This window comes from Salmo salar, chromosome 07, assembly GCF_965601325.2.
Source record: "Salmo salar chromosome 07, fSalSal1, whole genome shotgun sequence".
NCBI classification, from domain to species: domain Eukaryota; kingdom Metazoa; phylum Chordata; class Actinopteri; order Salmoniformes; family Salmonidae; genus Salmo; species Salmo salar.
In genome coordinates, this window is record NC_138297.1 from 61798953 (window position 1) to 61943131 (window position 144179).

At 40.9% G+C, this 144179-nt stretch overlaps 5 protein-coding genes across 8 annotated transcripts in view; all 5 read right to left on the reverse strand.

The window, feature by feature from the left end:
• Positions 1 to 14087: 14087 nt before the first annotated feature.
• Positions 14088 to 39795, reverse strand: LOC106590764 (N-acylneuraminate cytidylyltransferase). Of its 2 annotated transcripts, XM_082977831.1 has the most exons (9): positions 39231 to 39795; positions 35741 to 35883; positions 34671 to 34826; positions 32010 to 32140; positions 31537 to 31631; positions 31137 to 31167; positions 30934 to 31074; positions 28153 to 28318; positions 14088 to 18022 (listed from the first exon to the last, which is right to left on the reverse strand). In XM_082977831.1, exons 1-9 carry the CDS (start codon positions 39449 to 39451, stop codon positions 17808 to 17810), a joined length of 1299 nt encoding a protein of 432 aa, XP_082833957.1. In that variant the 5' UTR covers positions 39452 to 39795; the 3' UTR covers positions 14088 to 17807. The 2 variants fall into 2 exon arrangements, with proteins under 2 accessions (XP_082833957.1, XP_082833958.1); XM_082977832.1 differs by lacking the exon at positions 31137 to 31167 and having other exon boundaries at positions 30934 to 31105.
• A 7021-nt stretch (positions 39796 to 46816) lies between these two features.
• On the reverse strand, positions 46817 to 74188 carry LOC106578766 (N-acylneuraminate cytidylyltransferase). The gene is made up of 8 exons (XM_082977833.1): positions 73633 to 74188; positions 70272 to 70414; positions 69202 to 69357; positions 66541 to 66671; positions 66068 to 66162; positions 65461 to 65632; positions 62564 to 62729; positions 46817 to 48086 (listed from the first exon to the last, which is right to left on the reverse strand). Exons 1-8 carry the CDS (start codon positions 73851 to 73853, stop codon positions 47872 to 47874), a joined length of 1299 nt encoding a protein of 432 aa, XP_082833959.1. The 5' UTR covers positions 73854 to 74188; the 3' UTR covers positions 46817 to 47871.
• Positions 74189 to 81219: 7031 nt separating this feature from the next.
• LOC106597441 (N-acylneuraminate cytidylyltransferase-like) lies at positions 81220 to 100764 on the reverse strand. Of its 2 annotated transcripts, NM_001434690.2 has the most exons (9): positions 100198 to 100758; positions 96824 to 96966; positions 95754 to 95909; positions 93093 to 93223; positions 92620 to 92714; positions 92062 to 92233; positions 89824 to 89989; positions 82248 to 82489; positions 81220 to 82207 (listed from the first exon to the last, which is right to left on the reverse strand). In NM_001434690.2, the coding sequence occupies exons 1-8, from the start codon at positions 100416 to 100418 to the stop codon at positions 82275 to 82277; spliced, it is 1299 nt and encodes a 432-aa protein (NP_001421619.2). In that variant the 5' UTR covers positions 100419 to 100758; the 3' UTR covers positions 81220 to 82207; positions 82248 to 82274. The 2 variants fall into 2 exon arrangements, with proteins under 2 accessions (NP_001421619.2, XP_082833331.1); XM_082977205.1 differs by having other exon boundaries at positions 81220 to 82489; positions 100198 to 100764.
• Positions 100765 to 107785: 7021 nt separating this feature from the next.
• LOC145880059 (N-acylneuraminate cytidylyltransferase) lies at positions 107786 to 133280 on the reverse strand. The gene is made up of 8 exons (XM_082977834.1): positions 132726 to 133280; positions 129352 to 129494; positions 128282 to 128437; positions 125621 to 125751; positions 125148 to 125242; positions 124491 to 124662; positions 122279 to 122444; positions 107786 to 109175 (listed from the first exon to the last, which is right to left on the reverse strand). Exons 1-8 carry the CDS (start codon positions 132944 to 132946, stop codon positions 108961 to 108963), a joined length of 1299 nt encoding a protein of 432 aa, XP_082833960.1. The 5' UTR covers positions 132947 to 133280; the 3' UTR covers positions 107786 to 108960.
• A 6980-nt stretch (positions 133281 to 140260) lies between these two features.
• neua (N-acylneuraminate cytidylyltransferase) overlaps positions 140261 to 144179 on the reverse strand; it is a 23542-nt gene continuing 19623 nt past the window's right edge. The window contains exon 8 of one of the 2 annotated variants that reach the window (XM_082977183.1): positions 140261 to 141570. In XM_082977183.1, coding sequence (XP_082833309.1) covers positions 141356 to 141570 — 215 coding nt within the window. In that variant the 3' untranslated portion in view covers positions 140261 to 141355. The remainder of the gene's footprint in view (positions 141571 to 144179) is intronic. The other variant, NM_001139924.1, reaches the window with a different exon arrangement.

Sequence of the window (144179 nt, forward strand, 5' to 3'; positions counted from 1 at the left end):
GCAAAAGCAAATTGAATTAATCAATGCCAATGATTAGTCCTACCTGGGTAGGCTATCTGGGTATTAAACTTGAATTACCTGAGAGGTTGCTTCATCCAGGTTAATATGCAAAGTTTAAGTTGTCTCATTTAATTGGAAGAACCTAGAAAGGTATGTTCGACAATTTAACTTATTAAATTGAATGAGACGATAATCCATACAATCTCCATTGATTGGATATCATAAGTGTAAACCGTAGGTCAAATGTTGGGACCCTTCACCACTAGGGTACACTCCTCTCTGGGGCTGAAGCCACATGGGATTCACTCCCGTCAGTAATGGGTTTTACTGAATGTGCTTTGCTAAAGCAGATTTTACTGATTCATCTATTTATGATATATCAAACCTGTATAGGCTATCTGGGAATTAAGTTTGAATTACCTGAGAGGTTGCTTCATCAAGGTTAATATGCAAAGTTTAAGTTGTCTCATTTAGTTGGAAGAACCTAGAAAGGTATGTTCGACAATTTAACTAAATAAATTGAATGAGGCAATGATACCCAAGCAATTCAGATTGCGGGGTTATCATAACAGTAATGTAGTTTAAATGTTTAGGGTACATTCACCACTATACTTTCCCTTATTAAGGCCGAAGCCACATGGGATTCACTCCCGTCAGTAATGGGTTTTACTGAATGTGCTTTGCTAAAGCAGATTTTACTGATTAATCTATTTATGATATATCAAACCTGTATAGGCTATCTGGGAATTAACTTTCAATTAACCTGAGAGCATTGCTTCATCTAAGTTAAGTTTGGAAAAAGTTAATCATGTCTCATTGTAGACGCCGAATCAATTTTGGATATTATTTAAAAGATCCACTTGAAAAGGTAAATCTGGCAATTTCACTTGTTAGTTAAATTGAATGAGACGTCATATCCAGTCAATTGCGATTGTCTGGATATCTTACCGTGATCCACGTTTGGATTTCCCCAAGAGATGTACTGGCAATTCTTCACCACCAGGTGAAGTACAAAGGTCGGGACTCCCGTCGCGCCAGGCGGAGAGATTAAAACGTGGCACAGGGAGAGGAAATGTTCTCTCTCTGTTAGCTTGCAGTAATGCTAAGCTCTTCCTAACTTTGTTCAGGAGTATCACTTCCAAGCACCAAAATAGGGTCCTTTCACTATGGAAAGGGTGGGTTTTCTAGTGACGTCTCACCTTAACCCCATTCAGCATATTCTGCTAGCGTTTATGCTGACCGGAGCAACACGGTACTTAAATACAGATACGCATACGGTCTGCCCACACTGTCTTAGTGCGGTAGGCAAATTATTCGGCTCGGTCAACGGACAGTTAGCTTCTAATTTCTAACCTTACTCTAGAAGTTAATATTGACCGACAGAAATAGTACCGTTTGGCCTAACGGACTAAATCTGGAATTTATCCCTCACTGCTATCGACATAAGACCGGAGCCACTCTAAATAGCTTCTCCCAATGGAAAATACACAATCACTTTGTTTAGATAGCAGGCTGTTTGTACAATTCTGTTTGCACAATTGATATATAGAATTTCACAGCAAAGTCCAATTCTATCTTAGATTCCTCGCACGGGGGCTCCATAAATGTATTATCAAAATGGCCCAACGTGCGTTTTAGTTTTAGAGTCCTCACAGGGGGCACCATAAATGTTGTGTCTTTGGGGTACCATTAAACTGAAGACATGTTTATCAATTAACTCCCTGTAATTATTATCACGCGATCAAACTGATTAATCGTTTAATTGTAATTAACTAGGAGATCGGGGCACCAAGGAAAATATTCAGATTACAAAGTTATAATTTTCCTAATATAACATTCCTAGATTATAACATTATATATTATAGTATAGGCTGATTATCTTCTGGTTTAAATGGTGTATTTTACCTCGCGTCCAGTCTCATTCTAAACGTCGTAAATTGTTGTATCTGCACGAACCCAGTCTTTACTAAGAGTCATCCATACATCAATTGTCTTAAAATCATTTATTTACTAAACTAAGTAATTCACAGAAAGTATACAAACAGTAATTATCATCACAAAGAATTGGTAGAGTAATGTGCCCTAGTGGCTAACAGGCATGGCTGGTGTCTTGTTCAACAATGGGTCATAAAAGTTCAGCTGAGGAGGTACACAGAGTTCATTAATATTAACAATTGATATGCTAATCCTTTGCACGTGAACGCTCACTCATTCGAGAACAATTGCAATCAATATATATTTACGCTCAGTGTGTCGTCGGGATCCTTGTTGGAGCGTCGTTCTGTTGGAGAGCTCTCTCTCTCTCTCTCTCTCTCTCTCTCTCTCTCTCTCTCTCTCTCTCTCTCGGTTAGAATGGATCTTTCAAAGCGACATTCATTAATGTCGTCATAGCCTTCCCTGTAGCTCAGTTGGTAGAGCATGGTGTTTGCAACGCCAGGGTTGTGGGTTCGATTCCCACGGGGGGCCAGCACAGAAAAAAAAAAAAAAAAAAAAAAAAAAAAAATTGGATGAAATGAAATGTATGCATTCACTACTGTAAGTCGCTCTGGATAAGAGCGTCTGCTAAATGACTAAAATGTAAATGTAAAAATGTAAATGTAAATGGATGTTTCGTTGGTCTTCGCTGATATAATTTCTAGCTGCAGACTATTAATTAATATCAAAGACTTGTTCGTATTCTGTCGGTATCAATAGTCTAAAAGTTAACCACGTGGTATAGTTCACTTTCAGTAGAGTACTTGGATGGTCAAACCTATTGGCCAACTTGCAATGGAGTGGAGGCCTGGTCTGAAGAAAGTAGATCAGGGTATAGTTTTATAGTGAACATGTCACATGACACCTGGTCCTGTCTGTGTCCCTGGGGGCGTGCCGATGACTGAGATAAGCTTGGTACAGAAATACAATTCTATCACATTAACATCAGTACATAGCATCTCAATGTATTACAAATAGCTTTATCCTTATTAAGTCTGGGCTTCACAAGAGAAGGTCACAGTTGGTTTGTGAGGTATCTTTTATTTATTTGGCGTGGGCTACCGCCAAACAGTAGCCTGTGTAAAGTTGGGTTAATAAACCGTCAATTCGTAAACTCAAGCCTCAGTCTGGACAATTGTTCCTTTATGATCTAGTCAGGTCATTACAATATTAAAATTACAAAAGGTTGCAGCATACGTTGTGTAAATGGTGAACTCATACAGCTGTCAACCCTTGTCACTGCAATCCGTTTCACACCTTTCACACCTTTTTAGATTGAAGTCCATATAGAATGATAGAAGTCAATAGATGATAGAAGCCTATATCTTACTATAAATAACCTGCACACTGTGTGTGTGTGTGTGTGTGTGTGTGTGTGTGTGTGTGTGTGTGTGTGTGTGTGTGTGTAGCCAGCCAGCCAGCCAGCCAGCTAGATAGATAGATAGAAAAATGGCAGAAAAAATACGGACTTCAGAGTATTTTTCAGTACACCAAAACACAAAGTAAGAATCCTAGTATCTCAAAGACTAGTTGATAAATGTTCATAAGAAAGAAATGAAATGCTAATGGAAATGTTTCACAATGATGTCATTAGGCAGAGCAGGCAACAGATGGCACACAGACAGCAGAGTTGGGGACAGATATGCAGGGACAGACTGGCAGAGACAGGTAGTCTCAGGTAAGTTTGTTGAGTCTTTGTTTGGCAACATTATGAAAGGTTCTCACTTTTTTTAGACTTGTAAAATAGGAACATAATTGGAAAATGCCATGGATACCCCCACTCTCAACTTAAACTGGGGACTGAACTAAGATTTGTTTAGAATGATGGTCAAAGATACAAGTAAAAGAAAAAAAAATTAAAGTCAAAATAAAACATAATAAAAAGTACATTTGAATGACACTAAGTGGCAGTGTTTTTACAACTAACGCCGGTTTGCCTGAGGCTGATGCCGTGCAGGTGTTTGTACACATGCATATACACACACTCTCATTCAAATAAATGCATACAAGAACACACACATACATGTAATAGTGCCAGACATGCACACAAACGTATACAGTTGGCATTCCTGTTATGATTTTAGTTGTCCTTCATGTCCTTTGTTTTAAATGTATTATTTTTTAAATTATTTATTTAGCATTGTTTGCTTTTTTCTTCTGTCTTTCTTTTCTCTCTTTAGTTCATTCTCTTGGTTGTTGGTGCATTGGGGGGACTGTGGGAGGGGTCTCGAATGGTTGAGGGACAGCTATTGGGGAACGGTGGGGGGATCTTGGAGGGTTCGGGTTCACGTTTTTTGGCCTGGTGGGAGATCTGTCAACGTGCCCTTGAGCAGGGCATTGACCCTGGATGCTTCTGTGTGTCGCTCTGAATGAGAGTCTGTTGGATGACTGGTATGATGTAGTTGTTGAGCGGCTTCACTGCAAGTATATTGTATGTTTTGAATATTCAATAAAGAAAAAAAGAAGAAAAAAAAGAAGAAAAAAAAAGATTTGTTTAAGGCAATGTATTGCTGTTGTGATTAATTGTGTAGTTTTGGGTTCCGGGCGTTAGGAGTAGGGCAAACACCTTATTTATTTTCTAGGAGACAGACTGTGAGTCAGTGAGGGTGATGAAAGGGAAAGAGCCGGGGAGAGAGACTTCAGAGGACAGTGTCACAGCCACGGCAGAACCAGGTGTCAACCTTGTTGCCAGCAGCACCACTATAGGGGACAGTGGCACAGCATTGTCCAGTTACCTCAGTGATGGCACAAAACCATATCAGCCACACCCACAATTTATAGAACCGCAAACTCTTGCCAACAGAGTGTTGACGTTTCAAGAGAGATGGTTTCGCGATTTCCCCTGGCTACATTATATTCCAACAAAAGGAGTGTTGTGTTTTCACTGTAGCCAAGTGTTTTCAAGCCAGCCATCTTTTGGCCAAAGAGCGAATGCTGCCTTCATTAGTGCAGGATTTAGGAACTGGAGAAAAGCCATTGTAAAATTCACAGCACATCAAAACTGCCAAACCCACCGCCACTTTGTAACTGTAACAGCACACCAGTTAAATCCAATCAGTGCCCAGTTATCCAGCGCGTGGGGTAAACAGCAGAAATGACGAAAGCTACCTTGCACTGTATGAGAAAGCAACAACATTGATTGAATCCATTGAGACACACTCAAGACGATTTGCTGGAAAAGCAGTGGATCACTATAGGGCAGAATTTTTTTAAGTGTTGGATGGTGTGGAGGTTCAGTTTGGCGAACGTTTTGACCAGGACAGTCTAAACGTCCTGCAAAAGTTGGAAAGAGCGCTTCTCACGGGGGAGTGATCAGATCAGTACCCTGAGCTGAACATAGATTATCTTTCAGTGCAGTTGCCTCTCTTTTGCAACAAATATCCCTGTAGCAGCAGTGGAGAGGCAGCAGAGGTCCGGGGGTTGGTTGACCAAGTTGAGGTGCTGATCAGAATTTTGTTTGTAGTGCCAGTGTCTTCATGTGAGAGGAGTTTCAGTGCACTCCGCAGGTTAAAGACTTGGCTACGGGCCAGCATGGGCCAAGAGAGACTGAAAGGCGTAATTGTCTGTAATGTACATAAAGACAGGCTGGACAGTCTCGAGAGAAAATATCTGCCAGCAATTTGTTGGATCCATTGAAACCCGCAAACATATGTTTGTTTCTTCTGTTCAGTAGTGTGTATATAACAGTGGTTCTCAACCTTTTTGAGGTACTGGAACCCCTGCATATTTTGAGGCAAGACAGGCAAGACGCGCTGACCTCCAGCCCCTCTATATTATATGTAAAGTTACTGGAATCCTTGTGGTGCTGAATATGTTCATTACATTTTTTTATTTCACGGACCCCTTGAAATTACACCAGGGACCCCTAGGGGTCCACGGACCCCTGTTTGAGAACCCCTGGTGTATAGTATGATATTTGTTCTTTTGTTTAGTAATTTTCAGTTTTTAGTACATGACAGTACACTTACTAATTATTTATTTTGTTATTTTATTTAAAATTGCATACTTTGTGTGACATACTTGTCCACACCTGCTGTTTGAAGAGTTGAGACACTGACTGAACTAAGTATTTTTGAAGGATATTTTGGTTGATTTATTTGGGTTATTCATTGAAGTAGTTATTATGCGTTTAGAACTGTACTTATTCTGAGCTTTTTGTTCTTGTCAAGCTATTGTAGTAGACTCAGGCCAGTGGCACATATTTAATGACTATATAAATGTATCAGAAAAAGTAAAATAAGGTCAATTCAATACAGAGACCAACTTTGTGATGGTTCTCAATGGAGATTCTTTTAGATGAGATCACACCATGTTCATTGTATTTACGAAAACTGCACCCATACAGACATTTTTACATTTTAGTCATTTAGCAGACGCTCTTATCCAGAGCGACTTACAGTAGTGAATGCATACATTTCATAAAAAATTTTTTTTCTGTGCTGGCCCCCCGTGGGAATCGAACCCACAACCCTGGTGTTGCAAACACCATGCTCTACCAACTGAGCTACAGGGAAGTGTATAGTACCATTGCCACCTACTGGCCTTTCTTGGTACTGCTGGTTGTAAATACAAATACCTGCGTCCATACTGGACTGTTAAGGAACACTGCTATAACTATTATTAGTAGTATTATTATAATTATATAAACATTTGAACAAGTTGGGACAACCCTTCAGTTAACTACTGTACCTATCAATTATCCAGTAGTAGTGATTATGGTTCCTCAATATACATTTAACAACGTAGGCTATGTGTTACAGCACTACTTTTGGTGTCCCCATCAGGAATTGCTCGTGAGAAAATGTCATGCAATAGAAATCATTTTTATTCCAGGTTGCATACCAAAATCTTTATGGGTGTGGCCTATCTGACGGTCTGCTGTGCATGTACAGTCATGTGAACCATATGGTCAAAGTTCATACAAACAGGTCAACCAGTAGTCACTTCAAGATACACAGGGTGACTATAAGGTGAACAAAACAAGAGTGTCAGACAGTGATTCAGAGGTCACCTCACTAAAAACAACCAAGTCTAGACTACTCTATGTTTAGAAGCAGAGAGCTACAGTAGAAAAGCACTCAGCCTATACCAACAACTCATAGGCCTAGTCCCCCTACAGCCCACTCAGCCTAAACCAACAACTCATAGGCCTAGTCCCCCTTCAGCCCACTCAGCCTAAACCAACAACTCATAGGCCTAGTCCCCTTCAGCCCACTCAGCCTAAACCAACAACTCATAGGGCTAGTTTCCCTTCAGCCCACTCAGCCTAAACCAACAACTCATAGGCCTAGTCCCCCTTCAGCCCACTCAGCCTAAACCAACAACTCATAGGCCTAGTCCCCCTTCAGCCCACTCAGCCTAAACCAACAACTCATAGGCCTAGTCCCCCTTCAGCCCACTCAGCCTAAACCAACAACTCATAGGCCTAGTCCCCCTTCAGCCCACTCAGCCTAAACCAACAACTCATAGGCCTAGTCCCCCTTCAGCCCACTCAGCCTAAACCAACAACTCATAGGCCTAGTCCCCCTTCAGCCCACTCAGCCTAAACCAACAACTCATAGGCCTAGTCCCCCTTCAGCCCACTCAGCCTAAAGGTGTAGCTCTGAGGAACTAACAAGGTTAGCAAGGTTAACAAGGTTAGCTAGCCAGCTGTATTCGTTCGTTCGCGCCGTTTTCGAAACGGCGTCAACACCATAACACCCACTGCTAGCTAGCTAACCCTACCAGCTAGCTGTATCATTTTTAGTCAATACAATTTTTGCAACGTAAGCTTAACTTTCTGAACATTCGAGATGTGTAGGCCACTTGTGTAGCTAGCAGGACTGACTTTGTGTTAGCTAGCCGACGTTTAATTACTTCTGCGTTATGAACTAGACACGGACACGAATGATCCATTGGTAGCTTGTTGTTACCAAGTATTGGTGCTAACCGTGTGTTTATAGGATGCTAGCATGCTAGTTAGCTAGTCAGCTACGGCGTCATAGGACACGGTGTACTAGATGGGTTTTCACGGAAGAATACTGTACCAAGTTATCTAGCGGAATAAACTAAGTTTGAGCCTATTCCTGGAAACATTGAACCACTGTAGTTTACATCAATTTTAATTTCTAGTGGTAGCTAGAAAAGTTATATTTTAGCGTTTTAGTGCTTCAGTGAATAGTTAGTGAGGGAGGCCCTGCTCTCTCGCTTCCCCAGTTGTTTAGTTAATTTTCATGCCAATCTCCTTTGCATTAGCGTAGCCTCTCCTGTAGCCTATCAACTATGTGTCGGTCTATCCCTGTTCTCTCCTCTCTGCACAGGCCATACAAACGCTTCACATCGCGTGGCCGCTGCCACTCTAACCTGGTGGTCCCAGCGCGCACGACCCACGTGGAGTTCCAGGTCTCCTGCAGCCTCTGGAACTGCCGGTCTGCGGCCAACAAGGCAGAGTTCATCTCAGCCTATGCTACTTCCTTTCCTGAGGATGGCTCACCCCTCACAGTTCTGGGTGACTTTAACCTCCCTACGTCTACCTTTGACTCATTTCTCTCTGCCTCCTTCTTTCCACTCCTCTCTTCTTTTGACCTCACCTTCTCACCGCCCCCCCCCTACTCACAAGGCAGGCAATACGCTTGACCTCATCTTCACTAGATGCTGTTCTTCTGCTAATCTCACTGCAACTCCCCTCCAAGTCGCCAATCACTACCTTGTATTCTTTCCCTCTCGCTCTCCTCCAACACTACTCACGCTGCCCCTACTCAGATGGTATTGCGCCATCGCAACCTTCGCTCTCTCTCTCCTGCTACTCTCTCCTCTTCCATTCTATCATCTCTTCCCTCTGCTCAATCCTTCTCCAACCAATCTCCTGATTCTGCCTCCTCAACCCTCCTCTCATCCCTTTCTGCATCCTTTGACTCTCTATGTCCCCTATCCTCCCGATCGGCTCGGTCCTCCCCTCCTGCTCCGTGGCTTGACGACTCATTGCGAGCTCACAGAACAGGGCTCCGGGCAGCCGAGCGGAAATGGAGGAAAACTAGCCTCCCTGCGGACCTGGCATCTTTTCACTCCCTCCTCTCTACATTTTCCTCCTCTGTTTCTGCTGCTAAAGCCACTGTCATGACGTTGGCCTGTGGGTAAGGTTTGTAGGGCAGTTCAGGTGGCTGCCCTGCCCTTTCCCTTAGTCTGTCCCTCATATCACCATGGGTACACCTTCCTGAAAACAATGGCACTATACTTTGCTTAAACCTGTTCTGCCAGTTGATGTCCTTAAAGATTAGAATGTTCAAATGTGGTTAGCCAAAAATATGACAAGATAGTTCACACATTCATCATTCAGGGCAGGGTTACCATCAATTAGATATGTCACATTTCTGGTTCATCCATAACTTGTTTCCTGCTTGTAGCAGGGTGTGTTTACAGGAATAATTTTATCTAACTATAAGTCACATGTTTTCAAGAGAACATGTTTCTGCACTGAGGGTGTGTAATGCCAAGGTGTCAAGGATAAACACACACACCCACACACACACCCACACAGGCTACTATTTAGCTGTCATATGACTTTATAAGTTTGAGCTTCCTTATTATCTCTGATTACAATGTAATGGGAAATTCCAGTTGAATTAAAGGGAGAGCAGTCATTGGTAAAGTCAATCAAAAATCAATCTGGTTCATTACAAGTTGCAACAGGGAGACAAGCCCTTTATATCCTATTCAGACAGCGCCAAATGTTCTGTAGACACCTTGGCATTACACACCCTCAGCGCAGAAACATGTTCTCATGAAATCATGTGACTTATAGTTAGAGAAAATTATTCCTGTAAACACACCCTGCTACAAGCAGGAAACAAGTTATGGATGAACCAGAAATGTGACATATCTAATTGATGGTAACCCTGCCCTGAATGATGAATGTGTGAATTATCTTGTCATATTTTTGGCTAACCACATTGGAACATTCTAATCTTTAAGGACATCAACTGGCAGAACAGGTTTAAGCAAAGTATAGTGCCATTGTTTTCAGGAAGGTGTACCCATGGTGATATGAGGGACAGGCTAAGGGAAAGGGCAGGGCAGCCACCTGAACTGCCCTACAAAGGCAAAGAGCAGTCTAAGGAAACAGTGAATCTGAGAGAAATAGCTTTAAATAGATTTGTCTCCAAAGGTGAAAGTCCAAGGTGTCAAACAAATAGGCTAAAACTTCTTTACCCATCAACCAATCAGTGCCCTTCTTTATGAGCTGTTGGAAAAGCTGCTTGGTCTTGTCCAAGGCGCAAGGAATACTAGGCCTATGAGTTGTTGGTTTAGGCTGAGAGCTTTTCTACTGTAGCTCTCTGCTTCCAAACATAGAGTAGTCTAGAATTAGTTGTTGTTAGTGAGGTGACCTCTGAATCACTGTCTGACATTATTTTGATCACGCTGTTGTCACCCTGTCTATATTGAAGTGACTATTGGTTGCACTTGGTTTGTGTGAACATTGAGCAGATATTTCACATGACTTTAAAGGCACAGCAGACATCAGACTATGCCCTTAAATATACTGCTCAAAAAAATAAAGGGAACACTTAAACAACACATCCTAGATCTGAATGAAAGAAATAATTTTATGAAATACTTTTTTCTTTACATAGTTGAATGTGCTGACAACAAAATCACACAAAAATAATCAATGGAAATCCAATTTATCAACCCATGGAGGTCTGGATTTGGAGTCACACTCAGAATTAAAGTGGAAAACCACACTACAGGCTGATCCAACTTTGATGTAATGTCCTTAAAACAAGTCAAAATGAGGCTCAGTAGTGTGTGTGGCCTCCACGTGCCTGTATGACTTCCCTACAACGCCTGGGCATGCTCCTGATGAGGTGGCGGATGGTCTCCTGAGGGATCTCCTCCCAGACCTGGACTAAAGCATCCGCCAACTCCTGGACAGTCTGTGGTGCAATGTGGCGTTGGTGGATGGAGCGAGACATGATGTCCCAGATGTGTTCAATTGGATTCAGGTCTGGGGAACGGGCGGGCCAGTCCATAGCATCAATGCCTTCCTCTTGCAGGAACTGCTGACACACTCCAGCCACATGAGGTCTAGCATTGTCTTGCATTAGGAGGAATCCAGGGCCAACCGCACCAGCATATGGTCTCACAAGGGGTCTGAGGATCTCATCTCGGTACCTAATGGCAGTCAGGCTACCTCTGGCGAGCACATGGAGGGCTGTGCAGCCCCCCAAAGAAATGCCACCCCACACCATGACTGACCCACCGCCAAACCGGTCATGCTGGAGGATGTTGCAGGCAGCAGAACGTTCTCCATGGCGTCTCCAGACTCTGTCACATCTGTCACATGCTCAGTGTGAACCTGCTTTCATCTGTGAAGAGCACAGGGCGCCAGTGGCGAATTTGCCAATCTTGGTGTTCTCTGGCAAATGCCAAACGTCCTGCACGGTGTTGGGCTGTAAGCACAACCCCCACCTGTGGACGTCGGGCCCTCATACCACCCTCATGGAGTCTGTTTCTGACCGTTTGAGCAGACACATGCACATTTGTGGCCTGCCGGAGGTCATTTTGCAGGGCTCTGGCAGTGCTTCTCCTGCTCCTCCTTGCACAAAGGCGGAGGTAGCGGTCCTGCTGCTGGGTTGTTGCCCTCCTACGGCCTCCTCCATGTCTCCTGATGTACTGGCCTGTCTCCTGGTAGCGCCTCCATGCTCTGGACACTACGCTGACAGACACAGCAAACTTTCTTGCCACAGCTCGCATTGATGTGCCATCCTGGATGAGCTGCACTACCTGAGCCACTTGTGTGGGTTGTAGACTCAGTCTCATGCTACCACTAGAGTGAAAGCACCGCCAGCATTCAAAAGTGACCAAAACATCAGCCAGGAAGCATAGGAACTGAGAAGTGGTCTGTGGTCCCCACCTGCAGAACCACTCCTTTATTGGGGGTGCCTTGCTAATTGCCTATAATTTCCACCTGTTGTCTATTCCATTTGCACAACAGCATGTGAAATTTATTGTCAATCAGTGTTGCTTCCTAACTGGACAGTTTGATTTCACAGAAGTGTGATTGACTTGGAGTTACATTGTGTTGTTTAAGTGTTCCCTTTATTTTTTTGAGCAGTGTATTTTGATCTGCAACCTCGAATAAAAATGTAAGATGACCTGCGCTTCTGAGAAAATAAACTAAAATGTGCTGTCTCTGAGCAATGATGTTAATCTACTGTACATGATTGTTGTTCGTTCTTCAGAATGCACTGGCTAGTAAACCGATACATCGCATCAAATTCACTTTACAGTGAGAACTAGGAGTTCTTCAAGTCTAGCTCTGTATCCACACGTTTTTTGTTCCTAAATTTTGTCCGATACTGGAGATTTAGGTTTCACAGACAGGGAGCACCAGTTCTAACTTTGGAGTCACATTCACAATTATTTCATAAATTAAGTGTATTTTCTGAAGGTTTGTATAAAAATGAAGTGAAACCTACATTACATGTCGTTGGAGTACTATTTCAAGTTTCCACATTAGCCTAACTGGTTTCCATTTTCCTAAATCCCTATGACCATCATTATTCAAATAGGCTACAATGATTCAAATATATTTCATTCAATTAATCATTTTATTTTGAAATAAAACATGGTGATGTTTGCTGCCATCTTCACTGCAAGATTGCTATACTATACTATTTACCTATTCTGGACAAACCTGTGGACATATAATATGCACAGGTTTACTCTTAGAGAAGTAAAACTATGTGAGGTGCTAAAACAATCGCCACGTTGAGTGTTAGTTAAGGGGTGTTATACAGCAACACAGCCAGTGTTAGTTAAGGGGTGTTATACAGCAACACATCCCAGACTGAGTGTTAGATAGGGGATGTTATACAGCAACACAGCCAGTGTTAGTTAAGGGGTGTTACACAGCAACACATCCCAGACTGAGTGTTAGTTAGGGGATGTTATACAGCAACACAGCCAGTGTTAGTTAAGGGGTGTTATACAGCAACACATCCCAGACTGAGTGTTAGATAGGGGATGTTATACAGCAACACAGCCAGTGTTAGTTAAGGGGTGTTATACAGCAACACATCCCAGACTGAGTGTTAGATAGGGGATGTTATACAGCAACACAGCCAGTGTTAGTTAAGGGGTGTTATACAGCAACACACCCAGACTGAGTGTTAGATAGGGGATGTTACACAGCAACACAGACAGACAGGGTGTTAGTTAGGGGATGTTATACAGCAACACAGACAGACAGGGTGTTAGTTAGGGGATGTTATACAGCAACACAGACAGACAGGGTGTTAGATAGGGGATGTTATACAGCAACACACCCAGACTGAGTGTTAAGATAGGGGATGTTATACAGCAACACATCCCAGACTGAGTGTTAGATAGGGGATGTTATACAGCAACACACCCAGACTGAGTGTTAGATAGGAGATGTTATACAGCAACACATCCCAGACTGAGTGTTAGATGGAGATGTTATACAGCAACACACCCAGACTGAGTGTTAGATAGGAGATGTTATACAGCAACAGTAGTTGTTGCAGTAGTAGTAGAAGTAGTAGCAGTAGTAGTAGTAATAGCAGTAGTAGTAGTAATACTCATTGGTGGAAAAAGTACCCAAGTGTCATACTTAATTAAGTAAAAGTAGAGATACCTTAATAGAAAATGACTCAGTAGGGATGACCAGGGATTTTTCTCTTGATAATTGTGTGAATGTGACCCTTTTCCTGTCCTGCTAAGCATTCAAAATGTAACGAGTACTTTTGGGTGTCAGGGAAAATGTATGGAGCAAAAAGTACATTATTTTCTTTAGGAATGTAGCGAAGTAAAAGTAAAAGTTGTCAAAAATATAAATGGTAAAGTACACATACCCCCCAAAAAAACTAATTAAGTAGTACTTTAAAGTATTTTACACCACTGTTAATAGTAGTAGCAGTAGTAGTAGCAATAATTGTAGTAGCAGTAGTAGTAGTAGAAACAGTATTAGTAGTAGTAGTAGCAGTAGTAGTCAGTAATAAATTGTTAAATGAAAAGAACAGTGAGTTTAGCCATATACAGTGGGGGGGAAAAGTATTTGATCCCCTGCTGATTTTGTACATTTGCCCACTGACAAAGAAAGGATCAGTCTATAATTTTAATGGTAGGTTTATTTGAACAGTGAGAGACAGAATAACAACAACAATATCCAGAAAAACGCATGTCAGAAATGTTATAAATTGATTTGCATTTTAATGAGGGAAATAAGTATTTGACCCCCTCTCAATCAGAAAGATTTCTGGCTCCCAGGTGTCTTTTTTTATACAGGTAACGAGCTGAGATTAGGAGCACACTCTTAAAGGGAGTGCTCCTAACCGCAGCTTGTTACCTGTAAAAAAGACACCTGTCCACAGAAGCAATCAATAAATCAGATTCCAAACTCTCCACCATGGCCAAGACCAAAGAGCTATCCAAGGATGTCAGGGACAAGATTGTAGACCTACACAAGGCTGGAATGGGCTACAAGACCATCGCCAAGCAGCTTGGTGAGAAGGTGACAACAGTTGGTGCGATTATTCGCAAATGGAAGAAACACAAAAGAACTATCAATCTCCCTCAGCCTGGGGCTCCATGCAAGATCTCACCTCATGGAGTTGCAATGATCATGAGAACGGTGAGGAATCAGCCCAGAACTACACGGGAGGATCTTGTCAATGATCTCAAGGCAGCTGGGACCATAGTCACCAAGAAAATAATTGGTAACACACTACGCCGTGAAGGACTGAAATCCTGCAGCACCAGCCCTCTCTATCATGTATCACTCAGCACTCTCTATCATCTATGACTCAGCCCTCTCTATCATGTATCACTCAGCCCTCTCTATCATGTATGACTCAGCCCTCTCTATCATGTATGACTCAGCCCTCTCTATCATGTATGACTCAGCCCTCTCTATCATGTATGACTCAGCCCTCTCTATCATGTATCACTCAGCCCTCTCTATCATGTATGACTCAGCCCTCTCTATCATGTATCACTCAGCCCTCTCTATCATGTATCACTCAGCCCTCTCTATCATGTATGACTCAGCCCTCTCTATCATGTATGACTCAGCCCTCTCTATCATGTATGACTCAGCCCTCTCTATCATGTATCACTCAGCCCTCTCTATCATGTATCACTCAGCCCTCTCTATCATATATGACTCAGCCCTCTCTATCATGTATGACTCAGCCCTCTCAAATCAAATGTTATTGGTCACATACACATGGTTAGCAGATGTTATTGCGAGTGTAGTGAAATGCTTATGCTTCTAGATCCGACAGCGCAGCAGTATCTAACAGGTGATATCTAACAATTCCACAACAAATCCTAATTCTTATTCACAATGACGGCCTACCCCGGCCAATTGTTCGCCGCCCTATGGGACTCGCCAATCATGGCCGGATGTGATGCAGCCTGGATTTGAACCAGGTACACCTCTTCCACTGAGATGCAGTGTCTTAGACCACTGCGCCACTCAGTAGCTCAAATAGCACCTTATTCCCTACATAGTGCACTACTTTTATCCATAGCCCCAGGGGCCCCTACTGTGGATATTTAATTATACCAGTTCTGACTTAAACTCACTAATGACCAGGGGCATTTTGTCATCCCTGGGAAGATCTCAATTGCATACTCCTTCTCAAAACCCATTGAAGGAGAAGGTTAGAGGAGGTGGGACTTCTGGCTTTCTCATCAAATGGGTTTTGGTAAGAGGAGAGGAAGCGAGGAGTATGCAATTGAAATCCCTGTCTGTCCTTCAAATGAGACGTTAGGCCGTCCAATGGGTTTCCTTCAACTGAGGCATTAGGCTGTCCAATGGGTTTCCTTCAACTGAGGCGTTAGGCTGTCCAATGGGTTTCCTTCAACTGAGGTGTTAGGCTGTCCAATGGGTTTCCTTCAACTGAGGTGTTAGGCTGTCCAATGGGTTTCCTTCAACTGAGGCGTTAGGCCGTCCAATGGGTTTCCTTCAACTGAGGCGTTAGGCTGTCCAGTGGGTTTCCTTCAACTGAGGTGTTAGGCCGTCCAATGGGTTTCCTTCAACTGAGGCGTTAGGCTGTCCAGTGGGTTTCCTTCAACTGAGGTGTTAGGCCGTCCAATGGGTTTCCTTCAACTGAGGTGTTAGGCCGGCCAATGGGTTTCCTTCAACTGAGGTGTTAGGCTGTCCAATGGTTTCCTTCAACTGAGGTGTTAGGCTGTCCAATGGTTTCCTTCAACTGAGGTGTTAGGCTGTCCAATGGGTTTCCTTCAACTGAGGTGTTAGGCTGTCCAATGGGTTTCCTTCAACTGAGGTGTTAGGCTGTCCAATGGGTTTCCTTCAACTGAGGTGTTAGGCTGTCCAATGGGTTTCCTTCAACTGAGGTGTTAGGCTGTCCACTGGTGGTGAAAAAGTGTATGTCAACTGTCCCATTAGATAATGACTCCATGACACAATATATGTATCTAGTTTTCTTTCTATTCATGAGAACATCATATAACATTTAACAAACAAACTGCAGGAAAATACAGGACAATAGTAAACAAAACCAACAAGAATGTCAAAGCAACTCAAACCAATGTCCTACTACATTCTAAGACATATAAAGAACATACATTAAAAAAACTATATATACACACACATATTCACTGAGTGTATAAAACATTAATAATACCTTCCTAATATAGATATTAAAATGTTTTAAACCTGTTTCCTCCCCTTCATCTACACTGATGGATTTAACAAGTGACATCAATAAGGGATCATAGCTTTCACCTGGTCAGTCTACAGTATGTCAAAGAGAGAGGTGTTCATAATGTTTTGTACACTCAGTGTATATACTTAATTTCATTAAAACAAAGACAATTAAAAAAGTACATACTGTATTTGTCAACACAACATGTAGTGATATAAAACCCAAACTACACTGACCTGACAACCTGTAAAAAACATTTCAGCCTGAGCCAAGTGCATGAAAGTGAGTAAATATGCTTCTTTCTAGAACTCCAGAGAAAGTAGAGAGATGACAATAAGCTTTGTCACTTTGTCTGATTGATAGAATGTAGTTTAGAATACAATATCCTGAGTGTTAGTCTGTTACTGCTTTCTTGTCAACTAATTTTTTACATGACAATGAATGACAAGGGGATGTTCTCAATTGCATATTCCTCAAGTCCTCGTCTCCTTCTCAAAAACCATTGGAGGAGAAGGTCAGAGGGAAGAGAAGGAGACGGGGAGAGTGGGTGTGAGGAGTATGCAATTGAGAATGCAACTCTTCCAGTTTACATATGAAGTTTAGAATGAGAATGTTTTTTGTCGGGAAATTATTATTCTGGGTAAAAAAAACACTCAAGGTAATGGTTTAAAACTAGATAGAAAGTATGTAGACATTATAATGGACCTATATTTTTTTAAATAACTGCCCTTTTTCTGGCCCAGAAATTGATTTCGACAAACAAATCAGTCCCCAAAAATCCTGTTGGGCCCTTGAGACAAAAAGTTTGCCCATGACCGCTTTAGAACACATTCTAAAGTTTAGAATGGATCTCTGCGACTTTAGAACACATTCTAGAAATGTAGAATGGATCTCTGTGACTTTAGAACACATTCTAGAGTTTAGAATGTGTTCTAAAGTAACAGAAATACATTCTAGGGTTTAGAATGGATCTCTGTGACTTTAGAACACATTCTAGAGTTTAGAATGGATCTCTGTGACTTTAGAACACATTCTAGAGTTTAGAATGGATCTCTGTGACTTCAGAACACATTCTAGAGTTTAGAATGGATCTCTGTGACTTTAGAACACATTCTAGAGTTTAGAATGGATCTCTGTGACTTTAGAACATTCTAGCATTTAGAATGTATTTCTGTGGATGCGGTCCTGTTCCATCTGAGACTTGGCCTTCTTCTTGAGCAGCAGGATGTGTTCAGAAAACTCCCTCACAGCCCCCTGGCCTGCAGCACTGTGGCAGGAGTATTTAGCAGCATTGATCGCCACCACTGGGGCGTCCCGGGGTACTGCACTCAGCCCAGCCAGGTTCAGACAGTCAACATCTGGAGCATCATTACCTGTAGGAGGGAGAGATGGAGGGATGAAATGGAGGTGTGAGATTAGTTTTAATTTAGAAGGTGGTTATGGAAGTATTCTAAGAATGAGCTGATCGTGGACTACAGGAAAAGGCGGGCCGAACAGGCCACCATTAACATTGATGGGGCTGTAGTGGAGCGGGTCGAGAGTTTCAAGTTCCTTGGTGTCCATATCACCAACAAACTATCATGGTCCAAACACACCATGACAGTCGTAAAGAGGGCACGACAACACCTTTTCCCCCTCAGCAGAATGAAAAGATTTGGCATGGGTCCCCAGATCCTCAAAACGTTCTACAGCTGCACCATCGAGAGCATCGTGACCGGTTGCATCACCACCTGGTATGGGAACTGCTCTGCATCTGAACGTAAAGTGCTACAGAGGGTAGTGCGTACGGCCCAGTACATCACTGGGGCCAAGCTTCCTGCCATCCAGGACCTATATACTAAAGGAAAGAGGAAAGGCCCAAAAAATTGTCAATGACCAGTTACCCAAGTCATAGAGTGTTCTCTCTGCTACCGCATGGCAAGCGGTACCGGAGCGCCAAATCTAGGACCAAAAGGCTCCTTAACAGCTTCTACCCCCAAGCCATAAGACTGCTCAACAATTAATCAAATGGCTACCACATTATTTACATTGACACCCCCCCATTTGTTTTGTACACTGCTGCAACTCGCTGTTTATTATCTATGCATAGTCACTTTACCCCCACCTACATGTACATGTACAAATTACCTCCACTAACCTGTACCCCCGCACATTGACTCCTGTACCCCCTGTATATAGCCTCATTAATGTTATTTTATTTTGTAAATTTTTATTATTTTTAACTTTAGTTTATTTGGTAAATATTTTCTTAACTCCTTGAACTGCATTGTTGGTTAAGGGCTCGTAAGTAAGCATTTCATGGTAAGGTCTACACTTGAATTCGGTGCATGTGAAAAAAAGTTCGATTTGATTAGTATGTTGCATCAACATAACATGAAAAAAAATCAAGGAAAAATACGGGATGATTTAAGGAAATAATATAAATATATATTTCATGAATAGTTTCCCATTTTGGGCTTTGGGAAATCAGAGAAATGTTACTCAGTTGAAATTGAATCCCAAATTCTCCAGGATTTGACTGCTGGCACCTACTTTCTCACCTTAACCATAAATATTCAGTAACTGGCGGTGGCATGCAAATTAACTCCGAACAATGTCAGTAGTTTTCTACAGTGGTAGTCTAGTATACACGCAGAGGGGAAATAGAGAGCCACTTTACAAATGATCACTTAACCAAAACTGGACTCTGAATAAAATATACAAAATAGTTTCTCCCCGTCTCTCCTTACTAATAGATACTCTATTTAATCAGACAGTTTCTCCCTGTCTCTCCTTACTAATAGATACTCTATTTAATCAGACAGTTTCTCCCCGTCTCTCCTTACTAATAGAGGAGCTATTTAATCAGACAGTTTCTCCCTGTCTCTCCTTACTAATAGATACTCTATTTAATCAGACAGTTTCTCCCTGTCTCTCCTTACTAATAGATACTCTATTTAATCAGACAGTTTCTCCCTGTCTCTCCTTACTAATAGATACTCTATTTAATCAGACAGTTTCTCCCTGTCTCTCCTTACTAATAGATACTCTATTTAATCAGACAGTTTCTCCCTGTCTCTCCTTACTAATAGATACTCTATTTAATCAGACAGTTTCTCCCTGTCTCTCCTTACTAATAGATACTCTATTTAATCAGACAGTTTCTCCATGTCTCTCCTTACTAATAGATACTCTATTTAATCAGACAGTTTCTCCCTGTCTCTCCTTACTAATAGATACTCTATTTAATCAGACAGTTTCTCCCTGTCTCTCCTTACTAATAGATACTCTATTTAATCAGACAGTTTCCCCCTGTCTCTCCTTACTAATAGATACTCTATTTAATCAGACAGTTTCTCCCTGTCTCTCCTTACTAATAGATACTCTATTTAATCAGACAGTTTCTCCCTGTCTCTCCTTACTAATAGAGGAGCTATTTAATCAGACAGTTTCTCCCTGTCTCTCCTTACTAATAGATACTCTATTTAATCAGACGGTTTCTCCCTGTCTCTCCTTACTAATAGATACTCTATTTAATCAGACAGTTTCTCCCTGTCTCTCCTTACTAATAGATACTCTATTTAATCAGACAGTTTCTCCCTGTCTCTCCTTACTAATAGATACTCTATTTAATCAGACAGTTTCTCCCTGTCTCTCCTTACTAATAGATACTCTATTTAATCAGACAGTTTCCCCCTGTCTCTCCTTACTAATAGATACTCTATTTAATCAGACAGTTTCTCCCTGTCTCTCCTTACTAATAGATACTCTATTTAATCAGACAGTTTCTCCCTGTCTCTCCTTACTAATAGAGGAGCTATTTAATCAGACAGTTTCTCCCTGTCTCTCCTTACTAATAGATACTCTATTTAATCAGACGGTTTCTCCCTGTCTCTCCTTACTAATAGATACTCTATTTAATCAGACAGTTTCTCCCTGTCTCTCCTTACTAATAGATACTCTATTTAATCAGACAGTTTCTCCCTGTCTCACCTTACTAATAGAGGAGCTATTTAATCAGACAGTTTCCCCCTGTCTCTCCTTACTAATAGATACTCTATTTAATCAGACAGTTTCTCCCTGTCTCTCCTTACTAATAGATACTCTATTTAATCAGACAGTTTCTCCCTGTCTCTCCTTACTAATAGATACTCTATTTAATCAGACAGTTTCTCCCTGTCTCTCCTTACTAATAGAGGAGCTATTTAATGAGACAGTTTCTCCCTGTCTCTCCTTACTAATAGATACTCTATTTAATCAGACAGTTTCTCCCTGTCTCTCCTTACTAATAGATACTCTATTTAATCAGACAGTTTCTCCCTGTCTCTCCTTACTAATAGATGCTCTATTTAATCAGACAGTTTCCCCCTGTCTCTCCTTACTAATAGATACTCTATTTAATCAGACAGTTTCCCCCCGTCTCTCCTTACTAATAGATACTCTATTTAATCAGACAGTTTCTCCCTGTCTCTCCTTACTAATAGATACTCTATTTAATCAGACAGTTTCCCCCTGTCTCTCCTTACTAATAGATACTCTATTTAATCAGACAGTTTCTCCCTGTCTCTCCTTACTAATAGATACTCTATTTAATCAGACAGTTTCTCCCTGTCTCTCCTTACTAATAGATACTCTATTTAATCAGATAGTTTCTCCCTGTCTCTCCTTACTAATAGATACTCTATTTAATCAGACAGTTTCCCCCTGTCTCTCCTTACTAATAGATACTCTATTTAATCAGACAGTTTCCCCCCGTCTCTCCTTACTAATAGATACTCTATTTAATCAGACAGTTTCTCCCTGTCTCTCCTTACTAATAGATACTCTATTTAATCAGACAGTTTCCCCCTGTCTCTCCTTACTAATAGATACTCTATTTAATCAGACAGTTTCTCCCTGTCTCTCCTTACTAATAGATACTCTATTTAATCAGACAGTTTCTCCCTGTCTCTCCTTACTAATAGATACTCTATTTAATCAGACAGTTTCCCCCTGTCTCTCCTTACTAATAGATACTCTATTTAATCAGACAGTTTCTCCCTGTCTCTCCTTACTAATAGATACTCTATTTAATCAGACAGTTTCTCCCTGTCTCTCCTTACTAATAGATACTCTATTTAATCAGACAGTTTCTCCCTGTCTCTCCTTACTAATAGATACTCTATTTAATCAGACAGTTTCCCCCTGTCTCTCCTTACTAATAGATACTCTATTTAATCAGACAGTTTCTCCCTGTCTCTCCTTACTAATAGATACTCTATTTAATCAGACAGTTTCCCCCTGTCTCTCCTTACTAATAGATACTCTATTTAATCAGACAGTTTCTCCCTGTCTCTCCTTACTAATAGATACTCTATTTAATCAGACAGTTTCTCCCTGTCTCTCCTTACTAATAGATACTCTATTTAATCAGACAGTTTCCCCCTGTCTCTCCTTACTAATAGATACTCTATTTAATCAGACAGTTTCTCCCTGTCTCTCCTTACTAATAGATACTCTATTTAATCAGACAGTTTCCCTCTGTCTCTCCTTACTAATAGATACTCTATTTAATCAGACAGTTTCTCCCTGTCTCTCCTTACTAATAGATACTCTATTTAATCAGACAGTTTCCCCCTGTCTCTCCTTACTAATAGATACTCTATTTAATCAGACAGTTTCTCCCTGTCTCTCCTTACTAATAGATACTCTATTTAATCAGACAGTTTCTCCCTGTCTCTCCTTACTAATAGATACTCTATTTAATCAGACAGTTTCTCCCTGTCTCTCCTTACTAATAGATACTCTATTTAATCAGACAGTTTCTCCCTGTCTCTCCTTACTAATAGATACTCTATTTAATCAGACAGTTTCTCCCTGTCTCTCCTTACTAATAGATACTCTATTTAATCAGACAGTTTCTCCCTGTCTCTCCTTACTAATAGATACTCTATTTAATCAGACAGTTTCTCCCTGTCTCTCCTTACTAATAGATACTCTATTTAATCAGACAGTTTCTCCCTGTCTCTCCTTACTAATAGATACTCTATTTAATCAGACAGTTTCTCCCTGTCTCTCCTTACTAATAGATACTCTATTTAATCAGACAGTTTCTCCCTGTCTCTCCTTACTAATAGATACTCTATTTAATCAGACAGTTTCTCCCTGTCTCTCCTTACTAATAGATACTCTATTTAATCAGACAGTTTCTCCCTGTCTCTCCTTACTAATAGATACTCTATTTAATCAGACAGTTTCCCCCTGTCTCTCCTTACTAATAGATACTCTATTTAATCAGACAGTTTCTCCCTGTCTCTCCTTACTAATAGATACTCTATTTAATCAGACAGTTTCTCCCTGTCTCTCCTTACTAATAGATACTCTATTTAATCAGACAGTTTCCCCCTGTCTCTCCTTACTAATAGATACTCTATTTAATCAGACAGTTTCCCCCTGTCTCTCCTTACTAATAGATACTCTATTTAATCAGACAGTTTCTCCCTGTCTCTCCTTACTAATAGATACTCTATTTAATCAGACAGTTTCTCCCTGTCTCTCCTTACTAATAGATACTCTATTTAATCAGACAGTTTCCCCCTGTCTCTCCTTACTAATAGATACTCTATTTAATCAGACAGTTTCCCCCTGTCTCTCCTTACTAATAGATACTCTATTTAATCAGACAGTTTCTCCCCGTCTCTCCTTACTAATAGATACTCTATTTAATCAGACAGTTTCTCCCTGTCTCTCCTTACTAATAGATACTCTATTTAATCAGACAGTTTCCCCGTCTCTCCTTACTAATAGATACTCTATTTAATCAGACAGTTTCTCCCTGTCTCTCCTTACTAATAGATACTCTATTTAATCAGACAGTTTCTCCCTGTCTCTCCTTACTAATAGATACTCTATTTAATCAGACAGTTTCTCCCTGTCTCTCCTTACTAATAGATACTCTATTTAATCAGACAGTTTCCCCCTGTCTCTCCTTACTAATAGATACTCTATTTAATCAGACAGTTTCCCCCTGTCTCTCCTTACTAATAGATACTCTATTTAATCAGACAGTTTCTCCCTGTCTCTCCTTACTAATAGATACTCTATTTAATCAGAGTTTCCCCCTGTCTCTCCTTACTAATAGATACTCTATTTAATCAGACAGTTTCCCCTGTCTCTCCTTACTAATAGATACTCTATTTAATCAGACAGTTTCTCCCTGTCTCTCCTTACTAATAGATACTCTATTTAATCAGACAGTTTCTCCCTGTCTCTCCTTACTAATAGATACTCTATTTAATCAGACAGTTTCTCCCTGTCTCCCCTTACTAATAGATACTCTATTTAATCAGACAGTTTCCCCCTGTCTCTCCTTACTAATAGATACTCTATTTAATCAGACAGTTTCTCCCTGTCTCTCCTTACTAATAGATACTCTATTTAATCAGACAGTTTCTCCCTGTCTCTCCTTACTAATAGATACTCTATTTAATCAGACAGTTTCTCCCTGTCTCTCCTTACTAATAGATACTCTATTTAATCAGACAGTTTCCCCCTGTCTCTCCTTACTAATAGATACTCTATTTAATCAGACAGTTTCTCCCTGTCTCTCCTTACTAATAGAGGAGCTATTTGGTGAGTTCTATGTGGTGAGTTCAGAATCCGGGCATCAAAGATTATACCTGTTTTTCTGCAGATCACAAATCATACTCTTGAATTGATTGTTTTCTATTCTCACGCACATTTTTAGTATGTACGTCACTCCAATACAAATATTGCCTGCGACGCTTTCAGATCATAATCCCCTGGTTACCCAAGTGGATGTGAGCTTTAAGGTAAATAAAACAAAACGTTGGCGTTTTGATACGACCCTTCTACACATCCAATTGTTCATGGCTAAATTTCTATTTACATTCTTAGCAAAAAACAAGGACTCTGTAGAGGACCCAAGGTTTACATGGATGGCTACTAAAGGGTTAATCACAGACTTATCTTCTTTTGTATCTCACCTCAATAAAGCTAGGAATCACAGAATCAAGTTATTGGAGAAAAAAATCTAAATCACTTCAACAAAACCTGAAAAGGAATTACTCAAATAATGTCAGAAAGGATTTGAGGGTGGTTAAACTGGAACTGAATGATTTATTAAGGAGGAGAGCTGAGTTCATCATGCATAGAGTGAGGCAGAACTATCATTTTAATGGGAGCAAACCAAGCAGGCTTCTAGCCTTAAAATTGAAACAACGTGAATCTTGTACTTCTATAGAATCTATTTAATCCCCAGTTAAAGGCTTACTTTCTGATCCACAGGAAATTAATGCAACATTTCAGTCTTTTTACCAGGAGTTATATACATCTTCTATCCAGTTTGAACCAGACAAATGCAGTTTTTAGATAATCTTGATTTGCCTGTATCAGAGGAGAAGCAATCTGTGGATCTGGGCATTCCACCTGAGCTGTTACTACATTTTTGGGGCATTTTAGGGCCGGTATTATTGGAGTAAATTCATTCGGCCATCGACAAGGTTTTTTTTCATGAGCATACTAATCTCTCTACTGCCAAAGAAAGGGAACGATCACACCGACACCGAATGGGTGGAATGGTGTGTAAATAATAAAGGGGAAAAAGTGTAATGTTATTTTTATGATTGTATTGCCCTTGTGACACAATTAATAAAAAATAAAAAAAGAGAGATAAGGAGGGGTGAGAGGAGAGATAAGGAGGGGTGAGAGGAGAGAAATGGAGGGGTGAGAGGAGAGGGGTGAGAGGAGAGAAATGGAGGGGTGAGAGGAGAGGGGTGAGAGGAGAGAAATGTGGGAGTGAGAGGAGAGAAATGTGGGAGTGAGAGGAGAGAAATGTGGGAGTGAGAGGAGAGAAATGGAGGGGTGAGAGGAGAGAAATGTGGGAGTGAGAGGAGAGAAATGGAAGGGTGAGAGGAGAGAAATGGAGGGGTGAGAGGAGAGAAATGTGGGAGTGAGAGGAGAGAAATGGAGGGGTGAGAGGAGAGAAATGGAGGGGTGAGAGGAGAGAAATGTGGGAGTGAGAGGAGAGAAATGGAGGGGTGAGAGGAGAGAAATGTGGGAGTGAGAGGAGAGAAATGGAGGGGTGAGAGGAGAGAAATGGAGGGGTGAGAGGAGAGAAATGGAGGGGTGAGAGGAGAGAAATGGAGGGGTGAGAGGAGAGAAATGGAGGGGTGAGAGGAGAGAAATGTGGGAGTGAGAGGAGAGAAATGGAGGGGTGAGAGGAGAGAAATGTGGGAGTGAGAGGAGAGAAATGGAGGGGTGAGAGGAGAGAAATGGAGGGGTGAGAGGAGAGAAATGGAGGGGTGAGAGGAGAGAAATGGAGGGGTGAGAGGAGAGAAATGGAGGGGTGAGAGGAGAAAGATAAGGAGGTGGGAAACAGGGAATGAGGAGATACTGTTCCATAACAAGGCATAGTATGGTCACCTTGACAATCACAATCAGGTTCTGGTTCAAACTTCACTGTTGACATTTACTGTCTGATAGTTTCATTGATACGTGGTTATCAAACACCGCTGCTATGGTCACATTCCTGAGAGATATCTAGCCTATTATACCTGACATTTTCAACCTCTCCCTGTCTGAGTCTGTAATACAAACATATTTCTAGCAGACCACCATAGTCCCTGTGCCCAAGAACACTAAGGTAACCTGCCTAAATGACTACCGACCCGTAGCACTCACGTCTGTAGCCATGAAGTGCTTTGAAAGGCTGGTCATGGCTCACATCAACACCATTATCCCAGAAACCCTAGACCCACTCCAATTTGCATACCACCCCAACAGATGCACACATGATGCAATCTCTATTGCACTCCACTCTGCCCTTTGCCACCTGGGCAAAAGGAACACCTATGTGAGAATGCTATTCATTGACTACAGCTCAGCGTTCAACACCATAGTACCCTCAAAGCTTATCACTAAGCTAAGGACCCCGGGACTAAACACCTCCCTCTGCAACTGGATCCTGGACTTCCTGACGGGCTGCCCCCATGTGGTAAGAGTAGGTAGCAACACATCCGCCACGCTGATCCTCAACACGGGGGCCCCTCAGGGGTAAGTGCCCAGTCCCCTCCTGTACTCCCTATTTACTTATGACTGCACGGCCAGGCACGACTCCAACACCATCATTAAGTTTGCCGATGACACAACAGTGGTAGGCCTGATCACCGACAACGATGAGACAGCCTATAGGGAGGAGTTTAGGGACCTGGCCGTGTGGTGCCAGGACAACAACCTCTCCCTCAACGTGATCAAAACAAAGGAGATGATTGTGGACTACAGCAAAAGGAGGACCGAGCATGCCCCCATTCTCATCAACGGGCTGTAGTGGAGCAGGTTGAGAGCTTCAAGTTCCTTGGCGTTCACATCACCAACAAACTAACATGGTCCAAGCACACCAAGACAGTCGTGAAGAGGGCACAACAAAACCTATTCCCCCTCAGGAGACTGAAAAGATTTGGCATGGGTCCTCAGATCCTCAAAAGGTTTTACAGCTGCACCATCAAGAGCATCACTGCCTGGTATGGCAACTGACCGCCTCCAACCGCAAGGCACTACAGAGGGTAGTGCGTACGGCCCAGTACATCACTGGGGCTAAGCTTCCTGCCATCCAGGACCTCTATTTTTTATTTTATTTTACCTTTATTTAACTAGGCAAGTCAGTTAAGAACAAATTCTTATTTTCAATGACAGCCTAGGAACATTGCCGGTTAACTGCCTTGTTCAGGGGCAGAACGACAGATTTTTACCTTGTCAGCTCGGGGATTCGATTACAAGTCCAACGCTCTAACCACTAGGCTACCTGCCGCCCCAATATACCAGGTGGTGTCAGAGGAAGGCCCTAAATATTGTCAAAGACTCCAGCCAGCCTAGTCATAGACTGTTCTCTCTGCTACTGCACGGCAAGCAGGACCGGAGCGCCAAGTTAAGGTCCAAGAGGCTTCTAAACAGCTTCTACCCCCAAGCCATAAGACTCCTGAACATCTAATCAAATGTCTACCCAGACTATGTGCATTGCCCTCTCCCCCCCTCTTTTACGCCGCTGCTACTCTGATATTATCTATGCATAGTCACTTTAATAACTCTACCTACATGTACATATTACCTCAATTACCTCGACTAACCGGTGCCCCTGTACCGGTACCCCTCTATATAGCCTCGCTATTGTTATTTTACTGCTGTTCTTTAATTATTTGTTACTTTAATTTCTTATATTATAACTGCATAGTTGGTTAAGGGCTTGTATGTAATAATTTCCCTGTAAGGTTACACCTGTTGTATTTGGCGCATGTGACAAAATAACATTTGATTTGATTTCCATCTCAGAAGGGCTCCAAATAAATACCTTCATACGTTTTGATTGACATGAACGCACAAGTATTACTCAAAATAGAAGGTTAAGAACCTTGAGATTCCACTATATTACAAACTGTAGTATAAAACTAAAATGAATTAGTAATAGTAGTACTATTTGTAGTAGCAGTAGTAGTTGTATATTGTTAATTGAAAAGAACAGTGAGTTTACCCATATAGGCGACCTCCTTCCAGTCCAGATCCTTGTCGTCCATCATGGCTTTGACCTCACCCTGGATGTCCTTGCCCAGCTGCCTGACCTCGCAGCCTGTCCTCTGGGACAGCTTGTCAGCCAGGGCCTTGGTCACAGGGTCCTCACTGGATGAGATCAAGATCACCTGGAGGAGACAGAATAAAACAAATGTTTATACTCTGTGTTTTCTCTACGTGAGCTCTGTGTTTTCTCTACGGGAGCTCTGTGTTTTCTCTACGGGAGCTCTGTGTTTTCTCTACGGGAGCTCTGTGTTTTCTCTACGGGAGCTCTGTGTTTTCTCTACGGGAGCTCTGTGTTTTCTCTACGGGAGCTCTGTGTTTTCTCTACGGGAGCTCTGTGTTTTCTCTACGGGAGCTCTGTGTTTTCTCTACGGGAGCTCTGTGTTTTCTCTACGGGAGCTCTGTTTTCTACGGGAGCTCTGTTTTCTACGGGAGCTGTTTTCTATGTATTGTACAGACTGAGTGTAATGAGGAAATATTAGTTCATATTCAGTTCAGAGGGATTAACACAATGTTTAACATACAGTATTTAGAGTTCTGTAATACAAATCATTCCCAGTGTTCTGTTTGTAACATTCTGTAACGGCTTGTCTGTTGTGTGGCGGAAAGAAGCGCAGGAAGCAGCGAACACTGTGTGGTAATTTTAATAAACCACAAGCACAAAATAAAAGGTTTCCCAACAACAGGGAAAATACACTCGACAAGCAGTCGAACAAAACGCAGTCGACACACAGAAAGACAATCCCGCACAATAGGGAGCGGACCAGCTGAACTAAATAGCCCTCTTAATGACTAACTCAGGGCAGGTGAGAAAACATAAAAAAAGGGAAAAACAAAAAGGGAATCGGTGGTAGCTAATAGGCCGGTGACGACGACCGCCGAGCACCACCCGAGCAGGAGGGGGCGCCACCGTCAGTAGGAATCGTGACACATTCAAGGTGCAGGTTGATAGTGAATGTTATGGATTATTGTCTTATCTGTTGATAGTGATTAACACCAGACTGGATGTACCAGGTCTGAGGACACACTGACTATTCACTGTTGTATTATATTGACATTGTGTGAACACTGTTGATTCTGTAGCAGCTGGACAAGTCACCGCCTTTTGTTTTGTCTTCCCACAAGCCTCCGGGCTGGTGTTTACAGAACATGTGGTGCTGTCTGATTAGGATAGAAAGGGTCTGTCTCCAAGAGGCTGGTGTTTACAGAACATGTGGTGCTGTCTGATTAGGATAGAAAGGGTCTGTCTCCAAGAAGCTGGTGTTTACAGAACATGTGGTGCTGTCTGATTAGGATAGAAAGGGTCTGTCTCCAAGAGGCTGGTGTTTACAGAACATGTGGTGCTGTCTGATTAGGATAGAAAGGGTCTGTCTCCAAGAGGCTGGTGTTTACAGAACATGTGGTGCTGTCTGATTAGGATAGAAAGGGTCTGTCTCCAAGAGGCTGGTGTTTACAGAACATGTGGTGCTGTCTGATTAGGATAGAAAGGGTCTGTCTCCAAGAAGCTGGTGTTTACAGAACATGTGGTGCTGTCTGATTAGGATAGAAAGGGTCTGTCTCCAAGAGGCTGGTGTTTACAGAACATGTGGTGCTGTCTGATTAGGATATAAAGGGTCTGTCTCCAAGAGGCTGGTGTTTACAGAACATGTGGTGCTGTCTGATTAGGATAGAAAGGGTCTGTCTCCAAGAGGCTGGTGTTTACAGAACATGTGGTGCTGTCTGATTAGGATAGAAAGGGTCTGTCTCCAAGAGGCTGGTGTTTACAGAACATGTGGTGCTGTCTGATTAGGATATAAAGGGTTTGTCTCCAAGAGGCTGGTGTTTACAGAACATGTGGTGCTGTCTGATTAGGATAGAAAGGGTCTGTCTCCAAGAGGCTGGTGTTTACAGAACATGTGGTGCTGTCTGATTAGGATAGAAAGGGTCTGTCTCCAAGAGGCTGGTGTTTACAGAACATGTGGTGCTGTCTGATTAGGATAGAAAGGGTCTGTCTCCAAGAGGCTGGTGTTTACAGAACATGTGGTGCTGTCTGATTAGGATAGAAAGGGTCTGTCTCCAAGAGGCTGGTGTTTACAGAACATGTGGTGCTGTCTGATTAGGATAGAAAGGGTCTGTCTCCAAGAGGCTGGTGTTTACAGAACATGTGGTGCTGTCTGATTAGGATATAAAGGGTCTGTCTCCAAGAGGCTGGTGTTTACAGAACATGTGGTGCTGTCTGATTAGGATAGAAAGGGTCTGTCTCCAAGAGGCTGGTGTTTACAGAACATGTGGTGCTGTCTGATTAGGATAGAAAGGGTCTGTCTCCCAAGATACATTTTCTCTGCTTATGGACTGGAGGTGTCTGTCTCCCTGTTGCAACTTTAATGAACCAGAATGATTTTTGATTGACTTTACCAATGACTGCTCTCCTTTTTGTTCACCTGGAAATTCCTATTACAACAGACATTACAACATAGACAATACAACATAGACATTACAACATAGACATTACAACATAGACATTACAACATAGACAATACATTCATTTGTGGTAGCAGTCGTTGTAAAAAAGTATCTTTATCTCTACTCCCTCTCTCTACAGTGAGTGTGTGTGTGTGTGTGTGTCAGTGTTTGTTCTGTATGTACAGTATCTGTACCTCCACTCCCTCTCTCTGCAGTGTGTTTGTTCTGTATGTACAGTATCTGTACCTCCACTCCCTCTCTCTGCAGTGTGTTTGTTCTGTATGTACAGTATCTGTACCTCCACTCCCTCTCTCTGCAGCATGCGGATACCCATAGTATCTCTGGTGTTGACTGAGACCATCTCCTCTCCAGAGACAGAGATGAGGACGCGGCCGTCAGTCAGACAGCCTGAGACTTTACACAGCAGCAGACGCACCACCTCAGGCTTGTCCAGGCCAAAGTAACCAAACCTGGAGAGGAACAACACACAGGGAAATACACCTCAGGCTTGTCCAGACCAAAGTAACCAAACCTGGAGAGGTACAACACACACAGGGAAATACACCTCAGGCTTGTCCAGACCAAAGTAACCAAACCTGGAGAGGTACAACACACACAGGGAAATACATTTGGACAACCACTCCTCTGTGTTACAGCATTGTTCATTGTGTTGCTTTACCACAAAATCTAATTATATTTCAAGTGCATTCAAATAAACACTTTCTGAGAGAGAGAGAGAGAGAGAGAGAGAGAGAGAGAGAGAGAGAGAGAGAGAGAGAGAGAGAGAGAGAGAGAGAGAGAGAGAGAGAGAGAGAGAGAGAGAGAGAGAGAGAGGTGGTTCAGAGTGAATGACTTGAACAGAGTGTGAACTTGAAATTCTAGGTCAATGATTTCAGACTACCTCAGTACTCTCTGTTCTGCAACGGGCCAGTCGATATCCACATCAATATCCACACTGTACTCTGGCAGCATCTCATAATAAGCCCACTTCCCCCCCTGAGAAAGACAACAACACAAAGGGCATTTCTATTAGCATTTAAAACAACACCAGTTGACAATAGAATATCTAGTAGTATCACAGATCAGTCCATCTCTCAGTGTGTATGTTGTTTCTAGTCAGGCTCAGATCCACTGAATGAATAAACGTTATTGATCCCCTGAGAGGAATAGTGTTCATCACCAGCAACAGACATACACATCAGGACCTGTATTCATAAAGCGTCTTAGAGTAGGGCTGCTGATCTAGGATCAGGTCCTCCCTGTCCATATAGACGTATTCATAATGATTGAAAAGGGAAAACTGATCCTAGACCAGCACTCCTATCCTGAAACGCTTTGTGACTATGGGCCCTGATGGGGTATAGTGCCAGTTACCTGCAGGCCTCTCTCTATCATCGCTCTGGTATAAATGTAGAAAGATCCGTTCTCACACAGCTCTCCATCCCAGTCCTGTCTCCGGGGCCTGTTAGACGGGTCTAAGTTCAGAGGCTGGGTGGCTACACTACCTGAACAGGAGAGAGAACACATAATCAATGTTATAGGTCATAACTACAAACCAGACGACTTCCTGGTCAGGAGAAAAACTAATTTGTCTAAAAACCCCACTTCTCTCTATTGTGATACACAGTGATTAGTGGTGGATGGAGTTACTTCCATGTAATGTGCTTGTGAAAGGTACTATATTTACAGTTGGAAGTTTACATACACCTTAGCCAAATACATTTAAACTCCGTTTTTCACAATTCCTGACATTTAATCCAAGTAAAAAGACCCTGTCTTAGGTCAGTTAGGATCACTTTATTTTAAGAATGTGAAATGTCAGAATAATAGTAGAGAGAATGATTTATTTCAGCTAGAATTTCTTTCATCACATTCCCAGTGGGTTAGAAGTTTACATACACTCAATTAGTATCTGGTAGCATTGCCTTTAAATTGTTTAACTTGGGTCAAACGTTTCGGGTAGCCTTCCACAAGCTTCCCACAATAAATTGTGTGAATTTTGGCCCATTCCTCCTGACAGAGCTGGTGTAACTGAGTCAGGTTTGTAGGCCTCCTGGCACAAGCTTTTTCAGTTCTGCCCACAAATTTTCTATGGGATTGAGGTCAGGGCTTTGTGATGGCCACTCCAATACCTTGACTTCATTGTCCTTAAGTCTTTTTGCCACAACTTTGGAAGTATGCTTGGGGTCATTGTCCATTTGGAAGACCCATTTACAACCAAGCTTTAACTTACTGACTGATGTCTTGAGATGATGTTTCAATATATCAAAATAATTTTCCTACCCCATGATGCCATCTATTTTGTGAAGTGAACCAGTCCCTCCTGCAGCAAAGCACCCCCACAACATGATGCTGCCACCCCTGTGCTTCACGGTTTGGATGGTGTTCTTCGGCTTGTAAGCCTCCCCCTTTTTCCTCCAAACATAACATAACTTTCCTAGGGTTGGGTTTAGGTTTATGGTATTTCAACTGTATATGTTAGTCATTTAGCAGACGATCTTATAAACACAATCGATTATCATTGAGCATTAGCATCTTACATCAAGATATGATGGGTAGGTGTTTTCAAACACAAAATATGGCCAAACAGTTCTATTTTTGTTTCATCAGACCAGAGGACATTTCTCCAAAAAATACGATCTTTGTCCCCATGTGCAGTTGCAAACCATAGTCTGGCTTTTTTATGGCGGTTTTGGAGCAGTGGCTTCTTCCTTGCTGAGTGGCCTTTCAGGTTATGTCGATATAGGACTCGTTTTACTGTGAATATAGATACTTTTGTACATGTTTCCTCCAGCATCTTCACAAGGTCCTTTACTGTTGTTCTGGGATTGATTTGCACTTTTCGCACCATAGTACATGCATCTCTAGGAGACAGAACGCGTCTCCTTCCTGAGCGGTATGACAGCTGCGTGGTCCCATGGTGTTTATACTTGCATACTATTGTTTGTATAGATGAGCGTGGTACCTTCAGGCATTTGGAAATTGCTCCCAAGGATGAAGCAGACTTGTGGAGGTCTAGAATTTTTTTTCTGAGGTCATGGCTGATTTCTTTTTATATTCCCATGATGTCAAGCAAAGAGGCACTGAGTTTGAAGGTAGGCCTTGAAATACATCCGCAGGTACACCTCCAATTGACTCAAATTATGTCAATTAGCCTATCAGAAGCTTCTAAAGCCATGACATCATTTTCTGGAATTTTCCAAGCTGTTTAACAGCACAGTCAACTTAGTGTATGTAAACTTCTGACCCACTGGAATTGTGATACAGTGAATTATAAGTGAAATAATCTGTCTGTAAACAATTGTTGGAAAAATGACTTGTGTCATGCACAAAGTAGATGTCCTAACCGACTTGCCAAAACTATAGTTTGTTAACAAGAAATTTGTGGAGTGGTTGAAAAATGAGTTTTAATGACTCCAACCTAAGTGTATGTAAACTTCCGACTTCAACTGTACATGTTAGTCATTTAGCAGACGCTCTTATAAACACAATCCTTTATCATTGAGCATTAGCATCTTACATCAAGATATGATGGGTAGGTGTTTTCAAACACAAAACATCTACGGCACTAGAGTTTTTCCTGGCTTTGGTCACATGGTCAGGACAAACTCCTGACCCTACTTATAAAGTGATGGACAGTTTTTCCTCAGGCAGTGTAGAGAAAATGTTATATGCTGTACACATTGTGTTCTTTCTCAAGGCTGGCATGTTCTGTAAACTGTCTGACAATGAGAATTGTTGTTTTGTGTCATTAAGTTGTGATGTGCTTATGGTTTGTTCACAGGGTGCGGGTCAAGCAGAAGAGGAACTAGATACAAGATAATAGCCTCTCTCACTCTCCCACCCTGATACTCATTCCTTGTATCTGTGTCTGCTTAGTCATGCTTAGGAAACTTGTGCAGCAGTTTAAAGGACAAGTGAAGGGACTGACCCTTCAGATCTCCTGACAGACCTGTACATTAAGTTTGTTGGAACCTCTCCAGTTAACTGATAATAAGTGTACGGTCCTAAACATAACACATGGCTATCCTGTACCTCCTTTCTTCACCTCCTGCCAGCGGAAGTGGTGTTCTCGGACCACAGAGAAGACGGACGTGAAGCCCTGCTTGGTGATCATCTCCAGGGCCTCCTTCAGGTGGAAGGGGTGCAGGCAGGGAGACGTGGCCTGGATGTGACAGATCACATCCACCTCTGGAGGAGGACAACACAACACAAAATATATTTGATTTATCCATTATTTAATCAGGTAGCCACATATGATATGACATGAATAAATCTACATGGTTACTGTTGACATCTGTATGTATGGAGTAGGTCCCACTTCATTTGGATAGCCCCCTATTCATGGATTGACTATAGCCGCTCTCACTCTATCAACAATCTACCACCTGAAACTCTGTTAATACCAGACGTGCTTCTACATCTGCATTGCTTACTCTTTTGGGTTTTAGGCTGGGTTTCTGGATAAGCACTTTGTGACTTCTGCTGACATAAAACGGGGCTTTATAAACAAATGTGATTGACTGATTGATATGCAACACTTTCCTGGGGTTGGAATTAGGGTTATGGTATTAGAAATTGAATTAAAAGAAAACAGCATGTGAGCATTATCATGTGAGCAAGATCAGGGGTGCACAACTGTGCAGGGGGCACAATAACTGTCACTGATTGGCTGGAGAGTGGTGAGTCAGACCACACACCTGGTTTCCCAGACTGGTGTTCTCAGGTTCTGATTAAAAAGCAGGAAGGAAAAACAGCAGCATGCTCTGCGGCCCTGGAGGTCGTATGGTTCAAGTGTCTCGGAGTTGGAGTGCTGATTTAGCTCATAGATCACAACAAATAAGACTACATGGACAGGGGGGACCTGATCCCAGATCAGTATTCCTACTCTGAGATGCTTGATACATGCCGTCCCAGAGCCTTAGCCAAGCTAGCTTGATTCCTCACGCCTCCCTCCTTGGCTCCTTCTCAAAGCACATTGGAGCAGAAGATCTGAGGTTCCTCCACTCAGATCTCCTCCTCTAATGCATTTTGAGAAGGAGGCAAGGAGAGGAGGAATGAGGACATGAGGAGTCAAGGAAATACAATTGACGTTCACCCCCTACCTGGGTTTAATCGGACGAATTCCTGGATGGTGTCGAGAGAGCTGGAGGAGTCTTTGGACACCTCTGGGCTCCTGCGGTGAACCTGAGCTCCCCATGCCTTGGCCACCTTCTCAATGTCATCATGGTCAGTTGATACCCACACACTGGGAGAAAGAACGGAAGAAGTTGATTCCTCAGGCTTTGTAACAAGTAGGCTACATAAGTGCAATCCAGTCTTGTGTGGCCAAGCCCAAACCTGGGGGTTCATTCAGACAGTACACTAACTTTCAGACAAACTCTCTCAATAAGAATCTGACATGGGTATACATATTTATACAACAAACAGTTAATAATGTATATGTAAGAGTGTAGGTTCTGTCCCTCTCTTCGCCCCAACCTGGGCTCGAACAGGGACCCTTGCACACATCAACAACTGACACCCACGAAGCATCGTTACCCATCGCGCCACAAAAGCCGCGGCCCTTGCAATGCAAGGGGAAACCCTACTTCAAGTCTATTAGCGCGCACCACCGCTAACTAACTAGCCATTTCACATCGGTTACATATAGTTATGACCAGGAGTTAAAGTAGATGTAATTTCTTCCCAGTTTGGAACCTCCTATGTGTGAACATGCGTGTACTAAAACAATGTATGGGCCTAACAGGACCGTCTCTGGACGTTCTGCTGCCCTAGGCAAGACAAAAAATTGCCGTCCCCCTCCTTTCCCCCTAAACTAGAATAGTGTAATGGAGGGGTTGGCAATAGGTTTGGCCTTAAGGACAGTTTTTTTCTCAGCTAATAGTCGGTAGAACAGAACATAATAGCGGCCCCATTCATGATTACGCTACAAATTAAACTCATTTTAACACATCTGGTTACTAGGCTATATAATGTCAATAACATATCCTAATATTTTCAATCTGATTACACTGCTAAAATCACTAATGTCTCTATTAAATTATTTTGTTATTTTCCTATTTTGCGTTGATTGGGGTAAAACAGCTTGCAATCAAGACAAAATGTCATTCTGAAAAAGTTTCAAAAGAAAGGTGGAAAATGCAAATAGAAGTTTCCGGGAAGAATGGACAGAGGAATAAGTATTCTTACCAAATTTCTCCAATATCAAACCAGAGTGTCTTGTTTGCAACGAACCGGTTACTGTTTGCAAATCATTAAATATTAGACATCCTTATGAATCTAAGCATGGCAGTTTCAAAAGTTACCTTTCCATCCAGACAGAGGCTCGACGAAGCCGGCAACTCATCCGTTGCTTAACTCAACAACATAATTGCTTCCCTAAAAGCTGCCTGAGTTTAAACATATTCTCTTTTCAGAAAGTGAAAAGCTCAATTAAAAGGGATAGAATAGCAATCATTGTTTTGCGGCAGAATAATGTGAGGTGTTATGTGTTGTTGTGGGTGCGTCTTGGTTAGTTTAGCTCGGGAAATGCCGCACTAGTCAGACTTCCGCTCTAGATGTGCCGGCCGTGGATCCAGAATCCCAATTAATTCAATAGCATCTCTGTGGGCCTAGTCATAAAGATTTGTCATTTGACTTTTAAAATGTATTACTTTTTATTGTGGCAGAAACACAACCAGTCAATGACGTTTGCATCTGATCGTTTACAATCCCATCCACACGCAACATATTTCCAACCTCCAAACAGTGGTGAATGGAAAGAGAGACATCTGTTACACAAAACACCCAGGGGCGGAAATCCCGGGGGGGACACGACCCCCCCATCCTTGGAAAAATATGATTTGTCCCCCCCAATATATCACTGAAACATAACTATGTAATTTAAATAATATTAATAATACGCAATGAAAGCAATTGTGCTGATTATAGACACTTAATAGTCTGTTTTTAAGTTTCAAAAGATTGCGACCCCCCCACCCTTTGCCTCACAATGTTTTGATCCACTGCCAGTTCCTTAGTTGGCAAGGTAACAGAGGGGTCGTATCTACTGTCTGAAAGGCACTCAATGAACGTAACTGAAGTGAGGTTAATCCAGTCAATCGCGCACACACACTAGCTGAATATGCAGAGCTAGCGCGCAAATATGAACTATTAAGCTAGCTAGTACCTATTCCATTTATGTGGCCTCGTCAAAGATGGAATCTTTGCTATCGTCAATTTATTCCAAGATCAGCATGCAGATGATGTAAGTTAGTGCTTCAAAGTCCCTGCGATAACGTTAGCGATAAACTGAAGTCCAAATTGAACAGAACTACACTCTCTTCTACCATTGTCTTAAATATATTTAATGGTCTCGTTGCAAAAGCTAAATTGTCGCAAGGGAACTTTTATTTATTTATTTATTTTATTTCACCTTTATTTAACCCGGGTAGCAAAGATTATAGCAAACACCACTGAAACGGAATTGGTGCTCGCTAGCTTTGCAAATTCAGCTATTGTTGGAAGCCAGCCAATATGAAACAAACTATTAAAATTACAAAAGGTTGCAGCATATGTTGTGTAAATGGTGAACTCATACAGCTGTCAACTCTTGTCATTTTAATCCATTTCACATTTGCTAGCTACCTTTTAGATCAAAGCCCAAATAGAATGATAAAAGATAAGATGATAGAAGCCCATCTCCTACTGTAAATAACCTACACACTGTGTGTGTGTGTAGCCAGCCAGCCAGCCAGGTAGAAAAATGGCAGAAAAATAAAAGACGGACATCAGAGTATTTTTCAGTACACCAAAACACAAAGTAAGAACCCTAGTAGCCTAATATCTCAAAGACTAGTTGATAAAATGTTCATAAGAAAGAAATGAAATTCTAATGGAAATGTTTCACAATGATGTCATTAGGCAGAGCAGGCAACAGATGGCACACAGACAGCAGAGTTGGGGACAGATATGCAGGGACAGACTGGCAGAGACAGGGAGTCTCAGGTAAGTTTGTTGAGTCTTTGTTTGGCAACATTATGAAAGGTTCTCAATTTTTTTGACTTGTAAAATAGGAACATAATTGGAAAATGCCATGGATACCCCCACTCTCAACTTAAACTGGTGACTGAACTAAGATTTGTTAAAGGCAATGGTATTGCTGTTGTGATTAGTTGTGTAGTTTTGGGTACCGGTAGTTAGGAGTACGGCAAACACCTTATTTCTTTGGTTCCTCAATATACATTTACCATATTACAATGTAGGCTATGTGTTACAGCACTACTTTTGGTGTCCCCCTCAGGAATTGCTCTTGAGAAAATGTCATGTAATTGTCCCCTCCAAAGTGGATATCAGATTTTCGCCCCTGAAAACACCAACAAGTGTATTGACGTTTGGCAAGTCTTACTGTACTTTCTCCCCTGGTTATGACAGATGCATCATCATATGCAACGTTGACTATCACTATCACAATAATATCAGTGTACACAAAACAAGAACGTAACATGCATTTAGTGCAACTAACTAACGTTACTATTAACAAAAGCGTCAGAGCAAGTCCATATACCGTAGCTAGATAAGAAATACATTTGACCAAAGATTTAACCGAATTACCTGTCAAACTGTTTGGAGTCCACTGCAGCTCTCAGAACCCATCCAATGAGGGGGACACCGGCGAGAACTTTGATATTCTTCAGGGGGATCCCCTTACTGCCTCCCCTCGCGAGGATCAGGGCTGCGATGTGTCTCTTCTCACCGCTGTCTTTGATAACCTTTGCTTTTCTGTCTCTCACATCTTCGATGCCCGATATAGTACGTTTTTTAGCAGCAGCCATTGAAAGGATCAGTAGGCAGACAAGAGTCTTGTCAAGACGTGGCGGTAGTCTCAATGTAGCTAATTGCGGTAGCGATGTATAGCAGTCGTCTGAAGTATCTAGCAACTTCTTGCGTTCTAACTCACTGTAACTAGCTAGCTACGTATTTAGGCGTAGACCTAAATACTTAGGCGTAGACCTGCTATCTTTACTCTGAGGTCATTTCAATAACGCTTCCTTTTGTTGCCATAGTAACAAGTTCAATTGAACTATTTAATGAATTTACTCTGGCAACGGGTTAACTGACAATGTCAAGAAAACGATGATCGCGCTTCGATGAGGGGATTCTATCATCTGACCCGGGTTTCCCAGGTCGGAGGAGTTTACTTTGGGTAAAACGTGATTGCATTCATTTTGTAACCGGGCTGCCTCCCGGGCGTGAGCCAGGTTCAAATGCCGTGTTCATGTGCCAGTCGGAAGTAGGAAACTGTAAAATGTCCGACTTGCTAAACGGTTGAACGTGACAGGTGTATAACTACAACCAGGTAGCAAGTCGGAAATGTCAGAGTTTCCTTGTTCCGATTAGTATATGAACGCGGCAAAATCCGCTCAAAACCAGAGTGACGTAACCTAGGCTAGATAAAGCACGTGGGGGAATGAGTCGGATTATGTGTTTTCACATGCAAAAGTCATTGCTTTTTGATAAAAATAAAAACAACGCTTAATCCGCCTTCCCAATGAAAACTGGTTCGAAAATTCGAACATATATTTTATGGAAAAGAGATGTATGTTTCTGGACGATGCACCATGCTGCCTTGTTGATATGCCTTTGATGTGCTGCGGAATCCCAAACCATTCCCTCACCCCTACAAACTCTCTCAGGGCACTCCACTGTCACGTGTTGCTGACTAAACTCCCAGAGAGTGACTAGGGTATCAATAGAGTACCACAGTATAAGTCATAATACCCATAAAACCTAGCGGTCAAACAAGGAAACGGTTCCAATCGTTTTCCCCCCATTCATCTTTCCCATAGCGGATTTTAGAAACACTTCAAATAAGGGCTGTGTTTCATGTAGGCTTACCCTGGCATGACATTTTGATAACCGTGTGAATCTCGATAGGACAAGGTGACTTTGATCAATATATTCGCCTGTATTTACCTCCCAAAAATGAAATGCTAACGCTAGCTGGTAATGTGGCTATCATAAAGAACTACAAATACCATGATGATCTGGATGAGACTGCCGAATCATTAACTATCTAATGTTAGCCAAATGTTGTGATGAATAAATTGGCTAAATATCTTTAAATTGACAATTCTGTGAACCATGGACATCACCAGGACCTGGCTGCAATGGTGTAAAATAATTTGTACCACTTAGTTCATAGAGCTTTGATTAGGTGAAGCTTCCAAAGTCATCCAACCATTATAATCAGGGGTGCTGGTGCAGTGCTATGTCTCGCAAGATCACTTAATGATTCATTAGTATTTTACATAACAAACCGAATGTAATAGCATGATACAGTCAGGCTACTGTTATAAAAAAAATACCATGTCATTTCTTATGACAATCTAGAATGATTGTGCTGAAATTGTTTTTTTTCTCTTCTCATGCTGTGGTTGTGTTTAACTCCATCTGCTCTAAAATTCAATTAGTTAGCCCAGTTAGCCACCCTTACATCATTCAAGAAATTCTAAATGCATATTCCCATGAAACTGATTGGGATTAAATGGTTGGCTGCATGCAGCATGGCCGTTTCACCTGTAAAATGTGAAGAATTATCATTCACGATTGACACTGATGATGGCCTGATTTATGATAAGGCCTAATGGCCTAATTGGTGTTTTAGGTTTGAAAATATATAAAATGTTCCTTTCGCCACTTACAGTATGTGTAGGCATAGGCAATCATGCAATTTGGATGATGCATTGTATGTATATTCTAATTAACCAATAGGCTTCATGTGGTACAAACATTCATTCAGAAAGGATGGCTTAATAGGGCTCCTAACAGAATACCACTACACCACTGGTTATAATACATGTCAAGCCTGTGGTCAGCTGATAATTCCAGCACCGTTTTGATTGGGTCAGTCATTTCGCTGCTTTGAGACAAGCATGGGAACTCATCTTGATAAATCAATCAATGTCAGATTTCACCGAATCTCCGTTTGGATATGTGGTTATAATTAGGCTTGGAAATGTTAGCTAAGTTGATGTGAGTGCTCATGATCATTAGTCTCGCAATTTAAAGCAATGCAGATCTTCTCTACACACACATTAGGCCTACAGCCTACCTGATAAGCTTCCCTGACGTTTTCCTGAACTTTCCAATACTTTTCTGATGCATTTCAGTCACTTAGGCTACTGATGCGAATACACATTTGTACACTTTTACCATAGGCTATTCAAGTCATTTGACATATGTTTTTATTGTTTTAAAAGTTCATACGGCATACATCGTTTCAATAACAATATAGCTGAAACCACTATTGGCTTCATTGATTTACTGAATTTATTCTCGTAATTGTATGCTACTTGTTGATAGATTATTATTTTAAATATTATTTTAACAGTAGGTCTAACTACACAATAAACTCATATGGGGTTACTGACCACAATCGGTTGAATGAATAATAATAAGTATTTAATTTATTTGGCCCTGGAAGAAAACATATCGCTGCAGGACGAGATGCTGGAAGTGCTGCAGATAAATTGAAATAAATTTGCCATATTAAACAATTACTCCTCTATAAATAAATGAAATCATTGCAAATAATACACCAGCATAATTTAGCCACAGAGGATCAAAAGCTTTATTGCTTTATTGCTTTAGATTGTGTTTTGTTTGTCACATTATGAGCGCATAGGCCGAGTCTACAGTCAGGAATCCTGCAATTGGGCATCTCGCACAGCAAATATAAAACAGCTGATTGTTGAGTTGTGGCTGTCAATGAACAGCATGCAGCAGCTAGAAGGTATTTCACTATATTTCAAAATACAATTGCGGGAAAAATCTGTTTGAATAGGTGAGTGCCACTGGAAAGTTGGTAGACAATAATTTTCTACTCATATTGTAGGTGTAAAATCTGTCTATCTACTCTTTTCATTGGCCTATGCTATTGGTTGCATTTAAGACATGGGTCGTTCGTTTTGTTGATCTCGGTCTGTAAATGTCAGAGTAGTTTGTCATTTCGATCATTTGTGTGGTATAAAGAAATATTATTGTAATGTCTCCAGTCATGTAGAATTGCAGGAAAGGATTTTTAGAAAAGGCTAGTTTTTTCTCGGACACACAAACCCCTCAACCCCGAATTTTATGAAACTCTGGTGATGGTCCTGCTGTGAACTGTCTCGTGCAAGTTTTAAATTGACACACTATATGTTAGCAAAGGTGTCAGCTAGAGACGACCTGCAGGGATTTGTAGTCTTTGATGCTAATTAGCGTTTTTGAATCTGAGAGTAAAAAGAGACAAATATATTGATAAAAGTCACCTTGACCGAGAGAGATTTGCATGGTTATCAAAACTTCACGCCAGGGTAAGCCTACACGAAACACAGCCCTTATTTTAAGTGTTTCAAATATTCTCTATGAGAAAAATGTCTCTGTTTGACCGCTAGGTTTTATGGGTGTATGAATTTTGTTTAACTAGGCAAGTCAGTTAAGAACAAATTCTTATTTTCAATGACGGTCTAGGAACTGTGGGTTAACTGCCTTGTTCAGGGGCAGAACAACAGATTTGTACCTCTAATAAAATGCCACGTGGATTTGTTTGTCGGATTTCGAGACTTGACACATGTAAAAGATGAAATACCTCCCAAATTAAAAGGGAGGTTATTTAGGATTATATCTTATAAAACGACAGGGGGAATTTGTTAATTAGAATTTCATGCTCGTTTTATTATTTCAAATTGGAACATGAATTGACTAATTCAAGTAAGGAGTGTGTCCCAAAATTGATGGGTTTATAGAGCCCCACATTGGGGTCGGCAGGTAACCTAGTGGTTAGAGAGTTGGGCCAGTAACCGAAAGGTTGCTAGATTGAATCCCTGAGCTGACAATATTAGGCACGCCTCTCCATTCTTTTGTGTGAAATTGTGCACACTAAAAAAAATAACACATTGGATTCCACTTCGCTTTGAAGCTGGCAGCATTGCTGGATCGGTGGAAGTGGTTATCGGAGGGTCTTATCAAAGATTTGTATAACTAACCCAAGATAGACCACAGCCTGTCCTTTCATAATGGAAACACATGAGTCATAGTGGGCAAAACAGGTAAGGTGGGCGGCTGAGTCAAGCATGAGCTAGCGAGAGCCTATTGGCGCATTCTAGCATACATTTGGATTTTTCCTTTAGAGAACGCCTACTCTGTGAGGTGTGCAATAACTCAATTCGCCCATGCACTCCTTATAAACAACTCAATGTTGTAAAACTTTGGCAAAGGGTAAAATCTACAAAACTTAGTCCACTCTGTTCATAACATATATTCGTTTTGGGAACAGAAAACTATATTGGGATCAAATGTGTATACATCCGGTGAAATATCTGGCTCATTGTTCTATTTGTGGTCTAATTAGCCCCTACGGCCTGACAGCGCTGTGACGCCTAGGGCGACGTCCCTAGGGGAGGGATCTCCTCTGGGCCCCAAAGGACAGGATGGTTATTGATTCGGAAGAGCAGGAGGAGGCGAGTTTGATAAGGACTCAACCCGTTCCTGTACAAAGAAGACAGCTTTTTAACAAAGTGACTTTTTAAACATGTTTTAATCTCATCAAAATGTTTTACTTTTAAATCATTTGTACACATTTTAAATGGCTTTTACAGATTGGATGTTTTACAAAAAAAGTACTTTTATTCATGGTTGTTTCTATTGTTTTTAACTGTACTTTTTAACTAATTTAAATGTAATATTCAAATGCTGTGTTTTATGCCGTTCTTATGTGTATAACATGATGTACAAAAATATATATGAGCTGTTTTTAAAGGAAATGCAATAATACATTTTTTTTAAAACAAAATAAAATTATGCTAATATGGCTCAAATTCGCTAGCTAGCTAACCAACCAACAACTGTAATAATGTATTTGAGAGACAAGTCCTCGTTTTGCAAATGTATTTATGTTTTCAATAAATATTCAAGACTAAATATAGTTTACATGTTGTCAACAATCTAAATTTGCCTGTCTGTTTTGCCCCATAATTGCACACACATCGGTTTTGTTGCTAAACAACCATCACAACTAAAAACTCCGAGTTGATATTCCCCTTCATAAGAAGTGGATGATTTTCAGATGAGGAAGGGGAGGACCATGCTACTCAGTGAATTTCAGATAAATAATACAAATCAAACAATTTTTTTTAGCATTTTTAGATAAAACTGTACTTAAATGTATTCAAATGTCACCCAATACCTGATAAAAATGCACTGTTTTGCAATGAAGGTCTACATTAGTAGATTAGACTACATTAGTACAGAACCCACTAGGATAGCACCACGGTGTAGCCAGGAGACAGTTATTTTGCGTCCTCCTCTGGCTACATTGACTTCAATACAAAATCTAGTAGGCTCGTGCTCCTCACCCCTTCCATAGATCTACATGGTAATTATGACAACTTCCAGAGGATGTCCTCCAACCAATCAAAGCTTTTGCAGTATGAGCTGACCTGTTGTCCATCCAATCAAAAGATTAGAGAATGAACCTAGTACTATGCATGTTTCACTGAGAAGCTTGGTGTGTTGGTGACATTGTTGGATAGATTGTGAATAGTGATAGCGCATATTATTCAATTCAAATGTGTTTTTTCAAACTACAGGACACAGAGGTAGATTATATATTGTTACTTGGTTTTATACAATTATTTTTCCATTGAGTTAGTGCCATTTATTGAAATTTGCCCTGTTAACTTTAGTAGCAAGTAGCTAGCTACCTACAGTACCAGAAAATATTGTTTATAACTAAACTAAAATAGACCACAGCCTGTCGTTTCCAATGGGAACAGATTAGTCATAGTGGGCAGAACAGGCAAGGAGGTGGGCAGAGCCAAGCACGAGCTAGCGAGATCCTATTGGCCCGTTCTAGCGACATCTGCATATTTCCGTTAGGGGACCGCCTACTCTGTGAAATGCGCGTGTGCAATAACTCAATTCGACTTTGCACTTCTTCTAAACAACGTGATTTAAAAAAAAACTTTGTCAAAGGCTAAAGTCTACAAAACTTAGTCCACTCTGTTCGTAACAGATTCTAGTTTGGGAACATAAAACTGTATTGAGAAAATGTTTAATCGATGAGACATTTTTCCGAATTTAGGCCAAAATCCACCTCTCCCACTGCCCACCAGTGGGCTTCCTCTCACTACCATATTTGGTAGTGAGTTTAAACGCCAAGCTTCATATTTATACATCCAGTGAGCTTCATTGAGCTAGCAGAGGTAATGGCACTGTACGATGCTTTACTTGCTGAGCCATATGGACGTTTCTACTGTCTCCTCTGGGATGTCAACATCAATTCAGAATAATTTGATACGTTTCCATCGCATCATCCATTAAAATAGGTTAATACTCCACATTGTTTTGCATGGCAAATGGATGAAACCTCAAACTGTCACTCGCAGTTGTTAGTTATCGTCAGGTATGTCGATGATCAGGACTTTATTCAGGAATGTTTCTTGGCCTACTTTGATGAGTCATGTGGGCGAGACGCGCAGCCCGTGTTTCACGTTGTGAATTCTGAGATGTTTAAGTTTAACTTCATGGTGAAACTTGTTTCCCACACCTATGATGGAGCTGCTGTAATGGAATGTATCTGCTATTTGTATTTACAGCCAAGTCCCCTCCTGTTCCCTGATTAAGAGGGGATGACCACTCCACCACCAGTGTCAACTCTTCTGATGAACTGAAGCCATGTTTCATATGCCCTCTCATCCACTTGGATGTTTCCTCTCCAAGCACTGAGTAGCCTTGTCACTTTTCTCACTAACGTATGTAACCAAATCAATAGTTCTGGGACAAATGCCAGCTCGCCACACGTTTGCTGGCTGTCCTGATCTCTGCAACATGGATAGATGGAAATCGCCACACAATGCTATAAATGAAGATATCTTATACTGTATGATCACGTGTGTTGTTTTACCAGTATTTGGTTGCTTGCTACAACTGAGTGAACGCCTGAACAGGAATGCATGTGAGACTTCTTGATGGTTGTACGAGGTTAATGTTGTCATCTCGTTCTTTCCTCCAACTGAGGTTTGATGAGGCGCTAGACTGCCATCTGGTGGCAAGATGTATGTGAACCCCCCCATCAGCTATAACTCCATACCACAATCTTGAAGGTGTAAGGCTAAAGTCATTTCTAGAATAGTTCAGATTAAAGCAGGGGAATAAGAAAGTGTTTCTTACGTTTATGATCATATATAATTTTACAAACAAATTGCAGGCATAATACAAAAGTAAACACCCAAACCAACAAGAATCTCAGTGCAACTCCAAGTCAATGTACTAATACTTTCCCCCAAAAATTAAAACAGAACATTAAAAAGTGGAGAGAAAAACAATCAATCTCAAGTAAATTAAAGGCCTCCTGTATTCTACTTCATTTAAAGTAAAGACATAGATTTTTGTCAACACAACCTGTAGCGATAAAACCCAAACTACCTTGATCTGACAACCTGAAAAAACTAGCAATGGGCAGTTATTCGAACACTTAATACAAATAAATCACAGGCCTATTTTAACAATGACAAGGCTTCATCTTAATTGAATAAAATGATCTATGGGACATTTCTACACTCATGATATTTGGAATTCTTAATTTAATAAAACAACGTCACAAATGTGAATATAGTTTAAAAAAATGACATACGGCATTAGCCTACACAGGTTTCACTGAGCTTGCTGTTGTTGACACTACAGTCAGAGGCTTCTTGTGTAGCAGCGTGAAGTGGGAGATCTCTAATCAATGAATTAAAAGTTTAATTAAAATGACAGAATTAAGTAAACTAAATGAGGACTTAGCTAGCATCTTGGCATTGATTTGATGCAGTAAAGACATGCACTGCCATATTGGATGATAGATAACCTATAGCATTTACAGGTGTCTAACTAGCGCGAGTCAGTGGCTACTTTTTCTCTCCCTCCTTTGTCACACACCCCTGGTCCTTGTCCCCACAGTATCTCCCGAGTCATGCAGGCTGCGCAGCAAACAAATGTCCACGTTTAAAACTATCCGGATATCCGAAAAAATGTCATGATATTATTTCCAATGCCCATCCCTACTCTAGAGTTTAGAATGTATTTCTGTGACTTTAGAACACATTCTAGAGTTTAGAATGGATCTCTGTGACTTTAGAACACATTCTAGAGTTTAGAATGGATCTCTGTGACTTTAGAACACATTCTAGAGTTTAGAATGGATCTCTGTGACTTTAGAACATTCTAGCATTTAGAATGTATTTCTGTGGATGCGGTCCTGTTCCATCTGAGACTTGGCCTTCTTCTTGAGCAGCAGGATGTGTTCAGAAAACTCCCTCACAGCCCCCAGGCCTGCAGCACTGTGGCAGGAGTATTTAGCAGCGTTGATCGCCACCACTGGGGCGTCCCGGGGTACTGCACTCAGCCCAGCCAGGTTCAGACAGTCAACATCTGGAGCATCATTACCTGTAGGAGGGAGAGATGGAGGGATGAAATGGAGGTGTGAGATTAGTTTTAATTTAGAAGGTGGTTATGGAAGTATTCTAAGAATGAGCTGATCGTGGACTACAGGAAAAGGCGGGCCGAACAGGCCACCATTAACATTGACGGGGCTGTAGTGGAGCGGGTCGAGAGTTTCAAGTTCCTTGGTGTCCATATCACCAACAAACTATCATGGTCCAAACACACCATGACAGTCGTAAAGAGGGCACGACAACACCTTTTCCCCCTCAGCAGAATGAAAAGATTTGGCATGGGTCCCCAGATCCTCAAAACGTTCTACAGCTGCACCATCGAGAGCATCGTGACCGGTTGCATCACCACCTGGTATGGGAACTGCTCTGCATCTGAACGTAAAGTGCTACAGAGGGTAGTGCGTACGGCCCAGTACATCACTGGGGCCAAGCTTCCTGCCATCCAGGACCTATATACTAAAGGAAAGAGGAAAGGCCAAAAAAATTGTCAATGACCAGTTACCCAAGTCATAGAGTGTTCTCTCTGCTACCGCATGGCAAGCGGTACCGGAGCGCCAAATCTAGGACCAAAAGGCTCCTTAACAGCTTCTACCCCCAAGCCATAAGACTGCTCAACAATTAATCAAATGGCTACCACATTATTTACATTGACACCCCCCCATTTGTTTTGTACACTGCTGCAACTCGCTGTTTATTATCTATGCATAGTCACTTTACCCCCACCTACATGTACATGTACAAATTACCTCCACTAACCTGTACCCCCGCACATTGACTCCTGTACCCCCTGTATATAGCCTCATTAATGTTATTTTATTTTGTAAATTTTTATTATTTTTAACTTTAGTTTATTTGGTAAATATTTTCTTAACTCCTTGAACTGCATTGTTGGTTAAGGGCTCGTAAGTAAGCATTTCACGGTAAGGTCTACACTTGAATTCGGTGCATGTGAAAAAAAGTTCGATTTGATTAGTATGTTGCATCAACATAACATGAAAAAAAATCAAGGAAAAATACGGGATGATTTAAGGAAATAATATAAATATATATTTCATGAATAGTTTCCCATTTTGGGCTTTGGGAAATCAGAGAAATGTTACTCAATTGAAATTGAATCCCAAATTCTCCAGGATTTGACTGCTGGCACCTACTTTCTCACCTTACCCATAAATATTCAGTAACTGGCGGTGGCATGCAAATTAACTCCGAACAATTTACATTTTACATTTTTTAGTCATTTAGCAGACACTGTTATCCAGAGCGACTTACAGTAGTGAATGCATACATTTCATACAATTTCATACATTTTTTTTCTGTGCTGGCCCCCCGTGGGAATCGAACCCACAACCCTGGCGTTGCAAACACCATGCTCTACCAACTGAGCTACAGGGAAGGCTACAATGTCAGTAGTTTTCTACAGTGGTAGTCTAGTATACACGCAGAGGGGAAATAGAGAGCCACTTTACAAATGATCACTTAACCAAAACTGGACTCTGAATAAAATATACAAAATAGTTTCTCCCCGTCTCTCCTTACTAATAGATACTCTATTTAATCAGACAGTTTCTCCCTGTCTCTCCTTACTAATAGATACTCTATTTAATCAGACAGTTTCTCCCTGTCTCTCCTTACTAATAGATACTCTATTTAATCAGACAGTTTCTCCCTGTCTCTCCTTACTAATAGATACTCTATTTAATCAGACAGTTTCCCCCTGTCTCTCCTTACTAATAGATACTCTATTTAATCAGACAGTTTCTCCCTGTCTCTCCTTACTAATAGATACTCTATTTAATCAGACAGTTTCTCCCTGTCTCTCCTTACTAATAGATACTCTATTTAATCAGACAGTTTCTCCCTGTCTCTCCTTACTAATAGATACTCTATTTAATCAGACAGTTTCCCCCTGTCTCTCCTTACTAATAGAGGAGCTATTTAATCAGACAGTTTCTCCCCGTCTCTCCTTACTAATAGATACTCTATTTAATCAGACAGTTTCCCCCTGTCTCTCCTTACTAATAGATACTCTATTTAATCAGACAGTTTCTCCCTGTCTCTCCTTACTAATAGATACTCTATTTAATCAGACAGTTTCTCCCTGTCTCTCCTTACTAATAGATACTCTATTTAATCAGACAGTTTCCCCCTGTCTCACCTTACTAATAGATACTCTATTTAATCAGACAGTTTCCCCCTGTCTCTCCTTACTAATAGATACTCTATTTAATCAGACAGTTTCTCCCTGTCTCTCCTTACTAATAGATACTCTATTTAATCAGACAGTTTCTCCCTGTCTCTCCTTACTAATAGATACTCTATTTAATCAGACAGTTTCTCCCTGTCTCTCCTTACTAATAGATACTCTATTTAATCAGACAGTTTCTCCCTGTCTCTCCTTACTAATAGATACTCTATTTAATCAGACAGTTTCTCCCTGTCTCTCCTTACTAATAGATACTCTATTTAATCAGACAGTTTCTCCCTGTCTCTCCTTACTAATAGATACTCTATTTAATCAGACAGTTTCTCCCTGTCTCTCCTTACTAATAGATACTCTATTTAATCAGACAGTTTCTCCCTGTCTCTCCTTACTAATAGATACTCTATTTAATCAGACAGTTTCCCCCTGTCTCTCCTTACTAATAGATACTCTATTTAATCAGACAGTTTCTCCCTGTCTCTCCTTACTAATAGATACTCTATTTAATCAGACAGTTTCCCCCTGTCTCTCCTTACTAATAGATACTCTATTTAATCAGACAGTTTCTCCCTGTCTCTCCTTACTAATAGATACTCTATTTAATCAGACAGTTTCCCCCTGTCTCTCCTTACTAATAGATACTCTATTTAATCAGACAGTTTCCCCCTGTCTCTCCTTACTAATAGATACTCTATTTAATCAGACAGTTTCTCCCTGTCTCTCCTTACTAATAGATACTCTATTTAATCAGACAGTTTCTCCCTGTCTCTCCTTACTAATAGATACTCTATTTAATCAGACAGTTTCTCCCTGTCTCTCCTTACTAATAGATACTCTATTTAATCAGACAGTTTCTCCCTGTCTCTCCTTACTAATAGATACTCTATTTAATCAGACAGTTTCTCCCTGTCTCTCCTTACTAATAGATACTCTATTTAATCAGACAGTTTCTCCCTGTCTCTCCTTACTAATAGATACTCTATTTAATCAGACAGTTTCTCCCTGTCTCTCCTTACTAATAGATACTCTATTTAATCAGACAGTTTCTCCCTGTCTCTCCTTACTAATAGATACTCTATTTAATCAGACAGTTTCTCCCTGTCTCTCCTTACTAATAGATACTCTATTTAATCAGACAGTTTCCCCCTGTCTCTCCTTACTAATAGATACTCTATTTAATCAGACAGTTTCTCCCTGTCTCTCCTTACTAATAGATACTCTATTTAATCAGACAGTTTCTCCCTGTCTCACCTTACTAATAGATACTCTATTTAATCAGACAGTTTCCCCCTGTCTCTCCTTACTAATAGAGGAGCTATTTAATCAGACAGTTTCTCCCTGTCTCTCCTTACTAATAGATACTCTATTTAATCAGACAGTTTCTCCCTGTCTCTCCTTACTAATAGATACTCTATTTAATCAGACAGTTTCCCCCTGTCTCTCCTTACTAATAGATACTCTATTTAATCAGACAGTTTCCCCCTGTCTCTCCTTACTAATAGATACTCTATTTAATCAGACAGTTTCTCCCTGTCTCTCCTTACTAATAGATACTCTATTTAATCAGACAGTTTCCCCCTGTCTCTCCTTACTAATAGATACTCTATTTAATCAGACAGTTTCTCCCTGTCTCTCCTTACTAATAGATACTCTATTTAATCAGACAGTTTCTCCCTGTCTCTCCTTACTAATAGATACTCTATTTAATCAGACAGTTTCTCCCTGTCTCTCCTTACTAATAGATACTCTATTTAATCAGACAGTTTCCCCCTGTCTCTCCTTACTAATAGAGGAGCTATTTAATCAGACAGTTTCTCCCCGTCTCTCCTTACTAATAGATACTCTATTTAATCAGACAGTTTCCCCCTGTCTCTCCTTACTAATAGATACTCTATTTAATCAGACAGTTTCTCCCTGTCTCTCCTTACTAATAGATACTCTATTTAATCAGACAGTTTCTCCCTGTCTCTCCTTACTAATAGATACTCTATTTAATCAGACAGTTTCCCCCTGTCTCACCTTACTAATAGATACTCTATTTAATCAGACAGTTTCCCCCTGTCTCTCCTTACTAATAGATACTCTATTTAATCAGACAGTTTCTCCCTGTCTCTCCTTACTAATAGATACTCTATTTAATCAGACAGTTTCTCCCTGTCTCTCCTTACTAATAGATACTCTATTTAATCAGACAGTTTCTCCCTGTCTCTCCTTACTAATAGATACTCTATTTAATCAGACAGTTTCTCCCTGTCTCTCCTTACTAATAGATACTCTATTTAATCAGACAGTTTCTCCCTGTCTCTCCTTACTAATAGATACTCTATTTAATCAGACAGTTTCTCCCTGTCTCTCCTTACTAATAGATACTCTATTTAATCAGACAGTTTCTCCCTGTCTCTCCTTACTAATAGATACTCTATTTAATCAGACAGTTTCCCCCTGTCTCTCCTTACTAATAGATACTCTATTTAATCAGACAGTTTCTCCCTGTCTCTCCTTACTAATAGATACTCTATTTAATCAGACAGTTTCCCCCTGTCTCTCCTTACTAATAGATACTCTATTTAATCAGACAGTTTCTCCCTGTCTCTCCTTACTAATAGATACTCTATTTAATCAGACAGTTTCCCCCTGTCTCTCCTTACTAATAGATACTCTATTTAATCAGACAGTTTCCCCCTGTCTCTCCTTACTAATAGATACTCTATTTAATCAGACAGTTTCTCCCTGTCTCTCCTTACTAATAGATACTCTATTTAATCAGACAGTTTCTCCCTGTCTCTCCTTACTAATAGATACTCTATTTAATCAGACAGTTTCTCCCTGTCTCTCCTTACTAATAGATACTCTATTTAATCAGACAGTTTCTCCCTGTCTCTCCTTACTAATAGATACTCTATTTAATCAGACAGTTTCTCCCTGTCTCTCCTTACTAATAGATACTCTATTTAATCAGACAGTTTCTCCCTGTCTCTCCTTACTAATAGATACTCTATTTAATCAGACAGTTTCTCCCTGTCTCTCCTTACTAATAGATACTCTATTTAATCAGACAGTTTCTCCCTGTCTCTCCTTACTAATAGATACTCTATTTAATCAGACAGTTTCTCCCTGTCTCTCCTTACTAATAGATACTCTATTTAATCAGACAGTTTCCCCCTGTCTCTCCTTACTAATAGATACTCTATTTAATCAGACAGTTTCTCCCTGTCTCTCCTTACTAATAGATACTCTATTTAATCAGACAGTTTCTCCCTGTCTCACCTTACTAATAGATACTCTATTTAATCAGACAGTTTCCCCCTGTCTCTCCTTACTAATAGAGGAGCTATTTAATCAGACAGTTTCTCCCTGTCTCTCCTTACTAATAGATACTCTATTTAATCAGACAGTTTCTCCCTGTCTCTCCTTACTAATAGATACTCTATTTAATCAGACAGTTTCCCCCTGTCTCTCCTTACTAATAGATACTCTATTTAATCAGACAGTTTCCCCCTGTCTCTCCTTACTAATAGATACTCTATTTAATCAGACAGTTTCTCCCTGTCTCTCCTTACTAATAGATACTCTATTTAATCAGACAGTTTCTCCCCGTCTCTCCTTACTAATAGATACTCTATTTAATCAGACAGTTTCTCCCTGTCTCTCCTTACTAATAGATACTCTATTTAATCAGACAGTTTCCCCCTGTCTCTCCTTACTAATAGATACTCTATTTAATCAGACAGTTTCCCCCTGTCTCTCCTTACTAATAGATACTCTATTTAATCAGACAGTTTCTCCCTGTCTCTCCTTACTAATAGAGGAGCTATTTAATCAGACAGTTTCTCCCTGTCTCTCCTTACTAATAGATACTCTATTTAATCAGACAGTTTCCCCCTGTCTCTCCTTACTAATAGATACTCTATTTAATCAGACAGTTTCCCCCTGTCTCTCCTTACTAATAGATACTCTATTTAATCAGACAGTTTCCCCCCGTCTCTCCTTACTAATAGATACTCTATTTAATCAGACAGTTTCTCCCTGTCTCTCCTTACTAATAGATACTCTATTTAATCAGACAGTTTCCCCCCGTCTCTCCTTACTAATAGAGGAGCTATTTAATCAGACAGTTTCTCCCTGTCTCTCCTTACTAATAGATACTCTATTTAATCAGACAGTTTCCCCCTGTCTCTCCTTACTAATAGATACTCTATTTAATCAGACAGTTTCCCCCCGTCTCTCCTTACTAATAGATACTCTATTTAATCAGACAGTTTCTCCCTGTCTCTCCTTACTAATAGATACTCTATTTAATCAGACAGTTTCCCCCCCGTCTCTCCTTACTAATAGAGGAGCTATTTAATCAGACAGTTTCTCCCTGTCTCTCCTTACTAATAGATACTCTATTTAATCAGACAGTTTCCCCCTGTCTCTCCTTACTAATAGATACTCTATTTAATCAGACAGTTTCTCCCTGTCTCTCCTTACTAATAGATACTCTATTTAATCAGACAGTTTCTCCCTGTCTCTCCTTACTAATAGAGGAGCTATTTAATCAGACAGTTTCTCCCTGTCTCTCCTTACTAATAGATACTCTATTTAATCAGACAGTTTCCCCCCCGTCTCTCCTTACTAATAGAGGAGCTATTTAATCAGACAGTTTCTCCCTGTCTCTCCTTACTAATAGATACTCTATTTAATCAGACAGTTTCCCCCTGTCTCTCCTTACTAATAGATACTCTATTTAATCAGACAGTTTCCCTCTGTCTCTCCTTACTAATAGATACTCTATTTAATCAGACAGTTTCTCCCTGTCTCTCCTTACTAATAGATACTCTATTTAATCAGACAGTTTCTCCCTGTCTCTCCTTACTAATAGATACTCTATTTAATCAGACAGTTTCTCCCTGTCTCTCCTTACTAATAGAGGAGCTATTTAATCAGACAGTTTCTCCCTGTCTCTCCTTACTAATAGATACTCTATTTAATCAGACAGTTTCCCCCTGTCTCTCCTTACTAATAGATACTCTATTTAATCAGACAGTTTCTCCCTGTCTCTCCTTACTAATAGATACTCTATTTAATCAGACAGTTTCCCCCCGTCTCTCCTTACTAATAGAGGAGCTATTTAATCAGACAGTTTCTCCCTGTCTCTCCTTACTAATAGATACTCTATTTAATCAGACAGTTTCTCCCTGTCTCTCCTTACTAATAGATACTCTATTTAATCAGACAGTTTCCCCCTGTCTCTCCTTACTAATAGATACTCTATTTAATCAGACAGTTTCTCCCTGTCTCTCCTTACTAATAGATACTCTATTTAATCAGACAGTTTCTCCCTGTCTCTCCTTACTAATAGATACTCTATTTAATCAGACAGTTTCTCCCTGTCTCTCCTTACTAATAGATACTCTATTTAATCAGACAGTTTCCCCCTGTCTCTCCTTACTAATAGATACTCTATTTAATCAGACAGTTTCTCCCTGTCTCTCCTTACTAATAGATACTCTATTTAATCAGACAGTTTCCCCCTGTCTCTCCTTACTAATAGATACTCTATTTAATCAGACAGTTTCTCCCTGTCTCTCCTTACTAATAGAGGAGCTATTTAATCAGACAGTTTCCCCCTGTCTCTCCTTACTAATAGAGGACGCTATTTAATCAGACAGTTTCCCCCTGTCTCTCCTTACTAATAGATACTCTATTTAATCAGACAGTTTCTCCCTGTCTCTCCTTACTAATAGATACTCTATTTAATCAGACAGTTTCCCCATGTCTCTCCTTACTAATAGATACTCTATTTAATCAGACAGTTTCTCCCTGTCTCTCCTTACTAATAGATACTCTATTTAATCAGACAGTTTCTCCCTGTCTCTCCTTACTAATAGAGGAGCTATTTAATCAGACAGTTTCTCCCTGTCTCTCCTTACTAATAGATACTCTATTTAATCAGACAGTTTCCCCCCCGTCTCTCCTTACTAATAGAGGAGCTATTTAATCAGACAGTTTCTCCCTGTCTCTCCTTACTAATAGATACTCTATTTAATCAGACAGTTTCCCCCTGTCTCTCCTTACTAATAGATACTCTATTTAATCAGACAGTTTCTCCCTGTCTCTCCTTACTAATAGATACTCTATTTAATCAGACAGTTTCCCCCCGTCTCTCCTTACTAATAGAGGAGCTATTTAATCAGACAGTTTCTCCCTGTCTCTCCTTACTAATAGATACTCTATTTAATCAGACAGTTTCCCCCTGTCTCTCCTTACTAATAGATACTCTATTTAATCAGACAGTTTCTCCCTGTCTCTCCTTACTAATAGATACTCTATTTAATCAGACAGTTTCCCCCTGTCTCTCCTTACTAATAGATACTCTATTTAATCAGACAGTTTCTCCCTGTCTCTCCTTACTAATAGAGGAGCTATTTAATCAGACAGTTTCCCCCTGTCTCTCCTTACTAATAGATACTCTATTTAATCAGACAGTTTCTCCCTGTCTCTCCTTACTAATAGATACTCTATTTAATCAGACAGTTTCTCCCTGTCTCTCCTTACTAATAGATACTCTATTTAATCAGACAGTTTCTCCCTGTCTCTTCTTACTAATAGATACTCTATTTAATCAGACAGTTTCCCCCTGTCTCTCCTTACTAATAGATACTCTATTTAATCAGACAGTTTCTCCCTGTCTCTCCTTACTAATAGATACTCTATTTAATCAGACAGTTTCTCCCTGTCTCTCCTTACTAATAGATACTCTATTTAATCAGACAGTTTCTCCCTGTCTCTCCTTACTAATAGATACTCTATTTAATCAGACAGTTTCTCCCTGTCTCTCCTTACTAATAGATACTCTATTTAATCACAGTTTCTCCCTGTCTCTCCTTACTAATAGATACTCTATTTAATCAGACAGTTTCTCCCTGTCTCTCCTTACTAATAGATACTCTATTTAATCAGACAGTTTCCCCCTGTCTCTCCTTACTAATAGATACTCTATTTAATCAGACAGTTTCCCCCTGTCTCTCCTTACTAATAGATACTCTATTTAATCAGACAGTTTCTCCCTGTCTCTCCTTACTAATAGATACTCTATTTAATCAGACAGTTTCCCCCTGTCTCTCCTTACTAATAGATACTCTATTTAATCAGACAGTTTCTCCCTGTCTCTCCTTACTAATAGATACTCTATTTAATCAGACAGTTTCCCCCTGTCTCTCCTTACTAATAGAGGAGCTATTTAATCAGACAGTTTCCCCTGTCTCTCCTTACTAATAGATACTCTATTTAATCAGACAGTTTCTCCCTGTCTCTCCTTACTAATAGATACTCTATTTAATCAGACAGTTTCTCCCTGTCTCTCCTTACTAATAGAGGAGCTATTTAATCAGACAGTTTCTCCCTGTCTCTCCTTACTAATAGATACTCTATTTAATCAGACAGTTTCCCCCTGTCTCTCCTTACTAATAGATACTCTATTTAATCAGACAGTTTCTCCCTGTCTCTCCTTACTAATAGATACTCTATTTAATCAGACAGTTTCTCCCTGTCTCACCTTACTAATAGATACTCTATTTAATCAGACAGTTTCCCCCTGTCTCTCCTTACTAATAGATACTCTATTTAATCAGACAGTTTCTCCCTGTCTCTCCTTACTAATAGATACTCTATTTAATCAGACAGTTTCCCCCTGTCTCTCCTTACTAATAGATACTCTATTTAATCAGACAATTTCTCCCCGTCTCTCCTTACTAATAGATACTCTATTTAATCAGACAGTTTCTCCCTGTCTCTCCTTACTAATAGATACTCTATTTAATCAGACAGTTTCTCCCTGTCTCTCCTTACTAATAGATACTCTATTTAATCAGACAGTTTCCCCCTGTCTCTCCTTACTAATAGATACTCTATTTAATCAGACAGTTTCTCCCTGTCTCTCCTTACTAATAGATACTCTATTTAATCAGACAGTTTCCCCCTGTCTCTCCTTACTAATAGAGGAGCTATTTAATCAGACAGTTTCTCCCTGTCTCTCCTTACTAATAGATACTCTATTTAATCAGACAGTTTCCCCCTGTCTCTCCTTACTAATAGATACTCTATTTAATCAGACAGTTTCTCCCTGTCTCTCCTTACTAATAGATACTCTATTTAATCAGACAGTTTCTCCCTGTCTCTCCTTACTAATAGATACTCTATTTAATCAGACAGTTTCCCCCTGTCTCTCCTTACTAATAGATACTCTATTTAATCAGACAGTTTCCCCCTGTCTCTCCTTACTAATAGATACTCTATTTAATCAGACAGTTTCTCCCTGTCTCTCCTTACTAATAGATACTCTATTTAATTAGACAGTTTCTCCCTGTCTCTCCTTACTAATAGAGGAGCTATTTGGTGAGTTCTATGTGGTGAGTTCAGAATCCGGGCATCAAAGATTATACCTGTTTTTCTGCAGATCACAAATCATACTCTTGAATTGATTGTTTTCTATTCTCACGCACATTTTTAGTATGTACGTCACTCCAATACAAATATTGCCTGCGACGCTTTCAGATCATAATCCCCTGGTTACCCAAGTGGATGTGAGCTTTAAGGTAAATAAAACAAAACGTTGGCGTTTTGATACGACCCTTCTACACATCCAATTGTTCATGGCTAAATTTCTATTTACATTCTTAGCAAAAAACAAGGACTCTGTAGAGGACCCAAGGTTTACATGGATGGCTACTAAAGGGTTAATCACAGACTTATCTTCTTTTGTATCTCACCTCAATAAAGCTAGGAATCACAGAATCAAGTTATTGGAGAAAAAAATCTAAATCACTTCAACAAAACCTGAAAAGGAATTACTCAAATAATGTCAGAAAGGATTTGAGGGTGGTTAAACTGGAACTGAATGATTTATTAAGGAGGAGAGCTGAGTTCATCATGCATAGAGTGAGGCAGAACTATCATTTTAATGGGAGCAAACCAAGCAGGCTTCTAGCCTTAAAATTGAAACAACGTGAATCTTGTACTTCTATAGAATCTATTTAATCCCCAGTTAAAGGCTTACTTTCTGATCCACAGGAAATTAATGCAACATTTCAGTCTTTTTACCAGGAGTTATATACATCTTCTATCCAGTTTGAACCAGACAAATGCAGTTTTTAGATAATCTTGATTTGCCTGTATCAGAGGAGAAGCAATCTGTGGATCTGGGCATTCCACCTGAGCTGTTACTACATTTTTGGGGCATTTTAGGGCCGGTATTATTGGAGTAAATTCATTCGGCCATCGACAAGGTTTTTTTTCATGAGCATACTAATCTCTCTACTGCCAAAGAAAGGGAACGATCACACCGACACCGAATGGGTGGAATGGTGTGTAAATAATAAAGGGGAAAAAGTGTAATGTTATTTTTATGATTGTATTGCCCTTGTGACCCAATTAATAAAAAATAAAAAAAGAGAGATAAGGAGGGGTGAGAGGAGAGATAAGGAGGGGTGAGAGGAGAGAAATGGAGGGGTGAGAGGAGAGGGGTGAGAGGAGAGAAATGTGGGAGTGAGAGGAGAGAAATGTGGGAGTGAGAGGAGAGAAATGTGGGAGTGAGAGGAGAGAAATGTGAGAGGAGAGAAATGGAGGGGTGAGAGGAGAGAAATGTGGGAGTGAGAGGAGAGAAATGGAGGGGTGAGAGGAGAGAAATGGAGGGGTGAGAGGAGAGAAATGGAGGGGTGAGAGGAGAGAAATGTGGGAGTGAGAGGAGAGAAATGGAGGGGTGAGAGGAGAGAAATGTGGGAGTGAGAGGAGAGAAATGGAGGGGTGAGAGGAGAGAAATGGAGGGGTGAGAGGAGAGAAATGGAGGGGTGAGAGGAGAGAAATGGAGGGGTGAGAGGAGAGAAATGGAGGGGTGAGAGGAGAGAAATGTGGGAGTGAGAGGAGAGAAATGGAGGGGTGAGAGGAGAGAAATGTGGGAGTGAGAGGAGAGAAATGGAGGGGTGAGAGGAGAGAAATGGAGGGGTGAGAGGAGAGAAATGGAGGGGTGAGAGGAGAGAAATGGAGGGGTGAGAGGAGAGAAATGGAGGGGTGAGAGGAGAGAAATGGAGGGGTGAGAGGAGAGAAATGGAGGGGTGAGAGGAGAAAGATAAGGAGGTGGGAAACAGGGAATGAGGAGATACTGTTCCATAACAAGGCATAGTATGGTCACCTTGACAATCACAATCAGGTTCTGGTTCAAACTTCACTGTTGACATTTACTGTCTGATAGTTTCATTGATACGTGGTTATCAAACACCGCTGCTATGGTCACATTCCTGAGAGATATCTAGCCTATTATACCTGACATTTTCAACCTCTCCCTGTCTGAGTCTGTAATACAAACATATTTCTAGCAGACCACCATAGTCCCTGTGCCCAAGAACACTAAGGTAACCTGCCTAAATGACTACCGACCCGTAGCACTCACGTCTGTAGCCATGAAGTGCTTTGAAAGGCTGGTCATGGCTCACATCAACACCATTATCCCAGAAACCCTAGACCCACTCCAATTTGCATACCACCCCAACAGATGCACACATGATGCAATCTCTATTGCACTCCACTCTGCCCTTTGCCACCTGGGCAAAAGGAACACCTATGTGAGAATGCTATTCATTGACTACAGCTCAGCGTTCAACACCATAGTACCCTCAAAGCTTATCACTAAGCTAAGGACCCCGGGACTAAACACCTCCCTCTGCAACTGGATCCTGGACTTCCTGACGGGCTGCCCCCATGTGGTAAGAGTAGGTAGCAACACATCCGCCACGCTGATCCTCAACACGGGGGCCCCTCAGGGGTAAGTGCCCAGTCCCCTCCTGTACTCCCTATTTACTTATGACTGCACGGCCAGGCACGACTCCAACACCATCATTAAGTTTGCCGATGACACAACAGTGGTAGGCCTGATCACCGACAACGATGAGACAGCCTATAGGGAGGAGTTTAGGGACCTGGCCGTGTGGTGCCAGGACAACAACCTCTCCCTCAACGTGATCAAAACAAAGGAGATGATTGTGGACTACAGCAAAAGGAGGACCGAGCATGCCCCCATTCTCATCAACGGGCTGTAGTGGAGCAGGTTGAGAGCTTCAAGTTCCTTGGCGTTCACATCACCAACAAACTAACATGGTCCAAGCACACCAAGACAGTCGTGAAGAGGGCACAACAAAACCTATTCCCCCTCAGGAGACTGAAAAGATTTGGCATGGGTCCTCAGATCCTCAAAAGGTTTTACAGCTGCACCATCAAGAGCATCACTGCCTGGTATGGCAACTGACCGCCTCCAACCGCAAGGCACTACAGAGGGTAGTGCGTACGGCCCAGTACATCACTGGGGCTAAGCTTCCTGCCATCCAGGACCTCTATTTTTTATTTTATTTTACCTTTATTTAACTAGGCAAGTCAGTTAAGAACAAATTCTTATTTTCAATGACAGCCTAGGAACATTGGGTTAACTGCCTTGTTCAGGGGCAGAACGACAGATTTTTACCTTGTCAGCTCGGGGATTCGATTACAAGTCCAACGCTCTAACCACTAGGCTACCTGCCGCCCCAATATACCAGGTGGTGTCAGAGGAAGGCCCTAAATATTGTCAAAGACTCCAGCCAGCCTAGTCATAGACTGTTCTCTCTGCTACTGCACGGCAAGCAGGACCGGAGCGCCAAGTTAAGGTCCAAGAGGCTTCTAAACAGCTTCTACCCCCAAGCCATAAGACTTCTGAACATCTAATCAAATGTCTACCCAGACTATGTGCATTGCCCTCTCCCCCCCTCTTTTACGCCGCTGCTACTCTGATATTATCTATGCATAGTCACTTTAATAACTCTACCTACATGTACATATTACCTCAATTACCTCGACTAACCGGTGCCCCTGTACCGGTACCCCTCTATATAGCCTCGCTATTGTTATTTACTGCTGTTCTTTAATTATTTGTTACTTTAATTTCTTATATTATAACTGCATAGTTGGTTAAGGGCTTGTATGTAATAATTTCCCTGTAAGGTTACACCTGTTGTATTTGGCGCATGTGACAAAATAACATTTGATTTGATTTCCATCTCAGAAGGGCTCCAAATAAATACCTTCATACGTTTTGATTGACATGAACGCACAAGTATTACTCAAAATAGAAGGTTAAGAACCTTGAGATTCCACTATATTACAAACTGTACTATAAAACTAAAATGAATTAGTAATAGTAGTACTATTTGTAGTAGCAGTAGTAGTTGTATATTGTTAATTGAAAAGAACAGTGAGTTTACCCATATAGGCGACCTCCTTCCAGTCCAGATCCTTGTCGTCCATCATGGCTTTGACCTCACCCTGGATGTCCTTGCCCAGCTGCCTGACCTCGCAGCCTGTCCTCTGGGACAGCTTGTCAGCCAGGGCCTTGGTCACAGGGTCCTCACTGGATGAGATCAAGATCACCTGGAGGAGACAGAATAAAACAAATGTTTATACTCTGTGTTTTCTCTACGTGAGCTCTGTGTTTTCTCTACGTGAGCTCTGTGTTTTCTCTACGTGAGCTCTGTGTTTTCTCTACGTGAGCTCTGTGTTTTCTCTACGTGAGCTCTGTGTTTTCTCTACGGGAGCTCTGTGTTTTCTCTACGGGAGCTCTGTGTTTTCTCTACGTGAGCTCTGTGTTTTCTCTACGGGAGCTCTGTGTTTTCTCTACGGGAGCTCTGTGTTTTCTCTACGGGAGCTCTGTGTTTTCTCTACGGGAGCTCTGTGTTTTCTCTACGGGAGCTCTGTTTTCTACGGGAGCTCTGTGTTTTCTCTACGTGAGCTCTGTGTTTTCTCTACGGGAGCTCTGTGTTTTCTCTACGGGAGCTCTGTGTTTTCTCTACGGGAGCTCTGTGTTTTCTCTACGGGAGCTCTGTGTTTTCTCTACGTGAGCTCTGTGTTTTCTCTACGGGAGCTCTGTGTTTTCTCTACGGGAGCTCTGTGTTTTCTCTACGGGAGCTCTGTGTTTTCTCTACGGGAGCTCTGTTTTCTACGGGAGCTCTGTTTTCTACGGGAGCTGTTTTCTATGTATTGTACAGACTGAGTGTAATGAGGAAATATTAGTTCATATTCAGTTCAGAGGGATTAACACAATGTTTAACATACAGTATTTAGAGTTCTGTAATACAAATCATTCCCAGTGTTCTGTTTGTAACATTCTGTAACGGCTTGTCTGTTGTGTGGCGGAAAGAAGCGCAGGAAGCAGCGAACACTGTGTGGTAATTTTAATAAACCACAAGCACAAAATAAAAGGTTTCCCAACAACAGGGAAAATACACTCGACAAGCAGTCGAACAAAACGCAGTCGACACACAGAAAGACAATCCCGCACAATAGGGAGCGGACCAGCTGAACTAAATAGCCCTCTTAATGACTAACTCAGGGCAGGTGAGAAAACATAAAAAAAGGGAAAAACAAAAAGGGAATCGGTGGTAGCTAATAGGCCGGTGACGACGACCGCCGAGCGCCACCCGAGCAGGAGGGGGCGCCACCGTCGGTAGGAATCGTGACACATTCAAGGTGCAGGTTGATAGTGAATGTTATGGATTATTGTCTTATCTGTTGATAGTGATTAACACCAGACTGGATGTACCAGGTCTGAGGACACACTGACTATTCACTGTTGTATTATATTGACATTGTGTGAACACTGTTGATTCTGTAGCAGCTGGACAAGTCACCGCCTTTTGTTTTGTCTTCCCACAAGCCTCCGGGCTGGTGTTTACAGAACATGTGGTGCTGTCTGATTAGGATAGAAAGGGTCTGTCTCCAAGAGGCTGGTGTTTACAGAACATTTGGTGCTGTCTGATTAGGATAGAAAGGGTCTGTCTCCAAGAACAAGAGGCTGGTGTTTACAGAACATGTGGTGCTGTCTGATTAGGATAGAAAGGGTCTGTCTCCAAGAGGCTGGTGTTTACAGAACATGTGGTGCTGTCTGATTAGGATAGAAAGGGTCTGTCTCCAAGAGGCTGGTGTTTACAGAACATGTGGTGCTGTCTGATTAGGATAGAAAGGGTCTGTCTCCAAGAGGCTGGTGTTTACAGAACATGTGGTGCTGTCTGATTAGGATAGAAAGGGTCTGTCTCCAAGAGGCTGGTGTTTACAGAACATGTGGTGCTGTCTGATTAGGATAGAAAGGGTCTGTCTCCCAAGATACATTTTCTCTGCTTATGGACTGGAGGTGTCTGTCTCCCTGTTGCAACTTTAATGAACCAGAATGATTTTTGATTGACTTTACCAATGACTGCTCTCCTTTTTGTTCACCTGGAAATTCCTATTACAACAGACATTACAACATAGACAATACCACATAGACAATACAACATAGACATTACAACATAGACATTACAACATAGACATTACAACATAGACATTACAACATAGACAATACATTCATTTGTGGTAGCAGTCGTTGTAAAAAAGTATCTTTGTATCTCTACTCCCTCTCTCTAGAGTGAGTGTGTGTGTGTGTGTGTGTGTGTGTGTCAGTGTTTGTTCTGTATGTACAGTATCTGTACCTCCACCCCCTCTCTCTGCAGTGTGTTTGTTCTGTATGTACAGTATCTGTACCTCCACTCCCTCTCTCTGCAGTGTGCTTGTTCTGTATGTACAGTATCTGTACCTCCACTCCCTCTCTCTGCAGTGTGTGTTCTATACATTCTGTATGTACAGTATCTGTACCTCCACTCCCTCTCTCTGCAGTGTGTTTGTTCTGTATGTACAGTATCTGTACCTCCACTCCCTCTCTCTGCAGTGTGTTTGTTCTGTATGTACAGTATCTGTACCTCCACCCCCTCTCTCTGCAGTGTGTTTGTTCTGTATGTACAGTATCTGTACCTCCACTCCCTCTCTCTGCAGTGTGTTTGTTCTGTATGTACAGTATCTGTACCTCCACTCCCTCTCTCTGCAGTGTGTGTTCTATACATTCTGTATGTACAGTATCTGTACCTCCACTCCCTCTCTCTGCAGTGTGTTTGTTCTGTATGTACAGTATCTGTACCTCCACTCCCTCTCTCTGCAGTGTGTTTGTTCTGTATGTACAGTATCTGTACCTCCACTCCCTCTCTCTGCAGTGTGTTTGTTCTGTATGTACAGTATCTGTACCTCCACTCCCTCTCTCTGCAGTGTGTTTGTTCTGTATGTACAGTATCTGTACCTCCACTCCCTCTCTCTGCAGCATGCGGATACCCATAGTATCTCTGGTGTTGACTGAGACCATCTCCTCTCCAGAGACAGAGATGAGGACGCGGCCGTCAGTCAGACAGCCTGAGACTTTACACAGCAGCAGACGCACCACCTCAGGCTTGTCCAGACCAAAGTAACCAAACCTGGAGAGGAACAACACACAGGGAAATACACCTCAGGCTTGTCCAGACCAAAGTAACCAAACCTGGAGAGGTACAACACACACAGGGAAATACACCTCAGGCTTGTCCAGACCAAAGTAACCAAACCTGGAGAGGTACAACACACACAGGGAAATACATTTGGACAACCACTCCTCTGTGTTACAGCATTGTTCATTGTGTTGCTTTACCACAAAATCTAATTATATTTCAAGTGCATTCAAATAAACACTTTCTGAGAGAGAGAGAGAGAGAGAGAGAGAGAGAGAGAGAGAGAGAGAGAGAGAGAGAGAGAGAGAGAGAGAGAGAGAGAGAGAGAGAGAGAGAGAGAGAGAGAGAGAGAGAGAGATATGGTTCAGAGTGAATGACTTGAACAGAGTGTGAACTTGAAATTCTAGGTCAATGATTTCAGACTACCTCAGTACTCTCTGTTCTGCAACGGGCCAGTCGATATCCACATCAATATCCACACTGTACTCTGGCAGCATCTCATAATAAGCCCACTTCCCCCCCTGAGAAAGACAACAACACAAAGGGCATTTCTATTAGCATTTAAAACAACACCAGTTGACAATAGAATATCTAGTAGTATCACAGATCAGTCCATCTCTCAGTGTGTATGTTGTTTCTAGTCAGGCTCAGATCCACTGAATGAATAAACGTTATTGATCCCCTGAGAGGAATAGTGTTCACCACCAGCAACAGACATACACATCAGGACCTGTATTCATAAAGCGTCTTAGAGTAGGGCTGCTGATCTAGGATCAGGTCCTCCCTGTCCATATAGACGTATTCATAATGATTGAAAAGGGAAAACTGATCCTAGACCAGCACTCCTATCCTGAAACGCTTTGTGACTATGGGCCCTGATGGGGTATAGTGCCAGTTACCTGCAGGCCTCTCTCTATCATCGCTCTGGTATAAATGTAGAAAGATCCGTTCTCACACAGCTCTCCATCCCAGTCCTGTCTCCGGGGCCTGTTAGACGGGTCTAAGTTCAGAGGCTGGGTGGCTACACTACCTGAACAGGAGAGAGAACACATAATCAATGTTATAGGTCATAACTAGAAACCAGACGACTTCCTGGTCAGGAGAAAAACTAATTTGTCTAAAAACCCCACTTCTCTCTATTGTGATACACAGTGATTAGTGGTGGATGGAGTTACTTCCATGTAATGTGCTTGTGAAAGGTACTATATTTACAGTTGGAAGTTTACATACACCTTAGCCAAATACATTTAAACTCCGTTTTTCACAATTCCTGACATTTAATCCAAGTAAAAAGACCCTGTCTTAGGTCAGTTAGGATCACTTTATTTTAAGAATGTGAAATGTCAGAATAATAGTAGAGAGAATGATTTATTTCAGCTAGAATTTCTTTCATCACATTCCCAGTGGGTTAGAAGTTTACATACACTCAATTAGTATCTGGTAGCATTGCCTTTAAATTGTTTAACTTGGGTCAAACGTTTCGGGTAGCCTTCCACAAGCTTCCCACAATAAATTGTGTGAATTTTGGCCCATTCCTCCTGACAGAGCTGGTGTAACTGAGTCAGGTTTGTAGGCCTCCTGGCACAAGCTTTTTCAGTTCTGCCCACAAATTTTCTATGGGATTGAGGTCAGGGCTTTGTGATGGCCACTCCAATACCTTGACTTCATTGTCCTTAAGTCTTTTTGCCACAACTTTGGAAGTATGCTTGGGGTCATTGTCCATTTGGAAGACCCATTTACAACCAAGCTTTAACTTACTGACTGATGTCTTGAGATGATGTTTCAATATATCAAAATAATTTTCCTACCCCATGATGCCATCTATTTTGTGAAGTGAACCAGTCCCTCCTGCAGCAAAGCACCCCCACAACATGATGCTGCCACCCCTGTGCTTCACGGTTTGGATGGTGTTCTTCGGCTTGTAAGCCTCCCCCTTTTTCCTCCAAACATAACATAACTTTCCTAGGGTTGGGTTTAGGTTTATGGTATTTCAACTGTATATGTTAGTCATTTAGCAGACGATCTTATAAACACAATCGATTATCATTGAGCATTAGCATCTTACATCAAGATATGATGGGTAGGTGTTTTCAAACACAAAATATGGCCAAACAGTTCTATTTTTGTTTCATCAGACCAGAGGACATTTCTCCAAAAAATACGATCTTTGTCCCCATGTGCAGTTGCAAACCATAGTCTGGCTTTTTTATGGCGGTTTTGGAGCAGTGGCTTCTTCCTTGCTGAGTGGCCTTTCAGGTTATGTCGATATAGGACTCGTTTTACTGTGAATATAGATACTTTTGTACATGTTTCCTCCAGCATCTTCACAAGGTCCTTTACTGTTGTTCTGGGATTGATTTGCACTTTTCGCACCATAGTACATGCATCTCTAGGAGACAGAACGCGTCTCCTTCCTGAGCGGTATGACAGCTGCGTGGTCCCATGGTGTTTATACTTGCATACTATTGTTTGTATAGATGAGCGTGGTTCCTTCAGGCATTTGGAAATTGCTCCCAAGGATGAAGCAGACTTGTGGAGGTCTAGAATTTTTTTTCTGAGGTCATGGCTGATTTCTTTTTATATTCCCATGATGTCAAGCTAAGAGGCACTGAGTTTGAAGGTAGGCCTTGAAATACATCCGCAGGTACACCTCCAATTGACTCAAATTATGTCAATTAGCCTATCAGAAGCTTCTAAAGCCATGACATCATTTTCTGGAATTTTCCAAGCTGTTTAACAGCACAGTCAACTTAGTGTATGTAAACTTCTGACCCACTGGAATTGTGATACAGTGAATTATAAGTGAAATAATCTGTCTGTAAACAATTGTTGGAAAAATTACTTGTGTCATGCACAAAGTAGATGTCCTAACCGACTTGCCAAAACTATAGTTTGTTAACAAGAAATTTGTGGAGTGGTTGAAAAATGAGTTTTAATGACTCCAACCTAAGTGTATGTAAACTTCCAACTTCAACTGTACATGTTAGTCATTTAGCAGACGCTCTTATAAACACAATCCTTTATCATTGAGCATTAGCATCTTACATCAAGATATGATGGGTAGGTGTTTTCAAACACAAAACATCTACGGCACTAGAGTTTTTCCTGGCTTTGGTCACATGGTCAGGACAAACTCCTGACCCTACTTATAAAGTGATGGACAGTTTTTCCTCAGGCAGTGTAGAGAAAATGTTATATGCTGTACACATTGTGTTCTTTCTCAAGGCTGGCATGTTCTGTAAACTGTCTGACAATGAGAATTGTTGTTTTGTGTCATTAAGTTGTGATGTGCTTATGGTTTGTTCACAGGGTGCGGGTCAAGCAGAAGAGGAACTAGATACAAGATAATAGCCTCTCTCACTCTCCCACCCTGATACTCATTCCTTGTATCTGTGTCTGCTTAGTCATGCTTAGGAAACTTGTGCAGCAGTTTAAAGGACAAGTGAAGGGACTGACCCTTCAGATCTCCTGACAGACCTGTACAATAAGTTTGTTGGAACCTCTCCAGTTAACTGATAATAAGTGTACGGTCCTAAACATAACACATGGCTATCCTGTACCTCCTTTCTTCACCTCCTGCCAGCGGAAGTGGTGTTCTCGGACCACAGAGAAGACGGACGTGAAGCCCTGCTTGGTGATCATCTCCAGGGCCTCCTTCAGGTGGAAGGGGTGCAGGCAGGGAGACGTGGCCTGGATGTGACAGATCACATCCACCTCTGGAGGAGGACAACACAACACAAAATATATTTGATTTATCCATTATTTAATCAGGTAGCCACATATGATATGACATGAATAAATCTACATGGTTACTGTTGACATCTGTATGTATGGAGTAGGTCCCACTTCATTTGGATAGCCCCCTATTCATGGATTGACTATAGCCGCTCTCACTCTATCAACAATCTACCACCTGAAACTCTGTTAATACCAGACGTGCTTCTACATCTGCATTGCTTACTCTTTTGGGTTTTAGGCTGGGTTTCTGGATAAGCACTTTGTGACTTCTGCTGACATAAAACGGGGCTTTATAAACAAATGTGATTGACTGATTGATATGCAACACTTTCCTGGGGTTGGAATTAGGGTTATGGTATTAGAAATTGAATTAAAAGAAAACAGCATGTGAGCATTATCATGTGAGCAAGATCAGGGGTGCACAACTGTGCAGGGGGCACAATAACTGTCACTGATTGGCTGGAGAGTGGTGAGTCAGACCACACACCTGGTTTCCCAGACTGGTGTTCTCAGGTTCTGATTAAAAAGCAGGAAGGAAAAACAGCAGCATGCTCTGCGGCCCTGGAGGTCGTATGGTTCAAGTGTCTCGGAGTTGGAGTGCTGATTTAGCTCATAGATCACAACAAATAAGACTACATGGACAGGGGGGACCTGATCCCAGATCAGTATTCCTACTCTGAGATGCTTGATACATGCCGTCCCAGAGCCTTAGCCAAGCTAGCTTGATTCCTCACGCCTCCCTCCTTGGCTCCTTCTCAAAGCACATTGGAGCAGAAGATCTGAGGTTCCTCCACTCAGATCTCCTCCTCTAATGCATTTTGAGAAGGAGGCAAGGAGAGGAGGAATGAGGACATGAGGAGTCAAGGAAATACAATTGACGTTCACCCCCTACCTGGGTTTAATCGGACGAATTCCTGGATGGTGTCGAGAGAGCTGGAGGAGTCTTTGGACACCTCTGGGCTCCTGCGGTGAACCTGAGCTCCCCATGCCTTGGCCACCTTCTCAATGTCATCATGGTCAGTTGATACCCACACACTGGGAGAAAGAACGGAATAAGTTGATTCCTCAGGCTTTGTAACAAGTAGGCTACATAAGTGCAATCCAGTCTTGTGTGGCCAAGCCCAAACCTGGGGGTTCATTCAGACAGTACACTAACTTTCAGACAAACTCTCTCAATAAGAATCTGACATGGGTATACATATTTATACAACAAACAGTTAATAATGTATATGTAAGAGTGTAGGTTCTGTCCCTCTCTTCGCCCCAACCTGGCACACATCAACAACTGACACCCACGAAGCATCGTTACCCATCGCGCCACAAAAGCCGCGGCCCTTGCAATGCAAGGGGAAACCCTACTTCAAGTCTATTAGCGCGCACCACCGCTAACTAACTAGCCATTTCACATCGGTTACATATAGTTATGACCAGGAGTTAAAGTAGATGTAATTTCTTCCCAGTTTGGAACCTCCTATGTGTGAACATGCGTGTACTAAAACAATGTATGGGCCTAACAGGACCGTCTCTGGACGTTCTGCTGCCCTAGGCAAGACAAAAAATTGCCGTCCCCCTCCTTTCCCCCTAAACTAGAATAGTGTAATGGAGGGGTTGGCAATAGGTTTGGCCTTAAGGACAGTTTTTTTCTCAGCTAATAGTCGGTAGAACAGAACATAATAGCGGCCCCATTCATGATTACGCTACAAATTAAACTCATTTTAACACATCTGGTTACTAGGCTATATAATGTCAATAACATATCCTAATATTTTCAATCTGATTACACTACTAAAATCACTAATGTCTCTATAGAAGTTTCCGGGAAGAATGGACAGAGGAATAAGTATTCTTACCAAAATTCTCCAATATCAAACCAGAGTGTCTTGTTTGCAACGAACCGGTTACTGTTTGCAAATCATTAAATATTAGACATCGTTATGAATCTAAGCATGGCAGTTTCAAAAGTTACCTTTCCATCCAGACAGAGGCTCGACGAAGCCGGCAACTCATCCGTTGCTTAACTCAACAACATAATTGCTTCCCTAAAAGCTGCCTGAGTTTAAACATATTCTCTTTTCAGAAAGTGAAAAGCTCAATTAAAAGGGATAGAATAGCAATCATTGTTTTGGGGCAGAATAATGTGAGGTGTTATGTGTTGTTGTGGGTGCGTCTTGGTTAGTTTAGCTCGGGAAATGCCGCACTAGTCAGACTTCCGCTCTAGATGTGCCGGCCGTGGATCCAGAATCCCAATTAATTCAATAGCATCTCTGTGGGCCTAGTCATAAAGATTTGTCATTTGACTTTTAAAATGTATTACTTTTTATTGTGGCAGAAACACAACCAGTCAATGACGTTTGCATCTGATCGTTTACAATCCCATCCACACGCAACATATTTCCAACCTCCAAACAGTGGTGAATGGAAAGAGAGACATCTGTTACACAAAACACCCAGGGGCGGAAATCCCGGGGGGGACACGACCCCCCCATCCTTGGAAAAATATGATTTGTCCCCCCCAATATATCACTGAAACATAACTATGTAATTTAAATAATATTAATAATACGCAATGAAAGCAATTGTGCTGATTATAGACACTTAATAGTGTGTTTTTAAGTTTCAAAAGATTGCGACCCCCCCACCCTTTGCCTCACAATGTTTTGATCCACTGCCAGTTCCTTAGTTGGCAAGGTAACAGAGGGGTCGTATCTACTGTCTGAAAGGCACTCAATGAACGTAACTGAAGTGAGGTTAATCCAGTCAATCGCGCACACACACTAGCTGAATATGCAGAGCTAGCGCGCAAATATGAACTATTAAGCTAGCTAGTACCTATTCCATTTATGTGGCCTCGTCAAAGATGGAATCTTTGCTATCGTCAATTTATTCCAAGATCAGCATGCAGATGATGTAAGTTAGTGCTTCAAAGTCCCTGCGATAACGTTAGCGATAAACTGAAGTCCAAACTGAACAGAACTACACTCTCTTCTACCATTGTCTTAAATATATTTAATGGTCTCGTTGCAAAAGCTAAATTGTCGCAAGGGAACTTTTATTTATTTATTTATTTTATTTCACCTTTATTTAACCCGGGTAGCAAAGATTATAGCAAACACCACTGAAACGGAATTGGTGCTCGCTAGCTTTGCAAATTCAGCTATTGTTGGAAGCCAGCCAATATGAAACAAACTATTAAAATTACAAAAGGTTGCAGCACATGTTGTGTAAATGGTGAACTCATACAGCTGTCAACTCTTGTCATTTTAATCCATTTCACATTTGCTAGCTACCTTTTAGATCGAAGCCCAAATAGAATGATAAAAGATAAGATGATAGAAGCCCATCTCCTACTGTAAATAACCTACACACTGTGTGTGTGTGTAGCCAGCCAGCCAGCCAGGTAGAAAAATGGCAGAAAAATAAAAGACGGACATCAGAGTATTTTTCAGTACACCAAAACACAAAGTAAGAACCCTAGTAGCCTAATATCTCAAAGACTAGTTGATAAAATGTTCATAAGAAAGAAATGAAATTCTAATGGAAATGTTTCACAATGATGTCATTAGGCAGAGCAGGCAACAGATGGCACACAGACAGCAGAGTTGGGGACAGATATGCAGGGACAGACTGCCAGAGACAGGGAGTCTCAGGTAAGTTTGTTGAGTCTTTGTTTGGCAACATTATGAAAGGTTCTCCATTTTTTTGACTTGTAAAATAGGAACATAATTGGAAAATGCCATGGATACCCCCACTCTCAACTTAAACTGGTGACTGAACTAAGATTTGTTAAAGGCAATGGTATTGCTGTTGTGATTAGTTGTGTAGTTTTGGGTACCGGTAGTTAGGAGTACGGCAAACACCTTATTTCTTTGGTTCCTCAATATACATTTACCATATTACAATGTAGGCTATGTGTTACAGCACTACTTTTGGTGTCCCCCTCAGGAATTGCTCTTGAGAAAATTTCATGTAATTGTCCCCTCCAAAGTGGATATCAGATTTTCGCCCCTGAAAACACCAACAAGTGTATTGACGTTTGGCAAGTCTTACTGTACTTTCTCCCCTGGTTATGACAGATGCATCATCATATGCAACGTTGACTATCACTATCACAATAATATCAGTGTACACAAAACAAGAACGTAACATGCATTTGGTGCAACTAACTAACGTTACTATTAACAAAAGCGTCAGAGCAAGTCCATATACCGTAGCTAGATAAGAAATACATTTGACCAAAGATTTAACCGAATTACCTGTCAAACTGTTTGGAGTCCACTGCAGCTCTCAGAACCCATCCAATGAGGGGGACACCGGCGAGAACTTTGATATTCTTCAGGGGGATCCCCTTACTGCCTCCCCTCGCGAGGATCAGGGCTGCGATGTGTCTCTTCTCACCGCTGTCTTTGATAACCTTTGCTTTTCTGTCTCTCACATCTTCGATGCCCGATATAGTACGTTTTTTAGCAGCAGCCATTGAAAGGATCAGTAGGCAGACAAGAGTCTTGTCAAGACGTGGCGGTAGTCTCAATGTAGCTAATTGCGGTAGCGATGTATAGCAGTCGTCTGAAGTATCTAGCAACTTCTTGCGTTCTAACTCACTGTAACTAGCTAGCTACGTATTTAGGCGTAGACCTAAATACTTAGGCGTAGACCTGCTATCTTTACTCTGAGGTCATTTCAATAACGCTTCCTTTTGTTGCCATAGTAACAAGTTCAATTGAACTATTTAATGAATTTACTCTGGCAACGGGTTAACTGACAATGTCAAGAAAACGATGATCGCGCTTCGATGAGGGGATTCTATCATCTGACCCGGGTTTCCCAGGTCGGAGGAGTTTACTTTGGGTAAAACGTGATTGCATTCATTTTGTAACCGGGCTGCCTCCCGGGCGTGAGCCAGGTTCAAATGCCGTGTTCATGTGCCAGTCGGAAGTAGGAAACTGTAAAATGTCCGACTTGCTAAACGGTTGAACGTGACAGGTGTATAACTACAACCAGGTAGCAAGTCGGAAATGTCAGAGTTTCCTTGTTCCGATTAGTATATGAACGCGGCAAAATCCGCTCAAAACCAGAGTGACGTAACCTAGGCTAGATAAAGCACGTGGGGGAATGAGTCGGATTATGTGTTTTCACATGCAAAAGTCATAGCTTTTTGATAAAAATAAAAACAACGCTTAATCCGCCTTCCCAATGAAAACTGGTTCGAAAATTCGAACATATATTTTATGGAAAAGAGATGTATGTTTCTGGACGATGCACCATGCTGCCTTGTTGATATGCCTTTGATGTGCTGCGGAATCCCAAACCATTCCCTCACCCCTACAAACTCTCTCAGGGCACTCCACTGTCACGTGTTGCTGACTAAACTCCCAGAGAGTGACTAGGGTATCAATAGAGTACCACAGTATAAGTCATAATACCCATAAAACCTAGCGGTCAAACAAGGAAACGGTTCCAATCGTTTTCCCCCCATTCATCTTTCCCATAGCGGATTTTAGAAACACTTCAAATAAGGGCTGTGTTTCATGTAGGCTTACCCTGGCATGACATTTTGATAACCGTGTGAATCTCGATAGGACAAGGTGACTTTGATCAATATATTCGCCTGTATTTACCTCCCAAAAATGAAATGCTAATGCTAGCTGGTAATGTGGCTATCATAAAGAACTACAAATACCATGATGATCTGGATGAGACTGCCGAATCATTAACTATCTAATGTTAGCCAAATGTTGTGATGAATAAATTGGCTAAATATCTTTAAATTGACAATTCTGTGAACCATGGACATCACCAGGACCTGGCTGCAATGGTGTAAAATAATTTGTACCACTTAGTTCATAGAGCTTTGATTAGGTGAAGCTTCCAAAGTCATCCAACCATTATAATCAGGGGTGCTGGTGCAGTGCTATGTCTCGCAAGATCACTTAATGATTCATTAGTATTTTACATAACAAACCGAATATAATAGCATGATACAGTCAGGCTACTGTTATAAAAAAAAATACCATGTCATTTCTTATGACAATCTAGGATGATTGTGCTGAAATTGTTTTTTTTCTCTTCTCATGCTGTGGTTGTGTTTAACTCCATCTGCTCTAAAATTCAATTAGTTAGCCCAGTTAGCCACCCTTACATCATTCAAGAAATTCTAAATGCATATTCCCATGAAACTGATTGGGATTAAATGGTTGGCTGCATGCAGCATGGCCGTTTCACCTGTAAAATGTGAAGAATTATCATTCACGATTGACACTGATGATGGCCTGATTTATGATAAGGCCTAATGGCCTAATTGGTGTTTTAGGTTTGAAAATATATAAAATGTTCCTTTCGCCACTTACAGTATGTGTAGGCATAGGCAATCATGCAATTTGGATGATGCATTGTATGTATATTCTAATTAACCAATAGGCTTCATGTGGTACAAACATTCATTCAGAAAGGATGGCTTAATAGGGCTCCTAACAGAATACCACTACACCACTGGTTATAATACATGTCAAGCCTGTGGTCAGCTGATAATTCCAGCACCGTTTTGATTGGGTCAGTCATTTCGCTGCTTTGAGACAAGCATGGGAACTCATCTTGATAAATCAATCAATGTCAGATTTCACCGAATCTCCGTTTGGATATGTGGTTATAATTAGGCTTGGAAATGTTAGCTAAGTTGATGTGAGTGCTCATGATCATTAGTCTCGCAATTTAAAGCAATGCAGATCTTCTCTACACACACATTAGGCCTACAGCCTACCTGATAAGCTTCCCTGACGTTTTCCTGAACTTTCCAATACTTTTCTGATGCATTTCAGTCACTTAGGCTACTGATGCGAATACACATTTGTACACTTTTACCATAGGCTATTCAAGTCATTTGACATATGTTTTTATTGTTTTAAAAGTTCATACGGCATACATCGTTTCAATAACAATATAGCTGAAACCACTATTGGCTTCATTGATTTACTGAATTTATTCTCGTAATTGTATGCTACTTGTTGATAGATTATTATTTTAAATATTATTTTAACAGTAGGTCTAACTACACAATAAACTCATATGGGTTTACTGACCACAATCGGTTGAATGAATAATAATAAGTATTTAATTTATTTGGCCCTGGAAGAAAACATATCGCTGCAGGACGAGATGCTGGAAGTGCTGCAGATAAATTGAAATAAATTTGCCAAATTAAACAATTACTCCTCTATAAATAAATGAAATCATTTCAAATAATACACCAGCATAATTTAGCCACAGAGGATCAAAAGCTTTATTGATTTATTGCTTTAGATTGTGTTTTGTTTGTCACATTATGAGCGCATAGGCCGAGTCTACAGTCAGGAATCCTGCAATTGGGCATCTCGCACAGCAAATATAAAACAGCTGATTGTTGAGTTGTGGCTGTCAATGAACAGCATGCAGCAGCTAGAAGGTATTTCACTATATTTCAAAATACAATTGCGGGAAAAATCTGTTTGAATAGGTGAGTGCCACTGGAAAGTTGGTAGACAATAATTTTCTACTCATATTGTAGGTGTAAAATCTGTCTATCTACTCTTTTCATTGGCCTATGCTATTGGTTGCATTTAAGACATGGGTCGTTCGTTTTGTTGATCTCGGTCTGTAAATGTCAGAGTAGTTTGTCATTTCGATCATTTGTGTGGTATAAAGAAATATTATTGTAATGTCTCCAGTCATGTAGAATTGCAGGAAAGGATTTTAGAAAAGGCTAGTTTTTTCTCGGACACACAAACCCCTCAACCCCGAATTTTATGAAACTCTGGTGATGGTCCTGCTGTGAACTGTCTTGTGCAAGTTTTAAATTGACACACTATATGTTAGCAAAGGTGTCAGCTAGAGACGACCTGCAGGGATTTGTAGTCTTTGATGCTAATTAGCGTTTTTGAATCTGAGAGTAAAAAGAGACAAATATATTGATAAAAGTCACCTTGACCGAGAGAGATTTGCATGGTTATCAAAACTTCACGCCAGGGTAAGCCTACACGAAACACAGCCCTTATTTTAAGTGTTTCAAATATTCTCTATGAGAAAAATGTCTCTGTTTGACCGCTAGGTTTTATGGGTGTATGAATTTTGTTTAACTAGGCAAGTCAGTTAAGAACAAATTCTTATTTTCAATGACGGTCTAGGAACAGTGGGTTAACTGCCTTGTTCAGGGGCAGAACAACAGATTTGTACCTCTAATAAAATGCCACGTGGATTTGTTTGTCGGATTTCGAGACTTGACACATGTAAAAGATGAAATACCTCCCAAATTAAAAGGGAGGTTATTTAGGATTATATCTTATAAAACGACAGGGGGAATTTGTTAATTAGAATTTCATGCTCGTTTTATTATTTCAAATTGGAACATGAATTGACTAATTCAAGTAAGGTGTGTGTCCCAAAATTGATGGGTTTATAGAGCCCCACATTGGGGTCGGCAGGTAACCTAGTGGTTAGAGAGTTGGGCCAGTAACCGAAAGGTTGCTAGATTGAATCCCTGAGCTGACAATATTAGGCACGCCTCTCCATTCTTTTGTGTGAAATTGTGCACACTAAAAAAAATAACACATTGGATTCCACTTCGCTTTGAAGCTGGCAGCATTGCTGGATCGGTGGAAGTGGTTATCGGAGGGTCTTATCAAAGATTTGTATAACTAACCCAAGATAGACCACAGCCTGTCCTTTCATAATGGAAACACATGAGTCATAGTGGGCAAAACAGGTAAGGTGGGCGGCTGAGTCAAGCATGAGCTAGCGAGAGCCTATTGGCGCATTCTAGCATACATTTGGATTTTTCCTTTAGAGAACGCCTACTCTGTGAGGTGTGCAATAACTCAATTCGCCCATGCACTCCTTATAAACAACTCAATGTTGTAAAACTTTGGCAAAGGGTAAAATCTACAAAACTTAGTCCACTCTGTTCATAACATATATTCGTTTTGGGAACAGAAAACTATATTGGGATCAAATGTGTATACATCCGGTGAAATATCTGGCTCATTGTTCTATTTGTGGTCTAATTAGCCCCTACGGCCTGACAGCGCTGTGACGCCTAGGGCGACGTCCCTAGGGGAGGGATCTCCTCTGGGCCCCAAAGGACAGGATGGTTATTGATTCGGAAGAGCAGGAGGAGGCGAGTTTGATAAGGACTCAACCCGTTCCTGTACAAAGAAGACAGCTTTTTAACAAAGTGACTTTTTAAACATGTTTTAATCTCATCAAAATGTTTTACTTTTAAATCATTTGTACACATTTTAAATGGCTTTTACAGATTGGATGTTTTACAAAAAAAGTACTTTTATTCATGGTTGTTTCTATTGTTTTTAACTGTACTTTTTAACTAATTTAAATGTAATATTCAAATGCTGTGTTTTATGCCGTTCTTATGTGTATAACATGATGTACAAAAATATATATGAGCTGTTTTTAAAGGAAATGCAATAATACATTTTTTTTAAAACAAAATAAAATTATGCTAATATGGCTCAAATTCGCTAGCTAGCTAACCAACCAACAACTGTAATAATGTATTTGAGAGACAAGTCCTCGTTTTGCAAATGTATTTATGTTTTCAATAAATATTCAAGACTAAATATAGTTTACATGTTGTCAACAATCTAAATTTGCCTGTCTGTTTTGCCCCATAATTGCACACACATCGGTTTTGTTGCTAAACAACCATCACAACTAAAAACTCCGAGTTGATATTCCCCTTCATAAGAAGTGGATGATTTTCAGATGAGGAAGGGGAGGACCATGCTACTCAGTGAATTTCAGATAAATAATACAAATCAAACAATTTTTTTTAGCATTTTTAGATAAAACTGTACTTAAATGTATTCAAATGTCACCCAATACCTGATAAAAATGCACTGTTTTGCAATGAAGGTCTACATTAGTAGATTAGACTACATTAGTACAGAACCCACTAGGATAGCACCACGGTGTAGCCAGGAGACAGTTATTTTGCGTCCTCCTCTGGCTACATTGACTTCAATACAAAATCTAGTAGGCTCCTGCTCCTCACCCCTTCCATAGATCTACATGGTAATTATGACAACTTCCAGAGGATGTCCTCCAACCAATCAAAGCTTTTGCAGTATGAGCTGACCTGTTGTCCATCCAATCAAAAGATTAGAGAATGAACCTAGTACTATGCATGTTTCACTGAGAAGCTTGGTGTGTTGGTGACATTGTTGGATAGATTGTGAATAGTGATAGCGCATATTATTCAATTCAAATGTGTTTTTTCAAACTACAGGACACAGAGGTAGATTATATATTGTTACTTGGTTTTATACAATTATTTTTCCATTGAGTTAGTGCCATTTATTGAAATTTGCCCTGTTAACTTTAGTAGCAAGTAGCTAGCTACCTACAGTACCAGAAAATATTGTTTATAACTAAACTAAAATAGACCACAGCCTGTCGTTTCCAATGGGAACAGATTAGTCATAGTGGGCAGAACAGGCAAGGAGGTGGGCAGAGCCAAGCACGAGCTAGCGAGATCCTATTGGCCCGTTCTAGCGACATCTGCATATTTCCGTTAGGGGACCGCCTACTCTGTGAAATGCGCGTGTGCAATAACTCAATTCGACTTTGCACTTCTTCTAAACAACGTGATTTAAAAAAAAACTTTGTCAAAGGCTAAAGTCTACAAAACTTAGTCCACTCTGTTCGTAACAGATTCTAGTTTTGGGAACATAAAACTGTATTGAGAAAATGTTTAATCGATGAGACATTTTTCCGAATTTAGGCCAAAATCCACCTCTCCCACTGCCCACCAGTGGGCTTCCTCTCACTACCATATTTGGTAGTGAGTTTAAACGCCAAGCTTCATATTTATACATCCAGTGAGCTTCATTGAGCTAGCAGAGGTAATGGCACTGTACGATGCTTTACTTGCTGAGCCATATGGACGTTTCTACTGTCTCCTCTGGGATGTCAACATCAATTCAGAATAATTTGATACGTTTCCATCGCATCATCCATTAAAATAGGTTAATACTCCACATTGTTTTGCATGGCAAATGGATGAAACCTCAAACTGTCACTCGCAGTTGTTAGTTATCGTCAGGTATGTCGATGATCAGGACTTTATTCAGGAATGTTTCTTGGCCTACTTTGATGAGTCATGTGGGCGAGACGCGCAGCCCGTGTTTCACGTTGTGAATTCTGAGATGTTTAAGTTTAACTTCATGGTGAAACTTGTTTCCCACACCTATGATGGAGCTGCTGTAATGGAATGTATCTGCTATTTGTATTTACAGCCAAGTCCCCTCCTGTTCCCTGATTAAGAGGGGATGACCACTCCACCACCAGTGTCAACTCTTCTGATGAACTGAAGCCATGTTTCATATGCCCTCTCATCCACTTGGATGTTTCCTCTCCAAGCACTGAGTAGCCTTGTCACTTTTCTCACTAACGTATGTAACCAAATCAATAGTTCTGGGACAAATGCCAGCTCGCCACACGTTTGCTGGCTGTCCTGATCTCTGCAACATGGATAGATGGAAATCGCCACACAATGCTATAAATGAAGATATCTTATACTGTATGATCACGTGTGTTGTTTTACCAGTATTTGGTTGCTTGCTACAACTGAGTGAACGCCTGAACAGGAATGCATGTGAGACTTCTTGATGGTTGTACGAGGTTAATGTTGTCATCTCGTTCTTTCCTCCAACTGAGGTTTGATGAGGCGCTAGACTGCCATCTGGTGGCAAGATGTATGTGAACCCCCCCATCAGCTATAACTCCATACCACAATCTTGAAGGTGTAAGGCTAAAGTCATTTCTAGAATAGTTCAGATTAAAGCAGGGGAATAAGAAAGTGTTTCTTACGTTTATGATCATATATAATTTTACAAACAAATTGCAGGCATAATACAAAAGTAAACACCCAAACCAACAAGAATCTCAGTGCAACTCCAAGTCAATGTACTAATACTTTCCCCCCCAAATTAAAACAGAACATTAAAAAGTGGAGAGAAAAACAATCAATCTCAAGTAAATTAAAGGCCTCCTGTATTCTACTTCATTTAAAGTAAAGACATAGATTTTTGTCAACACAACCTGTAGCGATAAAACCCAAACTACCTTGATCTGACAACCTGAAAAAACTAGCAATGGGCAGTTATTCGAACACTTAATACAAATAAATCACAGGCCTATTTTAACAATGACAAGGCTTCATCTTAATTGAATAAAATGATCTATGGGACATTTCTACACTCATGATATTTGGAATTCTTAATTTAATAAAACAACGTCACAAATGTGAATATAGTTTAAAAAAATGACATACGGCATTAGCCTACACAGGTTTCACTGAGCTTGCTGTTGTTGACACTACAGTCAGAGGCTTCTTGTGTAGCAGCGTGAAGTGGGAGATCTCTAATCAATGAATTAAAAGTTTAATTAAAATGACAGAATTAAGTAAACTAAATGAGGACTTAGCTAGCATCTTGGCATTGATTTGATGCAGTAAAGACATGCACTGCCATATTGGATGATAGATAACCTATAGCATTTACAGGTGTCTAACTAGCGCGAGTCAGTGGCTACTTTTTCTCTCCCTCCTTTGTCACACACCCCTGGTCCTTGTCCCCACAGTATCTCCCGAGTCATGCAGGCTGCGCAGCAAACAAATGTCCACGTTTAAAACTATCCGGATATCCGAAAAAATGTCATGATATTATTTCCAATGCCCATCCCTACTCTAGAGTTTAGAATGTATTTCTGTGACTTTAGAACACATTCTAGAGTTTAGAATGGATCTCTGTGACTTTAGAACACATTCTAGAGTTTAGAATGGATCTCTGTGACTTTAGAACACATTCTAGAGTTTAGAATGGATCTCTGTGACTTTAGAACATTCTAGCATTTAGAATGTATTTCTGTGGATGCGGTCCTGTTCCATCTGAGACTTGGCCTTCTTCTTGAGCAGCAGGATGTGTTCAGAAAACTCCCTCACAGCCCCCAGGCCTGCAGCACTGTGGCAGGAGTATTTAGCAGCGTTGATCGCCACCACTGGGGCGTCCCGGGGTACTGCACTCAGCCCAGCCAGGTTCAGACAGTCAACATCTGGAGCATCATTACCTGTAGGAGGGAGAGATGGAGGGATGAAATGGAGGTGTGAGATTAGTTTTAATTTAGAAGGTGGTTATGGAAGTATTCTAAGAATGAGCTGATCGTGGACTACAGGAAAAGGCGGGCCGAACAGGCCACCATTAACATTGACGGGGCTGTAGTGGAGCGGGTCGAGAGTTTCAAGTTCCTTGGTGTCCATATCACCAACAAACTATCATGGTCCAAACACACCATGACAGTCGTAAAGAGGGCACGACAACACCTTTTCCCCCTCAGCAGAATGAAAAGATTTGGCATGGGTCCCCAGATCCTCAAAACGTTCTACAGCTGCACCATCGAGAGCATCGTGACCGGTTGCATCACCACCTGGTATGGGAACTGCTCTGCATCTGAACGTAAAGTGCTACAGAGGGTAGTGCGTACGGCCCAGTACATCACTGGGGCCAAGCTTCCTGCCATCCAGGACCTATATACTAAAGGAAAGAGGAAAGGCCAAAAAAATTGTCAATGACCAGTTACCCAAGTCATAGAGTGTTCTCTCTGCTACCGCATGGCAAGCGGTACCGGAGCGCCAAATCTAGGACCAAAAGGCTCCTTAACAGCTTCTACCCCCAAGCCATAAGACTGCTCAACAATTAATCAAATGGCTACCACATTATTTACATTGACACCCCCCCATTTGTTTTGTACACTGCTGCAACTCGCTGTTTATTATCTATGCATAGTCACTTTACCCCCACCTACATGTACATGTACAAATTACCTCCACTAACCTGTACCCCCGCACATTGACTCCTGTACCCCCTGTATATAGCCTCATTAATGTTATTTTATTTTGTAAATTTTTATTATTTTTAACTTTAGTTTATTTGGTAAATATTTTCTTAACTCCTTGAACTGCATTGTTGGTTAAGGGCTCGTAAGTAAGCATTTCACGGTAAGGTCTACACTTGAATTCGGTGCATGTGAAAAAAAGTTCGATTTGATTAGTATGTTGCATCAACATAACATGAAAAAAAATCAAGGAAAAATACGGGATGATTTAAGGAAATAATATAAATATATATTTCATGAATAGTTTCCCATTTTGGGCTTTGGGAAATCAGAGAAATGTTACTCAATTGAAATTGAATCCCAAATTCTCCAGGATTTGACTGCTGGCACCTACTTTCTCACCTTACCCATAAATATTCAGTAACTGGCGGTGGCATGCAAATTAACTCCGAACAATTTACATTTTACATTTTTTTAGTCATTTAGCAGACACTGTTATCCAGAGCGACTTACAGTAGTGAATGCATACATTTCATACAATTTCATACATTTTTTTTCTGTGCTGGCCCCCCGTGGGAATCGAACCCACAACCCTGGCGTTGCAAACACCATGCTCTACCAACTGAGCTACAGGGAAGGCTACAATGTCAGTAGTTTTCTACAGTGGTAGTCTAGTATACACGCAGAGGGGAAATAGAGAGCCACTTTACAAATGATCACTTAACCAAAACTGGACTCTGAATAAAATATACAAAATAGTTTCCCCCTGTCTCTCCTTACTAATAGATACTCTATTTAATCAGACAGTTTCCCCCCGTCTCTCCTTACTAATAGATACTCTATTTAATCAGACAGTTTCTCCCTGTCTCTCCTTACTAATAGATACTCTATTTAATCAGACAGTTTCCCCCTGTCTCTCCTTACTAATAGATACTCTATTTAATCAGACAGTTTCTCCCTGTCTCTCCTTACTAATAGATACTCTATTTAATCAGACAGTTTCTCCCTGTCTCTCCTTACTAATAGATACTCTATTTAATCAGACAGTTTCTCCCTGTCTCTCCTTACTAATAGATACTCTATTTAATCAGACAGTTTCTCCCTGTCTCTCCTTACTAATAGATACTCTATTTAATCAGACAGTTTCTCCCTGTCTCTCCTTACTAATAGATACTCTATTTAATCAGACAGTTTCTCCCTGTCTCTCCTTACTAATAGATACTCTATTTAATCAGACAGTTTCTCCCTGTCTCTCCTTACTAATAGATACTCTATTTAATCAGACAGTTTCCCCCTGTCTCTCCTTACTAATAGATACTCTATTTAATCAGACAGTTTCCCCCTGTCTCTCCTTACTAATAGATACTCTATTTAATCAGACAGTTTCCCCCTGTCTCTCCTTACTAATAGATACTCTATTTAATCAGACAGTTTCTCCCCGTCTCTCCTTACTAATAGATACTCTATTTAATCAGACAGTTTCTCCCTGTCTCTCCTTACTAATAGATACTCTATTTAATCAGACAGTTTCCCCCTGTCTCTCCTTACTAATAGAGGAGCTATTTAATCAGACAGTTTCTCCCTGTCTCTCCTTACTAATAGATACTCTATTTAATCAGACAGTTTCCCCCTGTCTCTCCTTACTAATAGATACTCTATTTAATCAGACAGTTTCTCCCTGTCTCTCCTTACTAATAGATACTCTATTTAATCAGACAGTTTCTCCCTGTCTCTCCTTACTAATAGATACTCTATTTAATCAGACAGTTTCTCCCTGTCTGTCCTTACTAATAGATACTCTATTTAATCAGACAGTTTCTCCCTGTCTCTCCTTACTAATAGATACTCTATTTAATCAGACAGTTTCTCCCTGTCTCTCCTTACTAATAGATACTCTATTTAATCAGACAGTTTCTCCCTGTCTCTCCTTACTAATAGATACTCTATTTAATCAGACAGTTTCCCCCTGTCTCTCCTTACTAATAGATACTCTATTTAATCAGACAGTTTCTCCCTGTCTCTCCTTACTAATAGATACTCTATTTAATCAGACAGTTTCTCCCTGTCTCTCCTTACTAATAGATACTCTATTTAATCAGACAGTTTCTCCCCGTCTCTCCTTACTAATAGATACTCTATTTAATCAGACAGTTTCTCCCTGTCTCTCCTTACTAATAGATACTCTATTTAATCAGACAGTTTCTCCCTGTCTCTCCTTACTAATAGATACTCTATTTAATCAGACAGTTTCCCCCTGTCTCTCCTTACTAATAGATACTCTATTTAATCAGACAGTTTCTCCCTGTCTCTCCTTACTAATAGAGGAGCTATTTGGTGAGTTCTATGTGGTGAGTTCAGAATCCGGGCATCAAAGATTATACCTGTTTTTCTGCAGATCACAAATCATACTCTTGAATTGATTGTTTTCTATTCTCACGCACATTTTTAGTATGTACGTCACTCCAATACAAATATTGCCTGCGACGCTTTCAGATCATAATCCCCTGGTTACCCAAGTGGATGTGAGCTTTAAGGTAAATAAAACAAAACGTTGGCGTTTTGATACGACCCTTCTACACATCCAATTGTTCATGGCTAAATTTCTATTTACATTCTTAGCAAAAAACAAGGACTCTGTAGAGGACCCAAGGTTTACATGGATGGCTACTAAAGGGTTAATCACAGACTTATCTTCTTTTGTATCTCACCTCAATAAAGCTAGGAATCACAGAATCAAGTTATTGGAGAAAAAAATCTAAATCACTTCAACAAAACCTGAAAAGGAATTACTCAAATAATGTCAGAAAGGATTTGAGGGTGGTTAAACTGGAACTGAATGATTTATTAAGGAGGAGAGCTGAGTTCATCATGCATAGAGTGAGGCAGAACTATCATTTTAATGGGAGCAAACCAAGCAGGCTTCTAGCCTTAAAATTGAAACAACGTGAATCTTGTACTTCTATAGAATCTATTTAATCCCCAGTTAAAGGCTTACTTTCTGATCCACAGGAAATTAATGCAACATTTCAGTCTTTTTACCAGGAGTTATATACATCTTCTATCCAGTTTAAACCAGACAAATGCAGTTTTTAGATAATCTTGATTTGCCTGTATCAGAGGAGAAGCAATCTGTGGATCTGGGCATTCCACCTGAGCTGTTACTACATTTTTGGGGCATTTTAGGGCCGGTATTATTGGAGTAAATTCATTCGGCCATCGACAAGGTTTTTTTTCATGAGCATACTAATCTCTCTACTGCCAAAGAAAGGGAACGATCACACCGACACCGAATGGGTGGAATGGTGTGTAAATAATAAAGGGGAAAAAGTGTAATGTTATTTTTATGATTGTATTGCCCTTGTGACACAATTAATAAAAAATAAAAAAAGAGAGATAAGGAGGGGTGAGAGGAGAGAAATGGAGGGGTGAGAGGAGAGAAATGGAGGGGTGAGAGGAGAAAGATAAGGAGGGGTGAGAGGAGAGAAATGGAGGGGTGAGAGGAGAGGGGTGAGAGGAGAGAAATGTGGGAGTGAGAGGAGAGAAATGTGGGAGTGAGAGGAGAGAAATGTGGGAGTGAGAGGAGAGAAATGGAGGGGTGAGAGGAGAGAAATGTGGGAGTGAGAGGAGAGAAATGGAAGGGTGAGAGGAGAGAAATGGAGGGGTGAGAGGAGAGAAATGTGGGAGTGAGAGGAGAGAAATGGAGGGGTGAGAGGAGAGAAATGTGGGAGTGAGAGGAGAGAAATGGAGGGGTGAGAGGAGAGAAATGGAGGGGTGAGAGGAGAGAAATGTGGGAGTGAGAGGAGAGAAATGGAGGGGTGAGAGGAGAGAAATGTGGGAGTGAGAGGAGAGAAATGGAGGGGTGAGAGGAGAGAAATGTGGGAGTGAGAGGAGAGAAATGTGGGAGTGAGAGGAGAGAAATGGAGGGGTGAGAGGAGAGAAATGTGGGAGTGAGAGGAGAGAAATGGAAGGGTGAGAGGAGAGAAATGGAGGGGTGAGAGGAGAGAAATGTGGGAGTGAGAGGAGAGAAATGGAGGGGTGAGAGGAGAGAAATGTGGGAGTGAGAGGAGAGAAATGGAGGGGTGAGAGGAGAGAAATGGAGGGGTGAGAGGAGAGAAATGGAGGGGTGAGAGGAGAGAAATGTGGGAGTGAGAGGAGAGAAATGGAGGGGTGAGAGGAGAGAAATGTGGGAGTGAGAGGAGAGAAATGGAGGGGTGAGAGGAGAGAAATGGAGGGGTGAGAGGAGAGAAATGGAGGGGTGAGAGGAGAGAAATGGAGGGGTGAGAGGAGAGAAATGGAGGGGTGAGAGGAGAGAAATGGAGGGGTGAGAGGAGAGAAATGGAGGGGTGAGAGGAGAGAAATGGAGGGGTGAGAGGAGAGAAATGGAGGGGTGAGAGGAGAGAAATGGAGGGGTGAGAGGAGAAAGATAAGGAGGTGGGAAACAGGGAATGAGGAGATACTGTTCCATAACAAGGCATAGTATGGTCACCTTGACAATCACAATCAGGTTCTGGTTCAAACTTCACTGTTGACATTTACTGTCTGATAGTTTCATTGATACGTGGTTATCAAACACCGCTGCTATGGTCACATTCCTGAGAGATATCTAGCCTATTATACCTGACATTTTCAACCTCTCCCTGTCTGAGTCTGTAATACAAACATATTTCTAGCAGACCACCATAGTCCCTGTGCCCAAGAACACTAAGGTAACCTGCCTAAATGACTACCGACCCGTAGCACTCACGTCTGTAGCCATGAAGTGCTTTGAAAGGCTGGTCATGGCTCACATCAACACCATTATCCCAGAAACCCTAGACCCACTCCAATTTGCATACCACCCCAACAGATGCACACATGATGCAATCTCTATTGCACTCCACTCTGCCCTTTGCCACCTGGGCAAAAGGAACACCTATGTGAGAATGCTATTCATTGACTACAGCTCAGCGTTCAACACCATAGTACCCTCAAAGACCCCGGGACTAAACACCTCCCTCTGCAACTGGATCCTGGACTTCCTGACGGGCTGCCCCCATGTGGTAAGAGTAGGTAGCAACACATCCGCCACGCTGATCCTCAACACGGGGGCCCCTCAGGGGTAAGTGCCCAGTCCCCTCCTGTACTCCCTATTTACTTATGACTGCACGGCCAGGCACGACTCCAACACCATCATTAAGTTTGCCGATGACACAACAGTGGTAGGCCTGATCACCGACAACGATGAGACAGCCTATAGGGAGGAGTTTAGGGACCTGGCCGTGTGGTGCCAGGACAACAACCTCTCCCTCAACGTGATCAAAACAAAGGAGATGATTGTGGACTACAGCAAAAGGAGGACCGAGCATGCCCCCATTCTCATCAACGGGCTGTAGTGGAGCAGGTTGAGAGCTTCAAGTTCCTTGTTGTCCACATCACCAACAAACTAACATGGTCCAAGCACACCAAGACAGTCGTGAAGAGGGCACAACAAAACCTATTCCCCCTCAGGAGACTGAAAAGATTTGGCATGGGTCCTCAGATCCTCAAAAGGTTTTACAGCTGCACCATCAAGAGCATCACTGCCTGGTATGGCAACTGACCGCCTCCAACCGCAAGGCACTACAGAGGGTAGTGCGTACGGCCCAGTACATCACTGGGGCTAAGCTTCCTGCCATCCAGGACCTCTATTTTTTATTTTATTTTACCTTTATTTAACTAGGCAAGTCAGTTAAGAACAAATTCTTATTTTCAATGACAGCCTAGGAACATTGGGTTAACTGCCTTGTTCAGGGGCAGAACGACAGATTTTTACCTTGTCAGCTCGGGGATTCGATTACAAGTCCAACGCTCTAACCACTAGGCTACCTGCCGCCCCAATATACCAGGTGGTGTCAGAGGAAGGCCCTAAATATTGTCAAAGACTCCAGCCAGCCTAGTCATAGACTGTTCTCTCTGCTACTGCACGGCAAGCAGGACCGGAGCGCCAAGTTAAGGTCCAAGAGGCTTCTAAACAGCTTCTACCCCCAAGCCATAAGACTCCTGAACATCTAATCAAATGTCTACCCAGACTATGTGCATTGCCCTCTCCCCCCCTCTTTTACGCCGCTGCTACTCTGATATTATCTATGCATAGTCACTTTAATAACTCTACCTACATGTACATATTACCTCAATTACCTCGACTAACCGGTGCCCCTGTACCGGTACCCCTCTATATAGCCTCGCTATTGTTATTTTACTGCTGTTCTTTAATTATTTGTTACTTTAATTTCTTATATTATAACTGCATAGTTGGTTAAGGGCTTGTATGTAATAATTTCCCTGTAAGGTTACACCTGTTGTATTTGGCGCATGTGACAAAATAACATTTGATTTGATTTCCATCTCAGAAGGGCTCCAAATAAATACCTTCACTACGTTTTGATTGACATGAACGCACAAGTATTACTCAAAATAGAAGGTTAAGAACCTTGAGATTCCACTATATTACAAACTGTAGTATAAAACTAAAATGAATTAGTAATAGTAGTACTATTGTGTAGTAGCAGTAGTAGTTGTATATTGTTAATTGAAAAGAACAGTGAGTTTACCCATATAGGCGACCTCCTTCCAGTCCAGATCCTTGTCGTCCATCATGGCTATGACCTCACCCTGGATGTCCTTGCCCAGCTGCCTGAACTCGCAGCCTGTCCTCTGGGACAGCTTGTCAGCCAGGGCCTTGGTCACAGGGTCCTCACTGGATGAGATCAAGATCACCTGGAGGAGACAGAATAAACAAATGTTTATACTCTGTGTTTTCTCTACGTGAGCTCTGAGTTTTCTCTACGTGACCTCTGAGTTTTCTCTACGGGAGCTCTGTGTTTTCTCTACGGGAGCTCTGTGTTTTCTCTAACGGGAGCTCTGTGTTTTCTCTACGGGAGCTCTGTGTTTTTCTCTACGGGAGCTCTGTGTTTTCTCTACGGGAGCTCTGTGTTTTCTCTACGGGAGCTCTGTGTTTTCTCTACGGGAGCTCTGTGTTTTCTCTACGGGAGCTCTGTTTTCTACGGGAGCTCTGTTTTCTACGGGAGCTGTTTTCGTATGTATTGTACAGACTGAGTGTAATGAGGAAATATTAGTTCATATTCAGTTCAGAGGGATTAACACAATGTTTAACATACAGTATTTAGAGTTCTGTAATACAAATCATTCCAGTGTTTCTGTTTGTAACATTCTGTAACGGCTTGTCTGTTGTGTGGCGGAAAGAAGCGCAGGAAGCAGCGAACACTGTGTGGTAATTTTAATAAACCACAAGCACAAATAAAAGGTTTCCCAACAACAGGGAAAAATACACTCGACAAGCAGTCGAACAAAACGCAGTCGACACACAGAAAGACAATCCCGCACAATAGGGAGCGGACCAGCTGAACTAAATAGCCCTCTTAATGACTAACTCAGGGCAGGTGAGAGAAACATAAAAAAAGGGAAAAACAAAAGGGAATCGGTGGTAGCTAATAGGCCGGTGACGACGACCGCCGAGCGCCACCCCGAGCAGGAGGGGGCGCCACCGTCGGTAGGAATCGTGACACATTCAAGGTGCAGGTTGATAGTGAATGTTATGGATTATTGTCTTATCTGTTGATAGTGATTAACACCAGACTGGATGTACCAGGTCTGAGGACACACTGACTATTCACTGTTGTATTATATTGACATTGTGTGAACACTGTTGATTCTGTAGCAGCTGGACAAGTCACCGCCTTTTGTTTTGTCTTCCCACAAGCCTCCGGGCTGGTGTTTACAGAACATGTGGTGCTGTCTGATTAGGATAGAAAGGGTCCTGTCTCCAAGAAGCTGGTGTTTACAGAACATGTGTGCTTGTCTGATTAGGATAGAAAGGGTCTGTCTCCAAGAGGCTGGTGTTTACAGAACATGGGTGCTGTCCTGATTAGGATAGAAAGGGTCTGTCTCCAAGAGGCTGGTGTTTACAGAACATTTGGTGCTGTCTGATTAGGATAGAAAGGGTCTGTCTCCAAGAAGCTGGTGTTTACAGAACATGTGGTGCTGTCCTGATTAGGATAGAAAGGGTCTGTCTCCAAGAGGCTGGTGTTTACAGAACATGTGGTGCTGTCTGATTATGATATAAAGGGTCTGTCTCCAAGAGGCTGGTGTTTACAGAACATGTGGTGCTGTCTGATTAGGATAGAAAGGGTCTGTCTCCCAAGATACATTTTCTCTGCTTATGGACTGGAGGTGTCTTGTCTCCCTGTTGCAACTTTAATGAACCAGAATGATTTTTGATTGACTTTACCAATGACTGCTCTCCTTTTTTGTTCACCTGGAAATTCCTATTACAACAGACATTACAACATAGACAATACCACATAGACAATACAACATAGACATTACAACATAGACATTACAACATAGACATTACAACATAGACATTACAACATAGACAATACATTCAATTTGTGGTAGCAGTCGTTGTAAAAAAGTATCTTTGTATCTCTACTCCCTCTCTCTAGAGTGAGTGTGTGTGTGTGTGTGTGTGTGTGTCAGTGTTTGTTCTGTATGTACAGTATCTGTACCTCCCACTCCCCTCTCTCTGCAGTGTGTTTGTTCTGTATGTACAGTATCTGTACCTCCACTCCTCTCTCTGCAGTGTGTTTGTTCTGTATGTACAGTATCTGTACCTCCACTCCCTCTCTCTGCAGTGTGTTTGTTCTGTATGTACAGTATCTGTACCTCCACTCCCTCTCTCTGCAGTGTGTTTGTTCTGTATGTACAGTATCTGTACCTCCACTCCCTCTCTCTGCAGTGTGTTTGTTCTGTATGTACAGTATCTGTACCTCCACTCCCTCTCTCTGCAGCATGCGGATACCCATAGTATCTCTGGTGTTGACTGAGACCATCTCCTCTCCAGAGACAGAGATGAGGACGCGGCCGTCAGTCAGACAGCCTGAGACTTTACACAGCAGCAGACGCACCACCTCAGGCTTGTCCAGACCAAAGTAACCAAACCTGGAGAGGAACAACACACAGGGAAATACAACCTGGCAGGCTTGTCCAGACCAAAGTAACCAAACCTGGAGAGGTACACACACACACAGAGAGGAAATACACCTCAGGCTTGTCCAGACCAAAGTAACCAAACCTGGAGAGGTACAACACACACAGGGAAATACATTTGGACAACCACTCCTCTGTGTTACAGCATTGTTCATTGTGTTGCTTTACCACAAAATCTAATTATATTTCAAGTGCATTCAAATAAACACTTTCTGAGAGAGAGAGAGAGAGAGAGAGAGAGAGAGAGAGAGAGAGAGAGAGAGAGAGAGAGATGGTTCAGAGTGAATGACTTGAACAGAGTGTGAACTTGAAATTCTAGGTCAATGATTTCAGACTACCTCAGTACTCTCTGTTCTGCAACGGGCCAGTCGATATCCACATCAATATCCACACTGTACTCTGGCAGCATCTCATAATAAGCCCACTTCCCCCCCTGAGAAAGACAACAACACAAAGGGCATTTCTATTAGCATTTAAAACAACACCAGTTGACAATAGAATATCTAGTAGTATCACAGATCAGTCCATCTCTCAGTGTGTATGTTGTTTCTAGTCAGGCTCAGATCCACTGAATGAATAAACGTTATTGATCCCCTGAGAGGAATAGTGTTCACCACCAGCAACAGACATACACATCAGGACCTGTATTCATAAAGCGTCTTAGAGTAGGGCTGCTGATCTAGGATCAGGTCCTCCCTGTCCATATAGACGTATTCATAATGATTGAAAAGGGAAAACTGATCCTAGACCAGCACTCCTATCCTGAAACGCTTTGTGACTATGGGCCCTGATGGGGTATAGTGCCAGTTACCTGCAGGCCTCTCTCTATCATCGCTCTGGTATAAATGTAGAAAGATCCGTTCTCACACAGCTCTCCATCCCAGTCCTGTCTCCGGGGCCTGTTAGACGGGTCTAAGTTCAGAGGCTGGGTGGCTACACTACCTGAACAGGAGAGAGAACACATAATCAATGTTATAGGTCATAACTAGAAACCAGACGACTTCCTGGTCAGGAGAAAAACTAATTTGTCTAAAAACCCCACTTCTCTCTATTGTGATACACAGTGATTAGTGGTGGATGGAGTTACTTCCATGTAATGTGCTTGTGAAAGGTACTATATTTACAGTTGGAAGTTTACATACACCTTAGCCAAATACATTTAAACTCCGTTTTTCACAATTCCTGACATTTAATCCAAGTAAAAAGACCCTGTCTTAGGTCAGTTAGGATCACTTTATTTTAAGAATGTGAAATGTCAGAATAATAGTAGAGAGAATGATTTATTTCAGCTAGAATTTCTTTCATCACATTCCCAGTGGGTTAGAAGTTTACATACACTCAATTAGTATCTGGTAGCATTGCCTTTAAATTGTTTAACTTGGGTCAAACGTTTCGGGTAGCCTTCCACAAGCTTCCCACAATAAATTGTGTGAATTTTGGCCCATTCCTCCTGACAGAGCTGGTGTAACTGAGTCAGGTTTGTAGGCCTCCTGGCACAAGCTTTTTCAGTTCTGCCCACAAATTTTCTATGGGATTGAGGTCAGGGCTTTGTGATGGCCACTCCAATACCTTGACTTCATTGTCCTTAAGTCTTTTTGCCACAACTTTGGAAGTATGCTTGGGGTCATTGTCCATTTGGAAGACCCATTTACAACCAAGCTTTAACTTACTGACTGATGTCTTGAGATGATGTTTCAATATATCAAAATAATTTTCCTACCCCATGATGCCATCTATTTTGTGAAGTGAACCAGTCCCTCCTGCAGCAAAGCACCCCCACAACATGATGCTGCCACCCCTGTGCTTCACGGTTTGGATGGTGTTCTTCGGCTTGTAAGCCTCCCCCTTTTTCCTCCAAACATAACATAACTTTCCTAGGGTTGGGTTTAGGTTTATGGTATTTCAACTGTATATGTTAGTCATTTAGCAGACGATCTTATAAACACAATCGATTATCATTGAGCATTAGCATCTTACATCAAGATATGATGGGTAGGTGTTTTCAAACACAAAATATGGCCAAACAGTTCTATTTTTGTTTCATCAGACCAGAGGACATTTCTCCAAAAAATACGATCTTTGTCCCCATGTGCAGTTGCAAACCATAGTCTGGCTTTTTTATGGCGGTTTTGGAGCAGTGGCTTCTTCCTTGCTGAGTGGCCTTTCAGGTTATGTCGATATAGGACTCGTTTTACTGTGAATATAGATACTTTTGTACATGTTTCCTCCAGCATCTTCACAAGGTCCTTTACTGTTGTTCTGGGATTGATTTGCACTTTTCGCACCATAGTACATGCATCTCTAGGAGACAGAACGCGTCTCCTTCCTGAGCGGTATGACAGCTGCGTGGTCCCATGGTGTTTATACTTGCATACTATTGTTTGTATAGATGAGCGTGGTTCCTTCAGGCATTTGGAAATTGCTCCCAAGGATGAAGCAGACTTGTGGAGGTCTAGAATTTTTTTTCTGAGGTCATGGCTGATTTCTTTTTATATTCCCATGATGTCAAGCTAAGAGGCACTGAGTTTGAAGGTAGGCCTTGAAATACATCCGCAGGTACACCTCCAATTGACTCAAATTATGTCAATTAGCCTATCAGAAGCTTCTAAAGCCATGACATCATTTTCTGGAATTTTCCAAGCTGTTTAACAGCACAGTCAACTTAGTGTATGTAAACTTCTGACCCACTGGAATTGTGATACAGTGAATTATAAGTGAAATAATCTGTCTGTAAACAATTGTTGGAAAAATTACTTGTGTCATGCACAAAGTAGATGTCCTAACCGACTTGCCAAAACTATAGTTTGTTAACAAGAAATTTGTGGAGTGGTTGAAAAATGAGTTTTAATGACTCCAACCTAAGTGTATGTAAACTTCCAACTTCAACTGTACATGTTAGTCATTTAGCAGACGCTCTTATAAACACAATCCTTTATCATTGAGCATTAGCATCTTACATCAAGATATGATGGGTAGGTGTTTTCAAACACAAAACATCTACGGCACTAGAGTTTTTCCTGGCTTTGGTCACATGGTCAGGACAAACTCCTGACCCTACTTATAAAGTGATGGACAGTTTTTCCTCAGGCAGTGTAGAGAAAATGTTATATGCTGTACACATTGTGTTCTTTCTCAAGGCTGGCATGTTCTGTAAACTGTCTGACAATGAGAATTGTTGTTTTGTGTCATTAAGTTGTGATGTGCTTATGGTTTGTTCACAGGGTGCGGGTCAAGCAGAAGAGGAACTAGATACAAGATAATAGCCTCTCTCACTCTCCCACCCTGATACTCATTCCTTGTATCTGTGTCTGCTTAGTCATGCTTAGGAAACTTGTGCAGCAGTTTAAAGGACAAGTGAAGGGACTGACCCTTCAGATCTCCTGACAGACCTGTACAATAAGTTTGTTGGAACCTCTCCAGTTAACTGATAATAAGTGTACGGTCCTAAACATAACACATGGCTATCCTGTACCTCCTTTCTTCACCTCCTGCCAGCGGAAGTGGTGTTCTCGGACCACAGAGAAGACGGACGTGAAGCCCTGCTTGGTGATCATCTCCAGGGCCTCCTTCAGGTGGAAGGGGTGCAGGCAGGGAGACGTGGCCTGGATGTGACAGATCACATCCACCTCTGGAGGAGGACAACACAACACAAAATATATTTGATTTATCCATTATTTAATCAGGTAGCCACATATGATATGACATGAATAAATCTACATGGTTACTGTTGACATCTGTATGTATGGAGTAGGTCCCACTTCATTTGGATAGCCCCCTATTCATGGATTGACTATAGCCGCTCTCACTCTATCAACAATCTACCACCTGAAACTCTGTTAATACCAGACGTGCTTCTACATCTGCATTGCTTACTCTTTTGGGTTTTAGGCTGGGTTTCTGGATAAGCACTTTGTGACTTCTGCTGACATAAAACGGGGCTTTATAAACAAATGTGATTGACTGATTGATATGCAACACTTTTCTGGGGTTGGAATTAGGGTTATGGTATTAGAAATTGAATTAAAAGAAAACAGCATGTGAGCATTATCATGTGAGCAAGATCAGGGGTGCACAACTGTGCAGGGGGCACAATAACTGTCACTGATTGGCTGGAGAGTGGTGAGTCAGACCACACACCTGGTTTCCCAGACTGGTGTTCTCAGGTTCTGATTAAAAAGCAGGAAGGAAAAACAGCAGCATGCTCTGCGGCCCTGGAGGTCGTATGGTTCAAGTGTCTCGGAGTTGGAGTGCTGATTTAGCTCATAGATCACAACAAATAAGACTACATGGACAGGGGGGACCTGATCCCAGATCAGTATTCCTACTCTGAGATGCTTGATACATGCCGTCCCAGAGCCTTAGCCAAGCTAGCTTGATTCCTCACGCCTCCCTCCTTGGCTCCTTCTCAAAGCACATTGGAGCAGAAGATCTGAGGTTCCTCCACTCAGATCTCCTCCTCTAATGCATTTTGAGAAGGAGGCAAGGAGAGGAGGAATGAGGACATGAGGAGTCAAGGAAATACAATTGACGTTCACCCCCTACCTGGGTTTAATCGGACGAATTCCTGGATGGTGTCGAGAGAGCTGGAGGAGTCTTTGGACACCTCTGGGCTCCTGCGGTGAACCTGAGCTCCCCATGCCTTGGCCACCTTCTCAATGTCATCATGGTCAGTTGATACCCACACACTGGGAGAAAGAACGGAATAAGTTGATTCCTCAGGCTTTGTAACAAGTAGGCTACATAAGTGCAATCCAGTCTTGTGTGGCCAAGCCCAAACCTGGGGGTTCATTCAGAGACAGTACACTAACTTTCAGACAAACTCTCTCAATAAGAATCTGACATGGGTATACATATTTATACAACAAACAGTTAATAATGTATATGTAAGAGTGTAGGTTCTGTCCCTCTCTTCGCCCCAACCTGGGCTCGAACAGGGACCCTTGCACACATCAACATCTGACACCCACGAAGCATCGTTACCCATCGCGCCACAAAAGCCGCGGCCCTTGCAATGCAAGGGGAAACCCTACTTCAAGTCTATTAGCGCGCACCACCGCTAACTAACTAGCCATTTCACATCGGTTACATATAGTTATGACCAGGAGTTAAAGTAGATGTAATTTCTTCCCAGTTTGGAACCTCCTATGTGTGAACATGCGTGTACTAAAACAATGTATGGGCCTAACAGGACCGTCTCTGGACGTTCTGCTGCCCTAGGCAAGACAAAAAATTGCCGTCCCCCTCCTTTCCCCCTAAACTAGAATAGTGTAATGGAGGGGTTGGCAATAGGTTTGGCCTTAAGGACAGTTTTTTTCTCAGCTAATAGTCGGTAGAACAGAACATAATAGCGGCCCCATTCATGATTACGCTACAAATTAAACTCATTTTAACACATCTGGTTACTAGGCTATATAATGTCAATAACATATCCTAATATTTTCAATCTGATTACACTACTAAAATCACTAATGTCTCTATAGAAGTTTCCGGGAAGAATGGACAGAGGAATAAGTATTCTTACCAAAATTCTCCAATATCAAACCAGAGTGTCTTGTTTGCAACGAACCGGTTACTGTTTGCAAATCATTAAATATTAGACATCCTTATGAATCTAAGCATGGCAGTTTCAAAAGTTACCTTTCCATCCAGACAGAGGCTCGACGAAGCCGGCAACTCATCCGTTGCTTAACTAAACAACATAATTGCTTCCCTAAAAGCTGCCTGAGTTTAAACATATTCTCTTTTCAGAAAGTGAAAAGCTCAATTAAAAGGGATAGAATAGCAATCATTGTTTTGCGGCAGAATAATGTGAGGTGTTATGTGTTGTTGTGGGTGCGTCTTGGTTAGTTTAGCTCGGGAAATGCCGCACTAGTCAGACTTCCGCTCTAGATGTGCCGGCCGTGGATCCAGAATCCCAATTAATTCAATAGCATCTCTGTGGGCCTAGTCATAAAGATTTGTCATTTGACTTTTAAAATGTATTACTTTTTATTGTGGCAGAAACACAACCAGTCAATGACGTTTGCATCTGATCGTTTACAATCCCATCCACACGCAACATATTTCCAACCTCCAAACAGTGGTGAATGGAAAGAGAGACATCTGTTACACAAAACACCCAGGGGCGGAAATCCCGGGGGGGACACGACCCCCCCATCCATATGATTTGTCCCCCCCAATATATCACTGAAACATAACTATGTAATTTAAATCATATTAATAATACGCAATGAAAGCAATTGTGCTGATTATAGACACTTAATAGTGTGTTTTTAAGTTTCAAAAGATTGCGACCCCCCCACCCTTTGCCTCACAATGTTTTGATCCACTGCCAGTTCCTTAGTTGGCAAGGTAACAGAGGGGTCGTATCTACTGTCTGAAAGGCACTCAATGAACGTAACTGAAGTGAGGTTAATCCAGTCAATCGCGCACACACACTAGCTGAATATGCAGAGCTAGCGCGCAAATATGAACTATTAAGCTAGCTAGTACCTATTCCATTTATGTGGCCTCGTCAAAGATGGAATCTTTGCTATCGTCAATTTATTCCAAGATCAGCATGCAGATGATGTAAGTTAGTGCTTCAAAGTCCCTGCGATAACGTTAGCGATAAACTGAAGTCCAAACTGAACAGAACTACACTCTCTTCTACCATTGTCTTAAATATATTTAATGGTCTCGTTGCAAAAGCTAAATTGTCGCAAGGGAACTTTTATTTATTTATTTATTTAATTTCACCTTTATTTAACCCGGGTAGCAAAGATTATAGCAAACACCACTGAAACGGAATTGGTGCTCGCTAGCTTTGCAAATTCAGCTATTGTTGGAAGCCAGCCAATATGAAACAAACTATTAAAATTACAAAAGGTTGCAGCACATGTTGTGTAAATGGTGAACTCATACAGCTGTCAACTCTTGTCATTTTAATCCATTTCACATTTGCTAGCTACCTTTTAGATCGAAGCCCAAATAGAATGATAAAAGATAAGATGATAGAAGCCCATCTCCTACTGTAAATAACCTACACACTGTGTGTGTGTGTAGCCAGCCAGCCAGCCAGGTAGAAAAATGGCAGAAAAATAAAAGACGGACATCAGAGTATTTTTCAGTACACCAAAACACAAAGTAAGAACCCTAGTAGCCTAATATCTCAAAGACTAGTTGATAAAATGTTCATAAGAAAGAAATGAAATTCTAATGGAAATGTTTCACAATGATGTCATTAGGCAGAGCAGGCAACAGATGGCACACAGACAGCAGAGTTGGGGACAGATATGCAGGGACAGACTGCCAGAGACAGGGAGTCTCAGGTAAGTTTGTTGAGTCTTTGTTTGGCAACATTATGAAAGGTTCTCCATTTTTTTGACTTGTAAAATAGGAACATAATTGGAAAATGCCATGGATACCCCCACTCTCAACTTAAACTGGTGACTGAACTAAGATTTGTTAAAGGCAATGGTATTGCTGTTGTGATTAGTTGTGTAGTTTTGGGTACCGGTAGTTAGGAGTACGGCAAACACCTTATTTCTTTGGTTCCTCAATATACATTTACCATATTACAATGTAGGCTATGTGTTACAGCACTACTTTTGGTGTCCCCCTCAGGAATTGCTCTTGAGAAAATGTCATGTAATTGTCCCCTCCAAAGTGGATATCAGATTTTCGCCCCTGAAAACACCAACAAGTGTATTGACGTTTGGCAAGTCTTACTGTACTTTCTCCCCTGGTTATGACAGATGCATCATCATATGCAACGTTGACTATCACTATCACAATAATATCAGTGTACACAAAACAAGAACGTAACATGCATTTGGTGCAACTAACTAACGTTACTATTAACAAAAGCGTCAGAGCAAGTCCATATACCGTAGCTAGATAAGAAATACATTTGACCAAAGATTTAACCGAATTACCTGTCAAACTGTTTGGAGTCCACTGCAGCTCTCAGAACCCATCCAATGAGGGGGACACCGGCGAGAACTTTGATATTCTTCAGGGGGATCCCCTTACTGCCTCCCCTCGCGAGGATCAGGGCTGCGATGTGTCTCTTCTCACCGCTGTCTTTGATAACCTTTGCTTTTCTGTCTCTCACATCTTCGATGCCCGATATAGTACGTTTTTTAGCAGCAGCCATTGAAAGGATCAGTAGGCAGACAAGAGTCTTGTCAAGACGTGGCGGTAGTCTCAATGTAGCTAATTGCGGTAGCGATGTATAGCAGTCGTCTGAAGTATCTAGCAACTTCTTGCGTTCTAACTCACTGTAACTAGCTAGCTACGTATTTAGGCGTAGACCTAAATACTTAGGCGTAGACCTGCTATCTTTACTCTGAGGTCATTTCAATAACGCTTCCTTTTGTTGCCATAGTAACAAGTTCAATTGAACTATTTAATGAATTTACTCTGGCAACGGGTTAACTGACAATGTCAAGAAAACGATGATCGCGCTTCGATGAGGGGATTCTATCATCTGACCCGGGTTTCCCAGGTCGGAGGAGTTTACTTTGGGTAAAACGTGATTGCATTCATTTTGTAACCGGGCTGCCTCCCGGGCGTGAGCCAGGTTCAAATGCCGTGTTCATGTGCCAGTCGGAAGTAGGAAACTGTAAAATGTCCGACTTGCTAAACGGTTGAACGTGACAGGTGTATAACTACAACCAGGTAGCAAGTCGGAAATGTCAGAGTTTCCTTGTTCCGATTAGTATATGAACGCGGCAAAATCCGCTCAAAACCAGAGTGACGTAACCTAGGCTAGATAAAGCACGTGGGGGAATGAGTCGGATTATGTGTTTTCACATGCAAAAGTCATAGCTTTTTGATAAAAATAAAAACAACGCTTAATCCGCCTTCCCAATGAAAACTGGTTCGAAAATTCGAACATATATTTTATGGAAAAGAGATGTATGTTTCTGGACGATGCACCATGCTGCCTTGTTGATATGCCTTTGATGTGCTGCGGAATCCCAAACCATTCCCTCACCCCTACAAACTCTCTCAGGGCACTCCACTGTCACGTGTTGCTGACTAAACTCCCAGAGAGTGACTAGGGTATCAATAGAGTACCACAGTATAAGTCATAATACCCATAAAACCTAGCGGTCAAACAAGGAAACGGTTCCAATCGTTTTCCCCCCATTCATCTTTCCCATAGCGGATTTTAGAAACACTTCAAATAAGGGCTGTGTTTCATGTAGGCTTACCCTGGCATGACATTTTGATAACCGTGTGAATCTCGATAGGACAAGGTGACTTTGATCAATATATTCGCCTGTATTTACCTCCCAAAAATGAAATGCTAATGCTAGCTGGTAATGTGGCTATCATAAAGAACTACAAATACCATGATGATCTGGATGAGACTGCCGAATCATTAACTATCTAATGTTAGCCAAATGTTGTGATGAATAAATTGGCTAAATATCTTTAAATTGACAATTCTGTGAACCATGGACATCACCAGGACCTGGCTGCAATGGTGTAAAATAATTTGTACCACTTAGTTCATAGAGCTTTGATTAGGTGAAGCTTCCAAAGTCATCCAACCATTATAATCAGGGGTGCTGGTGCAGTGCTATGTCTCGCAAGATCACTTAATGATTCATTAGTATTTTACATAACAAACCGAATATAATAGCATGATACAGTCAGGCTACTGTTATAAAAAAAAATACCATGTCATTTCTTATGACAATCTAGGATGATTGTGCTGAAATTGTTTTTTTTCTCTTCTCATGCTGTGGTTGTGTTTAACTCCATCTGCTCTAAAATTCAATTAGTTAGCCCAGTTAGCCACCCTTACATCATTCAAGAAATTCTAAATGCATATTCCCATGAAACTGATTGGGATTAAATGGTTGGCTGCATGCAGCATGGCCGTTTCACCTGTAAAATGTGAAGAATTATCATTCACGATTGACACTGATGATGGCCTGATTTATGATAAGGCCTAATGGCCTAATTGGTGTTTTAGGTTTGAAAATATATAAAATGTTCCTTTCGCCACTTACAGTATGTGTAGGCATAGGCAATCATGCAATTTGGATGATGCATTGTATGTATATTCTAATTAACCAATAGGCTTCATGTGGTACAAACATTCATTCAGAAAGGATGGCTTAATAGGGCTCCTAACAGAATACCACTACACCACTGGTTATAATACATGTCAAGCCTGTGGTCAGCTGATAATTCCAGCACCGTTTTGATTGGGTCAGTCATTTCGCTGCTTTGAGACAAGCATGGGAACTCATCTTGATAAATCAATCAATGTCAGATTTCACCGAATCTCCGTTTGGATATGTGGTTATAATTAGGCTTGGAAATGTTAGCTAAGTTGATGTGAGTGCTCATGATCATTAGTCTCGCAATTTAAAGCAATGCAGATCTTCTCTACACACACATTAGGCCTACAGCCTACCTGATAAGCTTCCCTGACGTTTTCCTGAACTTTCCAATACTTTTCTGATGCATTTCAGTCACTTAGGCTACTGATGCGAATACACATTTGTACACTTTTACCATAGGCTATTCAAGTCATTTGACATATGTTTTTATTGTTTTAAAAGTTCATACGGCATACATCGTTTCAATAACAATATAGCTGAAACCACTATTGGCTTCATTGATTTACTGAATTTATTCTCGTAATTGTATGCTACTTGTTGATAGATTATTATTTTAAATATTATTTTAACAGTAGGTCTAACTACACAATAAACTCATATGGGTTTACTGACCACAATCGGTTGAATGAATAATAATAAGTATTTAATTTATTTGGCCCTGGAAGAAAACATATCGCTGCAGGACGAGATGCTGGAAGTGCTGCAGATAAATTGAAATAAATTTGCCAAATTAAACAATTACTCCTCTATAAATAAATGAAATCATTTCAAATAATACACCAGCATAATTTAGCCACAGAGGATCAAAAGCTTTATTGATTTATTGCTTTAGATTGTGTTTTGTTTGTCACATTATGAGCGCATAGGCCGAGTCTACAGTCAGGAATCCTGCAATTGGGCATCTCGCACAGCAAATATAAAACAGCTGATTGTTGAGTTGTGGCTGTCAATGAACAGCATGCAGCAGCTAGAAGGTATTTCACTATATTTCAAAATACAATTGCGGGAAAAATCTGTTTGAATAGGTGAGTGCCACTGGAAAGTTGGTAGACAATAATTTTCTACTCATATTGTAGGTGTAAAATCTGTCTATCTACTCTTTTCATTGGCCTATGCTATTGGTTGCATTTAAGACATGGGTCGTTCGTTTTGTTGATCTCGGTCTGTAAATGTCAGAGTAGTTTGTCATTTCGATCATTTGTGTGGTATAAAGAAATATTATTGTAATGTCTCCAGTCATGTAGAATTGCAGGAAAGGATTTTAGAAAAGGCTAGTTTTTTCTCGGACACACAAACCCCTCAACCCCGAATTTTATGAAACTCTGGTGATGGTCCTGCTGTGAACTGTCTTGTGCAAGTTTTAAATTGACACACTATATGTTAGCAAAGGTGTCAGCTAGAGACGACCTGCAGGGATTTGTAGTCTTTGATGCTAATTAGCGTTTTTGAATCTGAGAGTAAAAAGAGACAAATATATTGATAAAAGTCACCTTGACCGAGAGAGATTTGCATGGTTATCAAAACTTCACGCCAGGGTAAGCCTACACGAAACACAGCCCTTATTTTAAGTGTTTCAAATATTCTCTATGAGAAAAATGTCTCTGTTTGACCGCTAGGTTTTATGGGTGTATGAATTTTGTTTAACTAGGCAAGTCAGTTAAGAACAAATTCTTATTTTCAATGACGGTCTAGGAACAGTGGGTTAACTGCCTTGTTCAGGGGCAGAACAACAGATTTGTACCTCTAATAAAATGCCACGTGGATTTGTTTGTCGGATTTCGAGACTTGACACATGTAAAAGATGAAATACCTCCCAAATTAAAAGGGAGGTTATTTAGGATTATATCTTATAAAACGACAGGGGGAATTTGTTAATTAGAATTTCATGCTCGTTTTATTATTTCAAATTGGAACATGAATTGACTAATTCAAGTAAGGTGTGTGTCCCAAAATTGATGGGTTTATAGAGCCCCACATTGGGGTCGGCAGGTAACCTAGTGGTTAGAGAGTTGGGCCAGTAACCGAAAGGTTGCTAGATTGAATCCCTGAGCTGACAATATTAGGCACGCCTCTCCATTCTTTTGTGTGAAATTGTGCACACTAAAAAAAATAACACATTGGATTCCACTTCGCTTTGAAGCTGGCAGCATTGCTGGATCGGTGGAAGTGGTTATCGGAGGGTCTTATCAAAGATTTGTATAACTAACCCAAGATAGACCACAGCCTGTCCTTTCATAATGGAAACACATGAGTCATAGTGGGCAAAACAGGTAAGGTGGGCGGCTGAGTCAAGCATGAGCTAGCGAGAGCCTATTGGCGCATTCTAGCATACATTTGGATTTTTCCTTTAGAGAACGCCTACTCTGTGAGGTGTGCAATAACTCAATTCGCCCATGCACTCCTTATAAACAACTCAATGTTGTAAAACTTTGGCAAAGGGTAAAATCTACAAAACTTAGTCCACTCTGTTCATAACATATATTCGTTTTGGGAACAGAAAACTATATTGGGATCAAATGTGTATACATCCGGTGAAATATCTGGCTCATTGTTCTATTTGTGGTCTAATTAGCCCCTACGGCCTGACAGCGCTGTGACGCCTAGGGCGACGTCCCTAGGGGAGGGATCTCCTCTGGGCCCCAAAGGACAGGATGGTTATTGATTCGGAAGAGCAGGAGGAGGCGAGTTTGATAAGGACTCAACCCGTTCCTGTACAAAGAAGACAGCTTTTTAACAAAGTGACTTTTTAAACATGTTTTAATCTCATCAAAATGTTTTACTTTTAAATCATTTGTACACATTTTAAATGGCTTTTACAGATTGGATGTTTTACAAAAAAAGTACTTTTATTCATGGTTGTTTCTATTGTTTTTAACTGTACTTTTTAACTAATTTAAATGTAATATTCAAATGCTGTGTTTTATGCCGTTCTTATGTGTATAACATGATGTACAAAAATATATATGAGCTGTTTTTAAAGGAAATGCAATAATACATTTTTTTTAAAACAAAATAAAATTATGCTAATATGGCTCAAATTCGCTAGCTAGCTAACCAACCAACAACTGTAATAATGTATTTGAGAGACAAGTCCTCGTTTTGCAAATGTATTTATGTTTTCAATAAATATTCAAGACTAAATATAGTTTACATGTTGTCAACAATCTAAATTTGCCTGTCTGTTTTGCCCCATAATTGCACACACATCGGTTTTGTTGCTAAACAACCATCACAACTAAAAACTCCGAGTTGATATTCCCCTTCATAAGAAGTGGATGATTTTCAGATGAGGAAGGGGAGGACCATGCTACTCAGTGAATTTCAGATAAATAATAAAAATCATTTTTTTTTTTTTAGCATTTTTAGATAAAACTGTACTTAAATGTATTCAAATGTCACCCAATACCTGATAAAAATGCACTGTTTTGCAATGAAGGTCTACATTAGTAGATTAGACTACATTAGTACAGAACCCACTAGGATAGCACCACGGTGTAGCCAGGAGACAGTTATTTTGCGTCCTCCTCTGGCTACATTGACTTCAATACAAAATCTAGTAGGCTCGTGCTCCTCACCCCTTCCATAGATCTACATGGTAATTATGACAACTTCCAGAGGATGTCCTCCAACCAATCAAAGCTTTTGCAGTATGAGCTGACCTGTTGTCCATCCAATCAAAAGATTAGAGAATGAACCTAGTACTATGCATGTTTCACTGAGAAGCTTGGTGTGTTGGTGACATTGTTGGATAGATTGTGAATAGTGATAGCGCATATTATTCAATTCAAATGTGTTTTTTCAAACTACAGGACACAGAGGTAGATTATATATTGTTACTTGGTTTTATACAATAATTTTTCCATTGAGTTAGTGCCATTTATTGAAATTTGCCCTGTTAACTTTAGTAGCAAGTAGCTAGCTACCTACAGTACCAGAAAATATTGTTTATAACTAAACTAAAATAGACCACAGCCTGTCGTTTCCAATGGGAACAGATTAGTCATAGTGGGCAGAACAGGCAAGGAGGTGGGCAGAGCCAAGCACGAGCTAGCGAGATCCTATTGGCCCGTTCTAGCGACATCTGCATATTTCCGTTAGGGGACCGCCTACTCTGTGAAATGCGCGTGTGCAATAACTCAATTCGACTTTGCACTTCTTCTAAACAACGTGATTTTAAAAAAAAACTTTGTCAAAGGCTAAAGTCTACAAAACTTAGTCCACTCTGTTCGTAACAGATTCTAGTTTTGGGAACATAAAACTGTATTGAGAAAATGTTTAATCGATGAGACATTTTTCCGAATTTAGGCCAAAATCCACCTCTCCCACTGCCCACCAGTGGGCTTCCTCTCACTACCATATTTGGTAGTGAGTTTAAACGCCAAGCTTCATATTTATACATCCAGTGAGCTTCATTGAGCTAGCAGAGGTAATGGCACTGTACGATGCTTTACTTGCTGAGCCATATGGACGTTTCTACTGTCTCCTCTGGGATGTCAACATCAATTCAGAATAATTTGATACGTTTCCATCGCATCATCCATTAAAATAGGTTAATACTCCACATTGTTTTGCATGGCAAATGGATGAAACCTCAAACTGTCACTCGCAGTTGTTAGTTATCGTCAGGTATGTCGATGATCAGGACTTTATTCAGGAATGTTTCTTGGCCTACTTTGATGAGTCATGTGGGCGAGACGCGCAGCCCGTGTTTCACGTTGTGAATTCTGAGATGTTTAAGTTTAACTTCATGGTGAAACTTGTTTCCCACACCTATGATGGAGCTGCTGTAATGGAATGTATCTGCTATTTGTATTTACAGCCAAGTCCCCTCCTGTTCCCTGATTAAGAGGGGATGACCACTCCACCACCAGTGTCAACTCTTCTGATGAACTGAAGCCATGTTTCATATGCCCTCTCATCCACTTGGATGTTTCCTCTCCAAGCACTGAGTAGCCTTGTCACTTTTCTCACTAACGTATGTAACCAAATCAATAGTTCTGGGACAAATGCCAGCTCGCCACACGTTTGCTGGCTGTCCTGATCTCTGCAACATGGATAGATGGAAATCGCCACACAATGCTATAAATGAAGATATCTTATACTGTATGATCACGTGTGTTGTTTTACCAGTATTTGGTTGCTTGCTACAACTGAGTGAACGCCTGAACAGGAATGCATGTGAGACTTCTTGATGGTTGTACGAGGTTAATGTTGTCATCTCGTTCTTTCCTCCAACTGAGGTTTGATGAGGCGCTAGACTGCCATCTGGTGGCAAGATGTATGTGAACCCCCCCATCAGCTATAACTCCATACCACAATCTTGAAGGTGTAAGGCTAAAGTCATTTCTAGAATAGTTCAGATTAAAGCAGGGGAATAAGAAAGTGTTTCTTACGTTTATGATCATATATAATTTTACAAACAAATTGCAGGCATAATACAAAAGTAAACACCCAAACCAACAAGAATCTCAGTGCAACTCCAAGTCAATGTACTAATACTTTCCCCCCCAAATTAAAACAGAACATTAAAAAGTGGAGAGAAAAACAATCAATCTCAAGTAAATTAAAGGCCTCCTGTATTCTACTTCATTTAAAGTAAAGACATAGATTTTTGTCAACACAACCTGTAGCGATAAAACCCAAACTACCTTGATCTGACAACCTGAAAAAACTAGCAATGGGCAGTTATTCGAACACTTAATACAAATAAATCACAGGCCTATTTTAACAATGACAAGGCTTCATCTTAATTGAATAAAATGATCTATGGGACATTTCTACACTCATGATATTTGGAATTCTTAATTTAATAAAACAACGTCACAAATGTGAATATAGTTTAAAAAAATGACATACGGCATTAGCCTACACAGGTTTCACTGAGCTTGCTGTTGTTGACACTACAGTCAGAGGCTTCTTGTGTAGCAGCGTGAAGTGGGAGATCTCTAATCAATGAATTAAAAGTTTAATTAAAATGACAGAATTAAGTAAACTAAATGAGGACTTAGCTAGCGTCTTGGCATTGATTTGATGCAGTAAAGACATGCACTGCCATATTGGATGATAGATAACCTATACCATTTACAGGTGTCTAACTAGCGCGAGTCAGTGGCTACTTTTTCTCTCCCTCCTTTGTCACACACCCCTGGTCCTTGTCCCCACAGTATCTCCCGAGTCATGCAGGCTGCGCAGCAAACAAATGTCCACGTTTAAAACTATCCGGATATCCGAAAAAATGTCATGATATTATTTCCAATGCCCATCCCTACTCTAGAGTTTAGAATGTATTTCTGTGACTTTAGAACACATTCTAGAGTTTAGAATGGATCTCTGTGACTTCAGAACACATTCTAGAGTTTAGAATGGATCTCTGTGACTTTAAAACACATTCTAGAGTTTAGAATGGATCTCTGTGACTTTAGAACACATTCTAGAGTTTAGAATGGATCTCTGTGACTTTAGAACACATTCTAGAGTTTAGAATGGATCTCTGTGACTTTAGAACACATTCTAGAGTTTAGAATGGATCTCTGTGACTTTAGAACATTCTAGCATTTAGAATGTATTTCTGTGGATGCGGTCCTGTTCCATCTGAGACTTGGCCTTCTTCTTGAGCAGCAGGATGTGTTCAGAAAACTCCCTCACAGCCCCCAGGCCTGCAGCACTGTGGCAGGAGTATTTAGCAGCGTTGATCGCCACCACTGGGGCGTCCCGGGGTACTGCACTCAGCCCAGCCAGGTTCAGACAGTCAACATCTGGAGCATCATTACCTGTAGGAGGGAGAGATGGAGGGATGAAATGGAGGTGTGAGATTAGTTTTAATTTAGAAGGTGGTTATGGAAGTATTCTAAGAATGAGCTGATCGTGGACTACAGGAAAAGGCGGGCCGAACAGGCCACCATTAACATTGACGGGGCTGTAGTGGAGCGGGTCGAGAGTTTCAAGTTCCTTGGTGTCCATATCACCAACAAACTATCATGGTCCAAACACACCATGACAGTCGTAAAGAGGGCACGACAACACCTTTTCCCCCTCAGCAGAATGAAAAGATTTGGCATGGGTCCCCAGATCCTCAAAACGTTCTACAGCTGCACCATCGAGAGCATCGTGACCGGTTGCATCACCACCTGGTATGGGAACTGCTCTGCATCTGAACGTAAAGTGCTACAGAGGGTAGTGCGTACGGCCCAATACATCACTGGGGCCAAGCTTCCTGCCATCCAGGACCTATATACTAAAGGAAAGAGGAAAGGCCAAAAGAATTGTCAATGACCAGTTACCCAAGTCATAGAGTGTTCTCTCTGCTACCGCATGGCAAGCGGTACCGGAGCGCCAAATCTAGGACCAAAAGGCTCCTTAACAGCTTCTACCCCCAAGCCATAAGACTGCTCAACAATTAATCAAATGGCTACCACATTATTTACATTGACACCCCCCCATTTGTTTTGTACACTGCTGCAACTCGCTGTTTATTATCTATGCATAGTCACTTTACCCCCACCTACATGTACATGTACAAATTACCTCCACTAACCTGTACCCCCGCACATTGACTCCTGTACCCCCTGTATATAGCCTCATTAATGTTATTTTATTTTGTAAATTTTTATTATTTTTAACTTTAGTTTATTTGGTAAATATTTTCTTAACTCCTTGAACTGCATTGTTGGTTAAGGGCTCGTAAGTAAGCATTTCACGGTAAGGTCTACACTTGAATTCGGTGCATGTGAAAAAAAGTTCGATTTGATTAGTATGTTGCATCAACATAACATGAAAAAAAATCAAGGAAAAATACGGGATGATTTAAGGAAATAATATAAATATATATTTCATGAATAGTTTCCCATTTTGGGCTTTGGGAAATCAGAGAAATGTTACTCAATTGAAATTGAATCCCAAATTCTCCAGGATTTGACTGCTGGCACCTACTTTCTCACCTTACCCATAAATATTCAGTAACTGGCGGTGGCATGCAAATTAACTCCGAACAATGTCAGTAGTTTTCTACAGTGGTAGTCTAGTATACACGCAGAGGGGAAATAGAGAGCCACTTTACAAATGATCACTTAACCAAAACTGGACTCTGAATAAAATATACAAAATAGTTTCTCCCCGTCTCTCCTTACTAATAGATACTCTATTTAATCAGACAGTTTCTCCCCGTCTCTCCTTACTAATAGATACTCTATTTAATCAGACAGTTTCTCCCTGTCTCTCCTTACTAATAGATACTCTATTTAATCAGACAGTTTCCCCCTGTCTCTCCTTACTAATAGATACTCTATTTAATCAGACAGTTTATCCCTGTCTCTCCTTACTAATAGATACTCTATTTAATCAGACAGTTTCTCCCTGTCTCTCCTTACTAATAGAGGAGCTATTTAATCAGACAGTTTCTCCCTGTCTCTCCTTACTAATAGATACTCTATTTAATCAGACAGTTTCCCCCTGTCTCCTATTACTAATAGATACTCTATTTAATCAGACAGTTTCCCCCTGTCTCTCCTTACTAATAGATACTCTATTTAATCAGACAGTTTCTCCCTGTCTCTCCTTACTAATAGATACTCTATTTAATCAGACAGTTTCTCCCTGTCTCTCCTTACTAATAGATACTCTATTTAATCAGACAGTTTCCCCCTGTCTCTCCTTACTAATAGATACTCTATTTAATCAGACAGTTTCTCCCTGTCTCTCCTTACTAATAGATACTCTATTTAATCAGACAGTTTCTCCCTGTCTCTCCTTACTAATAGATACTCTATTTAATCAGACAGTTTCTCCCTGTCTCTCCTTACTAATAGATACTCTATTTAATCAGACAGTTTCTCCCTGTCTCTCCTTACTAATAGATACTCTATTTAATCAGACAGTTTCTCCCTGTCTCTCCTTACTAATAGATACTCTATTTAATCAGACAGTTTCCCCCTGTCTCTCCTTACTAATAGATACTCTATTTAATCAGACAGTTTCTCCCTGTCTCTCCTTACTAATAGATACTCTATTTAATCAGACAGTTTCTCCCTGTCTCTCCTTACTAATAGATACTCTATTTAATCAGACAGTTTCTCCCTGTCTCTCCTTACTAATAGATACTCTATTTAATCAGACAGTTCCCCCTGTCTCTCCTTACTAATAGATACTCTATTTAATCAGACAGTTTCTCCCTGTCTCTCCTTACTAATAGAGGAGCTATTTAATCAGACAGTTTCTCCCTGTCTCTCCTTACTAATAGATACTCTATTTAATCAGACAGTTTCTCCCTGTCTCTCCTTACTAATAGATACTCTATTTAATCAGACAGTTTCTCCCTGTCTCTCCTTACTAATAGATACTCTATTTAATCAGAGTTTCCCCCTGTCTCTCCTTACTAATAGATACTCTATTTAATCAGACAGTTTCTCCCTGTCTCTCCTTACTAATAGATACTCTATTTAATCAGACAGTTTGTCCCTGTCTCTCCTTACTAATAGATACTCTATTTAATCAGACAGTTTCTCCCCGTCTCTCCTTACTAATAGATACTCTATTTAATCAGACAGTTTCCCCCTGTCTCACCTTACTAATAGATACTCTATTTAATCAGACAGTTTCCCCCCGTCTCTCCTTACTAATAGATACTCTATTTAATCAGACAGTTTCCCCCCGTCTCTCCTTACTAATAGATACTCTATTTAATCAGACAGTTTCTCCCTGTCTCTCCTTACTAATAGATACTCTATTTAATCAGACAGTTTCTCCCTGTCTCTCCTTACTAATAGATACTCTATTTAATCAGACAGTTTCTCCCTGTCTCTCCTTACTAATAGAGGAGCTATTTAATCAGACAGTTTCTCCCTGTCTCTCCTTACTAATAGATACTCTATTTAATCAGACAGTTTCTCCCTGTCTCTCCTTACTAATAGATACTCTATTTAATCAGACAGTTTCTCACTGTCTCTCCTTACTAATAGATACTCTATTTAATCAGACAGTTTCCCCCTGTCTCTCCTTACTAATAGAGGAGCTATTTAATCAGACAGTTTCTCCCCGTCTCTCCTTACTAATAGAGGAGCTATTTAATCAGACAGTTTCTCCCCGTCTCTCCTTACTAATAGAGGAGCTATTTAATCAGACAGTTTCTCCCCGTCTCTCCTTACTAATAGATACTCTATTTAATCAGACAGTTTCCCCCTGTCTCTCCTTACTAATAGATACTCTATTTAATCAGACAGTTTCTCCCTGTCTCTCCTTACTAATAGATACTCTATTTAATCAGACAGTTTCTCCCTGTCTCTCCTTACTAATAGATACTCTATTTAATCAGACAGTTTCTCCCTGTCTCTCCTTACTAATAGATACTCTATTTAATCAGACAGTTTCTCCCTGTCTCTCCTTACTAATAGATACTCTATTTAATCAGACAGTTTCTCCCTGTCTCTCCTTACTAATAGATACTCTATTTAATCAGACAGTTTCTCCCTGTCTCTCCTTACTAATAGATACTCTATTTAATCAGACAGTTTCTCCCTGTCTCTCCTTACTAATAGAGGAGCTATTTAATCAGACAGTTTCTCCCCGTCTCTCGTTACTAATAGATACTCTATTTAATCAGACAGTTTCCCCCCGTCTCTCCTTACTAATAGATACTCTATTTAATCAGACAGTTTCTCCCTGTCTCTCCTTACTAATAGATACTCTATTTAATCAGACAGTTTCTCCCTGTCTCTCCTTACTAATAGATACTCTATTTAATCAGACAGTTTCCCCCTGTCTCTCCTTACTAATAGATACTCTATTTAATCAGACAGTTTCTCCCTGTCTCTCCTTACTAATAGATACTCTATTTAATCAGACAGTTTCCCCCTGTCTCTCCTTACTAATAGATACTCTATTTAATCAGACAGTTTCTCCCTGTCTCTCCTTACTAATAGATACTCTATTTAATCAGACAGTTTCTCCCTGTCTCTCCTTACTAATAGATACTCTATTTAATCAGACAGTTTCTCCCTGTCTCTCCTTACTAATAGATACTCTATTTAATCAGACAGTTTCTCCCTGTCTCTCCTTACTAATAGATACTCTATTTAATCAGACAGTTTCCCCCCGTCTCTCCTTACTAATAGATACTCTATTTAATCAGACAGTTTCCCCCCGTCTCTCCTTACTAATAGATACTCTATTTAATCAGACAGTTTCTCCCTGTCTCTCCTTACTAATAGATACTCTATTTAATCAGACAGTTTCTCCCCGTCTCTCCTTACTAATAGAGGAGCTATTTAATCAGACAGTTTCTCCCCGTCTCTCCTTACTAATAGAGGAGCTATTTAATCAGACAGTTTCTCCCCGTCTCTCCTTACTAATAGAGGAGCTATTTAATCAGACAGTTTCTCCCCGTCTCTCCTTACTAATAGATACTCTATTTAATCAGACAGTTTCTCCCTGTCTCTCCTTACTAATAGATACTCTATTTAATCAGACAGTTTCCCCCTGTCTCTCCTTACTAATAGATACTCTATTTAATCAGACAGTTTCTCCCTGTCTCTCCTTACTAATAGATACTCTATTTAATCAGACAGTTTCTCCCTGTCTCTCCTTACTAATAGATACTCTATTTAATCAGACAGTTTCTCCCTGTCTCTCCTTACTAATAGATACTCTATTTAATCAGACAGTTTCTCCCTGTCTCTCCTTACTAATAGATACTCTATTTAATCAGACAGTTTCTCCCTGTCTCTCCTTACTAATAGATACTCTATTTAATCAGACAGTTTCCCCCTGTCTCTCCTTACTAATAGATACTCTATTTAATCAGACAGTTTCTCCCTGTCTCTCCTTACTAATAGATACTCTATTTAATCAGACAGTTTCCCCCTGTCTCTCCTTACTAATAGATACTCTATTTAATCAGACAGTTTCTCCCTGTCTCTCCTTACTAATAGATACTCTATTTAATCAGACAGTTTCTCCCTGTCTCTCCTTACTAATAGATACTCTATTTAATCAGACAGTTTCTCCCTGTCTCTCCTTACTAATAGATACTCTATTTAATCAGACAGTTTCTCCCTGTCTCTCCTTACTAATAGATACTCTATTTAATCAGACAGTTTCTCCCTGTCTCTCCTTACTAATAGATACTCTATTTAATCAGACAGTTTCTCCCTGTCTCTCCTTACTAATAGATACTCTATTTAATCAGACAGTTTCTCCCTGTCTCTCCTTACTAATAGATACTCTATTTAATCAGACAGTTTCTCCCTGTCTCTCCTTACTAATAGATACTCTATTTAATCAGACAGTTTCTCCCTGTCTCTCCTTACTAATAGATACTCTATTTAATCAGACAGTTTCTCCCTGTCTCTCCTTACTAATAGATACTCTATTTAATCAGACAGTTTCTCCCTGTCTCTCCTTACTAATAGAGGAGCTATTTAATCAGACAGTTTCTCCCCGTCTCTCCTTACTAATAGAGGAGCTATTTAATCAGACAGTTTCTCCCCGTCTCTCCTTACTAATAGAGGAGCTATTTAATCAGACAGTTTCTCCCCGTCTCTCCTTACTAATAGATACTCTATTTAATCAGACAGTTTCTCCCTGTCTCTCCTTACTAATAGATACTCTATTTAATCAGACAGTTTCTCCCTGTCTCTCCTTACTAATAGATACTCTATTTAATCAGACAGTTTCTCCCTGTCTCTCCTTACTAATAGATACTCTATTTAATCAGACAGTTTCTCCCTGTCTCTCCTTACTAATAGATACTCTATTTAATCAGACAGTTTCTCCCTGTCTCTCCTTACTAATAGAGGAGCTATTTAATCACAGTTTCTCCCTGTCTCTCCTTACTAATAGATACTCTATTTAATCAGACAGTTTCCCCCCGTCTCTCCTTACTAATAGATACTCTATTTAATCAGACAGTTTCTCCCTGTCTCTCCTTACTAATAGATACTCTATTTAATCAGACAGTTTCTCCCTGTCTCTCCTTACTAATAGATACTCTATTTAATCAGACAGTTTCCCCCTGTCTCTCCTTACTAATAGATACTCTATTTAATCAGACAGTTTCTCCCTGTCTCTCCTTACTAATAGATACTCTATTTAATCAGACAGTTTCTCCCTGTCTCTCCTTACTAATAGATACTCTATTTAATCAGACAGTTTCTCCCTGTCTCTCCTTACTAATAGATACTCTATTTAATCAGACAGTTTCTCCCTGTCTCTCCTTACTAATAGATACTCTATTTAATCAGACAGTTTCTCCCTGTCTCTCCTTACTAATAGATACTCTATTTAATCAGACAGTTTCTCCCTGTCTCTCCTTACTAATAGATACTCTATTTAATCAGACAGTTTCTCCCTGTCTCTCCTTACTAATAGATACTCTATTTAATCAGACAGTTTCTCCCTGTCTCTCCTTACTAATAGATACTCTATTTAATCAGACAGTTTCCCCCTGTCTCTCCTTACTAATAGATACTCTATTTAATCAGACAGTTTCTCCCTGTCTCTCCTTACTAATAGATACTCTATTTAATCAGACAGTTTCCCCCTGTCTCTCCTTACTAATAGATACTCTATTTAATCAGACAGTTTCTCCCTGTCTCTCCTTACTAATAGATACTCTATTTAATCAGACAGTTTCTCCCTGTCTCTCCTTACTAATAGATACTCTATTTAATCAGACAGTTTCTCCCTGTCTCTCCTTACTAATAGATACTCTATTTAATCAGACAGTTTCTCCCTGTCTCTCCTTACTAATAGATACTCTATTTAATCAGACAGTTTCTCCCTGTCTCTCCTTACTAATAGATACTCTATTTAATCAGACAGTTTCTCCCTGTCTCTCCTTACTAATAGATACTCTATTTAATCAGACAGTTTCTCCCTGTCTCTCCTTACTAATAGATACTCTATTTAATCAGACAGTTTCTCCCTGTCTCTCCTTACTAATAGATACTCTATTTAATCAGACAGTTTCTCCCTGTCTCTCCTTACTAATAGATACTCTATTTAATCAGACAGTTTCTCCCTGTCTCTCCTTACTAATAGAGGAGCTATTTAATCAGACAGTTTCTCCCCGTCTCTCCTTACTAATAGAGGAGCTATTTAATCAGACAGTTTCTCCCCGTCTCTCCTTACTAATAGAGGAGCTATTTAATCAGACAGTTTCTCCCCGTCTCTCCTTACTAATAGATACTCTATTTAATCAGACAGTTTCTCCCTGTCTCTCCTTACTAATAGATACTCTATTTAATCAGACAGTTTCTCCCTGTCTCTCCTTACTAATAGATACTCTATTTAATCAGACAGTTTCTCCCTGTCTCTCCTTACTAATAGATACTCTATTTAATCAGACAGTTTCTCCCTGTCTCTCCTTACTAATAGATACTCTATTTAATCAGACAGTTTCTCCCTGTCTCTCCTTACTAATAGAGGAGCTATTTAATCACAGTTTCTCCCTGTCTCTCCTTACTAATAGATACTCTATTTAATCAGACAGTTTCCCCCCGTCTCTCCTTACTAATAGATACTCTATTTAATCAGACAGTTTCTCCCTGTCTCTCCTTACTAATAGATACTCTATTTAATCAGACAGTTTCTCCCTGTCTCTCCTTACTAATAGATACTCTATTTAATCAGACAGTTTCCCCCTGTCTCTCCTTACTAATAGATACTCTATTTAATCAGACAGTTTCTCCCTGTCTCTCCTTACTAATAGATACTCTATTTAATCAGACAGTTTCTCCCTGTCTCTCCTTACTAATAGATACTCTATTTAATCAGACAGTTTCTCCCTGTCTCTCCTTACTAATAGATACTCTATTTAATCAGACAGTTTCTCCCTGTCTCTCCTTACTAATAGATACTCTATTTAATCAGACAGTTTCTCCCTGTCTCTCCTTACTAATAGATACTCTATTTAATCAGACAGTTTCTCCCTGTCTCTCCTTACTAATAGATACTCTATTTAATCAGACAGTTTCTCCCTGTCTCTCCTTACTAATAGATACTCTATTTAATCAGACAGTTTCTCCCTGTCTCTCCTTACTAATAGATACTCTATTTAATCAGACAGTTTCCCCCTGTCTCTCCTTACTAATAGATACTCTATTTAATCAGACAGTTTCTCCCTGTCTCTCCTTACTAATAGATACTCTATTTAATCAGACAGTTTCCCCCTGTCTCTCCTTACTAATAGATACTCTATTTAATCAGACAGTTTCTCCCTGTCTCTCCTTACTAATAGATACTCTATTTAATCAGACAGTTTCTCCCTGTCTCTCCTTACTAATAGATACTCTATTTAATCAGACAGTTTCTCCCTGTCTCTCCTTACTAATAGATACTCTATTTAATCAGACAGTTTCTCCCTGTCTCTCCTTACTAATAGATACTCTATTTAATCAGACAGTTTCTCCCTGTCTCTCCTTACTAATAGAGGAGCTATTTAATCAGACAGTTTCTCCCTGTCTCTCCTTACTAATAGATACTCTATTTAATCAGACAGTTTCTCCCTGTCTCTCCTTACTAATAGATACTCTATTTAATCAGACAGTTTCTCCCTGTCTCCCCTTACTAATAGATACTCTATTTAATCAGACAGTTTCTCCCTGTCTCTCCTTACTAATAGATACTCTATTTAATCAGACAGTTTCTCCCTGTCTCTCCTTACTAATAGATACTCTATTTAATCAGACAGTTTCTCCCTGTCTCTCCTTACTAATAGATACTCTATTTAATCAGACAGTTTCTCCCTGTCTCTCCTTACTAATAGATACTCTATTTAATCAGACAGTTTCTCCCTGTCTCTCCTTACTAATAGATACTCTATTTAATCAGACAGTTTCCCCCCGTCTCTCCTTACTAATAGATACTCTATTTAATCAGACAGTTTCCCCCTGTCTCTCCTTACTAATAGATACTCTATTTAATCAGACAGTTTCCCCCTGTCTCTCCTTACTAATAGATACTCTATTTAATCAGACAGTTTCTCCCTGTCTCTCCTTACTAATAGATACTCTATTTAATCAGACAGTTTCTCCCTGTCTCTCCTTACTAATAGAGGAGCTATTTGGTGAGTTCTATGTGGTGAGTTCAGAATCCGGGCATCAAAGATTATACCTGTTTTTCTGCAGATCACAAATCATACTCTTGAATTGATTGTTTTCTATTCTCACGCACATTTTTAGTATGTACGTCACTCCAATACAAATATTGCCTGCGACGCTTTCAGATCATAATCCCCTGGTTACCCAAGTGGATGTGAGCTTTAAGGTAAATAAAACAAAACGTTGGCGTTTTGATACGACCCTTCTTCACATCCAATTGTTCATGGCTAAATTTCTATTTACATTCTTAGCAAAAAACAAGGACTCTGTAGAGGACCCAAGGTTTACATGGATGGCTACTAAAGGGTTAATCACAGACTTATCTTCTTTTGTATCTCACCTCAATAAAGCTAGGAATCACAGAATCAAGTTATTGGAGAAAAAAATCTAAATCACTTCAACAAAACCTGAAAAGGAATTACTCAAATAATGTCAGAAAGGATTTGAGGGTGGTTAAACTGGAACTGAATGATTTATTAAGGAGGAGAGCTGAGTTCATCATGCATAGAGTGAGGCAGAACTATCATTTCAATGGGAGCAAACCAAGCAGGCTTCTAGCCTTAAAATTGAAACAACGTGAATCTTGTACTTCTATAGAATCTATTTAATCCCCAGTTAAAGGCTTACTTTCTGATCCACAGGAAATTAATGCAACATTTCAGTCTTTTTACCAGGAGTTATATACATCTTCTATCCAGTTTGAACCAGACAAATGCAGTTTTTAGATAATCTTGATTTGCCTGTATCAGAGGAGAAGCAATCTGTGGATCTGAGCATTCCACCTGAGCTGTTACTACATTTTTGGGGCATTTTAGGGCCGGTATTATTGGAGTAAATTCATTCGGCCATCGACAAGGTTTTTTTTCATGAGCATACTAATCTCTCTACTGCCAAAGAAAGGGAACGATCACACCGACACCGAATGGGTGGAATGGTGTGTAAATAATAAAGGGGAAAAAGTGTAATGTTATTTTTATGATTGTATTGCCCTTGTGACACAATTAATAAAAAATAAAAAAAGAGAGATAAGGAGGGGTGAGAGGAGAGAAATGGAGGGGTGAGAGGAGAGAAATGGAGGGGTGAGAGGAGAGAAATGTGGGAGTGAGAGGAGAGAAATGTGGGAGTGAGAGGAGAGAAATGTGGGAGTGAGAGGAGAGAAATGTGGGAGTGAGAGGAGAGAAATGGAGGGGTGAGAGGAGAGAAATGTGGGAGTGAGAGGAGAGAAATGGAGGGGTGAGAGGAGAGAAATGGAGGGGTGAGAGGAGAGAAATGGAGGGGTGAGAGGAGAGAAATGGAGGGGTGAGAGGAGAGAAATGGAGGGGTGAGAGGAGAGAAATGGAGGGGTGAGAGGAGAGAAATGGAGGGGTGAGAGGAGAGAAATGTGGGAGTGAGAGGAGAGAAATGGAGGGGTGAGAGGAGAGAAATGTGGGAGTGAGAGGAGAGAAATGGAGGGGTGAGAGGAGAGAAATGGAGGGGTGAGAGGAGAGAAATGGAGGGGTGAGAGGAGAGAAATGGAGGGGTGAGAGGAGAGAAATGGAGGGGTGAGAGGAGAGAAATGGAGGGGTGAGAGGAGAGAAATGGAGGGGTGAGAGGAGAGAAATGGAGGGGTGAGAGGAGAAAGATAAGGAGGTGGGAAACAGGGAATGAGGAGATACTGTTCCATAACAAGGCATAGTATGGTCACCTTGACAATCACAATCAGGTTCTGGTTCAAACTTCACTGTTGACATTTACTGTCTGATAGTTTCATTGATACGTGGTTATCAAACACCGCTGCTATGGTCACATTCCTGAGAGATATCTAGCCTATTATACCTGACATTTTCAACCTCTCCCTGTCTGAGTCTGTAATACAAACATATTTCTAGCAGACCACCATAGTCCCTGTGCCCAAGAACACTAAGGTAACCTGCCTAAATGACTACCGACCCGTAGCACTCACGTCTGTAGCCATGAAGTGCTTTGAAAGGCTGGTCATGGCTCACATCAACACCATTATCCCAGAAACCCTAGACCCACTCCAATTTGCATACCACCCCAACAGATGCACACATGATGCAATCTCTATTGCACTCCACTCTGCCCTTTGCCACCTGGGCAAAAGGAACACCTATGTGAGAATGCTATTCATTGACTACAGCTCAGCGTTCAACACCATAGTACCCTCAAAGCTTATCACTAAGCTAAGGACCCCGGGACTAAACACCTCCCTCTGCAACTGGATCCTGGACTTCCTGACGGGCTGCCCCCATGTGGTAAGAGTAGGTAGCAACACATCCGCCACGCTGATCCTCAACACGGGGGCCCCTCAGGGGTAAGTGCCCAGTCCCCTCCTGTACTCCCTATTTACTTATGACTGCACGGCCAGGCACGACTCCAACACCATCATTAAGTTTGCCGATGACACAACAGTGGTAGGCCTGATCACCGACAACGATGAGACAGCCTATAGGGAGGAGTTTAGGGACCTGGCCGTGTGGTGCCAGGACAACAACCTCTCCCTCAACGTGATCAAAACAAAGGAGATGATTGTGGACTACAGCAAAAGGAGGACCGAGCATGCCCCCATTCTCATCAACGGGCTGTAGTGGAGCAGGTTGAGAGCTTCAAGTTCCTTGGCGTTCACATCACCAACAAACTAACATGGTCCAAGCACACCAAGACAGTCGTGAAGAGGGCACAACAAAACCTATTCCCCCTCAGGAGACTGAAAAGATTTGGCATGGGTCCTCAGATCCTCAAAAGGTTTTACAGCTGCACCATCAAGAGCATCACTGCCTGGTATGGCAACTGACCGCCTCCAACCGCAAGGCACTACAGAGGGTAGTGCGTACGGCCCAGTACATCACTGGGGCTAAGCTTCCTGCCATCCAGGACCTCTATTTTTTATTTTATTTTACCTTTATTTAACTAGGCAAGTCAGTTAAGAACAAATTCTTATTTTCAATGACAGCCTAGGAACATTGGGTTAACTGCCTTGTTCAGGGGCAGAACGACAGATTTTTACCTTGTCAGCTCGGGGATTCGATTACAAGTCCAACGCTCTAACCACTAGGCTACCTGCCGCCCCAATATACCAGGTGGTGTCAGAGGAAGGCCCTAAATATTGTCAAAGACTCCAGCCAGCCTAGTCATAGACTGTTCTCTCTGCTACTGCACGGCAAGCAGGACCGGAGCGCCAAGTTAAGGTCCAAGAGGCTTCTAAACAGCTTCTACCCCCAAGCCATAAGACTTCTGAACATCTAATCAAATGTCTACCCAGACTATGTGCATTGCCCTCTCCCCCCCTCTTTTACGCCGCTGCTACTCTGATATTATCTATGCATAGTCACTTTAATAACTCTACCTACATGTACATATTACCTCAATTACCTCGACTAACCGGTGCCCCTGTACCGGTACCCCTCTATATAGCCTCGCTATTGTTATTTACTGCTGTTCTTTAATTATTTGTTACTTTAATTTCTTATATTATAACTGCATAGTTGGTTAAGGGCTTGTATGTAATAATTTCCCTGTAAGGTTACACCTGTTGTATTTGGCGCATGTGACAAAATAACATTTGATTTGATTTCCATCTCAGAAGGGCTCCAAATAAATACCTTCATACGTTTTGATTGACATGAACGCACAAGTATTACTCAAAATAGAAGGTTAAGAACCTTGAGATTCCACTATATTACAAACTGTACTATAAAACTAAAATGAATTAGTAATACTAGTACTATTTGTAGTAGCAGTAGTAGTTGTATATTGTTAATTGAAAAGAACAGTGAGTTTACCCATATAGGCGACCTCCTTCCAGTCCAGATCCTTGTCGTCCATCATGGCTTTGACCTCACCCTGGATGTCCTTGCCCAGCTGCCTGACCTCGCAGCCTGTCCTCTGGGACAGCTTGTCAGCCAGGGCCTTGGTCACAGGGTCCTCACTGGATGAGATCAAGATCACCTGGAGGAGACAGAATAAAACAAATGTTTATACTCTGTGTTTTCTCTACGGGAGCTCTGTGTTTCTCTACGGGAGCTCTGTGTTTTCTCTACGGGAGCTCTGTGTTTTCTCTACGGGAGCTCTGTGTTTTCTCTACGGGAGCTCTGTGTTTTCTCTACGGGAGCTCTGTGTTTTCTCTACGGGAGCTCTGTGTTTTCTCTACGGGAGCTCTGTTTTCTACGGGAGCTCTGTTTTCTACGGGAGCTGTTTTCTATGTATTGTACAGACTGAGTGTAATGAGGAAATATTAGTTCATATTCAGTTCAGAGGGATTAACACAATGTTTAACATACAGTATTTAGAGTTCTGTAATACAAATCATTCCCAGTGTTCTGTTTGTAACATTCTGTAACGGCTTGTCTGTTGTGTGGCGGAAAGAAGCGCAGGAAGCAGCGAACACTGTGTGGTAATTTTAATAAACCACAAGCACAAAATAAAAGGTTTCCCAACAACAGGGAAAATACACTCGACAAGCAGTCGAACAAAACGCAGTCGACACACAGAAAGACAATCCCGCACAATAGGGAGCGGACCAGCTGAACTAAATAGCCCTCTTAATGACTAACTCAGGGCAGGTGAGAAAACATAAAAAAAGGGAAAAACAAAAAGGGATTCGGTGGTAGCTAATAGGCCGGTGACGACGACCGCCGAGCGCCACCCGAGCAGGAGGGGGCGCCACCGTCGGTAGGAATCGTGACACATTCAAGGTGCAGGTTGATAGTGAATGTTATGGATTATTGTCTTATCTGTTGATAGTGATTAACACCAGACTGGATGTACCAGGTCTGAGGACACACTGACTATTCACTGTTGTATTATATTGACATTGTGTGAACACTGTTGATTCTGTAGCAGCTGGACAAGTCACCGCCTTTTGTTTTGTCTTCCCACAAGCCTCCGGGCTGGTGTTTACAGAACATGTGGTGCTGTCTGATTAGGATAGAAAGGGTCTGTCTCCAAGAAGCTGGTGTTTACAGAACATGTGGTGCTGTCTGATTAGGATATAAAGGGTCTGTCTCCAAGAGGCTGGTGTTTACAGAACATGTGGTGCTGTCTGATTAGGATAGAAAGGGTCTGTCTCCAAGAGGCTGGTGTTTACAGAACATGTGGTGCTGTCTGATTAGGATAGAAAGGGTCTGTCTCCAAGAGGCTGGTGTTTACAGAACATGTGGTGCTGTCTGATTAGGATAGAAAGGGTCTGTCTCCAAGAGGCTGGTGTTTACAGAACATGTGGTGCTGTCTGATTAGGATAGAAAGGGTCTGTCTCCCAAGATACATTTTCTCTGCTTATGGACTGGAGGTGTCTGTCTCCCTGTTGCAACTTTAATGAACCAGAATGATTTTTGATTGACTTTACCAATGACTGCTCTCCTTTTTGTTCACCTGGAAATTCCTATTACAACAGACATTACAACATAGACAATACCACATAGACAATACAACATAGACATTACAACATAGACATTACAACATAGACATTACAACATAGACATTACAACATAGACAATACATTCATTTGTGGTAGCAGTCGTTGTAAAAAAGTATCTTTGTATCTCTACTCCCTCTCTCTAGAGTGAGTGTGTGTGTGTGTGTGTGTCAGTGTTTGTTCTGTATGTACAGTATCTGTACCTCCACTCCCTCTCTCTGCAGTGTGTTTGTTCTGTATGTACAGTATCTGTACCTCCACTCCCTCTCTCTGCAGTGTGTGTTCTATACATTCTGTATGTACAGTATCTGTACCTCCACTCCCTCTCTCTGCAGTGTGTGTTCTATACATTCTGTATGTACAGTATCTGTACCTCCACTCCCTCTCTCTGCAGTGTGTTTGTTCTGTATGTACAGTATCTGTACCTCCACTCCCTCTCTCTGCAGTGTGTTTGTTCTGTATGTACAGTATCTGTACCTCCACTCCCTCTCTCTGCAGTGTGTTTGTTCTGTATGTACAGTATCTGTACCTCCACTCCCTCTCTCTGCAGTGTGTTTGTTCTGTATGTACAGTATCTGTACCTCCACTCCCTCTCTCTGCAGCATGCGGATACCCATAGTATCTCTGGTGTTGACTGAGACCATCTCCTCTCCAGAGACAGAGATGAGGACGCGGCCGTCAGTCAGACAGCCTGAGACTTTACACAGCAGCAGACGCACCACCTCAGGCTTGTCCAGACCAAAGTAACCAAACCTGGAGAGGAACAACACACAGGGAAATACACCTCAGGCTTGTCCAGACCAAAGTAACCAAACCTGGAGAGGTACAACACACACAGGGAAATACACCTCAGGCTTGTCCAGACCAAAGTAACCAAACCTGGAGAGGTACAACACACACAGGGAAATACATTTGGACAACCACTCCTCTGTGTTACAGCATTGTTCATTGTGTTGCTTTACCACAAAATCTAATTATATTTCAAGTGCATTCAAATAAACACTTTCTGAGAGAGAGAGAGAGAGAGAGAGAGAGAGAGAGAGAGAGAGAGAGAGAGAGAGAGAGAGAGAGAGAGAGAGAGAGAGAGAGAGAGAGAGAGAGAGAGAGAGAGAGAGAGAGAGAGAGAGAGAGAGAGAGAGAGAGAGAGAGAGAGAGAGAGAGAGAGAGAGATATGGTTCAGAGTGAATAACTTGAACAGAGTGTGAACTTGAAATTCTAGGTCAATGATTTCAGACTACCTCAGTACTCTCTGTTCTGCAACGGGCCAGTCGATATCCACATCAATATCCACACTGTACTCTGGCAGCATCTCATAATAAGCCCACTTCCCCCCCTGAGAAAGACAACAACACAAAGGGCATTTCTATTAGCATTTAAAACAACACCAGTTGACAATAGAATATCTAGTAGTATCACAGATCAGTCCATCTCTCAGTGTGTATGTTGTTTCTAGTCAGGCTCAGATCCACTGAATGAATAAACGTTATTGATCCCCTGAGAGGAATAGTGTTCACCACCAGCAACAGACATACACATCAGGACCTGTATTCATAAAGCGTCTTAGAGTAGGGCTGCTGATCTAGGATCAGGTCCTCCCTGTCCATATAGACGTATTCATAATGATTGAAAAGGGAAAACTGATCCTAGACCAGCACTCCTATCCTGAAACGCTTTGTGACTATGGGCCCTGATGGGGTATAGTGCCAGTTACCTGCAGGCCTCTCTCTATCATCGCTCTGGTATAAATGTAGAAAGATCCGTTCTCACACAGCTCTCCATCCCAGTCCTGTCTCCGGGGCCTGTTAGACGGGTCTAAGTTCAGAGGCTGGGTGGCTACACTACCTGAACAGGAGAGAGAACACATAATCAATGTTATAGGTCATAACTAGAAACCAGACGACTTCCTGGTCAGGAGAAAAACTAATTTGTCTAAAAACCCCACTTCTCTCTATTGTGATACACAGTGATTAGTGGTGGATGGAGTTACTTCCATGTAATGTGCTTGTGAAAGGTACTATATTTACAGTTGGAAGTTTACATACACCTTAGCCAAATACATTTAAACTCCGTTTTTCACAATTCCTGACATTTAATCCAAGTAAAAAGACCCTGTCTTAGGTCAGTTAGGATCACTTTATTTTAAGAATGTGAAATGTCAGAATAATAGTAGAGAGAATGATTTATTTCAGCTAGAATTTCTTTCATCACATTCCCAGTGGGTTAGAAGTTTACATACACTCAATTAGTATCTGGTAGCATTGCCTTTAAATTGTTTAACTTGGGTCAAACGTTTCGGGTAGCCTTCCACAAGCTTCCCACAATAAATTGTGTGAATTTTGGCCCATTCCTCCTGACAGAGCTGGTGTAACTGAGTCAGGTTTGTAGGCCTCCTGGCACAAGCTTTTTCAGTTCTGCCCACAAATTTTCTATGGGATTGAGGTCAGGGCTTTGTGATGGCCACTCCAATACCTTGACTTCATTGTCCTTAAGTCTTTTTGCCACAACTTTGGAAGTATGCTTGGGGTCATTGTCCATTTGGAAGACCCATTTACAACCAAGCTTTAACTTACTGACTGATGTCTTGAGATGATGTTTCAATATATCAAAATAATTTTCCTACCCCATGATGCCATCTATTTTGTGAAGTGAACCAGTCCCTCCTGCAGCAAAGCACCCCCACAACATGATGCTGCCACCCCTGTGCTTCACGGTTTGGATGGTGTTCTTCGGCTTGTAAGCCTCCCCCTTTTTCCTCCAAACATAACATAACTTTCCTAGGGTTGGGTTTAGGTTTATGGTATTTCAACTGTATATGTTAGTCATTTAGCAGACGATCTTATAAACACAATCGATTATCATTGAGCATTAGCATCTTACATCAAGATATGATGGGTAGGTGTTTTCAAACACAAAATATGGCCAAACAGTTCTATTTTTGTTTCATCAGACCAGAGGACATTTCTCCAAAAAATACGATCTTTGTCCCCATGTGCAGTTGCAAACCATAGTCTGGCTTTTTTATGGCGGTTTTGGAGCAGTGGCTTCTTCCTTGCTGAGTGGCCTTTCAGGTTATGTCGATATAGGACTCGTTTTACTGTGAATATAGATACTTTTGTACATGTTTCCTCCAGCATCTTCACAAGGTCCTTTACTGTTGTTCTGGGATTGATTTGCACTTTTCGCACCATAGTACATGCATCTCTAGGAGACAGAACGCGTCTCCTTCCTGAGCGGTATGACAGCTGCGTGGTCCCATGGTGTTTATACTTGCATACTATTGTTTGTATAGATGAGCGTGGTTCCTTCAGGCATTTGGAAATTGCTCCCAAGGATGAAGCAGACTTGTGGAGGTCTAGAATTTTTTTTCTGAGGTCATGGCTGATTTCTTTTTATATTCCCATGATGTCAAGCTAAGAGGCACTGAGTTTGAAGGTAGGCCTTGAAATACATCCGCAGGTACACCTCCAATTGACTCAAATTATGTCAATTAGCCTATCAGAAGCTTCTAAAGCCATGACATCATTTTCTGGAATTTTCCAAGCTGTTTAACAGCACAGTCAACTTAGTGTATGTAAACTTCTGACCCACTGGAATTGTGATACAGTGAATTATAAGTGAAATAATCTGTCTGTAAACAATTGTTGGAAAAATTACTTGTGTCATGCACAAAGTAGATGTCCTAACCGACTTGCCAAAACTATAGTTTGTTAACAAGAAATTTGTGGAGTGGTTGAAAAATGAGTTTTAATGACTCCAACCTAAGTGTATGTAAACTTCCAACTTCAACTGTACATGTTAGTCATTTAGCAGACGCTCTTATAAACACAATCCTTTATCATTGAGCATTAGCATCTTACATCAAGATATGATGGGTAGGTGTTTTCAAACACAAAACATCTACGGCACTAGAGTTTTTCCTGGCTTTGGTCACATGGTCAGGACAAACTCCTGACCCTACTTATAAAGTGATGGACAGTTTTTCCTCAGGCAGTGTAGAGAAAATGTTATATGCTGTACACATTGTGTTCTTTCTCAAGGCTGGCATGTTCTGTAAACTGTCTGACAATGAGAATTGTTGTTTTGTGTCATTAAGTTGTGATGTGCTTATGGTTTGTTCACAGGGTGCGGGTCAAGCAGAAGAGGAACTAGATACAAGATAATAGCCTCTCTCACTCTCCCACCCTGATACTCATTCCTTGTATCTGTGTCTGCTTAGTCATGCTTAGGAAACTTGTGCAGCAGTTTAAAGGACAAGTGAAGGGACTGACCCTTCAGATCTCCTGACAGACCTGTACAATAAGTTTGTTGGAACCTCTCCAGTTAACTGATAATAAGTGTACGGTCCTAAACATAACACATGGCTATCCTGTACCTCCTTTCTTCACCTCCTGCCAGCGGAAGTGGTGTTCTCGGACCACAGAGAAGACGGACGTGAAGCCCTGCTTGGTGATCATCTCCAGGGCCTCCTTCAGGTGGAAGGGGTGCAGGCAGGGAGACGTGGCCTGGATGTGACAGATCACATCCACCTCTGGAGGAGGACAACACAACACAAAATATATTTGATTTATCCATTATTTAATCAGGTAGCCACATATGATATGACATGAATAAATCTACATGGTTACTGTTGACATCTGTATGTATGGAGTAGGTCCCACTTCATTTGGATAGCCCCCTATTCATGGATTGACTATAGCCGCTCTCACTCTATCAACAATCTACCACCTGAAACTCTGTTAATACCAGACGTGCTTCTACATCTGCATTGCTTACTCTTTTGGGTTTTAGGCTGGGTTTCTGGATAAGCACTTTGTGACTTCTGCTGACATAAAACGGGGCTTTATAAACAAATGTGATTGACTGATTGATATGCAACACTTTTCTGGGGTTGGAATTAGGGTTATGGTATTAGAAATTGAATTAAAAGAAAACAGCATGTGAGCATTATCATGTGAGCAAGATCAGGGGTGCACAACTGTGCAGGGGGCACAATAACTGTCACTGATTGGCTGGAGAGTGGTGAGTCAGACCACACACCTGGTTTCCCAGACTGGTGTTCTCAGGTTCTGATTAAAAAGCAGGAAGGAAAAACAGCAGCATGCTCTGCGGCCCTGGAGGTCGTATGGTTCAAGTGTCTCGGAGTTGGAGTGCTGATTTAGCTCATAGATCACAACAAATAAGACTACATGGACAGGGGGGACCTGATCCCAGATCAGTATTCCTACTCTGAGATGCTTGATACATGCCGTCCCAGAGCCTTAGCCAAGCTAGCTTGATTCCTCACGCCTCCCTCCTTGGCTCCTTCTCAAAGCACATTGGAGCAGAAGATCTGAGGTTCCTCCACTCAGATCTCCTCCTCTAATGCATTTTGAGAAGGAGGCAAGGAGAGGAGGAATGAGGACATGAGGAGTCAAGGAAATACAATTGACGTTCACCCCCTACCTGGGTTTAATCGGACGAATTCCTGGATGGTGTCGAGAGAGCTGGAGGAGTCTTTGGACACCTCTGGGCTCCTGCGGTGAACCTGAGCTCCCCATGCCTTGGCCACCTTCTCAATGTCATCATGGTCAGTTGATACCCACACACTGGGAGAAAGAACGGAATAAGTTGATTCCTCAGGCTTTGTAACAAGTAGGCTACATAAGTGCAATCCAGTCTTGTGTGGCCAAGCCCAAACCTGGGGGTTCATTCAGAGACAGTACACTAACTTTCAGACAAACTCTCTCAATAAGAATCTGACATGGGTATACATATTTATACAACAAACAGTTAATAATGTATATGTAAGAGTGTAGGTTCTGTCCCTCTCTTCGCCCCAACCTGGGCTCGAACAGGGACCCTTGCACACATCAACATCTGACACCCACGAAGCATCGTTACCCATCGCGCCACAAAAGCCGCGGCCCTTGCAATGCAAGGGGAAACCCTACTTCAAGTCTATTAGCGCGCACCACCGCTAACTAACTAGCCATTTCACATCGGTTACATATAGTTATGACCAGGAGTTAAAGTAGATGTAATTTCTTCCCAGTTTGGAACCTCCTATGTGTGAACATGCGTGTACTAAAACAATGTATGGGCCTAACAGGACCGTCTCTGGACGTTCTGCTGCCCTAGGCAAGACAAAAAATTGCCGTCCCCCTCCTTTCCCCCTAAACTAGAATAGTGTAATGGAGGGGTTGGCAATAGGTTTGGCCTTAAGGACAGTTTTTTTCTCAGCTAATAGTCGGTAGAACAGAACATAATAGCGGCCCCATTCATGATTACGCTACAAATTAAACTCATTTTAACACATCTGGTTACTAGGCTATATAATGTCAATAACATATCCTAATATTTTCAATCTGATTACACTACTAAAATCACTAATGTCTCTATAGAAGTTTCCGGGAAGAATGGACAGAGGAATAAGTATTCTTACCAAAATTCTCCAATATCAAACCAGAGTGTCTTGTTTGCAACGAACCGGTTACTGTTTGCAAATCATTAAATATTAGACATCCTTATGAATCTAAGCATGGCAGTTTCAAAAGTTACCTTTCCATCCAGACAGAGGCTCGACGAAGCCGGCAACTCATCCGTTGCTTAACTAAACAACATAATTGCTTCCCTAAAAGCTGCCTGAGTTTAAACATATTCTCTTTTCAGAAAGTGAAAAGCTCAATTAAAAGGGATAGAATAGCAATCATTGTTTTGCGGCAGAATAATGTGAGGTGTTATGTGTTGTTGTGGGTGCGTCTTGGTTAGTTTAGCTCGGGAAATGCCGCACTAGTCAGACTTCCGCTCTAGATGTGCCGGCCGTGGATCCAGAATCCCAATTAATTCAATAGCATCTCTGTGGGCCTAGTCATAAAGATTTGTCATTTGACTTTTAAAATGTATTACTTTTTATTGTGGCAGAAACACAACCAGTCAATGACGTTTGCATCTGATCGTTTACAATCCCATCCACACGCAACATATTTCCAACCTCCAAACAGTGGTGAATGGAAAGAGAGACATCTGTTACACAAAACACCCAGGGGCGGAAATCCCGGGGGGGACACGACCCCCCCATCCATATGATTTGTCCCCCCCAATATATCACTGAAACATAACTATGTAATTTAAATCATATTAATAATACGCAATGAAAGCAATTGTGCTGATTATAGACACTTAATAGTGTGTTTTTAAGTTTCAAAAGATTGCGACCCCCCCACCCTTTGCCTCACAATGTTTTGATCCACTGCCAGTTCCTTAGTTGGCAAGGTAACAGAGGGGTCGTATCTACTGTCTGAAAGGCACTCAATGAACGTAACTGAAGTGAGGTTAATCCAGTCAATCGCGCACACACACTAGCTGAATATGCAGAGCTAGCGCGCAAATATGAACTATTAAGCTAGCTAGTACCTATTCCATTTATGTGGCCTCGTCAAAGATGGAATCTTTGCTATCGTCAATTTATTCCAAGATCAGCATGCAGATGATGTAAGTTAGTGCTTCAAAGTCCCTGCGATAACGTTAGCGATAAACTGAAGTCCAAACTGAACAGAACTACACTCTCTTCTACCATTGTCTTAAATATATTTAATGGTCTCGTTGCAAAAGCTAAATTGTCGCAAGGGAACTTTTATTTATTTATTTATTTAATTTCACCTTTATTTAACCCGGGTAGCAAAGATTATAGCAAACACCACTGAAACGGAATTGGTGCTCGCTAGCTTTGCAAATTCAGCTATTGTTGGAAGCCAGCCAATATGAAACAAACTATTAAAATTACAAAAGGTTGCAGCACATGTTGTGTAAATGGTGAACTCATACAGCTGTCAACTCTTGTCATTTTAATCCATTTCACATTTGCTAGCTACCTTTTAGATCGAAGCCCAAATAGAATGATAAAAGATAAGATGATAGAAGCCCATCTCCTACTGTAAATAACCTACACACTGTGTGTGTGTGTAGCCAGCCAGCCAGCCAGGTAGAAAAATGGCAGAAAAATAAAAGACGGACATCAGAGTATTTTTCAGTACACCAAAACACAAAGTAAGAACCCTAGTAGCCTAATATCTCAAAGACTAGTTGATAAAATGTTCATAAGAAAGAAATGAAATTCTAATGGAAATGTTTCACAATGATGTCATTAGGCAGAGCAGGCAACAGATGGCACACAGACAGCAGAGTTGGGGACAGATATGCAGGGACAGACTGCCAGAGACAGGGAGTCTCAGGTAAGTTTGTTGAGTCTTTGTTTGGCAACATTATGAAAGGTTCTCCATTTTTTTGACTTGTAAAATAGGAACATAATTGGAAAATGCCATGGATACCCCCACTCTCAACTTAAACTGGTGACTGAACTAAGATTTGTTAAAGGCAATGGTATTGCTGTTGTGATTAGTTGTGTAGTTTTGGGTACCGGTAGTTAGGAGTACGGCAAACACCTTATTTCTTTGGTTCCTCAATATACATTTACCATATTACAATGTAGGCTATGTGTTACAGCACTACTTTTGGTGTCCCCCTCAGGAATTGCTCTTGAGAAAATGTCATGTAATTGTCCCCTCCAAAGTGGATATCAGATTTTCGCCCCTGAAAACACCAACAAGTGTATTGACGTTTGGCAAGTCTTACTGTACTTTCTCCCCTGGTTATGACAGATGCATCATCATATGCAACGTTGACTATCACTATCACAATAATATCAGTGTACACAAAACAAGAACGTAACATGCATTTGGTGCAACTAACTAACGTTACTATTAACAAAAGCGTCAGAGCAAGTCCATATACCGTAGCTAGATAAGAAATACATTTGACCAAAGATTTAACCGAATTACCTGTCAAACTGTTTGGAGTCCACTGCAGCTCTCAGAACCCATCCAATGAGGGGGACACCGGCGAGAACTTTGATATTCTTCAGGGGGATCCCCTTACTGCCTCCCCTCGCGAGGATCAGGGCTGCGATGTGTCTCTTCTCACCGCTGTCTTTGATAACCTTTGCTTTTCTGTCTCTCACATCTTCGATGCCCGATATAGTACGTTTTTTAGCAGCAGCCATTGAAAGGATCAGTAGGCAGACAAGAGTCTTGTCAAGACGTGGCGGTAGTCTCAATGTAGCTAATTGCGGTAGCGATGTATAGCAGTCGTCTGAAGTATCTAGCAACTTCTTGCGTTCTAACTCACTGTAACTAGCTAGCTACGTATTTAGGCGTAGACCTAAATACTTAGGCGTAGACCTGCTATCTTTACTCTGAGGTCATTTCAATAACGCTTCCTTTTGTTGCCATAGTAACAAGTTCAATTGAACTATTTAATGAATTTACTCTGGCAACGGGTTAACTGACAATGTCAAGAAAACGATGATCGCGCTTCGATGAGGGGATTCTATCATCTGACCCGGGTTTCCCAGGTCGGAGGAGTTTACTTTGGGTAAAACGTGATTGCATTCATTTTGTAACCGGGCTGCCTCCCGGGCGTGAGCCAGGTTGAAATGCCGTGTTCATGTGCCAGTCGGAAGTAGGAAACTGTAAAATGTCCGACTTGCTAAACGGTTGAACGTGACAGGTGTATAACTACAACCAGGTAGCAAGTCGGAAATGTCAGAGTTTCCTTGTTCCGATTAGTATATGAACGCGGCAAAATCCGCTCAAAACCAGAGTGACGTAACCTAGGCTAGATAAAGCACGTGGGGGAATGAGTCGGATTATGTGTTTTCACATGCAAAAGTCATTGCTTTTTGATAAAAATAAAAACAACGCTTAATCCGCCTTCCCAATGAAAACTGGTTCGAAAATTCGAACATAAATTTTATGGAAAAGAGATGTATGTTTCTGGACGATGCACCATGCTGCCTTGTTGATATGCCTTTGATGTGCTGCGGAATCCCAAACCATTCCCTCACCCCTACAAACTCTCTCAGGGCACTCCACTGTCACGTGTTGCTGACTAAACTCCCAGAGAGTGACTAGGGTATCAATAGAGTACCACAGTATAAGTCATAATACCCATAAAACCTAGCGGTCAAACAAGGAAACGGTTCCAATCGTTTTCCCCCCATTCATCTTTCCCATAGCGGATTTTAGAAACACTTCAAATAAGGGCTGTGTTTCATGTAGGCTTACCCTGGCATGACATTTTGATAACCGTGTGAATCTCGATAGGACAAGGTGACTTTGATCAATATATTCGCCTGTATTTACCTCCCAAAAATGAAATGCTAATGCTAGCTGGTAATGTGGCTATCATAAAGAACTACAAATACCATGATGATCTGGATGAGACTGCCGAATCATTAACTATCTAATGTTAGCCAAATGTTGTGATGAATAAATTGGCTAAATATCTTTAAATTGACAATTCTGTGAACCATGGACATCACCAGGACCTGGCTGCAATGGTGTAAAATAATTTGTACCACTTAGTTCATAGAGCTTTGATTAGGTGAAGCTTCCAAAGTCATCCAACCATTATAATCAGGGGTGCTGGTGCAGTGCTATGTCTCGCAAGATCACTTAATGATTCATTAGTATTTTACATAACAAACCGAATATAATAGCATGATACAGTCAGGCTACTGTTATAAAAAAAATACCATGTCATTTCTTATGACAATCTAGAATGATTGTGCTGAAATTGTTTTTTTTCTCTTCTCATGCTGTGGTTGTGTTTAACTCCATCTGCTCTAAAATTCAATTAGTTAGCCCAGTTAGCCACCCTTACATCATTCAAGAAATTCTAAATGCATATTCCCATGAAACTGATTGGGATTAGCCGTTTCACCTGTAAAATGTGAAGAATTATCATTCACGATTGACACTGATGATGGCCTGATTTATGATAAGGCCTAATGGCCTAATTGGTGTTTTAGGTTTGAAAATATATAAAATGTTCCTTTCGCCACTTACAGTATGTGTAGGCATAGGCAATCATGCAATTTGGATGATGCATTGTATGTATATTCTAATTAACCAATAGGCTTCATGTGGTACAAACATTCATTCAGAAAGGATGGCTTAATAGGGCTCCTAACAGAATACCACTACACCACTGGTTATAATACATGTCAAGCCTGTGGTCAGCTGATAATTCCAGCACCGTTTTGATTGGGTCAGTCATTTCGCTGCTTTGAGACAAGCATGGGAACTCATCTTGATAAATCAATCAATGTCAGATTTCACCGAATCTCCGTTTGGATATGTGGTTATAATTAGGCTTGGAAATGTTAGCTAAGTTGATGTGAGTGCTCATGATCATTAGTCTCGCAATTTAAAGCAATGCAGATCTTCTCTACACACACATTAGGCCTACAGCCTACCTGATAAGCTTCCCTGATGTTTTCCTGAACTTTCCAATACTTTTCTGATGCATTTCAGTCACTTTGGCTACTGATGCGAATACACATTTGTACACTTTTACCATAGGCTATTCAAGTAATTTGACATATGTTTTTATTGTTTTAAAAGTTCATACGGCATACATCGTTTCAATAACAATATAGCTGAAACCACTATTGGCTTCATTGATTTACTGAATTTATTCTCGTAATTGTATGCTACTTGTTGATAGATTATTATTTTAAATATTATTTTAACAGTAGGTCTAACTACACAATAAACTCATATGGGTTTACTGACCACAATCGGTTGAATGAATAATAATAAGTATTTAATTTATTTGGCCCTGGAAGAAAACATATCGCTGCAGGACGAGATGCTGGAAGTGCTGCAGATAAATTGAAATAAATTTGCCAAATTAAACAATTACTCCTCTATAAATAAATGAAATCATTGCAAATAATACACCAGCATAATTTAGCCACAGAGGATCAAAAGCTTTATTGCTTTATTGCTTTAGATTGTGTTTTGTTTGTCACATTATGAGCGCATAGGCCGAGTCTACAGTCAGGAATCCTGCAATTGGGCATCTCGCACAGCAAATATAAAACAGCTGATTGTTGAGTTGTGGCTGTCAATGAACAGCATGCAGCAGCTAGAAGGTATTTCACTATATTTCAAAATACAATTGCGGGAAAAATCTGTTTGAATAGGTGAGTGCCACTGGAAAGTTGGTAGACAATAATTTTCTACTCATATTGTAGGTGTAAAATCTGTCTATCTACTCTTTTCATTGGCCTATGCTATTGGTTGCATTTAAGACATGGGTCGTTCGTTTTGTTGATCTCGGTCTGTAAATGTCAGAGTAGTTTGTCATTTCGATCATTTGTGTGGTATAAAGAAATATTATTGTAATGTCTCCAGTCATGTAGAATTGCAGGAAAGGATTTTTAGAAAAGGCTAGTTTTTTCTCGGACACACAAACCCCTCAACCCCGAATTTTATGAAACTCTGGTGATGGTCCTGCTGTGAACTGTCTCGTGCAAGTTTTAAATTGACACACTATATGTTAGCAAAGGTGTCAGCTAGAGACGACCTGCAGGGATTTGTAGTCTTTGATGCTAATTAGCGTTTTTGAATCTGAGAGTAAAAAGAGACAAATATATTGATAAAAGTCACCTTGACCGAGAGAGATTTGCATGGTTATCAAAACTTCACGCCAGGGTAAGCCTACACGAAACACAGCCCTTATTTTAAGTGTTTCAAATATTCTCTATGAGAAAAATGTCTCTGTTTGACCGCTAGGTTTTATGGGTGTATGAATTTTGTTTAACTAGGCAAGTCAGTTAAGAACAAATTCTTATTTTCAATGACGGTCTAGGAACTGTGGGTTAACTGCCTTGTTCAGGGGCAGAACAACAGATTTGTACCTCTAATAAAATGCCACGTGGATTTGTTTGTCGGATTTCGAGACTTGACACATGTAAAAGATGAAATACCTCCCAAATTAAAAGGGAGGTTATTTAGGATTATATCTTATAAAACGACAGGGGGAATTTGTTAATTAGAATTTCATGCTCGTTTTATTATTTCAAATTGGAACATGAATTGACTAATTCAAGTAAGGAGTGTGTCCCAAAATTGATGGGTTTATAGAGCCCCACATTGGGGTCGGCAGGTAACCTAGTGGTTAGAGAGTTGGGCCAGTAACCGAAAGGTTGCTAGATTGAATCCCTGAGCTGACAATATTAGGCACGCCTCTCCATTCTTTTGTGTGAAATTGTGCACACTAAAAAAAATAACACATTGGATTCCACTTCGCTTTGAAGCTGGCAGCATTGCTGGATCGGTGGAAGTGGTTATCGGAGGGTCTTATCAAAGATTTGTATAACTAACCCAAGATAGACCACAGCCTGTCCTTTCATAATGGAAACACATGAGTCATAGTGGGCAAAACAGGTAAGGTGGGCGGCTGAGTGAAGCATGAGCTAGCGAGAGCCTATTGGCGCATTCTAGCATACATTTGGATTTTTCCTTTAGAGAACGCCTACTCTGTGAGGTGTGCAATAACTCAATTCGCCCATGCACTCCTTATAAACAACTCAATGTTGTAAAACTTTGGCAAAGGGTAAAATCTACAAAACTTAGTCCACTCTGTTCATAACATATATTCGTTTTGGGAACAGAAAACTATATTGGGATCAAATGTGTATACATCCGGTGAAATATCTGGCTCATTGTTCTATTTGTGGTCTAATTAGCCCCTACGGCCTGACAGCGCTGTGACGCCTAGGGCGACGTCCCTAGGGGAGGGATCTCCTCTGGGCCCCAAAGGACAGGATGGTTATTGATTCGGAAGAGCAGGAGGAGGCGAGTTTGATAAGGACTCAACCCGTTCCTGTACAAAGAAGACAGCTTTTTAACAAAGTGACTTTTTAAACATGTTTTAATCTCATCAAAATGTTTTACTTTTAAATCATTTGTACACATTTTAAATGGCTTTTACAGATTGGATGTTTTACAAAAAAAGTACTTTTATTCATGGTTGTTTCTATTGTTTTTAACTGTACTTTTTAACTAATTTAAATGTAATATTCAAATGCTGTGTTTTATGCCGTTCTTATGTGTATAACATGATGTACAAAAATATATATGAGCTGTTTTTAAAGGAAATGCAATAATACATTTTTTTTAAAACAAAATAAAATTATGCTAATATGGCTCAAATTCGCTAGCTAGCTAACCAACCAACAACTGTAATAATGTATTTGAGAGACAAGTCCTCGTTTTGCAAATGTATTTATGTTTTCAATAAATATTCAAGACTAAATATAGTTTACATGTTGTCAACAATCTAAATTTGCCTGTCTGTTTTGCCCCATAATTGCACACACATCGGTTTTGTTGCTAAACAACCATCACAACTAAAAACTCCGAGTTGATATTCCCCTTCATAAGAAGTGGATGATTTTCAGATGAGGAAGGGGAGGACCATGCTACTCAGTGAATTTCAGATAAATAATAAAAATCATTTTTTTTTTTTTAGCATTTTTAGATAAAACTGTACTTAAATGTATTCAAATGTCACCCAATACCTGATAAAAATGCACTGTTTTGCAATGAAGGTCTACATTAGTAGATTAGACTACATTAGTACAGAACCCACTAGGATAGCACCACGGTGTAGCCAGGAGACAGTTATTTTGCGTCCTCCTCTGGCTACATTGACTTCAATACAAAATCTAGTAGGCTCGTGCTCCTCACCCCTTCCATAGATCTACATGGTAATTATGACAACTTCCAGAGGATGTCCTCCAACCAATCAAAGCTTTTGCAGTATGAGCTGACCTGTTGTCCATCCAATCAAAAGATTAGAGAATGAACCTAGTACTATGCATGTTTCACTGAGAAGCTTGGTGTGTTGGTGACATTGTTGGATAGATTGTGAATAGTGATAGCGCATATTATTCAATTCAAATGTGTTTTTTCAAACTACAGGACACAGAGGTAGATTATATATTGTTACTTGGTTTTATACAATTATTTTTCCATTGAGTTAGTGAGTTAGCAAGTAGCTAGCTACCTACAGTACCAGAAAATATTGTTTATAACTAAACTAAAATAGACCACAGCCTGTCGTTTCCAATGGGAACAGATTAGTCATAGTGGGCAGAACAGGCAAGGAGGTGGGCAGAGCCAAGCACGAGCTAGCGAGATCCTATTGGCCCGTTCTAGCGACATCTGCATATTTCCGTTAGGGGACCGCCTACTCTGTGAAATGCGCGTGTGCAATAACTCAATTCGACTTTGCACTTCTTCTAAACAACGTGATTTAAAAAAAAACTTTGTCAAAGGCTAAAGTCTACAAAACTTAGTCCACTCTGTTCGTAACAGATTCTAGTTTTGGGAACATAAAACTGTATTGAGAAAATGTTTAATCGATGAGACATTTTTCCGAATTTAGGCCAAAATCCACCTCTCCCACTGCCCACCAGTGGGCTTCCTCTCACTACCATATTTGGTAGTGAGTTTAAACGCCAAGCTTCATATTTATACATCCAGTGAGCTTCATTGAGCTAGCAGAGGTAATGGCACTGTACGATGCTTTACTTGCTGAGCCATATGGACGTTTCTACTGTCTCCTCTGGGATGTCAACATCAATTCAGAATAATTTGATACGTTTCCATCGCATCATCCATTAAAATAGGTTAATACTCCACATTGTTTTGCATGGCAAATGGATGAAACCTCAAACTGTCACTAGCAGTTGTTAGTTATCGTCAGGTATGTCGATGATCAGGACTTTATTCAGGAATGTTTCTTGGCCTACTTTGATGAGTCATGTGGGCGAGACGCGCAGCCCGTGTTTCACGTTGTGAATTCTGAGATGTTTAAGTTTAACTTCATGGTGAAACTTGTTTCCCACACCTATGATGGAGCTGCTGTAATGGAATGTATCTGCTATTTGTATTTACAGCCAAGTCCCCTCCTGTTCCCTGATTAAGAGGGGATGACCACTCCACCACCAGTGTCAACTCTTCTGATGAACTGAAGCCATGTTTCATATGCCCTCTCATCCACTTGGATGTTTCCTCTCCAAGCACTGAGTAGCCTTGTCACTTTTCTCACTAACGTATGTAACCAAATCAATAGTTCTGGGACAAATGCCAGCTCGCCACACGTTTGCTGGCTGTCCTGATCTCTGCAACATGGATAGATGGAAATCGCCACACAATGCTATAAATGAAGATATCTTATACTGTATGATCACGTGTGTTGTTTTACCAGTATTTGGTTGCTTGCTACAACTGAGTGAACGCCTGAACAGGAATGCATGTGAGACTTCTTGATGGTTGTACGAGGTTAATGTTGTCATCTCGTTCTTTCCTCCAACTGAGGTTTGATGAGGCGCTAGACTGCCATCTGGTGGCAAGATGTATGTGAACCCCCCCATCAGCTATAACTCCATACCACAATCTTGAAGGTGTAAGGCTAAAGTCATTTCTAGAATAGTTCAGATTAAAGCAGGGGAATAAGAAAGTGTTTCTTACGTTTATGATCATATATAATTTTACAAACAAATTGCAGGCATAATACAAAAGTAAACACCCAAACCAACAAGAATCTCAGTGCAACTCCAAGTCAATGTACTAATACTTTCCCCCCCAAATTAAAACAGAACATTAAAAAGTGGAGAGAAAAACAATCAATCTCAAGTAAATTAAAGGCCTCCTGTATTCTACTTCATTTAAAGTAAAGACATAGATTTTTGTCAACACAACCTGTAGCGATAAAACCCAAACTACCTTGATCTGACAACCTGAAAAAACTAGCAATGGGCAGTTATTCGAACACTTAATACAAATAAATCACAGGCCTATTTTAACAATGACAAGGCTTCATCTTAATTGAATAAAATGATCTATGGGACATTTCTACACTCATGATATTTGGAATTCTTAATTTAATAAAACAACGTCACAAATGTGAATATAGTTTAAAAAAATGACATACGGCATTAGCCTACACAGGTTTCACTGAGCTTGCTGTTGTTGACACTACAGTCAGAGGCTTCTTGTGTAGCAGCGTGAAGTGGGAGATCTCTAATCAATGAATTAAAAGTTTAATTAAAATGACAGAATTAAGTAAACTAAATGAGGACTTAGCTAGCGTCTTGGCATTGATTTGATGCAGTAAAGACATGCACTGCCATATTGGATGATAGATAACCTATACCATTTACAGGTGTCTAACTAGCGCGAGTCAGTGGCTACTTTTTCTCTCCCTCCTTTGTCACACACCCCTGGTCCTTGTCCCCACAGTATCTCCCGAGTCATGCAGGCTGCGCAGCAAACAAATGTCCACGTTTAAAACTATCCGGATATCCGAAAAAATGTCATGATATTATTTCCAATGCCCATCCCTACTCTAGAGTTTAGAATGTATTTCTGTGACTTTAGAACACATTCTAGAGTTTAGAATGGATCTCTGTGACTTTAGAACACATTCTAGAGTTTAGAATGGATCTCTGTGACTTTAGAACACATTCTAGAGTTTAGAATGGATCTCTGTGACTTTAGAACACATTCTAGAGTTTAGAATGGATCTCTGTGACTTTAGAACATTCTAGCATTTAGAATGTATTTCTGTGGATGCGGTCCTGTTCCATCTGAGACTTGGCCTTCTTCTTGAGCAGCAGGATGTGTTCAGAAAACTCCCTCACAGCCCCCCGGCCTGCAGCACTGTGGCAGGAGTATTTAGCAGCGTTGATCGCCACCACTGGGGCGTCCCGGGGTACTGCACTCAGCCCAGCCAGGTTCAGACAGTCAACATCTGGAGCATCATTACCTGTAGGAGGGAGAGATGGAGGGATGAAATGGAGGTGTGAGATTAGTTTTAATTTAGAAGGTGGTTATGGAAGTATTCTAAGAATGAGCTGATCGTGGACTACAGGAAAAGGCGGGCCGAACAGGCCACCATTAACATTGACGGGGCTGTAGTGGAGCGGGTCGAGAGTTTCAAGTTCCTTGGTGTCCATATCACCAACAAACTATCATGGTCCAAACACACCATGACAGTCGTAAAGAGGGCACGACAACACCTTTTCCCCCTCAGCAGAATGAAAAGATTTGGCATGGGTCCCCAGATCCTCAAAACGTTCTACAGCTGCACCATCGAGAGCATCGTGACCGGTTGCATCACCACCTGGTATGGGAACTGCTCTGCATCTGAACGTAAAGTGCTACAGAGGGTAGTGCGTACGGCCCAGTACATCACTGGGGCCAAGCTTCCTGCCATCCAGGACCTATATACTAAAGGAAAGAGGAAAGGCCAAAAAAATTGTCAATGACCAGTTACCCAAGTCATAGAGTGTTCTCTCTGCTACCGCATGGCAAGCGGTACCGGAGCGCCAAATCTAGGACCAAAAGGCTCCTTAACAGCTTCTACCCCCAAGCCATAAGACTGCTCAACAATTAATCAAATGGCTACCACATTATTTACATTGACACCCCCCCATTTGTTTTGTACACTGCTGCAACTCGCTGTTTATTATCTATGCATAGTCACTTTACCCCCACCTACATGTACATGTACAAATTACCTCCACTAACCTGTACCCCCGCACATTGACTCCTGTACCCCCTGTATATAGCCTCATTAATGTTATTTTATTTTGTAAAAATAATAAAAATTTAACTTTAGTTTATTTGGTAAATATTTTCTTAACTCCTTGAACTGCATTGTTGGTTAAGGGCTCGTAAGTAAGCATTTCACGGTAAGGTCTACACTTGAATTCGGTGCATGTGAAAAAAAGTTTGATTTGATTAGTATGTTGCATCAACATAACATGAAAAAAAATCAAGGAAAAATACGGGATGATTTAAGGAAATAATATAAATATATATTTCATGAATAGTTTCCCATTTTGGGCTTTGGGAAATCAGAGAAATGTTACTCAATTGAAATTGAATCCCAAATTCTCCAGGATTTGACTGCTGGCACCTACTTTCTCACCTTACCCATAAATATTCAGTAACTGGCGGTGGCATGCAAATTAACTCCGAACAATGTCAGTAGTTTTCTACAGTGGTAGTCTAGTATACACGCAGAGGGGAAATAGAGAGCCACTTTACAAATGATCACTTAACCAAAACTGGACTCTGAATAAAATATACAAAATAGTTTCTCCCTGTCTCTCCTTACTAATAGATACTCTATTTAATCAGACAGTTTCCCCCTGTCTCTCCTTACTAATAGATACTCTATTTAATCAGACAGTTTCTCCCTGTCTCTCCTTACTAATAGAGGAGCTATTTAATCAGACAGTTTCTCCCTGTCTCTCCTTACTAATAGATACTCTATTTAATCAGACAGTTTCCCCCTGTCTCTCCTTACTAATAGATACTCTATTTAATCAGACAGTTTCTCCCTGTCTCTCCTTACTAATAGATACTCTATTTAATCAGACAGTTTCTCCCTGTCTCTCCTTACTAATAGATACTCTATTTAATCAGACAGTTTCTCCCTGTCTCTCCTTACTAATAGATACTCTATTTAATCAGACAGTTTCCCCCTGTCTCTCCTTACTAATAGATACTCTATTTAATCAGACAGTTTCTCCCTGTCTCTCCTTACTAATAGATACTCTATTTAATCAGACAGTTTCTCCCTGTCTCTCCTTACTAATAGATACTCTATTTAATCAGACAGTTTCTCCCTGTCTCTCCTTACTAATAGAGGAGCTATTTAATCAGACAGTTTCTCCCTGTCTCTCCTTACTAATAGAGGAGCTATTTAATCAGACAGTTTCTCCCTGTCTCTCCTTACTAATAGATACTCTATTTAATCAGACAGTTTCTCCCTGTCTCTCCTTACTAATAGATACTCTATTTAATCAGACAGTTTCCCCCTGTCTCTCCTTACTAATAGATACTCTATTTAATCAGACAGTTTCTCCCTGTCTCTCCTTACTAATAGATACTCTATTTAATCAGACAGTTTCTCCCTGTCTCTCCTTACTAATAGATACTCTATTTAATCAGACAGTTTCCCCCTGTCTCTCCTTACTAATAGATACTCTATTTAATCAGACAGTTTCTCCATGTCTCTCCTTACTAATAGATACTCTATTTAATCAGACAGTTTCTCCCTGTCTCTCCTTACTAATAGATACTCTATTTAATCAGACAGTTTCTCCCTGTCTCTCCTTACTAATAGATACTCTATTTAATCAGACAGTTTCTCCCTGTCTCTCCTTACTAATAGATACTCTATTTAATCAGACAGTTTCTCCCTGTCTCTCCTTACTAATAGATACTCTATTTAATCAGACAGTTTCTCCCTGTCTCTCCTTACTAATAGAGGAGCTATTTAATCAGACAGTTTCTCCCTGTCTCTCCTTACTAATAGAGGAGCTATTTAATCAGACAGTTTCTCCCTGTCTCTCCTTACTAATA

What these genes read in the sequence shown, in the direction of transcription:
- LOC106590764 (XM_082977832.1), bottom strand. Translation starts at nt 39,451, where the DNA reads ATGGCTGCTGCTAAAAAACGTACTATATCGGGCATCGAAGATGTGAGA. An exon ending in ATTCGTCCGATTAAACCCAG is followed by an intron (nt 34,827 to 35,740) that starts GTAGGGGGTGAA and finishes GTCCTCCTCCAG; the next exon opens with AGGTGGATGTGATCTGTCAC. An exon ending in TGCAGAGAGAGGGAGTGGAG is followed by an intron (nt 28,319 to 30,933) that starts GTACAGATACTG and finishes TGTCTCCTCCAG; the next exon opens with GTGATCTTGATCTCATCCAG.
- LOC106578766 (XM_082977833.1), bottom strand. Translation starts at nt 73,853, where the DNA reads ATGGCTGCTGCTAAAAAACGTACTATATCGGGCATCGAAGATGTGAGA. An exon ending in ATTCGTCCGATTAAACCCAG is followed by an intron (nt 69,358 to 70,271) that starts GTAGGGGGTGAA and finishes GTCCTCCTCCAG; the next exon opens with AGGTGGATGTGATCTGTCAC. An exon ending in TGATAGAGAGAGGCCTGCAG is followed by an intron (nt 66,163 to 66,540) that starts GTAACTGGCACT and finishes TGTCTTTCTCAG; the next exon opens with GGGGGGAAGTGGGCTTATTA.
- LOC106597441 (XM_082977205.1), bottom strand. Translation starts at nt 100,418, where the DNA reads ATGGCTGCTGCTAAAAAACGTACTATATCGGGCATCGAAGATGTGAGA. An exon ending in GACTCCAAACAGTTTGACAG is followed by an intron (nt 96,967 to 100,197) that starts GTAATTCGGTTA and finishes TCTTTCTCCCAG; the next exon opens with TGTGTGGGTATCAACTGACC. An exon ending in TGCAGAGAGAGGGAGTGGAG is followed by an intron (nt 89,990 to 92,061) that starts GTACAGATACTG and finishes TGTCTCCTCCAG; the next exon opens with GTGATCTTGATCTCATCCAG.
- LOC145880059 (XM_082977834.1), bottom strand. Translation starts at nt 132,946, where the DNA reads ATGGCTGCTGCTAAAAAACGTACTATATCGGGCATCGAAGATGTGAGA. An exon ending in GCAGGAGGTGAAGAAAGGAG is followed by an intron (nt 125,752 to 128,281) that starts GTACAGGATAGC and finishes TCTCCTGTTCAG; the next exon opens with GTAGTGTAGCCACCCAGCCT. An exon ending in GCAGAACAGAGAGTACTGAG is followed by an intron (nt 124,663 to 125,147) that starts GTAGTCTGAAAT and finishes GTTCCTCTCCAG; the next exon opens with GTTTGGTTACTTTGGTCTGG.